This window comes from Dermochelys coriacea, chromosome 8 (assembly GCF_009764565.3).
Source record: "Dermochelys coriacea isolate rDerCor1 chromosome 8, rDerCor1.pri.v4, whole genome shotgun sequence".
NCBI classification, from domain to species: domain Eukaryota; kingdom Metazoa; phylum Chordata; order Testudines; family Dermochelyidae; genus Dermochelys; species Dermochelys coriacea.
In genome coordinates, this window is record NC_050075.1 from 36,833,390 (window position 1) to 36,977,568 (window position 144,179).

The window sequence follows — 144,179 nt, forward strand, 5'->3', positions numbered from 1 at the left end:
GGACTAGTCTGCTCATTAACAAACATGGAAGTACCCTAGAAAAGCAATAGAGTCACTGTTCTGGCTGCAAAGATTGCAAAGTGCTATCTGAGAAGTTGAGTCTAAGTTCTGATGGCTCAAGACTGCAACAAGGTGTAATTAGGATGACTTGGACCTGTCTGATTAGCCAAATGTTGCACATCAAAATGAGGGATTGCACAGCCCTTAAACTTATCACCTTTCCCAAGTTGTTTTGTCATTTTTACATAGGTGGTTTATTGGTTGTGTGGCCATTAATGCACAAACTTGTAGGGATGTGTGGCACATGTTGTGCTGCTATTTTATGATACGTAATACCAGCGTAATATGTGACATATGGGTATATTATCAATGTTTTACTCAGCAGTTCGTGGAAAAATAGCCACACATTGCAAAATATTTCCAAAGCACATGCAGTAGTGTTACACATTTATGTGTAGCGAGAGTTTCGCATTTAAATGTTCAAGATGGCTACCTTTTTCCTATGTATGTATAGATCTGACCATATCCAGCTGGCTTTACTCATATAAATCCTCTCGCTGACTTTATGGGGACCACTCACAAGAATAAAATGAGCAGGTATATGGCCCACAAAGGACTGATATTTTCCTGTAAGATTTTTGTTAAACCATTGAACAGGCTAGCAGGTAACCTTTCTCAGGATGGGCAAGAGGGGCATGGCTCCTCACCTCCTGCAATACCACTTTTTTATCTAATCACTCACTTCTCAGCCTCTCTATGAAGAGCTAATTGCAGTGGTTTTGTGGTGCCAGAGGTAGCTCCCTCCTTCCCCCTCCCTAATGCCTAATTTATAGTTGTTGCTCTACATCTATATCAGCCATATGAAGAAGAAGACTTATTTCTGAGTAGTGAGAGTATCTGACATCAGAGGTAAATTGACCAATCATGATTCTCCCTCTCTCCTCTTCCCCACTTCTTATATTTCCAGGAGGAGTTTCATATCGAAGATCAATCAGCCAATCATTCCCAGGTGGAATTGTGACATCATCCCACACTCCCCTGCTCCTTTCCTGATGGGAAGTGGTGGGACTGTGACATCAGAGACAGGTCATCTCTTCCCTTCTCCTGGGGAAGGTTGGAAGATTGGCTAACACTGGTGGATTATCCATTGGCAAGTGGTGTGGGAAGTAATGAGATCATGTTTTTTTTCAGAAACCAGCTGAATATTGATTCACTTCCCCAAAAACAAAAAAACCCCAAAAGCCAGGACCACATCACAGCCCTCCAGGTCCCTGGATTTCAAATGGCATCATCCACACTAAGGTGGAGAAACACTGGAATCTTCTGCCAGAAATTAATTCAGACACATGTGGGAAATTGGAGCTAGGAGAACCCTACAGTTTCTGTGGGGTTTAAATGCAGAGCCTCTTGGATGCTCAGGTCAAAATCCAATCCATATGTCCAAGGAAAATCCCCTTCAGCCAACCCCTTCCCCAGACTCTCCTCACTTGTAATGTCTGCTACTCCCTGCTCCAGTTTGGAGACTGAATGTCCCTCTGCACCTTCCCTTGTTTCCATGGGAGGGTTTCCTGCTCCTCTACAGCTCCCGGCCTCCAGCCTGCTCCGAGACTTTGCCTCCTGTGATGTTAGAAGGATATTTTGGATTGGAGGCAGGACAAAACACCCCCTGAGCTTACAAGGAGCTTTGTTTAGATGTGTGCTTTCCACAGTGTTCCATCTGGTGAGTAAAGGGTTAATTCCATCTCCATGTGCACACCTGGGCTAGGCTGATGCTGGCGGGGGTTCAGCATTTGGGAAGAGTGAGACAGGAGTGTTGAACTAAACAGCGTAGCTGGGCCTTTGGTTAGTCTGGAGACAGAGCTGTGTAGAAGAGCCCCGTGGCTGATGATGATGACGAGTGTGCTGGCTTCTCAGCTAGCGAGGCAGCTGGTGGAGCTCTCACTCTTTGGCCTCTCTATAATTAAGTCAATTAAGCTGTTCAGCAGGGAAATCCAATGGGGTGCCTGATGAGTTTTCATTATCTAACAGGGGAGTTATATACATAACAATGATAATGAGGTACTGTTTGGAACAGGTGAGGGATTTCTGACTAATTCCCTAAACTGTATTGGAGAGGCTCTGCAGAACAACACCTGGCCCTTTTCATCCACCAATCTCAAAGTGCCTCACAGGCAGGCAGGTGCCATTATCCTTTGTGCAGAGGGGAAGTGGCATTGCACAGCAGGTCCGTGGTGGATGTGTGTCTTGAACCCACATTTCCTAAGTCTCGGGACAGGGGACCATAGGCCTCCTCCCCCACGAGAGATCAAGCAGGAGATCTCCAGGCACAGCAATCAACATGGCTGGGTTTGGTACAGCTGGGAAACCTCACTTCAAGGAGAACGAAGCGTTGACTTGCACATGGAGCAAGCATTGCACATGAAGCGTTGACTTGCACATGGGATTTCCCCATTGATTAGTTTGTTCAAGGAGAGAGAGGTCAGGCTGTATTTTTGAACAGGGGAGGGAGGCAAGGTCCTGGAATGATTTCACCTCTGGAGTCCTGATTGAATTAATGTCACCACTAAACAAAGGGGCTTTAACAACTTACTGCCATTAACATTCAAACTGTGTTCCTAGAAGACCCTTTAGTACAGAGTGTTACAAGCCAACATCCCACTTCATCAATCTGATCTGCTTATGAGAAGTCCCTGGACTCTGCTCAGACCTAATGGGCCACCCACATAGAGAGCCAGGTCAATGGGTGAAATCATGGCTCTGTTGAGGTCAGTTTCCATGGGGCAAGGACTTCAGCCAATGTTTAGCGGAAGTTCCTTTGGGTGGCCAGGTACTGACTGGCACATAGCATCGCTAAGCACACTTGCTGTAAGGTGTGTGCCACTATGTTCTACCACCCCTGGCAATGGGCTAATACACCCGGGCAGAGAATCTATATCAGCTTTTGCAAAGACAGACAAACAAACAAATGCTCCTCACAGTAATTGATGCCTATTGCTCAGGATTCCCAGATCCATAGTGTGAAATCTTGTCTCCACTGAAGTCAAAAGGAGTTTTGCCATTGACATAAGTGAAGCCAGCATTTCACCTGGAGATTTTAAAGGCCAGAAGGCCCATTATGATCATCTAGCCTTACCTTCTGCATCCCACAGGCCATAATTTCACCGAGTAATTCACAGATGGCCAGAGCTAATAGCTTTCAAAAGCAAAATCACAGAAGCAGATTTGCACACAGCCTTCCAGAGCTGCACTAGACAATGACCCTTGGGCTGAGAGCTTAGGAATTTTTAAGCATGCTATAAAACACACTAGATCAGTGCCTGCTGCCATCCTGAATCACACGGGCTGGGAAAGCTCTTTCTCCAGACCTTATCAACATAATTACTCAGGTGTGACACTGAGTCATTGGGTAGCACACTTTGTTGTTGTTCTACCCCACGATCCCTCCAATAACCATTCTCAGGGTGAGGAGCCCAACTCAGTTGCTTTGTTAGTCTCAGACTAGCCTTCTCCTCGCTTTCCACCCCAAGCGAAAAAGCAGCTGGAGGAGGAACCAGAAAAAACAGTAGAAAGCAGTGGCTGTAGAAGAGGAAAGGTTGATCCTGATGAAGGAATATTAGCTGGAAATGACAGGGCAGGTTTTGGTGCCATGGCCAACGTGACTAAGAGCCCTGTAAATCGGTTATTGTCTGAAAAGGATCAAGTGTTACCAGAGCCTGAAACTTTAGAAAGACTGTCTGTGAAAGAAACTTGTGAGGAAATGGTTTTGCCCTCCCAGCTGCGGAGGATTTGTTTGCAGCATTGGGCAATACACACAACAAACAGATTCTGTTAGAGACAATACTTCCCAGGTGAGGATTTTACTAAGAAAGAAATAGGAAACTTCCTGGGAGACTTGATTTTCAGAATTGTTTACAGGGAGCAGACAGGAGCATTGCAGATGTACTCCAGCAATTCAGGAGTTATGTGGGTCTCCATTTATATGCATAGGAGCTAAATTAGAATCCATGGGACCTCCTATTAGTAGGAGTGAACTACTATTGAACTAGAAGTGCACAGTAAAATGTGATATACTGTTGCAACTACTTTTATATCCTACTCCCTGTGTTTGATTAGTTTGCAGACAGAAGCTGGGCTGGAGAGCAACTGGAGAACAGTTAGTGAGAAGTGTGCTAACTTCCAAACAGCCACTGTTTGCTCTCTCACTCTTGGAACTTCTTTCATAAAACTGAAGTGTTTTTTTAAAAAGGAAATGTCAAGTACCAATGCCTCATGATTTTTCAGTACACACAGGCAACAGACAGCCTGCTCTGCAGCCAGGCTCTGGCTGTACTGAAGTGAAGGGGCAGGGATGCTCTTTCCTTCCCAGGGTGCATTTAGGAAGGTATCCCTAGAGTTTGCAGTCTGTACCACTGAGCTACAATTGGGCTATTCTCAACCAGGAATACGTGTATCCCTGTGGGTATGTGGAGGTCTTCCAGGGGGTACATCAACTCATCTAGATAGTTGCCTACTTTTACAACAGGCTACATAAAAAACACTGGCGAAGTCAGTACAAACTAAAATTTCACACAGATAATGAGTTGTTTATACTGCTCTATATACTATACACTGACATGTAAGTACAATATTTACATTCCAATGGATTTATTTTATAATTAAGTGGTAAAAATGAAGAAAGTAAGCTATTTTTCAGTAGTAGTGAGCTGTGACACTTTTGTATTTTTATGTCTGATTTTGTAAGCAAGTAGTTTTTAAGTGAGGTGAAACTTGGGGATACACAAGACAAACCTGACTCTTGAAAGGGGTACAGCAGTCTGGAAAGGTTGAGAGCCAATGGGCTAGTCCATAATAGGGCTCCCTCTAGATATCTTGCTTGGACATTTATTTATTTATTTATTTATGTATTGTGCCTTATCCTGTTGTCACCAAAGCATCCACAAGAACAAGGCTTTTCACTGTGGCTTAACTGAGGTTTGAGTCCTGGGGAGCTGCACAAAAGCTCCTGCTCCCAGGTTTGGTTTTACTGTGTAATTCCTAGCAGTTTCCAGAGATTATGGGCATCTCCATCTCTTTGCTGAGATCTGGCAGCAGCAAACGGAAGCTGGAGGTTTACTGCTGTCACTGCTTATGCTGGCCCAGACTCAGAGTTTGTTGGAAACAGATAACCAGGCAGGCCCAAGAGTAACTGCTGCTGTCGCTATGCAGCCCATTGCAGCAATCTCTCATGCAGTCTAGCCAGGTATCGCCCTTTAAGGGAGCTGTGAATCTGGAACATCATGGAAATCTCTCACAGTCAGGCTCTGCCCGCGGGAACGACGCAGTTCCCACTCATGCAGCATATTCAGAACGCTGCCTTCCTAGGATCCCTCTCCAGGGGGTGACGAGCCATCTGTCTCCTGCTATCAGGCACAGGAGGCTGTCTGACAAACACATTGCAAACCCGAGCAAAGTTGGCGCGGTTGTGGGTACCTCCAGCTAACCCATGAATGCCTGCAAAGCAAAATCAACACCATTCCAGTGGCCAACAGGTACCAAGGAGAAAAGTGCTGGCTACTACTGGAGCTGGGTTACCAGTCTGGGGGCGTCTGCTGGGGGATGGCAAATATTATGTTCTTTTGAGTATACAGACATACATTAATAACTCATCAGTGCCTTCACACAGGGAAAGCCCAGGCTTAAAGGGAAATGGCCACAATAAAAATGTTGCTAATGACAGCTCTGATTAGTAAAAATGGAAGGAATTTAAATAAATGAACATACTTTTCTCCTGGTGCATTCATACGTTACTTTTGTACTTCACTTACATAAGACTGATCAGTTTCACTTCCTATTCACTGTCCATTTCTGAGTCACATGCACTAGCCGAGCTGTCAGCTTCTGCAGGGGGATGCGGACAGAAAAGAAGGGATGGTTTTCAGGACATTTTGCAAACAATGAAAATATTTCTCTTCATTTTGTTAGGTTTCGGAATTAAGCAGCTGACGTGTGCTGGGGCCTTTGATGAAGGGCTATATAAGTAATGAGCATTTCTGGCATCATTTAGTGTAAATTCCTGTTCTACAACACCAAAAATCTGGGCCTAGACTTGCACCTCTGTGAGACAGGGACTGTATGTTCTGTGTTTGTGCAGCACCTGGCCCAATGGGGTGCTGGTCTGGGACTGGGGCTCTAGATGCTACCACAATAAATAATTACAATAACAATACTTGACAATGTCCCTTTCAATAGAATGGCTGATTCCAGCTCAGTCCCCTGTGCTCTGGCTTGCTAGCTATTGCTCTTGAGAGGTGTTTGGACAGCACCTGAGTCTACTGCAATACAAATGATAAGTTTATGGCTAACACTTTGTTACACTTTGCAATTCAGAAATGTGGGTGACTATGAAATACATTGTGACTATGTAATACACTGGTTTAGTGTATTCAATCATATTTTCTTCCACTGGCTGGCTTCTGTAAGGATGTGACCGGGCTGCTCACTGACCTTGTGTGGAGTGGATCCCATAAATCACATGCTACAGGCTTATACTTTTGGTGCTAAAAGGTTCTGGATTCAGTTTCCGCACATCTGTATGTATACAACCCAGGTGGGGCTTGGACCCCAATGCACAGCAGAGAGTACCCACTAGCATATCACACAGGGAGAGTATGTAGTGTCCGTGCTAAGAGTATGTGACTATGTTTCCCTCGAGTGCAGCGATTTTCAAACTTTCTGAGCTAAGCCCCCACTTTGAGTTACAATTTGGGGTTGCACCCCCCCAAACCAAGACAAAAATAGATACACACCGAAGTATCCTTGATAGCCTGTTCACAAACCTAGCGGAGACCTTAACCCACCTTTAATTACATTACCTACACCTGGACGTTTCAAGTACACAGATAGTGACCAATGAGTTTTCAGGTGGGGAAAGGCATGTGTGACGGTCTCTGGGGGCGGAGCCAGCACTGGGTGCAGAGGCTGCTGGGAGCGGAAATCAGTGCAGCTTCAGCAGATGTTGACCCTGACCCACAGGCTGGGTGGCCCACTAAGGTGAGTCAGGGTGAAGGTGGCACTCCCTCCCAGCTCCCCATGGAGGCTGGCTCAAGCTGCCTGGCATCACCATTCGCCCCCCTGCCCAAACATTCCTCCACATCCCCTGAGGGGGTGCATCTCACAGTTTGAAAACCTCTGCGCTAGCCATTAGTTTGAGCCAGGATACAAGCCAGCTACATACTGGATGCCAAGAAAGTTGCTCCATTAGTTCAAAGTGACTTGTACTTTTAGTGCTGCAGATCCCAGATTCGAGCCCTGCTATCGCCCATTGTGCCGGTCACAACTGGGGTCTGTTACAACATATTGATTTTCAATGTTTTTTCTCTTGCCACAATAGCTGCAGATCAAAGCTCTAGGCCAAAAAAAAAGCCTAGCCAAGGGCTGGCTAAAAACTGGCATGTGACGAGTCTATTTCTATATACCCCCTCGGACTGTCTCCACGGGGTTGGCAACTTCAGCAGAGTTAATCAATCAGACTGCACATGTAAATGAGCACATCCCAAGTTAGATATGTTCAGTGCAGGCTTCGCTTCACCTCTGATGAGTCAGAACCAGATTGCCGAAGACTACCACTGCAACAGGCATGCAATAGGCCGGGAGTGCCCTGTAAGGTACTAACCCAAAGACAGAGTGCCTGTAACCATTGGAAGTAGCCTGTCTTTGCACCCGCTAGCATGGCTTGTTGCTATTCGAGTACGGCTCATTTATTGTAAGTTTGACTTTGAAAAATCATGAGTTCTGCAGCTTTTCCTTCCACTGTGACCTTAGTCGATGGAAAATGGAAAACAGCAGAGCAGAGGTTCTGGATCCCTCTTCTTTACCACGGTAGGCCCGATTCAAAATCACTCCTTCCCCTCGCAAACCTGCCACACCAGTTAGCCATGTCACAGGGGCGGGTTGAGCCGCTTTAAGTGGACTGAGACCTGATTCCAAGGTGACAGTTCAGCAAAAAGATCCCATTTGGCCTGCCATCCCTAGCAATTTGAGTCACAGTGGAGGGGCGATGAGAAAGAATGTATATTTCAATTCACAAGTTGCCTCCACTGGCCCAGACGTAACCCAGCGGAGCATAATTGAAATGTTACTACCTTAACAATAGGAAGTTGCTACTCCCAAGAGTAGGATGGTTGCTCACATTCCCCACCAAATCTCCCAGAGGTGCTACATCACTGACCTTTGAGTTTCTTTTCTCCTGCTTGTTGGGAAGAAAGCATGAGGACTGGCTGTTTGCAGAGCAGGTGCATTCACTGGATTTCATTTAGTCTCACGCGCCCCCTGCTGCCTAAATCACAAACTGAGCCAGAGCTGGGTCAGTTTGATGTGTGTTTGGGGTTATAGGGAGTTTTCGGTTTGTGATTCATCTTGTGATTTGGTTTGTGATTCATGGCTTAGGGGATTTTTTATCGTTCCGGAGTCTGCGCGTTCATAGAATTTACTCAACACAACTAGATCATTGCTCTCTCTAGTCCTGCATCCTGCCTTTACCAGTAGCCAATATGTGATACTTCTGTGAAAGGCAATCCCCACCCTCAACATGATGCATGTGGCCAGTGAGTTAGTTCCTTCCTGACTCCTGCAGTAATCACTTTGTGCCCAGGTGCTTGAGAGTTGATGAGCTATGTCTAACATGTATAATATAACTACCAGTGTTATTGTTGCTCACTAGCTAGCCAGCCCTTCTAAACTCCAGTAACACCATCAGGGTGAGTTCTATAGCATGACTACATGCTGGGGGAGACATATTTCCTTTAGTTTGTTTTATTTTAATCAGCCACTAACTTCATGGACTGACACCTTGTAGAATTGCAGAGTGTCAAATAGCCATCAATCCTTTGCCTTAGAGAGCACCTTCCATCAGAAAATTGAAAAGTGCACAGGAACTACTTCCAAACAAGGAAAGTTCCTGACTCCCACTGATTTCCTGGGAGTTCTGTTTGACCATGGATCACAGCGTTTGGCCCAGCTAGAGCAATGCAGGTGGATCTAAGCAATGTCAGGAATCCTAGGCATGTTGTCTCCCCTACCACTATAATTCCATGTACTGCACCACTCATCTCAGATTCCAAATGCTGGCATGATATGAATTACACACATTGCATAATACATTCTGCCCCTTGGTATGTCAGTTACACTTACCTACACCAGTGTATAATTTACAAGCCCAATTACCTGGCCACTGAACTGGTGCCAAGAACCTTTTAATTAGACTTAAATTGCCATTTACTGAGTTGCTGGTGAAGCAAGGAAAGTTTCTCATCAGCCCTTTTTTAGGCCCACAATCACACTAAGATATTGGTATGCAAACTCAATGGGAATTGCATCTCTTGGGATGAATGGGTCTGAAAAGCTTTTTAAGATACCAGGGCTCCATTTTCTCCTCTCAGGAATGTTTCTGAGACACAGTGCAGGCGAAGACGTAGTATAGTCCGTGCAGCCACGCTCAGCCTTCTCCTTGCATCACAGGAAATGAAACAGGAGCCAACTACATCCAGAGAATCATCTTTAACCCTCAAACAATTGGTGCTGGAATCATACTCTTCCCCTTGCAGGCAAATCCAGGAGGGACATTTAGTGACAGCGGGAGGCAGTGCTGTGTGAGTTGGCTGATCCCAGGCCTCTGTGCCGGCAGCATCATCTCCCAGCCCTATAATTGAAAAGGCTGTGGACCTCTCATTGCTGATCAGTGTGGATTTAGCTTTGAGCTGACCCTGTTACAACTTGGTATGGTGTCAAACACACAGCAAAGACAGAATTAGTTCTGCTACTGTGCCATGAACCCTAATGGGCATCAAGGAATGAAGCTGTCAGGCTTTTGGCCTTATATTTTCAATGCAAAGTTGGCGCCGGCTATACAGCAGTCACCACAGCCCCAGGGGGCATGCCCACCTGCCCCGAGGGAACATGCCCATCAAAGCCAGGCAGTCTTTGATCTCACCAACCTGTTGTTCTCCTTGCTGCTTTCCCCTACCCCCTTCTTCAAACCCTCATACTAGCCAAAATGCCAGCTGAACAATGAGCCCTGTTAGAGGCCCCTAGGAAGAAATCCACCCACGATTCCAAGCATGACAGCAGGGGAAGCCCCAGGAAAGGCCAGCTCCCCTCTGTGTACTACCAACACCAGTCATGTACAGAGTCGCGCATGATCTGGCATGCCCTGCTCTTGTGGCTGTGGCTGTGACCCTGCCTCCTCTCACTTGCAGTGCAGCTGTCACTTGAAGTGTATGTCTACACTGAGCCTGGGCTCTGACTCAGGTCTCTGCCCAGCCCCCCTCCCAGCCACACACAAATCAGCCTAAGTCAGCTCAGCAAGCATTCAGGGCCTTGCTAGGGGGATGGGTCAGAGCCTGAGTCCTGCTGTGACCCCGGTCCAAGCCCTTTCAGTTTATGTGTGGACGCAGCTCAAGCCACAAACCCAATCAGAAAGTCTGCCCAGTGCAGCATGACTGCGTTAGCACAGCTGTGAATCCTGGGTCCAGCACCTATAAGCCCAGGTTCACAATGCAGTGTTGATGCTCAAGTGGGGGCTTGGAAACACCCAGTCCACAAGCCCAGGTCCTGCAGACCTGGGTTTACAATGCAGCATAGATGTACCCTACGAGCCTCTGCAGCATGCTCCAGGAGGAGACCCCAGCTTAGGTCTGGTACTTCTGAGAGCTAGCGCAGGTGGAAGTAGCCCTGGCTTTGGTCCCCTCAGTCAGTTCCATCTGGGGGGAGATTTACCAGCTACCTGAGCGGAGGAGGGGCGTTATCTTTTCTACTTTATACAGGTGAAGGGAGAAGGAATTGCCAATGCAACATCAGGGAGCCCAGGCAGCTCTTTCTCATCTGCCCATGTTGGAGGCAAGAGGGAACACTGGCTGTTATTTATCCTTTTCTACGGGGAAGGTCCTGGACTGAGCTCTGAAAGGAAGGAGCAGCCATGGGGTGGACACTGACTGTTGCATTGATGCTCATTGGAAAGAAGCGAGGTAAGTGACTGGAAAGAAGATCTTTGCACTGAAATGTTCTGTGTTGCACCCTGTGTGCACAGAGATCTCATTCATTTCTCTCGCTCACCTTGCTAATAGGAATGCTTAGCTCTTCTCTAGCATGCTCCACTCAGAAAGCCTGAGTGCTGGACACAGGAGGCCACTGTCATTATTTGAAGGTAACAGACTTCAGACATATAAAAGGCTGTTCTAAAGAAGATGCTAATCGATTGTTCTCCAGGGCCACTGAAGGCAAGATAAGAGGCAGCGAACTTAATCTGCAGCAAGGGAGATTCAGGTTAGATATTAGGGAAAACTTTCTAACGAAGGATAGTTAAGCTCGGGAAGTGATTACCTAAGGAGGCTGTGGAATCCCCATCACTGGAGGTTGGACAAACACCAATGAACCATCCCTGTGGCTAGGCAGGATTTCACACATAAGTCCATGATGCAGTGGCACCAGGGGTCACGTGTTGGATGGATGGAGGAGTGCACTGTACACCTGCAAGAAAGAGTACAGCTGTTTCCGAGAGCAAGGCTAGTAACAAATATGTTGTTCAGTACATGTGAAACAGGGATGGTGTCTGTTTCTTTGAGAAGCTCTAGCGCCCCCATGCTTTGGAGTAGGGACTTGACATTTGGCAGGGAGGTGATCTTTGTGTCAGTGATGTGCCTTTTGTCAGCCCTGTGAATATCCACCCAAATTTGGCCCAGTTATTAGCCTTTGAAAAATATCCCAGTTCATACATGTTCAGTGGGACATGCTAGAGCTTTGTAGCTAAATTCCTCAAATGTTCCATATGCACTGGGCATGCTCCAGCCTCGGGCTGATCAGGACTTTCCCTACACTTGCAATTCTGGGCTGAGGCAGGGTGGGTGGGGGCCGGACACTGGAACTCGGAGCAGGGAACTTGTCCCCCCTGGGATCTCAATGTCCCTGTGCTACGCCAAGGCAGCCTGGAGGAGGAAGGTCCCAGAGTCAAATGCAGAGGGGACAAGGAGCCTGGTGGGGGGAGATTGGGACTGGAGGGGAGAGGAAAACAGGGGGCTGGGAGTTGGACGGTAGCAGATCAGGACTGGCAGGGCAGGGAGACTGGGAGCCAGGAAGGGGAATGGAGGGGGAAGACTGGGAGCCAGTGGGAGTGGGACTGAGATTGGATGATAAATTGGGAGAAGAGACTGGGACTGGCTGGGCAAAGATACTGGCAGAAGGAGGGGTGAAGGGGGACACAGAGATCGGCCAAGGAGCCCAGGGAGGGAGACTGGGAACTAGTGGGAACATGAAGGCCAGAGAGCAAGGGGGAGAGAGAGATCGGACAAGACACTGGGATTGCCTGGGCAAGAAGACTAGGGACAAGGAGTCTGGGCAGGAAGAGAATGGCAGGACAACGAGACTGGGACTGGGATGAAGAGTCCTGAGGGGTGAGACTAGGATTTGCTGGGCAAGACAACTTGGACAGGGATGAGGAGCTTGGAGGGTGGAGATGGCAAGGTGAGGAGAACAGGATGAGGAGTCGGGGGTGGGGAAGAGACAGGACAGGGACAGGTTGGAGGGTGAGGCAAAAGGTCTGTGTCCAAGATTCCTGAGTCCCACCATTCCTGTGCTGTCAAAGGTCTGTGAAACCCACTGGCAAAATGTCCAATTCCCCTGTAATCCAAAGAGAGGCTAACAACCTACTACTGCTATCAGTTACTTTGTTAGCTCAAGTGGCAGAAATCCGGCAGTGGATCTAAAGATGACATCCCTGCTGATGACAGTGGGATTTCTGTTTTAAAAAAAAAACCTAGGAAAATACACACACAAAACTGTGTTTAAAAATATTATTAAGACTTCAAAGTCAAGCACTCAGCAGTTAGGAAATGCCTGAATTAAGGTAGTCTGTGCAGCCTTAATTCAGCCCCCTTGTGCATGTAACTTGTGGTACCATTTTTAATTACTTGGTCACGTATGATTTTTTCCAGTTATGAAGGATGGTGATGGAAAGGGATTAGTCCAATCTCTGAATTTCCTGCCTTTGATGGCTCTGTAGCTTCCAGGATCACCTCCCTCATGGGTTAATTTCCCAGTGCAACACAAAGAGCTTCATGAATAAACCACCAGGGTTGCTAATGGCAAAACCTCACACCTGCACATTCTAATTGGTCTGGAAGGGAGAGAAGGAGAGAAGATGGATCAGCGTAATTGGTGCCCTCCAGACAGTGCAAGCCGGGAATCAAGGACTTGGCTGGCAGGAGGTTCCGCAGTGAGCCAGAACTGGGCTGTACAGATCTGACAGCAGAAAAGAGGCTGAATCTGTCACTTGACTCTGGCACAGTCATTGTCACACCAGGCGGGAAGAAATGGGAAAGGAGAAGGAATGTATCCCTTACTCTTTCCCCTTCTACAGAGAATATCGGGGGTGAGATTCTGGTGCAATCCTGGAGTAGCTCCACTGAGTTCATGGAAATTACTCAGGGGTTCTCTGGGTCATGGAGATCAGACCTTGATCCAGAGCTAGGGAACCTCCGCATTACAGAGATAACATTGTCCCAGTGAAGAGCTCTAATAAGCAGTAAAATTCGCACCCAACCACCCCTGCAATCTCAGCCTTTATGGCCCATTGCATGGGGTGGGGGTATAAAAATGCCTGGGGGGGGTTAGGAACACACCTCCCACTGAAAGCCATCATGATTCTTGTCTTAAAGACCTCAGATGCCTTTAAACTCAGCCTGCCTTGTTGTGAGTATTAGGGCCAGGGGCCGGGGCCAGGGCCACACTGTGCTAGGCAAGGTACAGACATGGACCCTGCCCCAAAGAACTTAGACTCTAGGGATACATCTCCACTGCATTATAAATCCAGGTCTGTGGACCCGGGCTGTGGACTCAGTGGTTCTAAGCCCATGCCTGAACATCCACACTGTATTGTAAACCTGGGTTTCCAGATGCTGGGCTTAGGTTTCACAGCTGTACTAATGTGTCCGTACTGCACTACACAGACTATCTGACTCAGGGCTGCAGCTTGAGCTGCACATGCAAAATGACAGGGCTTGGACCTGATTCGCAGCAGGACTTGGGCTCTGACCCACTCCCTAGCAGGGTCTTAGGACCCAGGTCTTGCATGTTTGCCGAGCTGAACCAGATTGGTTTGTGTGTGGATGGAAACAGGGCTTCGGCTCAAACCCGAGTCAGAGCCTGGACTTAGTGTGTAGTGTAGACATACCCGGCCTAAGTTATCCCAATTGCTGAAACCAGTCTGATCCCCAGCCACAAAGACAACCTCCAAACCCCTCCTTCAAACAGTCAAACCTCTTCCTCCACTCCTCACCAAAGCAACCGTCTCCTGAGGCTATTGCTTGGGCATGTCACGCTGCCCTGATCAGTGTCCTATGGGGGGCAGTTAGCCAGGAGCCACCCAGCCCCTGTGTGTCAAACCCCAAAGTCGCTGCGTGAATCTGAATGAGCCTGTCACACCAAATGTGCCCTCTCCATAGCCAGGCACATTGTGACCTGGCCTGGTGTCACCAGGCAGGGGCCCAAATGGGGATAGGTGCTGCCTTTTTCCAGCTCATCCCTGCCTGAAACAGAACTGGCCCATGAGCAGTGTGTGAGCTTCCCCTTGCACTCTCCTGCCAAACTGATGTCTGCACTACCACCATGAGGCCGGTTTTTTCATGACACCCATTCGAAACTACAGAAGCTTTATGTTTGATTTCAAGCAATATGTCTCCCTCCCAGAGTCCCAGCCAGCGTGTTTTAGATTTTAGCAGTAGTGAGCCCATAGCTTGGTGCCTTTACCAATGGGCTCTTCAATCTAGCAGTGAAAGGTATAACACCATGCACCAGCTGGCAGCTGAAGCTAGACAAATTCAGATGGGTAATTTTTTTTCAGTGAATGTAATTAATCATTGGAACAATTTACTAAGGGGCATGGTGGATTCTCACTCACTAACAATTTTCCAGCCAAGATTGGATGGTTTTCGAAAAGATCTGCTCTAGGAATTTTTTGGGAGCTGTTCTCTGGCTGTGTTATACAGGAGGTCAGACTAGCTGATGCCAATGGTCCCATCTGGCCTTAGAATCTATGAATCTATGGTTACTCCCTTTTTGTTTTTTATGTGCAAGAGAGAAAAAGAGGATGCATATGCATATGCTCCCATGCCTGACCTTCCTTTTTCCAATCAACCATGCTTGCCAGCCCCATGAATTCCCAGAGAGCAAGAAGGAGCATTCTTTTGCCTCCCTGGATTTGAAGGTGGCTCTTGAATTTCACATTTGATCTATTCAGCGCTTTATTTTAGCGGTGCCCAAAGTGTGATTATTTGCAGACCATGGAATTTAGTTTTATCTGTAAAGTTTTCCTCTCTCCTTCCTCCCCGACCCCCCACCCCACGTGGTCAAGGTCGTGTGCAAAACACAGACCTAGATTTCCAGGACTGTGTATGCAAAAATTATGCATGCATTTCCACACATGATCTGCAAGCACCATTAGCACAATTGTACATGGGAATTGCAATAACTACACAAGCAACTGGCCTGCTAGATGTCTTCCTGGTCATTTACATGTGCATTTAATGCAATGGCATGCCCCAGCACAGTCACTGCGTGTGTAAATTAGGCTCCCAATGCATGCATAATTACATGTGTAACTCTGTAAACTTTGACCAAAAAAAATACAAAACTGTAATTAAAACTATTATGAAGTACAATAAAATATTTGCTTTTAAAATTATTCCACTGAAAACAAGACAAGGGTAAGATGTCTCTAACACATTCACTACCCCAATCTTGACATGAGCAGAATCACATCTAGAATGACAGCTCAGGTCAGTGTCCAGGCTCATTCAGCCTCTGGCCAGTGGCACCAATTCAGATATTTCTTGGTGGGGGCGGGTGTGTGGAAATTCTAGTCCCTGCCCCTCCCCACACTGCTGGCAGGAACCCAATTCTGGTCCCCACTCATTCCTGCCCTGACACTAGGGCTCCCTTGGCCGCAGAATCTCCCCTCTGTCTGACCCACACAGTGCAAGAGCCAGCACCGCCAGGAATGAAGTTCTGAGTGGCTCTGCCATACAGGTACAAACTCTCCATGCACCAGATCACATCTGCACGGAGGAGCAGGTGGGTGAAACTGCAGTGGTGATGTGACCATGCGGTCAGAGCAACAATATGGACCACTCTAGTACAGGACCACTGCTTAAAAGCTTAATTGCTTTTAATATTAATAGCTTAATAGTTTAACTAGCTGTCCCCATGCCCCCCTCACCCTCAACTCTGGAGCCTATAATACTTTGAGCAAATGCGAAAACATTGGGGAAGGGCGTGTTTCCCACACACTCCCTAATTTGCACCACTGCCTCTGGCCTCTCTTCAGAGATGGGCGACAACAAAGCCCACTATAATGGTATTTTTCATTATGTGGACACCTGGCCAGTGAGCTGAGGCCCCAAACTGATTTCACATCAGTTACTAAATAGTCATCAGAGTAGTAAGAGCATTGTTCACACCCACCTGGGCTGGGTTTGAACTAGCAACCTCAGGTTGAAATGTTCCATGCTACCTTGTCAATCCCTAACAATCCCTGAAGGCACTGCCCTGCAGGTGGGTTAAGGAAGTGGGGCCAGGATGTGGCAGAGTTTGGGGAGTGGTGACAGAGACAGTCTCCACAGAGAGCCAAACCATCCTCCTTCCACTGACCACCGCTTCCTCCCTCCACACCAGCCTGGAAATTCCCCATTTCATTGTGCATGTCATAAAGAGCGCGGGGGAGGGAGAGAGGGGGCTGGAATGTCCACAGCTCCCTGGTGGCAAAGTCCAAGTCATCCCTGGAAGCAGCATCCTAGGTTCATTTGCCTACAAACATCAGAGCTGGTCACAGACCGGATTCCCTGTGCTATGGATTCTGGGGGCTCTTCCATGAAACAATGAAGCTTTGCAGGGGCCTGGAGTGCAGGACACGGTTTGCTGCATCACTTCTCTTTGCAACAGGTTAGTGGGTCCACACAGCATTGCAGAACTGTGCTGGTGTGTGCACACACGGAGCCTTCCAATTAGGAATGGATCAGGGCGTTCGTAGTGCTCCACACCGATGCTGGGAGCAGGGGCTTTTGGGTAATTTCCACATATGAGATATTACATGGTGCACAGAGCATTGGCTGAAGTTCTCATCCCAGGCGTTTCACCCAATTGCACAACCAGTGCTTGTAAAATGTGTGAGCTGGATATTGTACAACTGCTCTTGTGGCTTCTTGCAGGGGCTTTTGACTGAGTGTAGACAGGGTCCAGAGTAATAGGGCAGCCCTCTCTGGCCAGCCTGCTCACTGGATCAATCATGAGTTTAATGGAACTCAGTTCTGAATCATCTGCCTGGCTTTGGTTTTTCTAAAGCAGTGGCCCTACTGGGACTCCCCTCCCTTCTGGTCAGCATCTGGCTAGAACCCCATTCCCATGCAGTAAACTGGGAAGGGCAGCAAGTTCACGACCCCAGTCTGATTACCCATGTTCAAAGCACCCAGGGATCCAGCTGCCTGTAGAAGGTCATCGTCAGGGAGTCTATAGCCCGCAGCACATCTCCGAGCCAGACGATCCCCTGTTCAAGCCTGTCACTGGCAAAGGCACCACATGGATACAAAACCAGAGACCTTGGCGGGCTCCACACTTCAGGCTCCGTCCCTTGTGTCCTGCCGGCTGCTGTGACATCTTCCATGCTGTGCCAAGCCAGTCCCACTGGACAGCGACAAGCTCTGCCACATGGGGGAGATCTGTGGATGGAAGACTGCCTCCGTGCATGGGTCTTGCAGGGTGTGCAGCATATTATCAGGACAGCTCGGGTAAGGTTTGTGGACCACTATGCTCTACCCACTATGCTGAGACATAATGCTTGGGCTATGCACAGGTCAAGATCCCCAGCATAGGTCTGTATCTAGCTAACTAGCTATCCCCATACATCCCATCTAATCTATCTATCCATCCATCCCCATACATCCCATCTATCCATTGACCCCCATTCATGCCATCTAATCTATCTATCCCCATACCTCCCATCTATCTATCTCTGTAGATGGCCCTCATCACAGTGGTGTTTAATGCTTCAATTCACTAAAGCACTTCAGCGTTGCATGTTGAAGTCAATGGGTATGTCTACATGACAGCTGGGAAAGGTCATTGCCAGTTCGGGTAGATGTACATGAGCTAGCTCTGAGTGAGCTAGCATGCTGAAATTAGCAGTGTGGCCACAGCAGTGGGAGGGGCTAGACACCCAAGTTAGGGTGGCCAGATGCCCAGTTTTCAACCAGAAAATCCAGTGAAAAGGGGAACCTTACAGTGTCCACACTGACTGGACACTCAACAGTGTCCACACTGACCGGACACCGAAAGTCATGTTACTGTGAGTAGGGGAGGTGGGGATTCACCGGGTCATCACCTGCGCAAGCCCCTACTCATCCGGGGCCACCTCCTATCTTCGTTGGGCGGCTGCAGCTCCCAGCCCTGGCTCTTCAGGCAAGTCCCGGGGGTGGGAGGGGAAAAGCAGCAAGTGACGGGGGGGAGGGAAGAGGAGTGGATGGGGGCGGGGCCTCAGGGGAAGAGGCGGAGCAGAGGCTCAGGGGAAGAGATGGGGCAGGGGTGGGACTTTGGGGGACTAGGCAGGGCAGGGGTGGGAGAGGCAGGGTGAGGAGGTTCCGGCATTCCTGCTGTAGTGTCCAGTTTTTAAATATTACCAAGTTGGCAACCCTAACCCAAGTACAATCCCACACAATAACCTAGGCAGCTAGCCCGAACAAATGCCTGTGCAACCAGGGCCACGCGGCTAGCTCAATCAGAGCTAGCAGTGTATGTCTACCCAGCCTCCAAATCAACAATATAGAAGATGTACCCAATGGGATATAAGCATGTGCTGAGTACAAAGCATAAGAAGATTAAGCACTGGGACAGCTTACCAAGCAAGATTGTGGAATCCCCAGCCCTGGAGGTTTTTAAGAACAGGTTGAACGAACACCTGTCAGGGGTGGTTTAGGTTTACTTAGTCCTGCCTCAGCGCAGGAAGAGGGACTAGATGGCCTCTTGAGGTCTCTTCCAGCCCATTTCTATGATTCAATGACTCTGGGAGCCTTAAGTTAAGCACATTCTTAAGTCTTTTACAACTGGAGCTTGAGTGCTTCTCCATACTTAAGCCTGTAGCCTATATTCACTGGGTTATTCAAGAACATGGTGATCTCACATGGGAATAAGGTACCAGGAGATAATGAAGAATAATGAGTTCAGAGACCGTTTGCAGATGGCAACATGTTTTTCTAACCATGTACCTCCTGCCCCATTGATGTTGTGACACAGATCTGCATACATGTCATGCCTGGCAAGGCTAACATTTGCATTTGGAAACACAGGGCCATGCCAGTCCAGCCACTTGACTCTGAAATGCCTTTATGGTTTTGCTACTGTGCATTGACTGATTGTGGTGTGTGGGATATTGTTACAGCTGGGAACAAGCCCAAGGCCTTTGCTGGTCCCTATAAGGGGAGGTGAGTTTCAGCCCACCTGGGACAAATTTAACTCATCTCTCCAGGTGGGGGGAATGAGTAGTAATGAGTGATGTCACATGACAGATGGGTCATGTGGCTAAAAGCAGGTCTCTGGCTGTAGATAAGAGAGGCCTGGGGAAGCATAGGAGGAAAATAGCTACTGGAGTGGAGCTACCACCTGGAATGGAGCCTGGAATAAGGGCCAGTTACAACCTTTCCATAGACACCTCACTCTACCTCCTTTGTACAAGATTTGGTGCAATTATAAGACTGTGGTTGCAACAATGATCTATTCAGTCACAGTTCACGTCATTAACCTCATAGTAACCTCTTACGCTTTCATAAAGCAGATGGACCCAGATTTGGGCCAATTCTTCTTTCAGTTACGCTGGTGTAAATCTAGTGTAAATACATTGAAATTGATTGAATTGCTCAGATTTGCAGCGGTATAAATGAGATCAGAATCTGGCTGTATCATCTTCTTGCTCCAGCTACGAACATGTCATAATTGGCCATGCCCCCTTTCCTTGAACCCATGCCTTCCTCTGCCAGCACTTCCATCTCTCCCGTGTGACTCTGCTTTCTGTGGGACACATCCCCTCAGGTGCTGTTCTGCGCCTGCCATCATCAGTGCAGCAGAGGTCGTTGCCTCAAGCATTGTCAGCTCTGAATTCAGCCCCAGTCTTTAACCTGGTTACAACAGCTCCACAAACCAGTCCAAAGTATGATCTGCCAGTAGCATGGCCAGGGCACTACAATATTATAACACAGCATGGCCTTCCTCCCACCAGTAGAAAGATCCTTCTTGAGGGTCTATTCCCTTCCTTCAGACCTAAGGGGAGACATTTTGTGTCACCCACCTCTCATTAACTCACACCAAAGTAAGATTCAGAAAATGTGGGTGGGGGACAGGGGTTTGTTCAGCTATATATCTGCTTGCAGGTGGAATCCTAGTTCCCTGCTGTCTCTACAACACAGGCCTGTAGGCCCATTGCAGCTACCACGCAGTGACTCTGCTAGACCCTTGGGAATTGTCGCTGCAAGAGAAACCAGTGCAAAACAAGGCCAGGAATATGAACAAAAAACATACCACAAGAGGGCAGTGTAGGCACAAGGACAGGGAAAATGGCTGGCGTGGTGGATCTGGAGAAACAACACAGTTTCCTGCAGTGCTCATTGTCAAAGAACTGGATTGTGGAAGGAGCAGGTGCCAAAGAACCATTAAACGATGGGCTCAGGATCCGCTCATGAAGGAAACTGGACATGGTTGGGAAACCATCTGTGCTGGTCCAGGAGAGTTCCACTTCCTAGTGAGTAAGATACTGAAATGGAAGTGGAGTAAATGAGAAAGAAGAAGGGAGGTGAAGTGTGAGCCCCGAACACCCACACGCCGTCTGTCTCCCAATCTCTTCATTGACCACAGGCAGCTGCCCTTGTGCCCTCTAGAGCCAGGCCACCACTCTGAGCAGCTATCTCTGGGAGATGGACGGCCTCCTGGGGAGTGGGAGCTTCTACCCACCCTTCTCATCAAGGGGTGCCAGAAGGGAAGCAAAACTGGAGGGCTCAGTCCACACAGCCCCTTTTTTCTCCAAAGGGTTTTCGGAGAGATCTCTACAGCTCTCCTTTCCCTAGGGTTGTAGGAGGAGCTGACACCACAAACATGCCTGCATAACTTCCCAGCATACTGACCCACTCTCGCATTCCCTCAAAGGGGAGGAAACACTGGGAAGATGCTGTCAGGGCCTACCCGGGGATTTGCCTCAATTTCAGCCAGCAGTGCCCAACCACCCACTGCTGTCGCTGTCCTGTGCGAGCATTAGGGATTCATCGGGTGAACCACTGTATGCCACTAGTTGCACTGAGGCAATTTACACTAGTTTCAAGCTGCACCAGTGCAGAGTGCAGTTTTGCCTGTCTGCACTGGGGTAGAGTTTGCACCAGGGCAGCAGAGACACCCATCAAAGGCAGAAATCAGGGTGGATCCTTAGCAAGGAGAGAGTCTCAGACCATTGGGGATTGTTCCTGGAAAAGGAGGGGATTGAGGGACAGGGGATAAAACAGCTGAAGCCAGGAGATGTCGACCCAGCTGGACTGTTCCTGTGCTTTTTGAGTTCTCATTAACATCTCTGAAAATCCCAGTCTGTCATTATCCAGAAAGGGGCAGCAGGAGGCAGTGTGGTCTAGTGATTAGGGCAGGGGAGTGGCGTCAGGATCCCTGAATTCTAATTCTAATCTGCTTTGTGACCTTGGAGAGGTCACTGCACTGCTCTGTGCCTCTAGCGATCCAGCTGAGAAGCTGGTCTGATTACGCCCACCTACCTCATACCTTTGTGATTGTCGCTTACCCAGCCTCCCGAGACCTCAGCAACATGGTAACTGAGGGCCACTTTGAGTCTGAACAGCATCGCTCTGGGAAAAGGCAAAGCCCTTTAAAGAGAATGCTCTGAAATGGGAGGAGGTGGCGCAGAACTTTATTAATAGACAGTGGTACCTTACATGTCATCATGGGTGATATACATAGGGAGGGAGTCTGGGAAGCAGCATCACATGCGAACGAGCAAAGCAACATCCCTTTAGCCAGGGTGGCAATCTCCCCAGTGTCACTCAGCCTGAATGCCCTTGTGGATCAGGAGGGGGCAGAAATGCAAAGGGATCAAAGATTGTATCCCACTCGCATGTGCAGAATGCTGCTGGTGGGTACAGAAATTCCCTTGGTGATGGGTCCTTGAGCAAATGGCACAGATGATTTTCCAAAACTCAGACTCAGAGCTCAGCAGTGTTCGTGGTGACCCAGATGTGTAAAGTCTGGAATTGTTGGCTGAAAGCGGCTGGCTTCTCTTCAGTTACTAGTAACACTCTTCAGAGTACCAGCCGTCTTAGTCTGTATTTGCAAAAAGAAAAGGAGGACTTGTGGCACCTTAGAGACTAACACATTTATTTGAGCATAAGCTTTCGTGAGCTACAGCTTTCCTGTTATACTAGGACAGGCACAAGGGCCCAAACAGTAGTGACAAGTCTGAGTCATCAGCAGAGCAAATGACACCAAATAAAATCAAGCTCCTGAGAGGACAGATGTTAAACAAGGTCTTCTACAACTTGTGGTCATTCAGGAGCTCAGCACATGTTCTATTCAGGTTGATAACTCCCACGTCCCGGCCAAATTCCAGGTCAGGTAATTATATAGTGCGTCTCAGCAATTCCAGCTGGATGCAGGATTCTTCTTCACTTCCAGTCCCAGTCTGTTGTATGGTGCAGTTGTGTCTCACGCCAGAGACAGCTGAATTTCTGTAGTGAGTGAAATGATCCCTGCATATATCCAGCATAGTGGTGTTGGGAAGCTTGATTCATTCATTAAGATTTGTAAAGCACTACGCGATCTTTGGATGAAAAAGTTCTTAAGAAGTGCAAGGTATTGAATATATTATCTATTCTCAAACGCTCGCTTGTCTACCTTCCAGGAGCTAGTTGCTATGAAATTCTGGCTGTGGGCATCTACATATCCAGTCTTCTATGAAGAAGAATAATTTGCATATGGACCTGTAAAAGTCCACGTGAAATACCTTTCTCTCCACCCCAACCCACCCCCATGATAATTGTGCTTCTTGCAGGGTCTTGAAAATACCTAGACACTTGAGAAAAGCTGAAATCTCTCTTAGCTCAGTCCCAGTTTGCACCATCTTCCTGCCCCAGACAATAACATCAAGTGAGTATTAAAATTCCTCACTCACACGCATTCCTGGGAGTGTCGTGTGTAACACACCATTCCCTGGAAAATGCGTGCATGATAAAAATCTTACCAGCTAAAGATGTTGTTGCCAGTCGTCCCACGCTGAGACCCTCACCAGGCCCCTGGTGGTTTCTCTTTGATCTCAGCACTGACTGCTGGTAAAGAGTGGAGCTGGGAAGTCTGGGAGAGCAGTGCCTACTGAGGAAAGGGAAAAGGGTTTAACAGCAAATAGCAGATATTTAGAGCCCTGCAAATGTGCAGATATTCACTTTCTATCTTTTTTGAGGCTCGTAGATCAGATACAGATACAGGGCTCTACAGATATTTAGCTCCAGATCAGTGTATACAAGAGCCTTTTACACTCCCATCCTAGAGCCCCTGGGTGGGATTCCTCAGAGGGGCACCCTGGCCTGCTGATTCTTTCTTCTCCCCTATATTTTTCCATTATTAGTGTCCCCATTTATTGTCCCTCAGAGGAACTGCAAATGGAACTGGCTCCCGAGGCTTCCTTCAGTCCTTGCGGGTGAAATTCCATTCGCTCCATGGAACTGCACTTGCTTGCTTCAGGTCTGAATCCAGCGCTCGGAGACCATTGGCTGGAAGGTGCTACTGGCCTCCAAAGCAAAGCACCATCTCTAGTATAGTGAATGTAATTCATTTGTATTTACATTCGGTGCTAGCTGACATTCGTACTCTCCTCGAAGTCTCTTTCTCTGTCCCATGAAGGCTGGTGGAGCTCATGGATTGGTGCTGCTGGGAGAAAATACAATGGACCACTGCTGGGCAAGTTTGGGGAAATTTTCTGTAGTCTGTGATCCCCATGCTAACCCTCCACTGATTCCTTCACCAGGATCGTATTCAATGCAGCGGAGGAATGGGGTGAATCTTTGGCTCTATGTTGTTACTGAGCCTGCTCCCTTAAGGATCCTCTCATGCCCAGGATTCTGGGCTGAGTTAATCTATGGCATTTGTAACTCCATCTGGGCAGAGAGGGCTGTTGTCTTGTCCACACTAAAGCACTAAGCTTTTTGCAGCGCAGGTCTCACATCTCCGCTGCTCATAGTAGGGTTGATATTGTCCTTTCCAATGCACCTGCCATTGAGTTCCTTTAGGCCCTTTACAAATATTAGTGAATTGAGATCCACACCTCTCTCTGTGAGATGGGTGTCATTAAGTCCTCTTTGCAGATGGGGAAACTGAGGCACAGAGCAGTTAAGGACTTGCCTAGGATCATATAGGAAGTACAAGAGAGAGGGAGGATTAGAACCTGGGACTCCTGGTTCCCATTCCTTACCTGCCAGCCCTATGTCTTGCAGATTTGGGGAGATAATCATTCCAGTTCATTTGTGTTGCTCTGCCATTCCCCCAATTGCTGTGAAAGCTTCTTGACCCTGTTGATTTATTGTCATTTACTTTATACCCTGAATAACTCTCCCATTTTGAAAATGATCTAACCTGAGAGGCCTTGTGCAGAGGACTTTTATTTGGTCATTAGCCCATAGCATAGTTTGATTCCACCTCTGACCCAGAGTCATTGCTCCATCGGTTGTCTCCTCCCTTATTGTCATTGCCATAGGCCCAACTGTATAGCCAACAGAAGCCGAGTTTCCCACCCTTGTGAAACTGCACAAAAAACCTGATCAATAGTTATTAGTCACTACTTAAACTGGAGGTTGTGACTATCATATCCTGAGCCACGGGGTGAGTCGTGGACCGCAGCCAGATTGGTCCACCACTTGATCTACATAATGCCATTCAAGTCAATCAACGGCTTTTTTAGCGCTTACCACCAGCCTGGCTTGAGCTAATGTATTGTTTCCAAATCCCGCCACATAATAGCTTCCAGATACTATCTGCTGAGTGTCCTCCCTACATAAATCCTACTTGATCAGGATGCTGTGAGTTTTTAAAGGAGACGTGCCTAAAGTAATAAGCATGGGTGAGTGTGTGGGGGGGGTGGAATTATGGCTGAAACAGACATAGATTAAAAGCTACTGATCAAGGAAATGGTCTGAGTGGGGAGACAGAGGGCAGACGCTTAACCAAAAGCCTGGTGCCAAAAAGCAGCTCAGAGACTGTCCAGAACCCTGGGATGTATGAAGAAGAGTGAAGAACACAGCTCAGAAGAAATTATTAACTCTCTCTATCCAGGTATGTACCATTCTAGCCCTTGTACTGTGGAGAACAATCCTTCATCGGCCTTTATCATGCTAGCATTTTGCACTTCTGCAGCAAATAGTACACTTCATCCAGAGATCTCAAAGTCCTTCACAGAAGTGGGTATCTCTTTTTTACAGTTGGGGAAATGGAGACACAGAGAGGCTTCAAGGATTTGTCCAAGGTTATCAAGAAAGTCAGTGACAGACAGGCCTAGAACCCAGGAGTCCTGATTTCCAGCACCATGCTCTAACCATTAGACAGTGATGCCATAATGTGTGAGAGAATGGTCTAGATGACTTTACTAGAGCTTTTCCATTGCTAGTTTCTGGGATTCAGTGGTTAGACTCACACTTGAATTATTGAGCATCAGTCTGGGCTCTGTATTACAAGAAGGATATGAAAGAACGGAGAAAAAGAACTAAAGTGGGGAAGAAGATAAGACAGGGTCCTTGGGGGCTACAACTATGAGGAGAGATTCAGGGCTAGACAGACACACAGACTTGCATCAAAACAACAAAAGAAGTGCAATCAAACCCCTTTTAACTATTTTGATACACATGGGAACAGCCCCCAGAGATGATGTGCTAGAAGGCTAGAGAGCAGGTGCAAAGGCACAAGCAGGGTCAGAGAGGCAGCAATTGGGTACTAGAAGAGTTCAGAAGAAGCTTCTTTATGTAGCAGAGGGGGATGATTACGTAGAAAGGCAGCCATAGTAGCGGCAACTGAACAGACACAGCAGAGTTCTGTCTGAACATTCTTACCTACTGTTGTTTTAACTCCTAAGCATACTAGCCCTATTGTTCTCTATAACACCTAGTTTATTTTGTGCATTTGACAGCCTCAAAAGTCAGCCTCCTCTAAAGTCAAGTCCATCAGTTTTGATTTTAAAACCACAGAAATGGTCAGAGCTACTCAGAAGTATGTGAAAAGAAAAGGAGGACTTGTGGCACCTTAGAGACTAACATATTTATTTGAGTATAAGCTTTCACGAAAGCTTATACTCAAATAAATTTGTTAGTCTCTAAGGTGCCACAAGTCCTCCTTTTCTTTTTGCGGATACAGACTAACAAGGCTGCTACTCTGAAACCTGTCAGAGGTACGTGTAGAACCCAGTGCTGCTAACTCACAAGATTTTATCAGAGTTTTGCAATTTGGGGGGTTATCTTGAAACCCGCAACTCAGTCCTTAATTTATAATGAAAAAGATGGTGGAGCTCAAGCAATTAGGTGCTGGGGCTCATGCAAGCCTAGAGGTACCAGGGCTATTAATTGCCATGTTCTAGAGGTGCCGAGACTCAGCTCTGGCAAGCCCTGGCACAAATTAAGCACTGTTCCAACTACTGGAATCAGGTTGTTAACTGATAATCTCAGCTTTCATTTTGAAAAGGTAAGTATCTAGGCTTTATGGCTACAGGAAAAAAAACCTTGAAAATATGAACCTTAAAGACACCAAAACCAGGAGACAAATAAAAAGAACCCGACATTTATTATTTTTAAATCACATGGTTTTAAAGCCTGTGTTAAGGTTCCTTCCCCACTCTGAACTCTAGGGTACAGATGTAGGGACCTGCATGAAAAACCCCCTAAGCTGATTCTTACCAGCTTAGGTTAAAACTTCCCCAAGGTACAAACTTTTACCTTTTGTCCTTGGACCTCATGCTGCCACCACCAAAGTGATACACAAAGAACAGGGAAAGAGCCCACTTGGAAACATCTTCCCCCCCAAAATCCCCCCAAGCTCTACACCCCCTTTCCTGGAGAAGGCTTGATAAAAATCATCACCAATTTGCATAGGTGAACACAGACTCAAACCCTTGGATCTTAAGAACAATGACAAAGCAATCAGGTTCTTAAAAGAAGAATTTTAATTAAAGAAAAAGTAAAAGAATCACCTCTGTAAAATCAGGATGGTAAATACCTTACAGGGTAATCAGATTCAAAACATAGAGAATCCCTCTAGGCAAAACCTTAAGTTACAAAAAGACACAAAAACAGGAATATATATTCCATTCAGCACAACTTATTTTATCAGCCATTTAAATAAAACAGAATCTAAACACGTATCTAACTAGATTGCTTACTAACTCTTTACAGGAGTTCTGACCTGCATTCCTGCTCTGTTCCCGGCAAAAGCATCACACAGACAGACCCATTGTTTTCCCCCCTCCAGCTTTGAAAGTAACTTGCCTCCTCATTGGTTTCAGAGTAGCAGCCGTGTTAGTCTGTATTCGCAAAAAGAAAAGGAGTACTTGTGGCACCTTAGAGACTAACAAATTTATTAGAGCATAAGCTTTCGTGAGCTACAGCTCACTTCATCGGATGCATTTGGTAGAAAAAAAAAAAACAAAAAAACCTTTTTTGCCTCCTCATTGGTCATTTTGGTCAGGTGCCAGCGAGGTTATCCTAGCTTCTTAACCCTTTACAGGTGAAAGGGTTTTGCCTCTGGCCAGGAGGGATTTTATAGTTCTGTATATAGAAAAGTGGTTACTCTTCCCCTTCTATTTATGACAGCTTGTCTTGTGATTTTGAGGGTTCTGATGTGATTTTTGGAATGTTTGACTTTTACTTATTTTCTGAAATGGACTAGATTACAAAATGACGGTGACCCTTTCCCTTAAAATCTTGTCCAGATACTGTGTTTGTTCTTGAGTGGAAGTGAAACAATTCACTATTGGCTCCATTCTGGAGCTGCTGAACATCCCTTTAGGAAAGGGTTAAAATTGCAAAATGCTGGTGTAAACATGGCTTTCACCATGCTTCACTGATTGTCACTACCATCTTTTCAGTACTGTTTAAGGAGGCAGATTGCAACTCCCAGTTCACATGACCATGTCTCAAGTCATTACCCACTTTTGACTGGTCTCTAATGTAAATGTTTAGTTATACTGGTATAACTTAAATTGGTTTAAAACACGATGTAAATTAAACCAGTGCAAAACCCTGTATGGACACTCTTATATGGGTTTAAAACTCACAGTGTTGGTTAAGCTTGCAGGTGCAAGCCAAACAGATATAAGCCAAGTTCAAATCAATATAACAGCATCCCTACATAAACTTGCTCTGTTTAATCTAAATCGTTTTAAAATCACACCTTTAGGCTTGTCTATCAGAGCAAGTTGCACTGTTATAGCTTTCCTTTTTTGGAAGAAAACCAGCGCAACTTTGTGTGTAGGCCAGACTGTAGATCCTCTGGTAGTTGTCCATTAGTGATATGCTCAATGAACAGGATCCACAACCCAGTTCCAGGCAGGGTTTGTAAACACAAGCTGATTTTATTGGTGAGTCAGAGAAAGAGAAAAAATCACATAGTAAAAGGGGGGGTCCAAAAGGGAATGCTTTATTACACAGGTCATAATGCTGTCCTTGACACCAAAGTTAAAGGCTTCCTGTCTCCAAGCTTCCCAGTCTGTCACATGTCCCAAGGAAGTCTGTCTCCCTGTCCTAAGGAAGGGCTATAATTTAGAGTCTTTCTCTTAGCTATGTGTTAAATCTAAATTAGTTTTTGACATTAAATTATAGCTCTGTCGCCAGAGCAGGATGGTAAAACCTGTTTGAACCCTGTTCCAATGGCTTCTGCCTTGTTATTCCCACTAGATGAAACACCTTCCATTTTGTGTGTCAGCTAAATGCTTCTCCTGTTCCCAAACATGCACAAACGTTTCAGCAACATTCTGTTTAAAGGGCAATTTTTTTTCTCAGTGCCCAGCTTGGATAACTAGGCTGGGCCCTCTGGGCGTTTATGGGAAAGAGGGGGTATCCTCCTATCTGCTTCATAGAACAAGAGTAGAAAACATTGGTTCCTCTGGGAGTGGGTTCTCCACACCTACACAAGCAATATCTGCTCACAAACTGCAGCCACATACATACAGACACTGCCACAGTCTTCAGGAGGATTGAATCAAGATTTTAAGCAATTAAAGTACAACCTACTACCACTTGACCTACAGAAAAAACTCCATTATCACCCACTAAATACAGGCTATTATCCTCACACTGGAGTGAGCCATCAGGAGTCATAGTCATGTGGACCAAGCTAGTGTATTACATGTAATCATAAAAGTATTTTGTTCAACTGAATGACTTACAATCCATACCTTTGACCTATTTACCTGGACAAATCAGGAAAGCTGCTTGGCCAAGATTAGTGCTCCAATGTATTTGGGTGCAAATTTGCAGATAACAGATAGGCTCAGAAATGTAATACAAAACTCTAAATCACAGATCTGGCTATATATGGTCTGGCCTATGGACATGTGAGACTGTACTGCCCTGAAAAGGAATTTGGGTGGACAGAAATGGGGGCATGATTTGAGGCTAAATGTTGGAGAAATGGACTCTAAATTTCCGCAAGCGAATAGCAATGCGTGTGTGTGTGTTCTCATGCAAAAAGAACATGTGTGTGCAAGCCATGGAACACGTACGAGCAGGTAGGGAAATGTCCAAGTGCTACTAACAGAAATAGCTGCATGCAAGGATGAGTTCGGGCAAATAATGGAAAATGTGCATACAAAAAGGCATGTGTGCACAAGGGACATGTATGTGCACATGTAATCCACGGTAAGGCTATGTTACATGTACCCATCGGCAGAGGATGCGAGTCTGCTGCAGCCCCTGCCCGGCTCAGGCTTATGGCTCTGGAGGGCCCCGGTTCAATCCCTAGTGTGAACCAAGATGGCAGGCATCACGAGAGGCCTTGTGCAGACTGATGCAAACGTGCAAGTAGAAGCCACAACGCAGAATCTCCCACCTATGTAACACTTGAGCCTGCTGCCCCCAAACGTGGCTGGCAGCTGCCCATTAGGAGGGTGCTGCGTGCCCACATTCAGGCGCTGCAACCGGATGTCCCGATTTTATAGGGACAGTCCCAATATTTGGGGCTTTGTCTTATACAAGTGCCTCTATTGTATAATCCTGTCCCGGTTTTTCACCCTTGCTATTTGGTCACCCTACACGCACGGTTGCTTGCCACCTTCAGCCGGGCCTAGCTTGACCATAGCTAGAGCGACGTCTTTGCGCTGCGTGTGCAAGTAACAGGGCGTGGGCGTGCACAGGGCGGGGGGCGGGGGGGGGTACGCCAGCCCCGCCTAGGCGTGCACGAGTGCCCGTTCACCCCCCAGGCGCGGCTGACAGTGCCACGCGCGCACCGGGCCCCTAAAGCCGCCGGCACTAAGGGGTCACGGGGGGGGGGGGTAATGGACCATTCCCGCGCGCTCCCGTGCCGCGTGCGCGCGCAGCGCGCTCCCTGCCGCTCCTCGCTCCCCCTTCGCGCTGTGGCGCAGCCGCCTCCACCGCCCGCTTTCAGGCCGTCAGGTGACGCCACCTCCTTGTGACGTCAGCTCAGCTGTGGCGCCTGAGGCGGGTGGCGAGAGGGCGAGTGGGAGAGCGAGGAGCTGCGCAGGTACCGCGAGTCGGCGAGGGCGCGGGCTTGGGGAGCCCTGGGCTGAGGGGCAGAGGAGTGGGGGAGCCTCGGCGGGGGGGGGTCTGGGGAAGGTCTGAGCGGAGGGAGGTGGGTCTAGGGGAGCCCCGGCTGGGGTGGGGGAGCTCTGGGGAGTGGGGTGGGCTCTGGGGAAGCCCTGGACTGAGGGGGAATAGCCGTGCTGGACGGAGGGGTGGGTCTGAGTGCGTGGGATGGGGAGGGTCTCTTTTGGGAACTCATCTTGGCGGGGTGAGCTGGGCAGCATTCCTGTGGGGAGGGGCTGCCTGCCTTCTCTCGGGACTTGTGAGAGTCGGGAGTGGTGCGAAGGAAACCGAGCACATCTGGATGAAATACCAGGGGAAACCCTTATAGCTCCAAGAACAGGATCTTACAGCCTCAGGACACTGGTGTTGGGATCCTGGAGATAGGAGACCAGCGTAGACCCATCTTAGTTGGGGTGGCTTAATCAAATAAATGCAGCCATGAGGGAAGGCGGGGCTGGCGCTGGCTACTAGTCCCCGAGATCCTATGATGTTTCTGCCCCTTCTGCCAGCCCTAGTTATTTACATGAAGCTGCTTTAAAATGTTTAAGCTTTCCTTGTGGGGAGACAGACAGCTATGGAATTAATGGGCTGTTTGCTTGGTGCTGTGGTATGTTCTGTCAAGGGTAGTAGCATTTATCTCAAATGCATTTGTTTGTATATATGATGGACACAATGCAAATGAATTACGAGGGCAAGGCATCTTAGGCACACCAGTGATAGGCACATTAGCATTGTCTGAGTTAACAGAGACATTCTCACCATACCCCATATTAGAGGCTAGCACAAGGGTGGGCAGACTACGGCTCGGGGGCCGTATCTAGCTCTTCAGATGTTTTAACCCAGCCCTCAAGCTTCCGTCAGGGAGCAGAGTGCAGGGCTTGCCCTGCTCCGGTGCTCCAGCCAGGGAACGGGGTCGGGGGTTGGCCCCACTCTGTGCATGCTGTTGCTCCACCCAGCTCCCAGAAGTAGCAGCATATCCCCCCTCTGGCTCCTATGTGTAGGCGCAGCAAGGGGCTCCACATGTTGCCTATGGCCCAAGGTGGGACCCCCACAGCTCCTGTTGGCCAGGAACCGCAGCCAATGGGAGCTGCAAGGGCAGCGCCCATGGACGGGGCAACACACAGAGCAGCCTGGCTGCGCCTCTGCATAAGAGCCAGAGAGGGACGTGCCACTGCTTCCAGGAACTGCTTGAGATAAGCACTGCCGGAGCCTACACCCCTGTCCCCCTCCTTAGCCCCTCCTCCCCGCCCTAGCCCGATCACTCTCCTGCCCTCCAAACCCCTCAGCTCCAGCCTGGAGCACCCTCATTGCCAGCCCCACCCCAGAGCCCGCACCCCTAGCCAGAGCCCTCACCCCTGCCCCCCCAGCCCAGAGCCCCTACTGCATCCTGAACTCTTCATTTCTGGTCCCACCCCAGAGCCTGCACCCTCACTCCCTCCCACACCCCAACCCCCAGTTTTGTGAGCATTCATGGCCCACCATACAATTTCCGTACCCAGATATGGCCCTTGGGCCAAAGAGTTTGCAGGGGTGCAGGCTCTGGCAGCGCTTATCTACATCAGCTCCCGGAAGCAGCGGCATGTCCCTCTCCAGCTCCTATGCGGAGGTGCGGCCAGGCAGCTCTCTACGTTGCACCATCTGCAGGCATTGCCCCTGCAGCGCCCATTGGCTGCCATTCCTGGCCAATAGGAGCTGCGGGGGCCGCACTTGGGCTGTGGCAGCATGTGGAGCTCCCTTGCTGCCCCTACACGTAGGAGCTGGAGGGGGGGACATGCCACTGCTTCTGGGAGCTGGGTGGAGCCATCGCATATGCAGAGTGGGGCCAACCCTCGACCCTGCTCACTGGCTGGAGCAGGGCAACCCCTGGACCCTGCTCCCTGGCGGGACCTTGAGGGCCAGATTCAAATGTCTGAAGGACCAGATGCAGCCCCTGGGCCGTAGTTTGACCATCCCTGTTTTATGCAGTGAAACCTATAGAAAGCACCACCTTTATTGGCCAATCTCTTGTATTAACAATCTGCAACAAAATGTTTCTAAATCTATATTGAATTATGCCTCTGCTTCACCTTTATTACAAGATCATCTGTATTAAACAACTGATTTGGTCTCTCTCAAGTAGTTTGTGAGTTTTAACTGGTATTGAAAATCATACATATCCTAAAAATGTTAATGTAGTGTTTCCATTACAATGATACCCACAGATGTTTCACTCTGAATTATACAGTACCTTGCTTACATAGACAAGGTTGTAAACCTATATTCTAGTGCAATTGATTCATTATTTACTATTGTGTTGAAACTATTCTGTTGAAAATTTAGGGAGAGAGAGATTTGATAGGATAGAGAAGCATAGGAACTCTTGTAAATAGTTAAATGTCTTGTTTGCTGCTGGAGAGACAAGCTGGGTGAGGTAATATCTTTTGTTTTCTGTTTGTAGACTTTTTCTAATTCAGATAAAAAAAAATAATTATTTAATGTTATATGCTTCTTGTAGAACATAACTTGCCGGTGTATGGGTTTAATAGATTTTCCTATATTATTTGTATGTGATCTATCTTTTTGCTGTGTTAAACCCCAGTTTAAGCTGGCAATGTACTTGCCAAGTATGCCATAAACATATATTAGGAATCATTACATTGAACAAAAGTGGTATTGGAAATAGGCACTTAGTGAGACATGAGATATTGTTTCAATGTTTAAATGACACTATATGGTTCAGTGAGTGGAAAATAAATTTTTGTCTTCAGGGAAATGGAGTAAGATAACAGAAAGCGTAAGTCAATCAAACTGGATTCAAATAAATTGTTCTGTTAGGGTCAGGGTTTTGGCTATGAATTAGTGTCATATGCTCATTAGCTCTGACACTGGTCAGTCAAGAGGAAGGCTGTAAAGACTCATCATGTGACAAGAGGAGATCACTTCCTCTAAGGGTTTAGATTTAATTAAGCTCCATTTAATGATCTGTGTAAACAAAAATAAAATTTTAGTATGATTATAACTGTTAAAAATTTGACTAAAAGTCAGGTTTCAGAGTAGCAGCCGTGTTAGTCTGTATTCGCAAAAAAGAAAAGGAGTACTTGTGGCACCTTAGAGACTAACAAATTTATTTGAGCATAAGCTTTCGTGAGCTACAGCTCACTTCATCGGATGAAGTGAGCTGTAGCTCACGAAAGCTTATGCTCAAATAAATTTTAGTCTCTAAGGTGCCACAAGTACTCCTTTTCTTTTTTGACTAAAAGTCAGTATTCTAATTTCTGCTGTAGTTGTATATCCTAAAGATAGTACTGTGTGACATTAGCAATGTACTTAACCACTTATCCATCAGTTCACAGGATGCAATATTAGATGGCAAAGTGGGAGACCCAAACTCAGATCTAGACTTTGGCAATTTCCATACCACATGTATGAATCTGCTGAGTGTTTATTGGAATAAGCTGCAGGCCTTGTCAATTTCATTAATTGTGTTGGCATAAGAGTGTACAAATGTTGTCCGTGTGGATTTAACTGCACTTCTGTGCCATGTGACTTGTGAAGCCATTAAACAGAAGAATATTGTGTCCTCCCTCTGGGCTGCTGATAAGGCACCATGTTGCAACTGTATATAGTGTATGGAGAGATTAAGAAATGGTAACAGAGAAGTAAGGGGCAGAGAATCCCATTCCAATGATCAGCCTGACAAGAAAATTCTGCTTTGAGGAATGTGAGTCTTGAGAAGATGGAGAGGAAAGTGAACACAGACATTTTCTACACAAATGTCTTCAGTTGTGTGCAGTTCGTTTAAGGGCCATATGCTGATCCCATTTACTGTCGTGAGAATTGCATTGCACACCTGTGGCAGTATGTGCCCTTAAATCATCCCAGCAAAACTTCAGTGTTACTCACTGACATGGGCAATTACTGCTGCTCTCTGTCTGGGGATACTGTCAGGCTGTCATTTAAGTAATAAGCAACATATTTCCCTATATTTTTGTAAAGGATTTTTAAATTAACTTTCACAGTAGCAGCCGTGTTAGTCTGTATTCGCAAAAAGAAAAGGAGTACTTGTGGCACCTTAGAGACTAACACAGTCTCTAAGGTGCCACAAGTACTCCTTAAATTAACTTGTGCACCACCATGTTATTAACTGTTTGTTCATCAGCTTGAACACTGTGTCTGTTCTAGTCAGCTTTACTCTTATCAGTCTTAGATTCTGGTTTTCATGCACTGTTTGTGGTTGCATATGAATATTTAAATCCAAACTGTTTTCATTGTAATTTAAAACAAAAGTCCTAGGCAGTTGTAAACAAAACCTAAATTTTAGGCTCAAACTTATCAAGCGTCTGTAATGTTACAACATTAATGCTGTGCAAATGTCTTTGTAAAAGAAATCATTAAAAACACAAAAGCTAAGATTCTGCAGAAACAAACAAAATTATGTTAAGGCCACAATTCTTCAGTGAGATCCACACAAGTGCGGGGTCTGCCTTTCACTCCTTTGCAGGATCGTGGTGTAAGCATCTAAAACTGTAGAGCTTGACTTCAGTGGAGCTGTGATAGTTTTCAGTGACTGATGATCTGCCCCTGTGACTTTTCCTGTATTCGTGACTTCAGTGTCCCTGGTACCAAGCCCCATGTTTTATAAAACCTACAGCATGTCAGAGAAACTTGAAGACCTTTTTATATAATTGCAGGTTTGGTAAAATTACAGTGGCAACACACTGGATGTAATTTATCTTGACTCAATAAAGCTTTCCTTGTAGGAACCAGATACAGTTGCTTTCCAGCTTCTAGCTCTTGTTTGTATAAACAGAGACAAATGTGTGGGTATAAACTGGGGAACAGCAAACCATGAGAATTAATAGTGCAGCCTTAAACTAAGAGGAAGTAACAAGGGAGAAGCGGAATGTGTTTTAGGCCTTCTCTTCAGTGTGTTCCCTAATGATCCAGAGGAAGCTGAAATTCTCTTGTGAAGGGAGGATTACAGCAGTGGAGCCTGGAGCTTGTGGGGATGTATTGCTGTTGTGAGGTCTTCAGGAGATAAAGTGCAGCAAGCTCTGATTCTGATTCTGCTCCACAAATGGGGATTTTCCATGGGAAGAGCATGATCGAATGTGACATCAATAGAGCTGGACGAAATGCTTTCGACTAACCTTTTTGGTGAAAACTGAAACAAAGAAGTTATTTAACACTTCTGCAATTTCCACATTTTCTGTTATTGTTTTCCCCCCCACCCCATTGAGTAACGGGCCTACCCTGTCGGTAGTCTTCCTCTTTCAATATATTTGTAGAATGTTTTCTTGTTATCCTTTATATCTCTAGATAGTTTAATCTTGTTTTGTGCCTTGGCCTTTCTAATTTTGTCCCTACATACTAGTGTTGTTTGTTTATATTCATCCTTTTGTAATTTGACTTAGTTTCCACTTTTTGTAGGACTCTTTGAGTTTCAGTGAATTGAAGATCTCCTGGTAAGCCAGGGTGGTCTTCTGCCATACTTCCTATCTTTCCTACGCAGTGAGGTGGTTTGCTCTTGTGCCCTTAATAATGTCTCTTTGAAAAACTGCCAACTTTCTGGAACTTTTTCCCCTTACGCTTGCTTCCCACAGGATCTTACCTACCAATTCTCTGAGTTTGCTAAAGTCTGCATTCTTGAAATCCATTATCTTTATTGTGCTATTTTCCCTCCTACCATTTGTTAGAATCTTGAACTCTACCATTTCCTGATCACTTACACCCAAGCTACTTTCCATTTCAGATTCTCAACCAGTTCCTCCCTATTTGTCAATATCAGACCTAGAATAGCCTCTCCTCTAGTAGCTTTTTCCACTTTCTGAAATAAAAAATTGTTTCTAATACATTCCAAGAATTTGGATAATCTGTGCCCTGCCGTATTATTTTCCCAAAAGATGTCTGGGTATTTGAAAGAACAGGAGTACTTGTTGCACCGTAGAGACTAACAAATTTATTTGAGCATAAGCTTTTGTGAGCTACAGCTCACTTCATTGGATGCATGCAATGGAAAATACAGTGGGGAGATTTTATATACATAGAGAACATGAAACAATGGGCGTTATCATACACACTGTAACAAGAGTGATCAGGTAAGGTGAGCTATTACCAGCAGGAGGGGGGGGGGAAAAAACCTTTTGTAGTGATAATCAAGGTGGGCCATTTCCAGCAGTTGACAAGAACGTGTGAGGAACAGTAGGGGAGTGGGGCGAAATAAACATGGGGAAATAGTTTTACTTTGTGTAATGACACATCCACTCCCGGTCTTTATTCAAGCCTAATGTAATGGTGTCCAGTTTGCAAATTAATTCCAATTCAGCAGTCTCTCATTGGAGTCTGTTTTTGAAGTTTTTTTTGTTGAAGAATTGTGACTTTTAGGTCTGTAATCGAGTGACCAAAGAGATTGAAGTGTTCTCCGACTGGTTTTTTAATGTTATAATTCTTGACGTCCGATTTGTGTCCATTTATTCTTTTACATCCAGAGACTGTCCAGTTTGGCCAATGTACGTGGCAGAGGGGCATTGCTGGCATGTGATGGCATATATCACATTGGTAAATGTGCAGGTGAACGAGCCTCTGATAGTGTGGCTGATGTGATTAGGCCCTATGATGGTGTCCCCAAAATAGATATGTAGACACAGTTGGCAACGGGCTTTGTTGCAAGGATAGGTTCCTGGGTTAGTGTTTTTGTTGTGTGGTGTGTGGTTGCTGGTGAGTATTTGCTTCAGATTGGGGGGCTGTCTGTAAGCAAGGACTGGCCTGTCTCCCAAGATCTGTGAGTCTCCCATCACCACCAAGTCCCATACTTTGGATGATTTGGTTAGTTTAAATCTCAGCCCCTCTTCTTCCTGGTTAGGTGGTCTGTAATGGACCCCTACCATGACATCACCCTTGGTTTTTACCCCTTTTATCCTTACCCAGAGATTTTTTCAACAAGTCTGTCTCCTATTTCCATCTTAACCTTGGTTCAAATCTATACATTTTTAATATGTAAGGCAACACCTCCTCCCTTTTTTCCCTGTCTGTCCTTCCTGAGCAAGCTGTACCCTTCTATTCCAATATTCCGGTCATGCGTATTATCCCACTACGCCTCTGTGATGCCAACTATGTCATAGTTGTTTTTATTAAGTAGCATTTCAAGTTCTTGCTTGTTCCCTATACTTCTCACACTAGTATACAGACATCTAAGATACTGAGTTGATTTCCCCTTATATTCTCTCTTATCCCTGCTATAACGGCTCATGCTGCCCCCAGATTCTGACCCTTCTCCCAGGTCTCCATGTGTACTCTACCTCTCTTGAGAAATGATCTTGCCAAGAGGCTTTGTGTATTTGTTAGACAACATAGGAGACAGGTTCAATCCCTAAAGGTCGCTGCATGTCAATTACTTGGTGATGAGAGACAATTGATCATAATCAACTCACTCCTATCTCCTGGGTATGCTCTCTGGACAATTCCATGCATGTTAGCAAAGTTCTTTAATCACCAAAGCAGCCATGCATTGTCAATTCTATCTAAAATTGTTGAGGAGCCCAGCATGACTAAAATGTCTAGCTGACCCCAATCTATCAGGAGATCTTTCATGGCCCTTACAGGTGTAGTCCTGATACGGAAGGAAGAGTCAAAACTGTTGAGCATATCAGTAATTTCAGCCTTCTCAACTGACTTCCCTAAAATCATAGAAGTGTAGGACTGGACGGGACCTCAGTAGGTCATGAGGAGTTCTGAGGCTACAGAGTCATTGGCAAACACTTCAGAGTTAAGGGTTGGCTTCTTCAGGAGGAAGCAGGTCCTTTGCCTGTTCAGGAATGGCTAGCACCCTCCATTTGCTAAGTGAGGCACTGATAATGCCTGTCAGTAGTAGAACACACTTATTCCATATGCCTTCATTGACCAAAATGGACAAGGCTCAGTACCATGAGTGGTGCACTCCAGGACTTGCAGAAGATCATAGGCGTCCATATCAGAAACAAAGTCAAACGCAACCAGTGGATGATTCTGGAAGCTTACACCTTCATAATTGACAAGGCTGATGAGACCAGCCTGGAGCCATAATGTATCTGACCTCCAAGAGTGATGCTGCAGCCAAGTGGAGGAATTGCCTTTGGGATATGGGGCAGTGTGGGGTCAGTATGTGCTGTCTGAAAGAGTTTAGCTGGGTGGGTCTTTGTAACTTTGACTGAGCACAGGCAACATATCTTGGCCTCAGTCATCGCCTAGGAATTTATATAACATACAGAAGAGCTGTCTTGTCTCCACTCTGTGGCCCAGCTGTTCCAATTTCCAGTGATTACCATTACAATATGGTGTACTCTGTCTACTAGGCACAACCAGAGTACTATTGGAAGCCAAGGAGTTGGTTTAGCAGCCATTAATAGCTGGTGACCTGACTAGCACCCCTCTTGGAAGGGGAGCCTGTATATGCCTTGGTACCAGTGAAAAGATTATAGAAATCCTTAAGATTCCAAGGATGTGAGACTATCCTAGCTTTAGCACTGATGCAAGAGCTATACCACAACTATATTGAAACATGGGATGAGATGGCTGGACCAGTCAACAGCGTTGACCCTGACCTGAGTATCTCGGCTATCCAGAACAGCTGCAGAGATTGGGTCTAGTATACAAGCAGAACTGTGGGGAGCTTTCTGGGTAAAATCAAGTGAGTCCAGCACTTCCTGGATGTCATGGTCTATGCTATGTAACCTGACTAATCTCACGTGAATGTTACCATCAGAGGACAGTAATCACTAGCAGACCAGATACCAGGTCAGGACTCAATCATGAAATACCTCATAAAACCTGGTCGTCTGTACACCAGCAGGGCCATGGACATTGGTCCTGTGCCAAGGACGCAGGAGACAGATGCACAAACTTTATGGTTAGCCAAGTCATGCACCTCAAACATGATATTAGGTGAGGAGGGAAATTGCAGCTAACCCCCATCCATCCCAAAATTAATTCTGCACAAAGTTGTGGATCACGATGCCCAGCTGGGACCACCCATATACTGGAGTGGAATATATATTGCTAAGCATAACACCTCCTGAGACAATAAAACAAACTGTCTAGTAGTAAGATTTGTATCGCTAGAGATGCTGAGATGCGATGGAGTTGGTGGGGAGGAAGGTCAGGGTACAATTAGGTGACCCACATTGGGTAAGAACATAAGAACGGCCATACTGGGCCAGACGGAAGGTCCATCAAGCCCAGTATCCTGTCTTCCGACCGTGGCCAAAGCCAGGTGCTTCTGAGGGAATGAACAGAAACGGGTAATCAAAAACTATTCCCTGTTGCCCATTCCCAGCTTCTGGCAAACAGAGACTAGGGACACCATCCCTGCCCCTCCTGGCTAATAACCATTGATTGACTTATCCTCCATGAATGTATCTAGTTCTTTTTTTTTGAACCCTGTTATAGTTTTGGCCTTCACAACATCCTCTGTCAAAGAGTTCCACAGGTTGCCTGTGCGTTGTGTGACAAAATACTTCCTTTAGTTTCTTTTAAATCTGCTGCCCATTAATTTCATTTGGTGACCCCTAATTCTTGTGTTTTGAGAAGGAGTAAATAACACTTCTTTATTTACTTTCTCCACACCAGTCATGATTTTTATAGACCTCAATCATATCCCTCCTTAGTCATCTCTTTTCCAAGCTGAAAAGTCCCAATTTTATTAATCTCTCCTTATACGGAAGCTGTTCCATACCCCTAATCATTTTGGTTGCCATTTTTTGAACCTTTTCCAATTCCTATATATATTTATTTATTTAATTAATGGGGTGACCACATCTGCATGCTTTACGGTGGTCTTTGCATGTTTGTAGGGGCAGACAGCTGATCTGGTGTCCAGATTCAGTGAGGAAGGCACAGATTCTTCGCTGTCTATCATTAATGTCTTGAGGTGTGATCAGGTTCAAGAACCAGGTCCAGACAAAAGTTAGATGTGTAAGAGGTAAGTGACCTCACACTAATGACAGTATTGGGGCTGGCTTAGAATTCTTGAAATTTCAATGAGCTTCATGAAAGTCTTTTCACAAAAATGTGAACTTTCTGATTTTTACTTGGGGGTGGATTAAGATGGACTTGTTGCAATCCAAACACCATGCTAGGGAGAATCTAGACAGAGCAGTTAGTAGCAAACCACAGCTGCCTCTTGGCCTAGAGTAGCAGGGGGATCAGACATTCAGGCTGTTATCTTCCTCCTGCACTAGGCTGGAAATGATGCTCTGGGGCAGGGCTTTGGAGCTGTGCTCCGGCTCCACTCCAGCTCCTGGTAAAAACCTGCAGTTCCGCTGCTCTGCTCCATGCTCCAGTTCCAAGCTCTGCTCCAAAGCCCTGCTATGGGATGTGGGAATCCTAGGAGGAAGTATCTGCTGGGGTTGAGGAGTGCAAAATGGTGGCCCTTTGCTTCACTTATCCTTAATCCACCCCTGATTGTAACACTGGGTATAGCTGTAGAACTTGCTGCACACAGCATGGAAAATAGATATGAAAAGGGAAAGCGTAGAAACAATGCCATTTAGAAAGCAGACCCTGTGTGTTACTTTAATACAGATATTGAGAGAGACTCTCCATTCGAAACATAATTTAAATTCTAGGCTTGTTGCCAGGAGCTGGGATTTGTTGATGCTAAGTGCACTTCCATTAGAGCTCGGTAGTTTTCCAATATCTCCTGGCGCCACAGGCGTTGGAAAGTGCTGTTTAGTTACGTTGGGATGCTCCAGTTGCAGCTCAGAGGACCTAAGTATCTCAGAATATACTGCTCCATCTTGTTCAGTGCAAAGGCCAGTTTAGTCAATATGGAACATCGGGTATAGAGATCTGCAGCTCTAGCTGACTGCACCATCCTATCTGTGGTGCAGTGGCTGCAGTCTGCTCCGCTATATCCAGAATTGGTGTGGCCCCTAGCTTCCTAGTAAGCTCCCAACATTGCTATCTGGGAAAAGTCTGTGCGCCCTTGGGTTACTCCTCTTTACTGATTCAAAGAACGTCTTTAAACCCATCATCTCCTCCTCTCCCCTTCCATTTCCTTAGAACTCACTGTGATGTTTCTTATTGCTGTCCTCTATGCAATCTGAGTTTTGATCCTGACTCTTTCAGCACCTCAAGTGACACCCTTTTAAATAGAGAAAATTAGAAAAAAGGGTAATATTGGGATGGAGATGAGGGATGTGAACACTTCTTCATTGAATGGGAGGAGGGAGTGAAGCCTTTGATTAGTAGCTGTGCATCTTCCACATTAAAAATGTATATAGCTCTTTCATGCTCATGTTCTTTAATGTTCTCTTTGGCGGTGGCATGGGCAACCTAGTCTTGCCTATGTGTGAGGACTAACTCATGCTGATTTCGAGTCTCTCAAGGGCAGAAACATGCTGATGTCAAAGAAAAGCTTGTGATAGGCCTGCTTTGTAGGAGCATCCGCAGGGGAGATGCTGCCCTGGAAAATTCAGTGCTTGCTTGGCAAGTGTTGTTGGCAGGATGAGGAGGCTGCTTTCACTGCGTTTTCTTTGTGAATCTTCTTAATTGCACAGAAGATGAGTCACTTTTTCTCACCTCCTTCAGTCTTTCCCTGTTCTCTCCTCCTTTTCCTTCCTCTCTTGCACTTCCCTTCGCTTATTTTCCTATTCTGTTTGTTTTCCTTCTTCCTCTCAGACCCAAATTTCAAGTAAAGACATTCTTGGGTACAATCCTAGTGTGCTGAAGTTTAGAGTTTTGATATCCCACAGCTCTTGATAGCCCTGTTTTGCTGCAGCCAACCTACTGTTGTAATGTGATTTACTAAGAGATTTGGCTGTAGGAAGTATCAATGAGCATTACAACAGAGTGTGAAGTGTCAGATCTTGACCACCTTGGACCTCAAGCTGAGTTAAGAAACACTGTTCTAAATGAACTAGTTTTTGGCATGCTTTGATTGCCAATATGTCTGGGACCAAACCATGTTCAAATATAGTGTCCTAGCCAAACAGTGTTAAAATGGATTAGCTAGTTCACTGTGTCTACATAGATACTAATACAGACCTCATTGCTGTACTAGGATCCTGGTGCCTTTAAACATGGTTTCCCAGCTTGGTTTGAAGGCTTGCTTGACTGGGCATTGGAGTTAAGAGAGAACCTCTCAACCTATTTATCAAAGTGTTGCAACTCCTGTTTTGATGCAGGTGGAACAGAAATATCATCCAGAATGAATATACAGTAGAACCTCATTATAAACACCTTGGGAATGGAGGTTTCAGAGTAGCAGCCGTGTTAGTCTGTATTCGCAAAAAGAAAAGGAGTACTTGTGGCACCTTAGAGACTAACAAATTTATTTGAGCATAAGCTTTCGGCTGTAGCTCACGAAAGCTTATGCTCAAATAAATTTGTTAGTCTCTAAGGTGCCACAAGTACTCCTTTTCTTTTTGGGAATGGAGGTTATTCGTAACCCTGAACAAAACGTTCTGAAGTTTACAACTGAATATTGACTTAATGCAGCTCTGAAACTTTACTATGCAGAAGAAAAATGCTACTTTTAACCATCTTAATTTAAATGAAACAAGCACAGAAAGTTTCCTTACCTTGTCATATCTTTTTTAAACTTTATTTTTTTTGTAGTTTACATATAACACAATACTGTGTTTGCTTTTTTTTCATCTCTGCTGTTGCCTGATTGAAAACTTGCAGTTCCAAATGAGGTGTGTGGTTGACTAGTCAGTTCATAACTTTGGTGTTCATAACTCTGAGGTACTATTGTATGCTTGGAACCTTACAGAGAAGCATATCTGTTCTGATTTCATGGCTTTGGCCAGTTTTGTTATTAAAAAATCTCTTACAAACACATGAACTCAAAATCCAAGGAGGAGGAACCCATCCATGCTTAATAAACAAAGCAGCCCACAGGTAGCTACTGATGGGTAGCCAGGTGTTCTCAAGTGCATTATGTACCACTGAGGAGTAACGTTGGAGTCTCCCTCCTCCTCCTCCTCCTCCTCCTTGGGGCAGAGGGAATAAAAACTTATTTTTATGGTGATTCCCAGGTGCATGAGTAATGTTTCTGCTGTTTTCAGCAAATCCCAAATAAAAAACAAGGCAATTGCTGGGAGAAAAAATTCAAGCTGCTGTGAGCCCGGGAGCAGGTTAGAGACCATGGTGAGTGTGGTATTGGCTGAACGTTCAGAGAAGATGGGGGTGTGGGAAGAGAAAACTTTCTCTCCTGCTCCTCTCTTTGGGTACAAAAATCTTCCCCTCCTTCCTCCCTCAATGAAAGGGGACTCAGTGCTACCATATGGGTGACATAACTGTGAGACTGGCTCCATTACTGAATTTAATGGTTAAATGGGACCAGGCAAAACAGCTGTGGGAAGTCTATTTGTTCTGTCGATTTTCATAAGTAAACATTGTTGCTATCAGAACAGTAGAATCCCTGAGCACTTAATATATAAAGGGCATGGATTAAAAATCACAAATTTGTTTTAAAAAACAACCAGGCTTCCTTATCTGTCACAGGTGCCATAGCGTTAAAATAGGAAAACAGACACCTCATTTAATTGTCTCCATTTATGCTTTGTAAATGTTGCATTTTCTTAACTTTTAGATGATGAAATAGACCAATAGTCAATTTCATTTTTCTGTTTTTCTTTGTTTCATGCATTAGCACTTTTGTGCAATGTTTGTAGAAATAGCAACTCTTGTATAATTTAAAAACAATTTGTGAAAATTATATCAATTGATTCTGCAAAATCTTCCCTACAACCTAAATTTGGTGCCTAAACTTCTTGTGTCCCTTTTTATATATCAAACCCAGCAAAATGTAATAAGCAAATTTTAGTTTTGTTTGAGAAGTGGGACCACATAATGCTTTAGTGAATCTTTTGAAAGGGAACCATTTCAGGGATACAGCAAAAAGCAAGGTCACAACAAAAAGCTCATGCTGCATTTCTTCGTTTTTAATTTTGTACAAATTCAGAAGGTACTAGATGGGAAACCCAAATGATTTCTATGTATGAAGTTAAAATCACGTAGTTACTTAAATTATAATCTTGTAGCTAGTTCTGGTTTCAGCTGGAATGAAATGATTGGTCAGAATAAGGTGACAACATATTGTGCCTACCCTGACAGGTCAAGGCTTGAGATTCCTAATGGTTAGGTTCTCGAAGGAAAGTATGTTTTAAGGAGGGCATCTGTTGTTGAAAAGTACCTGCTTAGTTAACTAAGGCACCAATCCTGCAAACACCTGTGCAGGTGAGTAAGTGGGACTACTCAAGTGTGCAAAATTACATGTGCAACTGTTCATAGGACTGGGACCAAAGAAATGAACTCTGTTATGCAGACTGGGAGGAGGGAAAGAGGAGTGGGCAAAGGATGGTCAGTCCCTGACAGCAGAGAAGGAGGGAGACTATACTTAGGGGTGCAGCTCACGTTTGTTGGAATAGCTTTTCAGTCCAAGAAACACAGACACAAAAAATGAAAGGAAGAGTGGGGATATCAAAAGGAAAGCAGGACGCTTAGCACGTAGGGGCTAGTTTCTGCAATTGGAGATACCCACATGTGTACCTGTGCCTGCATGGAGCCTGCTGAAGTCAGTGGGGACTCTACATGGGCACACAGGTATGCTATTGTGATTTCAGGACTGGGGTCTAGCTTAGAAACATAAACAGTTTATTCTCTCTATTTTGCTGCATTTCTCTGCAAAACACCCTATAACCATTAACTCAGCAGTAAAGAGATTATAGTGAAATAGCACTGATGAAGCCTGAGTCAAATTGCTGTTTATTACTGGTCATTTAATGGATTATTTGGAGCAGTTGCTTTTAAAAGCTAGTTTGCCTCAATGGCAGGCTTTAAAAAAAGCCAGATATACTGCCCAAATAATAGACTTATAAGATCAATTTGGTGCACTGCCATGAAGAAATACCCTTCTCAGGGTGGATAGGACAAGAATGACCCAAAATTGCCTTTAGCAGAGCCAGAATCTGAATGTCTGTGGCCTACATGGCAAGCAAGAGTTGGAACAAATTCTCAGATGTAACAATCAGCTACTGCATTCTGGCTTTCCCAGTTCTTTTAGCCCACTGAGAGTCGAGGGCTTTTCAGTGCTGTTGTAGGAGGGATTTTAATCCCAGTATCTTGGGGAATACATTTCTGGAATTGCTTTGGGTTAGTAGTAATCACATTGGTGCTATACTCATCCTGGTTTTTATGCCCTTTTGAGAGTCAGTGCTGCAGAGGAATTAAGCAATGTAAGCTGGGATCCTAACATCATAGTGACTTATACCCAGGTAAAAAGAAAAGGAGTACTTGTGGCACCTTAGAGACTAACAAATTTATTAGAGCATAAGCTTTCGTGAGCTACAGCATCCGATGAAGTGAGCTGTAGCTCACGAAAGCTTATGCTCTAATAAATTTGTTAGTCTCTAAGGTGCCACAAGTACTCCTTTTCTTTTTGCGAATACAGACTAACACGGCTGCTACTCTGATACCCAGGTAAGAGTAACATGTAAATAAGCAAAGAACCCAGCTACCAAGCCTTGGGGAATGAAGCACACATTCTTTCTCTGAGATGGTGAAATACAGTTTATGTAAAAAACACTGGTTGTTTCTGGTTTGCTATGTCAGGCTCGCAACAATTAAACAGAGAATCAAGAAAACAAAGTATTTATGGTCTTTCTTCCGGGATGCGCTTCTAGCAGGAGCTGATTCCCCATTGGCTGGTTTGTCAAATTACTTTTGATACAGCTTACTTTTCTTTGGTAAATATTATTTCAGCTGTCTTTAAATGTAACCTGCAAGCTGTCACTGACCTGCTGTGTGCCCTGAGACAAGTAATTTCACTTCTCTGTGCCTCCATTTCTCCATCTGTAAACTGAGGGTGATGCTCACCTCCCTTTGTAAAGCACTTTGGAAGCTGTCTGTGAGAAGTGCCAAACACAGTCTAAATGTTATTTTTATGATACATGGATTGAAAGGCTTTCTAGTTTTGATCAGTATTGTGTATAGATGAGAGGCCTCTTGGTCCCATGGGTAGGGCACTGGCCTACCACTCAGGAAATCAGAGTTCTATTTGTGGCTATGCCATGTTACCTGCTGTAGGAGCTTGGGGGAGTCAGTTATAGGCTTTATGCTTTCTGTGGCGTTAAATAAGTGGGTGAAATTCTATGGTCTGTGATGTATGGATTACCAGACTAGGTGATCTGATGGTCTCTTGTAGCCTCAACTCTACGAATCAGTGAAATTTGGTGCTGAATACTGAGCATACAACTTCATTTTCTCTTATCCATCCTTTTTTCCAGGGCCATAAGGGGAGAATCCTGGAGATTTGTTGTCAGTAGTCCAATCCCACTTCTGCTGCCCTGTGGTGCCAACAGCAGCAATTTTCAACTGCTGGAATCATACAGTTCTAGAGCAGGGGTTCTCAAACTGGGGTTCAGGACCCCTCAGGGGATCGTGAGGTTATTACATGGGGGTCGCAATTTGTCAGCCTCCACTCGAAACCCTGTTTTGCCTCCAGCATTTATAATGTTAAATATATAAAAATGTGGTTTTAATTTATAAGGGGTGGTCATACTCAGAGGCTTGCCATGTGAAAGGGGTCACCAGTACAAAAGTTTGAGAACCAGTGTTCTAGAGGAATGCTAGAAGCCAGTGAAGTTTGGGAAGGGGGAGACATCTAGAATGAGAGTGGTGAAGTTCTCACTCTATCCTGTTAAAGGGGCAGTGTCAGGGTAAAAATCACTTTAGGAACTTGGGTTTTTTTTTAACACACAATACTAAGAACACTTCTTACATTTCTGAAACTGAAGGAATTTTCAAAACTCTAATCTTACATCATTTCTGCTATTGACTTTTTGCACTTCCATCACTTTCGAAGATGACAATCGACTAATTTCACTTTCCGATCCATATGTACTAGCATAATGAGTCCTTGTGTTTTAAGTACAAACATTGCTGTGAACTCTTCACTGGTGGAGCCTAATCTTGGAAACATCTTGCTTGGTCATAATAATCAAGAAAAGGTTGATCAGTCCCTCGGTGACTGCTGTGTAATAAACAAATTAGATACAGTTTCTGAACTTTCAGTCCTCTTTAATGATGCCTTTGCATGTGATCTTGTCATAAATATACAGAAAGGTGGTTACCCTTCCCTTTATACAGTGCTATAAAATTCCTCCTGGCCAGAGGCAGAATCCTTTCACCTGTAAAGAGTTAAGAAGCTAAGATAACCTCCCTGGCACCTGACCCAAAATGACCAATGAGGGGACAGGATACTTTCAAATCTGGAGTGGGGGAAAAGTTTTTTCTGTCTGTGATACCTTTGCTGGGAACAGATCAGGGATGCAAGCTCTCCAACTCCTGTAGAGTTAGTAAGTAATCTAGCTAGAAAATGCATTAGGTTTTCTTTGGTTTTTTGGCTTGTAAATTCGCTGTGCTGGAGGAAATGTGTATTCCTGTTTCTTTTCTTTTTGTAACTTAAGGTTTTGCCTAGAGGGAGTCTCTGTTTTGAATCTGACTGCCTGTAAGATTATCTTCCATTCTGATCTTACAGTGTTGTTCTCCTATCTTTTTTTTTTATTCTTCTAATAAAGTTCTGATTTTTAAGAATCTGATTGGGTTTTTTGGGTCTTAAAAATCCAAGGGGGTTGTGATCATCTGGTTTAGTCTCAAGCCTCCCCAGGAAAGGGGGTGTTAGGCCTTGGGGGGGATATTTTGGGGAAATAGGAACTCCAAGTGGTCCTTTCCCCGTTCTTTGTCTAAAACACTTGGTGGTGGCAGCGTTTTACCTAATCCAAGGGCAAAGACTTTGTGTCTTAGGGAAGTTTTAACCTAAGCTGGTAGAAATAAGGTTAGGGGGTCTTCCATGCGGGTCCCCACATCTGTACCCTAGAGTTCAGAGTGGGGAAGGAACCTTGACAGACCTAAAAGCCAAGGTGTGATCGTTTGCGGTCATTAATGATCCATAGTGTGTTTTAGAAGCGTGGGAGTGTTTAAACACAGCAGTATGGCCAAATCCCAACAACAAATTATTCTCCTACCTCTGTTCCTCTATAGCTTCACTGAGATAAGAGTATTCACAATAGGAGTGAAAATGTAGTTTTGCTGTGTTCCTCCCCAGAAATGGCTTCATTTAAGTGAGATGTGAAGTGATCCTTTATATCCATTCTCTGCCCCATACATGCTATGAGGCTTAGGGCATGGCTACACTGGAAACTTCAAAGTGCTGTTGCGGGAATGCTCCCGCAGCAGCACTTTGAAGTGCGAGCGTGGTCGTCCGTGAGCTCTCCCAGTGCTCCTGGTAATCCACCTCCATGAGGAGATCAGCTCCCCAGCGCTGGGCGCCTGTTTACACTAGCGCTTTAAAGTGCTCGGACTTGCTGCGCTCGGGGGGGTGATTTTTTCACACTCCTGAGCCAGCAAGTTAGAGTGCTATAAAATGTAAGTGTAGACAAACCCTTAGTGTTAATAAGCAATGGGAAATACTTTGGGCAACTTAGAAGAAAAGTTGATAAAGTGCAAAGTAGTAATGTTAAATGGTTGTGTTGTGATTTATTTAATCACATGAGTGGAAGCTTCTCTGATTACTGTACAAACAGATTAAATTTCTGTAAGGATGATTTTGTGGCCCAAAGCATGGTATTGGTAAATCTGAGTTCATTCCAAGCTCTGCCCAGACTCATGGTGTGACCTTAAGGAAGTCATTTAACATTTGTGCCTTGTTTCCTTGATGATTGGGTGGGGTTAATACTTTTCCTCCTGACAGGGCTTTTGTGAGGCATACTCCTTAACCTCTAAAAAAGAAAAGGAGTACTTGTGGCACCATGGGAGGGGGAAGGGGGGAATAAATATGGGGAAATAGTTTTACTTTGTGTAATGACCCATCCTCTCTCAGTCTCTATTCAAGCCTAAGTTAATTGTATCCAGTTTGCAAATTAATTCCAGTTCAGCAGTCTCTCGTTGGAATCTGTTTTTGAAGTTTTTTTGTTGAAGGATAGCCACTCTTAGGTCTGTAATCGAGTGACCAAAGAAATTGAAGTGTTCTTCGACTGGTTTTTTGAATGTTATAATTCTTGATATCTGATTTGTGTCCATTTATTCTTGTACGTAGAGACTGTCCAGTTTGGCCAACGTACATGGCAGAGGGGTATTACTGGTACATGATGGCATATATCACATTGGTAGATGTGCAGGTGAATGAACCTCTGATAGTGTGGCTGATGTGATTAGGCCCTATGATGGTGTCCCCTGAATAGATATGTGGACAGAGTTGGCAATGGGCTTTGTTGCAAGGATAGGTTCCTGGGTTAGTGGTTCTGTTGTGTGGTGTGTGGTTGCTGGTGAGTGTTTGCTTCAGGTTGGGGGGCTGTCTGTAAGCAAGGACTGGCCTGTCTCCCAAGATCCGTGAGAGTGATGGGTTGTCCTTCAGGGTAGGTTGTAGATCCTTGATGATGCGTTGGAGAGGTTTTAGTTGGGGGCTGAAGGTGATGGCTAGTGGCGTTCTGTTATTTTCTTTGTTGGGCCTGTCCTGTAGTAGGTAACTTCTGGGTACTCTTCTGGCTCTGACAATGTTTCTTCACTTCAGCAGGTGGGTATTGTAGTTGTAAGAATGCTTGATGGAGATCTTGTAGGTGTTTGTCTCTGTCTGAGGGGTTGGAGCAAATGCGGTTGTATCGTAGAGTTTGGCTGTAGACAATGGATTGTGTGGTGTGGTCTGGATGAAAGCTGGAGGCATATAGGTAGGCATTAGCCGTCAGTAGGTTTCCGATATAGGGTGGTGTTTATGTGACCATCGCTTATTAGCACCTTAGTGTCCAGGAAGTGGATCTCTTGTGTGGACTGGTCCAGGCTGAGGTTGATGGTGGGATGGAAATTATTGAAATCCTGGTGGAATTCCTCAAGGGCTTCTTTTCCACGGGTCCAGATGATGAAGATGTCATCAATGTAGCGCAAGTAGAGTAGGGGCATTAGGGGACGAGAGCTGAGGAAGCGTTGTTCTAAGTCAGCCATAAAAATGTTGGCATGCTGTGGGGCCATGTGGGTACCCATAGCAGTGCCACTGATTGTCCCCAAATGTGAAATAGTTATGGATGAGGACAAAGTCACAAAGTTCAGCCACCAGGTTTGCTGTGACATTATCGGGGATACTGTTCCTGACGGCTTGTAGTCCATCTTTGTGTGGAATGTTGGTGTAGAGGCTTCTACATCCATAGTGGCTAGGATGGTGTTTTCAGGAAGATCACCGATAGATTGTAGTTTCCTCAGGAAGTCAGTGGTGTCTCGAAGATAGCTGGATGTGCTGGTAGTGTAGGCCTGAGGAGGGAGTCTACCTAGCCAGACAATCCTGCTGTCAGGGTGCCAATGCCTGAGATGATGGGGCGTCCAGGATTTCCAGGTTTGTAAATGATTACAAGGTTCTTAGAAGGCACGAGAGAAGTGGAAAGCATCATCACTGTCTGAATTGGGATTTGTGAACCCTGCTTGTAAGAAACTCGCCAGTCAAAAGCAGAATAATGTCTTTGCTTTTTTCCCCCCTTTAGGAAAAATTTTGCATCCCACATGAATTACGAAAACCCTCCACCATATCCAGGCCCAGGCCCGACTGCCCCATACCCACCATATACACAACAACCAGGTGGTCCTCCAGTCCCCGACCCATACCATGGCTACCCACCAGGGCCTACTGGGCCGTATCAACCAGGTCAGCCGGGTTATCAAGGCTATCCACAGTATGGGTGGCAGAATGCGCCTCCACCTCCTGGACCAATGTACACAGATGGACCTAAAAACACAGGTACGCTAAGCAGCATGGTGCCCTAATAGCATTATACTGCTGTATGCTCTGTTTTGCAAGTTAATTACTTGTTGTTGTGCCTTGTGTGTTTGAAATGAATGACTTTGTTCATCCTGGAGTGAGGGGGATTGCTATCCTCTGGCCTTCAGGAAGACTGTAGGTGCAGTGTCCATGCTAATAGGGGCAGATAAAGCAGAAGACTGCTGGAGGGAAGCTGCTGTTTCTGGTTTCAGCTCCAGTGGCAGCTCTTGTTTTTCAGGTTCAGCTTGTTTTTGCTGTTGTAGGTTCTGTTAATGGCTCATTTTCTGACTAGAGACATGTGGAGTGTCCCTGAACAGCCTTGATGGGGGCTCCTGAGGGAACTGCTTACACTAAGCCATTTTCACAGCCACTTTCTATTGAGTTTTAGCCTTTGTTCCACCTTTTTTTCATTTTTCCTCAGTTAACAGCCATCCAGCCCTAGGCTGAGACTTTTAAAGCCCCTTAGGGGATTTAGATGCACAGTTCTATTGAAATTAATGGAAGTTATGCATGTAAAATCGCTCAGCAACTCTGAAAATTTCAGCCCTAGTGTACTCCTCCATGTGGTTTTGGATCAGTTTCTAGGCCTTGAATTTTCTTGGGCAGTCACCACTATATTTTTTCCAATAATTTGTGCCTGGGGGGATTATGCACCACTGTGTACGTGCAGAATTTATGTCCACCACAGATTTCTTTGCTTCCCTGCAGAAAAATGACTTTCTGATGGGGAAGCAAAGGGAAGTCACAAGAGCAGTTATGCAACTCCCCCCAGAAATATGTTTCTGGTGCCCTGGTGGCAGAAAGGTATATCACTGTGGGGCAGTGGGCTGGGGAAGACCCAGCTGGTGGCTCCTACCCTGTGTCAGGCTCAGTTGCGGCTGGGCTGGGGAGGATGGGACTTCCCTTCCCCTGCACAGCATCCGGGGCCAAGTCAGACCCACCCCAAGATTTCTCCCCCAGCTGCAGGAAGCTCTGCAACCCCCACCTCCCTGCTTCCTGCACCCATTGCTCCTCAGCTGCAGGGGGAGGGATCCCTGAACAGGGAGCTGCTCCCCTATCTGCCCAACCCACGTGTATCCAGACCCCCTCATACCCAGACCCTCCCACTGAGCCTCGCCCACCGCACTCAGAAACACACTCTTCCCTGATGAGCCCCACTCCCCCTGCACCTGGACCACCCTGACGAGCCACCTGGATCTCCCTCCCTGCCACTGAGTCCAACTCCTCCAGCATCTGGATCCGCCACTGAGCCACCTGCACCCAGATTGCCCTACACCTGGATCCCCCCACATTAAGCCCCTCCACACTTGGATCCTGCCTTGCTGAGCCTGCTGGCCCACACCAGGTGTACCTGGGGTGTTTCTGGGGCAGGCCCTATCCTTGTGCTGTGTCAGGGTTGAGTGCAGCCTCACCACCAAGTCCGTGTCCCAGGAGGGTGTACAATGATCTCCAACCTCTGTGTAGCCAGTGGCCTGTGCTCCCTAATGCCATGCTGGAGCCTCCACATTTATTTGACAAATAAAATTTGCAGAATTTTGCAGCATTTTAAAATATTGTGTGCAGAATTTTTAGGTGCAGAATACCTCGGAAGTAAATACTGTATTGAAATGCTTGAAGATGAAGAAACCAGAGAGCTGAATTCCAGGAGTGTAGCATCTTTGCTTGTATGGGAAGTTGAACATTCTTCTCTTGGATGCTCCATTTCCTCTCAACAACCTGACTCAGTAGTCAGTAGTTTCCAGGTTGTGGCACCATAACTGCCTCAGTGTTCACAGAGCTACGGTCAGGGATACGGAAAGGTCGTCCAGGGATATATCAACTCCTCTAGATATTTGCCTAGTTTTATAACAGAGTACATAAAAAGCCAGTCCAACTAAAATTTCATACTGTGACTTGTTTATACTGCTCTATATCCTATACACTGAAATGTAAGTACAATATTTATATTCCAATTGATTTATTTTATAACTATATGGTAAAAATGAGAAAGTCAGCAATTTGTCAGTAACAGTTTGCTGTGACGCTTTTATATTTTTATGTCTGATTTTGTAAGCAAGTACAAGTGAGATGAAACTTGGGGGTACTCTACACAAATCAAACTCTTGAAGGGTACAGTCGTCTGGAAAGGTTGAGAGCCACAGCTTAGATCAGCACTGAGAGGCAGGCCAGCGCCCGGTGAAAAAAGAGAAGGGCTGCCATATCTTTTCTCTCCTTCTAGAGAGGAGGCTCGCCTGGGGGCCAGCTCAATTCTTGTCAGCCCAGGGAGCTGGTAGCTATCTTTACAGATTGCTGTGGCTGTAGAGAGTATATAAAGAGCTGAGGGTTGAAGGTGAGGATGAACCGCTACTAGAAGGGAGGATGGGAAAGAAGAGCAGGGCTTGCATTGATGGAGAAGTTGAGTGGATATGGGAAAGGGGGAGAGACTGAGGGGCAATAGGGATAAATAAAAAGAGAAGGGGAGGAGAGAATCCAATGCAGGAAGAAAGGGAAAAGGGCAAGATGAATGGAGCGGTTGGAGGGGCGGGAAAAGGAGGGGAGAGAAGGAAGGAAGACAGACTCCCAAAGATTGGGGCACAGATAAAGGATAGAGATCTGAAACGCTTAATGAAGGAAGGGGAAAGAGATACAAGGACAAACATGAGTGCCACAGCAGCTAGGTTCAACAAAAGCTCAACAGTCTAATCATTGACTATAAAGTTAAATGCCATGATGTTCCAATAAAATAGAGGTAAATAAAGCGTGTACATACTTGTACCATACACAGGGAAGTTCAGCACTGTCTGCTCTACTCCAAAGGCTTTTCTGGGACTTGGAAATGTCTCCTCTACTCCTTCAGCTTTTTCCAGGGTGTGTGTTAACAGGTCCCTTACCAAAAAAGGAAATCCTGACAGGATGCATGACAAGCTGATCTAGGCAAAACCCTATAAGCTTGTCACTAACTGGTAAAGTCTTCTGGCAATTCAGATATGGTTCCATGAAACAGCTTTTTAAAACCTGCAGGTTAGAACAAACAAGATTTGAGATAGCCAATCCTCTGTTGCAATGAGCATCTCAAGTGCTAACTAGGATGGAAAGATTGGGCTGAAAACAGACATTGAGCTTGAGGTTTTCCAGCTGTAGGATCACAACATGGCCTGGCGGGGGGAGCAGTTTTGTGCTTCTGTAGTGATGGGAAGGGTCAAGAAAACAGAAGACTCCCTTAGGGGAAATGGTGTCTGCTCATTGTTTGCCACGAGAAGATGGAAATATCATAGTCTAATTTCTGTGGAGCAAACAGTGGGAAACATGGGAAGTGATTGGGAGCTTAATGGATAAGCTAGTGAAACCAGGAGCATCCTTTGGACAAAAAGGTAGCTTGTAAATTTAAATCATGAAAGAAGACTGGTGCCACACTTAGCACAGTTTGCGTGCTATGAAATAACTCAGACCCGCTGACAAGGTATCCAAGCTCAGTTTCCTGAAAAACCTGCTAGATAGCCTGCTGAATCCAAAGGATGTGCATGTGCTACAGGTCCCAGTAGTAAATATTGACGTGCTTAGCTCTGGCCTGGAACACAGAGTGACTTGTGTCACTGAGAGCTGTTGTGGGATTGTTGTGTAGCTTCACTCTAGAGCTATTTGTGTGCCCTACTGTTGTTCAGATTGCCATTCCCGTCTTTGGGATCAAATAGAAGTCAATTTACTGCTTGCATTGCTTTATCCTAGAAATGCTGCTGTAAGTAGCTCAAATGCCTATGTGTATTAGTGGATGAATTTTCTCATTAGTGAGGCCTATAATTTTACTCAGATAAATGGCCAGTAACATAATTGCCCATGTACTGCAAACTGTTTGAAACAGCCCCTGTTCTGTATGAGCATAGAGGGTTCTTGTTAGATCTCGACTGCAGTTCAGAGTTCAAAGCTGGGCACAGTACAAGGAGAAGGCAGTTGCTGCCACAAAAAGTGCAGCAAAGAGCAACGGAAGGGGAATGGCTGAAATGGTTCTATCCCAGAGGAGAGGAGGCAAATTCAAGGTGATATGGGGATGGGGAGAGATTCAGAACTATCAAAGGGAGAGAGGAGTAGGGAATCAATAGCTGTTGGATCACTCAACACCTTCAGAGAGGGATGGATTCTCAGTAAGTTTGTGTATGCTGAGGTAACAAACTCCCCTTCTTTACAGAACTGCTTCATCTCTGTCCCCCTTTATCCCACTTGTTTTATGTTGTTCAGTGCATCCTGACTCACTGATGTCCCTTGTGACAAGACCACCAGCTCAAAGGATACGTCTGTGCTACAATAGGGCATGTGCTTCCCAGCGCAAGTGGCCAGATGCATGCTAGCTCCACTCAAGCTAGCATGCTAAAAATAGCAGTGTAGCCCAGGTAGCACCGGTGGTGGTTTGGGCTAGTCACCTGAGAACATACTCAAGGGATCCAGGTGGCTTTGTGCTCAGGTGGCTAGCTGGAGCTGCTGCTAGTGCTGCTCCCAGCTACACAGGTATTTTTAGCATGCTAGCTCAAGCAGAGCTAGCACCTATCGGTTGAGCTAGGAAGCATGCTCCCAGCTGCAATATATACATAGCACAGACAAAGTCTTTGGGCATGGAAACTTACAGAATCTTTTCCACTAGTTCTAACTGCAGTTCTGCTGATCAAGTATTAAACCCTAGGGAGCCTTAGTGTAGACAAGGCTCTGATGACCAGGCCAGTCTGTGACACCATTTTGATCAGACTGGCTTATACTACCATTTTAGTCAAGGCTGATGAAAACAGGTTCAGCTTCTGCCCTGTGACTTCCAGCAATTTTAACTGGAGGTACAACTGGTGGGGAAACTTTTCTGTAAATTTCTTAGTGTATGTATGGCCAAAGGTTACACAGACAATGAACAAGTAAGCAAAGGAAGTGACCTAAAGCAGTGTACGAGTAACACTCCCAGATTCCTCTATAAGGAGGAGAGGATTTAAGGATTAGGCTCACAAAAGGAGGGGAAGGAGGAAGTGGGATTAAAGTGACTCACAAGGGCCTGCATGTTGAACTATCCCTTTCCCTGTCACTGGAAACAGCAGTCTGCACATAGTGTAGAAAACTCTCATTGCAGTGCAGTCAAGTGTGAAAGAGCAGCCATTTCTCTCGCATTGTTGCACATTTCAGGATAGTCACCCTTCAGCTATGTGTAATTTTGGTTAATGGTGATGAGGTTAAACACATGCACCAAGAGAAGTTACACCTCCTACACAAAAAGAAAAGGAGTACTTGTGGCACCTTAGAGACTAACAAATTTATTTGAGCATAAGCTTTCGTGAGCTATAGCTCACTTCATCGGATGCATTCAGTGGATGAAGTGAAGACACTTCACTAAGCCACAAGTACTCCTTTTCTTTTTGCGGATACAGACTAACACGGCTGCTCCTCTGAAACTCCTGCACATTTTGCAGATTGGTTTATCATCCTTTGAAAGCATTTTAGTTTCATTTTAAAATAAATATTTCAAAAGCTCCCCCTTCTCCTGACTAGTTCTAGTGAAATAAATCTTATCCTTTCCCTCTTTCTGTTTTCCATTGTGGATAATTGAGTGATTTGAGCAGGAGGACTGAACCTGGGGTCTCCCATTTCCCAGGTGGGTGCCTTAACCACTGGACTACAGAGTCATTCATCTCTCTCCCTCCCCTCCCCTCCCATCAGTCTTTAATGGTTTATACATAGTGGAACAGCTCCCACAGGAGAGACTCAGGCAGCCCCACATCAGGTTACTATCTTAGTGGCAAAAGCACTCCTGAAGGTGGGAGACCCCTGTTCAATAATTTCTCCCCCTCTTCTAGTGAGCGGGGGAATTCCCAAGCACTGTTAGACTATTTCACTATGTATTCTGTATGTATAATAATTTTTTATCTGCCATATTACTGAGGGATGTTGGGACTGTGATGTGTTATGGTAAAGATGATCTGCCTTTCAAAGAATATGGTTTTTCAGGAATTGGCAGTCAAGCAATATTTAAAGACAACATCATTTTGTAAATCAAATTAATTTAGCCAAGTCTCATGACCTGCCTACAGGATAGTAATAGAAGTAGCCTGGCAACTAGAAAGTGTTTATCTCGGTATTAGACAAAACTGCTGCTTGCACTCTCTGTGTCTGTGACTTGTGGAAGTGAAACTACTGGCTTAGGGAATAGGAAAATAAACAATGCCTTAACCAAACTAGTCTTATCTTCTATGCTATTGAATGGTTAGTAAGAGACCCTGGAAAACCATTACATCACTAAGTCCTTAATATAAGCCCTTCAAATAATATTACCACCCATCACATCAGCTTTAAGAAGAATCACTTCTGGTTTATATGTAAGGAAAAATGAATAACAAGAATAACAAACACAAATGTTAAAGTCATGCCCATGATCAGCAGAGCAAGATTCACACTTTCACTATGGATAGAAATTCAGACAATTGTAACCCTGTACAACCTCTCAGACATTGCATAGACTCATAGATATTAAGGTCAGAAGGGACCATTACGATCATCTAATCTGACCTCCTGTACAATGCAGGCCACAGAATCTCACCTACCCACTCCTGCAATAAACCTCTCACCTATGTCTGAGCTATTGAAGTCCTCAAATCATGGTTTAAATATCATGGGGATATGTAAGAATTTGGTTGGAAAGCAGAAAGTTGTCTTTCAACATGTAAGAATGCCAGTGACATTTTATGGGAACCAGTTGGGAATCCACAGTAATGTTGACAAGATTGGGAGGAAATGTGAACCCTAAAAGGTGAGGTAATGCATGGGGCTAGAGAACTGTTTGCTGAAGAAAATCACAAGGGCCAAAACTTTGTTGCTCTGAAAAAATTCTACCATAGACCTTGCCCATCCCACAGGTACCCATAAATTCACTTCAACAGCTGCTACTCGTTAGAGGAAAATATTTTTTCTTCTTGACCTTCACAACTGATCAGCTTTTACCCTGAAGCATGAAGGATGTTATCCTTTGGGATATCTGATCTAACTTCCTAGCTCAGAGTAGCAGCTTCTGTTACCCTTGTTCACATCTATATCTTGTCCCCCTTCTAAAACTAGGGGGATTGTGTCTCAAGGATTTTCCATCATGGTGAATTCCACGAGCACTGCAGGTTTCCTTTTGTATTTATAAGGAAACTAGGCCACTAACTACTGTAAGATCATGAGACACTTTGGATAGTTAAAAATAGAAAAACTTGGCTATATCAGTGTGGCTGTATGAGATGCTGTATCAAATTTAGAATGGCTACCTGGTGCAGAACATAGGCAATATGTAGTGTGGCTCCTTAGTAACTCTTCAGGAGGAAATCATTTCCTGAAACTTTCTCCCTCCTACTCCACAATCCTCCCCTTTTCTTATGAATAGCTTAGAGAGTTAATGGGAGTACAGAAAATAAGAAAAGTCCCTCCACTGATTAGTTAGCAGATATCTGGTCATTACTACCGATAAATTAGAGTTGAAATGTAAAGATATCAGTGTTAGCCTGCTGCAAAAAACTGAGCAGCACCAGCCAAAGTACAAAGTGCCATGCTAGTTTAGAAAAAACTAGCTTATATTGGCAATTTGATCTGCTTCAGTAACTTGGCTCTGTCAGTACATAGGGACATACTGGATCAGACCATAGCATACCAGAGAGGAAGAATCAATGTCCGCCAGCGGCCGAAACGTCAGAAGAAAGCAAATAAAGCTCCATAATGAACTTAGCCACGTATGCAATGCTATACCTAAAAGGTGGATTTCCTTCCTTCTGCACTAAAATCGGAGATTTGATTACTCTTATCTTAGCCTGCATATCTACAAATACTAGTCAGGAACTGATCCTGCCCTCCTTTGAATGTCAGTGATTGTGTTTGTCTGGCCAATTGCAGGAGTGAGTGCAGTCTTGTGTTACGCAACTTGAACATTGATCATATGATACATGTGACTATATTCACAGGCAGTAGAGATTGTATTGGATCTAAATGGTCTGCCTTTTCATTTCATCAGGTGCTCTTGTTTTCTTTTCTTATGGGACAGGATAAAAAGAGGACTGATTCAGTTTAATAATTTTACCCACTCTCATTTCCTTTCCAGACTAAATCAAGTCTTCTGAACCTCTTTATGTAAAACTCACCACCCTGCTAATCATGTTTGTTGCCATTTCATGAACCTCTTTGATTTCTGCTATATCTCCTTTTAGATTGTGGCAACTGAAATTGGATTCTGTACTCCAAACTAGCATTTTTCAATAGGTCGCATCTTCTGCACTATATTTTATCCCTTTTTCAATGTCACTTAGTATCTTCTTTGCTTTAACTGCTCCTTCATATCAGACCTTCAGGATCATGCAACTCCAGAGACAATCAGCCCTTTGGCAAAAATAAATATACTTTATCTCGTATTTATCCTAGTTAAATGCCATCTATTCTCTCCCTTCCTAACCTCCAAAGTGTGTTCATCTAGCTGGGGGGTTAGTTTTACATAGTTACAAACCAAAACCTTTTAATATCATTGGCTAATAACTCTGGTTATTTGTTTGCTAATGAACAATACTTGTCTCAGTACTGACTTGTGGAGTAACCTGATTATAGAATATTCTTCATTCTAAGGGACTAGAGAGGCTTTCTGTTTCTATATCTACTCCTCTCAACTATCATGTTCTAAACCCCCCCAAAAAACTGGCTCAGAACAATAGTGACTGAAATTTATCATCCAATGGCTGTTCGGTGGCCTCTTTGATGTAATCTGATGGTTCATGGACATGTGGCCACCTCACAGAACTCACTAGACTTTGTCACCATTGTTGGCGGTCTCAACAGAAGGGCCAGTGCTTGACTCAGGAGGCCAGTGTTCATGACCCAGAGTGATCTGCCGTGCTCCGAGATGAGGCCCACTGTTATGAGAGAAGCTTACTATCCATGCGGATCTTGTTCTGTAGATAAAGGACTGAAATATCTAGAGCTGTTAATTGGGCACTTTTTACCAGAACTAAACTACTAATCAAACCAACAAAACCTCCACATTGTAAGCAGCTGTTCACTGCATCTCATTGCTGGAAACAACTGGACTTTGTCCCCTTCTCCTATGCATACACTATCTTTAGTAGTCTCTCAGGAGGCACTGTCTCAGATAGCATGAGCATTATTATGTAAACCTTCTAAAATAACACTTAGCTCTTACCAGGAAATACTGAAAAGTTTCTTAAGTAGAGCCAGTTTTATTGCTTAATGTTTTAGTGGTTGCATGGCTGAAGAAGGCCTGTCCTTAACATTTAAAGGAACTCTAGTTAGTAATTTTCATTGACTGCTTACTACATGCAAATGATAGTAAAGAAACAGTTATCACAAAGAGGATTTTCAAAGGTTTTGGGAATTGTCACTGCTTCAGCGTGTCTTTTCAGTGCCTTGGAGTTGTTGGCTCTCCAAGAAGTTGGCTGCATCTCAGCAGTAAGCCCAGTTTGAAACAGATCAAAATTTAATAAATATTTCTCTTAAAATAACTTTTAAAATGCTCTGATTTCCAATTCTTTCCACTGGGGAAACTGACTTCCTCCATCTGATGGTGCCTTTCTGTTTGAGACCTTTACTTACAGTGCGATTTAAAGCAAAGTTTAATGTTTTACTCTGTAGTTTGATAGAAGACTGCTTTTCAGAGGCGCTGAACACCTGCAGCGGCTATTGACTTCAACAAGAGTTTTGGATGTTCAGCTCTCCTGAAAGCCAGGCCCATAGTAATAGAATTGGTTGTTGAAGTTTTCCTGGTGGAAAATGTTGAAGCTAAAATGACATACTTTGAACTTTAATAGCATGTGCTATCTGAGGATCTCAGTAAACCTATTAATATAGCTACCTACAGCCCCTTTGAAATAGGGAAGTATCATTCTGCACACGAGGAAACTGAAGCTTACAGAGGAAGGTGACACAATGAGTCTCCAGCTGCGCTTGGGAAAGAACTCTGCCATTGACTTCCCAGTAGTGTGCCTTACCCATAAGTGATCCTTTGTATTTATAAGCTGTTTGGGATTGGAATAGACTAGTGCTTGGGGATTGGAGGGTAAACCTATTGGAGGGGTGAATCACAGAGTGACACTGTCCTTGTGGGACGCCCTAACTAGTGCAGAGGGGTACCTACAGAAAACATTCACTCTGCAGTCTTGCACATGCTTTGTTTTTCACCTTGCTCTCATTTTTTAAATGCATTGAGGTCTTCAGCTCCCAGTGGAAGTTACAGCACTTTTTAGGTGATCAAAAAAGTTTTCGGTTTGCCTGGAATGTAGGGTTTTCCTGCAGTGCTGGGTAAGATCATGAAGCCACAAAAGAGAATAAGGAGGTAATGCTAATGTTACAGCCCCTCCGCCCCTCTCCCCCCGGAAGGAAGATCAGCACTGCATGTTGCTAACACTGTTGCAAGCATTGCAAATTTTGGGGAGGGTTAAAGGTATAGGTGTGGAGTGGACTTTTTTTTTTTTTTTTTTTTTTTTTTTGCAGGCTGCAAAAGGCCAAAGGGGGGAGAAAAGAACAGGTTAACTTGATGTTCCAGCTAAACCCAAAAATAAGAAGCTGACTCCAGCCCACTCTGCTACCTGCCAAGACAGAAGGGGGGGGAGTCCACCCCCTCCCCCTGACCAGCTGTAAAAAAAAAAAAAATTGTTAAACAAAATGCAGGGGCTGCAGGGGGGAAAAAAAAAAGCAAAACAGCAAAGGTCAACAAGAAACAAATGTAACTGTCTCATGGCCCTGAAATCGGTGTGTTTTGGGAAAGCTAAAGAAGTCATGAAAGGCCGGTTTGGACTGGTACACAGAGCATGGGGAACAAAGGTCTCTGAAGGAGACGCCCCCAAGAGACCCAGGACTTAAAATCCTCCCGGGAGCTAAGGCAAATCAAAGATCAACAGCGGACCCTGGATGACCGGTGCACAGGACAGAACTGCTGTCCGCCCCTCCCCCTCTTCTTCTTACATTACACCCAGGCCTGGCCAGCCTCAGGTAGTGTGTGTGTAAGTATTAAAGTGGGTTAGGGCTTGGGGCCCTAACGCTTTCTTCCTTCCTTTGAATGAAGTGGGGAAACACTCCCCCCCGCCCCCCCAGCACTCTCTGCTGTTTTATTATTTTATCAATAAAGCTTTAAAATTCAGACACTTCGTGTGCTCTTCATCTCCTCCTCTAAAAATTCTGCGGCCTCAGCCTGATCACCTGATGCCCCAGGCAAATTGGTAACACAGATCTGTCATGGTTTTGGTGAAGAATTGCAGAGTGGGGAGCCCTGCGGAGCACACCAACTGTTCTGCCTTTGGCATTTCATGTTTGCTCTGTCTGACACTGTTGGTATTACATGTTAAAAATTTTATAATTAAAGGTGTGCCCACTCTCAGCTGTAGTATGCCTAAAAAACGAAGAAAGGTTTAGCATTCCTCTCTGCACCCTGGTTGGTGGGGATAGGGTGCAGGTGCGTATACCCCCGGTTGTAGAAGTCTGGGGTAGTAGTAGGAGGACTCGGAGTCTCGCTCCACGCATACAATCTTCGGTGCATACACCCTCAGCTATAGCATACCTAAGTTAAAAAGAACATAGGGTGTCTCGCTCTGCCCGGAAGGGTTTTGGTGTATGGACCCTCGGTAGTATTGGACCAAGTAATACGGAGGGAGGCTTAGCGTCTCTCCCTCCAGCCCGATGTAAGCCCCGGTGCCGATGTGGGCAGTGCAAAATCTCAAGTAATTAAAAAATCTTAAAAGCTGTATTAACAAATTATAACCAAAAAATTATAAAAATTTTAAAAAATCATAAAAAAAAGTGCAAGCAGTATTTTCTATATAAAACCCAACTCTAAAAAAAAAAATAAAAATGTAAGCAAATAGTAACACCTATGTAAAAAATATTTTAAAAAAAGCAATCCAAAAATAATACTTGGTTCAAAAAATTACTCCTTTTAAACAGATCTTACTCTGTTAAACCAAACTCTGAAGGATATAGGAGTTTGGGCAGCGTAGTATTTCTTGTAGGTAATACTATGGTAATTTCACAATTTAAAAAAAAAAAGTTTAAGGAAAGGGACCAGAAGGGGTGGGGGCTAGTTGAGGAGCCCACCCTCCTTGCTAAATTGGTAGTGGAACAAAGCCTGTACCCATAAAAAGAAACAATGCAGCAAAAAAAAAAACAAACAAACCAGGATCGGGCTCAAACAGGCAGGCAGCAAACAAAAAAATTGGAAAATGGGTTGGAAGCCCTAAAAGCATAATAGCAAAAGTAAAAAAAGCAGTAAGTACAGGCATAAAAAATTCAAATCCCTGAAATAGTACTTGGAATGGTAAAATCTAAGTTAATAAAGGTGTCATTTTAAAAAAATAAACAAATTAAAAAAAAAAGTTCTCTGCAAAGGCTGGAGGAAATGAAGCAATTAAATGTAACAATATTAAAAAAAAATTCTTGGTTTCTTTGCAGCCATTCTGAAGAAAAAGGGCCATTTTTTTTTTTTTTTAGAAGAAAAGTCTGTAAATTATCCAGGCAAAAAAACTATCTAATTAAAATTATTTAACTATGAACAATTTAATCAAATTTGCTTAAAAAATATTTATATATATAAGGGGGTTCTATTGAAACTTAACTGCCCCAAATGTATAAAAAATGTAATTTATATACAGCTATGTAAAAACAAAACAATATATATTATAAAAAAAAATGTAAACATACCATGCTACTTAATTAAAATCCTATTAGGGCTCCAGAAGGAGCCGCAATAAATTGTTGTTTTTTTCTTTTTCAAATTTTTGTATGTTTTTTAAAGCAAAAATTAAAAAATAATCCAAACTATGGTGCAAGTTGATTGTGTCTCTTTTAAGACAAAGTCTCTGAGCTGCTAATGGCTTTAAGTCCAAAAGCAAGCCAAAAAGCATCTTATTAATGCAAATTACCTAATTAATAAAAATAAAAGCCATTAAAACCTGGTCTGCCTATAAAACAAACACAAAAAAATATAGCAGTAATTCCTCTGTTTTGCCTGCAGTCAGGAAAAATATTTATTTAAAAAATATATATTCAATAATCTGCTACCCCAAAGGGGTAAAAAACATGTTTTTGTCTTTCAAAAAAAGCTAACACCACCTAAAAAGCAACCCAAAATACCATAAATATACTGTCACAATAAAAATTGTGTTTTGTGTTCTACGTTTTGTCTTGTGGTGGTTGTCTTGTTGCTAGCATTGTTGTGTATTAAATACTGCAGAAAAACATCCTCAAGTAGCAAACGCAATATTAAAAAAAAAATGTTGGTTTGAAAGCAAAAATTACAAATACTATAAACCTAAAAATAATTAAAAATAAATTAAGCTCTCTGTCCCAGCTACAAAACAGCCTAATAGAAAAACAAATAAAAATAAAAAAATCATACTGTTTTTGCCCATGGGCTGTACTGAAATGCAAATACTTGCTTCGTCCACCTTAAAACACAAAATGTTTTGAGTAATATCAAGGAACACTAAGGTTTTAATACACTTGCTAAAGCAAAGCAAAAAATCACTATTTAATACTTATTACAAATGAATGCAGTATGTTTCTGGCATAGTAAGGCCAGACCTTTTTAATTAAAAAAAAATTGTTATTAAAAAGGCACACCAACAAACAAAAATATAAAGAGTTAGCCCACTCTTTATATGGCACATAGACTCTTTCTGACTACCCCAGACCTCGAGCCAGTGGGCTGGGGAGGGAGGGAATCTATTAAACACCAGGGGTTGTACCAGGTGGACTCCTCAAAAGTGGGTGTGTTTGTCCTTGCCTGTTGCTCCAAAGCCCTGTAATAAAAACATTTCACTAAAATCCTATATATAAAATAAATTAAATAATAAAACCAAAATACAGTATAATGAGCAATATGTATGTATTAATTCCTAAAAAAAAAAAAAGTCTAGCAACTTGCTAATAAACAAATGTAAATGTAATGTAAGTACTGTATTTACCAATAATGACATTTACTGTTTGCCACAACCAAAAAAGTCTCAGCTTTGCCCAGTGGAGGGAGGAGCTATATAAAAACCCACAAAGCCATAAAGGCCGCTTTAAATTTAAAAAAAAAAAAAGCCAAATATAAAAAATCATCATTAAATCATCCAAAAATGGCAAATTAAAAATATAGTAATGTTGCAAAAGCTTAAAAATAAAAAAGCAGCCCACGCTCTAAACGCCAAGTGGGTAGGTCTGTACTCTAGTGTAAATCGTGTCTCTCTGGTAATGTACCAGCTTCAGCTACCAAGCAAACTAAAATGGGCGCATGACAATCGGCTCAAAACATATGCTTCTCCCTAGGTTTCTGGTCATGGTGTCATGGGCCTCGGTTGTGGACCAGACACCTGCCTGGACTATCCGAGTTTCCAGCTGTCCATAAAATTATCTAAATAATCATAATTTTAAAAAATGCCTCCAAAAGCTCTCCCTAACTCAAGTGGTCAAAGGGGCCCGAGCCACAGTGTGGCAAAAGGAGAGAGAGGAGAAAAAAAGGTGCTTAAAAACAGTGCATAATCCAAATAGATACAGCAGGGCCATAGCAAAATACCTAGTGGGTGGCCCTGAATCCCATGGGGACGAACCCTGTTCTTCCTGTGGTGGCCTGGAGTGGAAGTAAAATAAAAAGCCCTTTAGCAAGCAATAGCAATTACTAATCCCAAAATGTAATGTTGTTGTAACCTCCTAAATCAGGCAAACAACATCCATAACAAAAGCCAAAAAAGGCTGTAACAAAACAACAATAATTTAAGAAGTTTTTCATCTGTGCCTTCTCCAATAGGCGCATTTGTGTTGGTCTCTTTCTTTCCCTCTTGCTCTAACAGGACAAAGCAGTAATAGCAAGAGCCCAGGGACACCCCAAACAGGAGTGGTGAGACCGCTCTTGCTGCTTCAAGCCAGCAAAATTCATCAGGGCAAAACAATATATGTATGATGATATTTCTCTCTGGAAATCCTCAGGTTCCCAATGTTTTGGGCCTCCTTTCTTGATTTTACCACTGTTCAAAATTAGCCATAATTAAAAAAAAAAAAAAAAAGTCAATTATCCATTGGCGGGGGGGATTGTGGCTTAGCATCCTGGGAATGAGGCATCACGTGTTATCTGGGATTGGGTGGTCCATTGCAACGTGGGGGAAGTAAGCCCTTTGAAGACAAAGGACGATTTAAGTGCCAGGTGTCACTGATGGACCTCAGGCAGGCCACAGACTGAAATGGAGTCTGGTCCAGAGAGCAGCATTAAGGCAGCTGGCAGCATGGGTTTCCCTGGCTTTTCAAAGCATTGCCCGCCATGGCGAGAGACTCATCCAGACAGATTTGGGGAAGCATCCTGCTTTCCAGAGTCTTTAATGGTAAAAGTGCTTTGCAGGCTGTACTCAGCCTCCAGATGTACATCACTTAATGAACTGGGAATGAGACTGGGTGGGTGAGATTCTGTGGCCTGCATTGTGCAGGAGGTCAGACTAGATGATCATAATGGTCCCTTCTGACCTTAATATCTATGAATCTAAGTGGCTCCCCCAATAACATGGCTAAGCAGTATGTGCTGACTACATTTTCTGACTATCGGCACATATGGATTGCAGAGGGCAACACCTGGCAATTATGGCCTATAAAGCCCCCTGAAATAATATATTAAAAAAGAGGCAATGCCAGGCCACTTTTATGAGGTGGGTCAACACATCCGCTGGGAAGGCATCAAAATATGCCCCCACTGAGGCCCATGTGTTTACCATACCCCTGCGTGTGTTTGGAGGACCACCTACCCCAGGGTGCCCCTTAATTTGCTGTTACACTCTCAGGCACAAAATTTTTCGGTGCATTGGCCCATGGTTATGCAAAGTATGGTCAATATCTCTAACTATGTTGTGTTTAATTTTTCATGAATTACACCCAATGTTTTCCTGCCCTTAACACACCCCCAAAAACATCTGACCATATTCTAGACAAATGCCTCATCCTTTATCGTGTTGCAGCACACGTTTAATCTGGAGAAAGCTGCCTTTGCCACAGCCATCCAGATGGGGCATTTAGGTCAACAAAAAATGATATGCTATGTTACTAATAAAGCCAAAAGCCACTACTGGCTAGTGTATGCAATTATTGCTGCCCTAATAATTTTATTTCTGCTGTATTGCTATTTAAATAAAAAAACAATAACCCTAGCCACCCTATAAAAAAAAAATAATAAAAACCTAAATCGTGACCCCTCACAACAAAAATGTTGATTTGGGGTCAAGGGGGGGAATGTCACATCCCCCCGGGGGTCGCCTGGGAAGGCAGATCAGCACTGAATTGAACTTGACAACCTGTGTTCTGCCTCACCAGAGCCAGGTAGGCTTTGTCTACAGTCAAGAGAGCAGACACATAAGCCTGACCTAAACCCTACCTTTTCCTAGTCAAAGCAAGGCCATGGAGAGGGTCTGTCACCTCTCTGCTCCATCCCCCAATGTGAAGCCCCACATGTATTTTGGGAGTTGTGGCTGTCTTTATTACTAGCTGGCTTCTCTGACTCATGGGGCTCTCTTGCCATTTCTGGAGAACTGTGACTCTCAGCAGCTGCAATGGCTGATATGTAGAGCTATACTTTGTTCTTTTTACCAGCTATCAGGGAGTCTAGGTCTGTTCTGGATCTGTTTGCAACTTTGCATCTGATCTGACATCCCAGTGTCTTCAGACCTAATTCAGGGAAGGTTTTAGATCTACTCTACAGTTTATATCGCAGTTGGATGTGAACCTTGGAACGCAATTAAACATAGTGCCGGGGTACACTTTATCCTACTCCCCTAGAAGGAGTTCAGGGTTATCCAGACACCATTTAATTCTTTTAAAAAAAACAAAAATCCTGCAAATGTGAAGATTTGAGCTATTCATCAAATTGTTGTTGCCAAGTTTTTAGTGTACGTCTCTCACAAGATGTAAACCAAATATCTATCTATCCATTGTCTCGCAAATGTGTGAGACACCGTGTTGCATTGCACTATGTCCTTTCTATATATTTGTGTTGTCATGCCTCGTGTGTTGGGGAATAGAAAGATAGCACTGGAGCGGAGAGCCTTTTCCTTATCGTTAACATTTAACTTGAACTGAGGAATCAGATTTGATGTGTCTAGCTTTGGTTCTTAAAAAAAAAACAAACAAAAAAACAAATAAAAAAACCACCTTCCTTAGAAGAACTCATCCCAGTGGCAATCCTCATTAAACTACCTTCCTAGCCAAGCCCAATTCCTCCTAATTTTTCTCTTAGCTGGACACGAACTCCCTCGCCTCTTGGGAACCTCTTTGGAGCATGCAAGCAGATTGTAACTTCAGAAGGAGAGACTGTGTAAGTGGTGCTGGTCCGCCTTTCTCAGTCTGCAGGCAAAACAAAAAATACTCACTGACCTGATCCGCTTTTTCTACAGGCTTGCAATTTCTCCTCCCCCCACGTCACATTACAGGAATTGCAGTGATTACCTTTAATGCCTTAGATAGATATAGGAAGGAAGAGTCACTTTAAAAACTGTGTGTGTTCAAGCCGGTCACTATTCATGTCTCCAGGCCAGGGCAGGAAGCTAGTGTGTCTCAGTGAGTGAGAGCTGCTGTTTTACTGCGTCCCAACAGAAATCCAGTCTGGTGTAAGATCACAATAATCTCCCCTCTGCTGTTGTGATCTAAGTGAGAATCAGACCTGCCAAGATGGAATGTGGAAGGGACGGTGCCTGTTCTCTCCTCTCCCTGGAACTTCATGCCTTCTGCAGCATGCTTCCCTCAGGACCACCTGGATAACACAAGGCTAAAACCGCTCCTCAGTAGAGCTGGGTGAATAACAAATTTTTGGGTTCACTGGCAATTGTGAAAAATAAAAAAAAATCTGTTTGGGTCAAACCGAATCCAAAAATTGCAAAAATTTTTAAAAAATCCATATTAGGTTGATCGAAAACCTGATTTTTCCAGGAGGAGGAGCAGCTCTCGTACAACTTTTAACTGCCTTATAACTCTAGTTTTTCCCATGCATTCCAGCCAGTGGGGAAGTTTGCTGATGGATGCATGTTTACAACTGGAGGAATTGATTAGTCTTTCAAATTTAAATTGCGCTTTTCCTTAAATGGGTGTCAAATGTGAATCTGCTGTAGGAATATATCATGTAATGTTGGACAGATTGGTCTAGAATCTTTGATAGATGTGTAGTGCTGCCCAGTGTCAGAAAGCAATGCTTGAGTGACAGAACAGTGGCCTTTTAAAGGTACAATATCTTGTGACCTGTAAGCGCCATAAAATGAAAGCTTAAATCCCCAGAAAGTGAGTTTCCCATCTGGTGGCTGTGATTCAAATGGACACTTGAGTCACCATATACTCCATAAACCAGCAGGAAGAGATAACATTATACCTCCTGTCAGAAAGACCCAATCCACATCTGCAGAGAATGTCTCATGAGATGTACCTAGTGGGCACCTGTCTAGCAGGAGCATGATTGCAGAAGGGCTAGTCTGAATCCCTTGGTAGTGGACCATCTTGCGTAGTTGCTTCAGGGGCATGGTTGGGTGGGATGGTCCACCAAAGGTAGAACTGTTCAGAGACCTCTGAATGAACAAACAACCTGTTGGTATCCTGCACAAGCCAGGAAGAGACCTTACTGCCAACAGACAACTTCTGCAAAGCTTATGCATCTTCCACCAATATCTTAGAGCAAAGGTCCTGGCCAACCTCAGATGAGACCATGTTTGCCCTGAATAGCCCCCTGCTGGCAGTATGGGAGAGGACAGTTGCCCATGTTTGGGTGAACGTATCTGATCCCATCAGGCTTCAGGTCTAGCTGCATGTGATCACACAGAAGTAGGGCATTACATCCTAGTCTGGGCTTCCCCCCCCCCCGTCAGCATTCCTCCTGCAAGAGTGGAAACAGAGAGGCATGCTGGTTTTCAATCACTGAAAATGGTAAAGGTTACTGTCTGTTGATAAGGTGCAAGTGGCATGTTCCCCACAACACTGCTTGACAGCCATTTTTACCTGTTGGCCTGAGTTGAAGGCCAGGCTCCTCTAAAATAAATCTGGAAGGTGTTTCCAGTTGGAAATGTTCACCATCTGGTTTCTCTGGAGCCCTTTTTTTTATGGTGGGGGTAATAATATTCTAGGTCATCTGATGAACTCCTGGCTTTTGAATCAGTTAATAGCTCTGACCTCAGATTACGCCCCTGGAAAAATCACTTTCTTGATGGCAACAACTTCAGTTTAGAGTGAGTGAACTTCCAGCCCTTGTTGCTGATTCACTGTAGTCCCAAGTACTTCATAGTAGTAAGTACAAAGCACACATCTTAAATTTCCTCCAAAGGCAGTGACCTTAACCATTTTTCTGGTCAACTTTCCCTCTGTGTGCCCATCCTGATGAAGCCCATCTTTCATAGTGTTTTTACACTGAGCCTCTCACTGTAGTACCTGAGCCCACCTCCAGAAGTTTGAGGCCTCTCAGCTCTTGTCTATAACCTTCTCAAGATCCTTGCACTGCCTGTTGTCTCTGATATTTTCTTTTCAGATATCCATGAACCAATTTAGTGCCTACAGGTGGGAATCCCTTTTGGGATTGCATATTTGTAGAGGAGAGAGAACCGCTTACCTGTAACTGTTCTCTGCAGATACACAGCCTAATGAGTCCAATGCTCCTCCCCAAAGAATTGGGACTTCTCTTAATCAAAATATGATAGATTTAATAAGCTAGAGGTACATTTTTATATCTTGCTTTATCACTTATTTTGGCTGAGGCAGTTTAGGGTATCTGAGCAAGGGCCTGACCTCAGTGGCTCAGAACTGACCAGTGGGAGCTCCAAGGGATTTGATTAGTCTCTGTAGGTTACCTTCAGAGGACAAATAAGTACCTATGCTCTGATGCTATGTGCTGTTAGTTCCAAGACCTTTGGTTGGTACAGCTTGTCAAAAGCTTGTGTGTGTGACTGGACTGTAATCTATGTAGATTTGGGTACAAAGATAGGACCATCCCAGTTTCTAATAGCGTCATAACACCAGGTCTAGTGTTGAAACGGGAAAGGTTCTGAATATTTTGCATAAAGCCATTTCTCCATGGAGTTAATCAGTAACACATGAATCGGGTACAGCCAGAAACTGAATGTGAGCTTAAGATAAAGCAGTCTGTTTTATATGAAAAGGTGATGTAGTATTTGCTTTTAGAACAATACAACATTGACTATTATTTGCATTGGATTGTACTGACTAGTACTCCATGTAATTAAGAGGAACACCGCGATAATATAAAATCATGATCCACTTTGATCTACTGCTGAGTAATTGGAGAACAAACTAGATCTTAGAACTGATCAGAAAACGAGGGGTCTTTTTTGTGGAAAACTGGGATTATTTTTTTTTCCTAACAAAAGCTTTTTTATTGAAGTTCAGCGAAAAACTGAAATATTTCAACTCAGAAATGCCACCATGGTGCTTTATGGGATTTGTAGCTGAGGTGGCTCATGTTCCCATTATGCTCCATGGGCCTGCTCTCTAGTTGGACTACATCTATCACGGTGCATTATGGCTAAGGCTAAGATTTTGTCACCGATATTTTTAATAAAAGTCATGGACAGGTTACAGGCAATAATGAAAAATTTATAGAAGCCTGTAACCTGTCCCTGAGTTTTACTAATATATCCATGACAAAAGGAGGAGGCTTAGAGCTCCCAGAGCGCCCACCACCTGAGGGGGCTAGGAGCTGCAGGGGTTCCCCCTGGCACCAGCAGCCACCAGGAGCTCTGGGATTCCCCCCTGCTGGCTGGGAGTGGTGGGGGTCCCCCTTGCCGCCTGGAGCGGCAGCTGGGAGTGGCGGGACCCCCCGTCCTGCCTGGGGTAGCGGGTGTACCCTACAGCTCCCTGCCTCCATAGGTGGCAGGGGACCCTGTAGCTCCCAGCCAGCGCTGGCTGAAGTCACAGAGGTCTTTGGAAGTCACAGATTCCATGACTTCTGTGACTAAATCACAGCCTTAATTATGGTGTCCCTTTGTGGTGATGGGAGTTGTTTTGTCCTTGGCCATGGTACATCATGGGAGATGTAGTATGACCAAAAAGAAAAGGAGTACTTGTGGCACCTTAGAGACTAAAAAATTTATTTGAGCCTAAGCTTTCGTGAGCTACAGCTCACCAAAGAGAAGAATGGGGACAAGGAGCAACCAAACTACAACTCCCATGAGGCACTGAAAGCGTATCCAAATAAAAATATTTTGTTTTTTAGGGTGTCTGGATTTTTTGACAAAAAAGTAAATTTTATGCAGAAAACAGAACAAATTATTTTGCAAAAAATGAAGTAAAAAAAAATACCAAAGTTTCAATAGAAATTTTTTTACCAGCCCTACTGGGTCTATTAACAATTCTTCCACTATTGTGCAGATTTGGGATAAAACAAATTTGGTTAGTGAGATTCCAAAAAATGAATGATTTGGCAGATTTACCGTAGTTACATTTTAGTACTGCTAGCCAAGGCTCTTCACTAATATAAAATTTCAGACTCTTGGGTATTACTTGTACTTAGCCAGGCTGTTTTCACCCAATCAGTCATTTGCAAGAAAAATTGAACTGGATGTGCATTCCTGCCCACTAAATTTTAGTGGGTTCCTTTGAGGGTTTTTTGTTCTATTTTTTTAGGGAAAATACTGATGCCCTGTTTTAGGGAAGTAATGGGCAGTCATCACTGTTAATAACACTTAAGATATTGAGTTTCCCTATAGTTTTCCTTTGCTGGCCATCAATTACAAAGCTTTAAATTAGTAAAGTTGGTCAAGATCTCAAATCAGTAGCAGAAGATCTGTGTAGACATCATGAATAAATACTTTTTAAGAATGCCTTCAACTTAAGATCACATTTTGCTGTAATATTTGCCTTCTATTCTTACAAGTAAGACTTAAATTACTAGCACTGGGAAGAAAATAGAGAAAAATATTTTTTTGTCTTCTGAATCAGTTTACTTTGTGCACTATGATAGCCCTATTAAATAGTCACTCACTTTTCCACCTTATAGAGTCAGTTTCCCGTGTTGAATGTGTGGGTCTCCCCCCGACAAGGGGGAAGAGGGGCATTCTAAAGATTAATAATACAGCACGACTGTAAAAGCTCAAATTGGCAGCATGTCAGGTGCTGATTGTAGAGCTAAATTTACCTTCTTAAAAGTGGTTTGTCTTCACATTGAGACTCTTTAAAACCCAATATTTGAAAATCAGTCCTTCTTTTACCATTTATTGCCTTGAAGTCAATGACAGTTGGATTGCATCCTGAATCCTGAATTCAGCCCTTCCACATTTGCCTCACCACATCTGCTGACATCGCATCCACCTAGGGCAGCCATCTTTGCTGCACTGTGTTAGGGGCATTGTCTCCTGTTGCTGAGTAAATCCATGAACCTGAGCTAGGGCTCTGCAAGTAAGCAAAGGAGGGACTGACTTTTTCAAACAGTGCATTTTTAAATATATTCGTATTTGAGGCTACACAGATCCCCTGTGACTGATCGCAGATATTGGTACTGTTTTTAAGAGCATTGCAGATTGGTTTTTAAAGGTACATTTTCTAAAGAACTATATTGAATCCTTTACCATAGCTGTCTTACTAATGTTTCCAATTTTACTAATGTAAGGTGCTCTTGAAAAATGATCCTGCAATATTTTGGCTCTTTGTTTTTTATATCACAATCCATCTCCAGAGTTCAGTTCTGCTTTATTTTCAATCAGTTTTATTTTATCGTTCTCCTGTACTAGAGGTGTCCAGCACTGCAGAGGAAGGTCCAAAGGAAAAGAATATCTGGCATTTAAAAAATCTCAGGTGTTTCTGTGCATGTTAGATTTTCAAGATCCCCTTCTTTATAGCCAAAAATGTTAGGCTTAAAAATGTCAGTCTTTAAAGGACTTAATTTTGTTACCAGTCTTCCCCAGCCAATGGCATAAAACAGCTAAGGCTATGGCTACACTTAAAACGCTTACTCCAACGGTGGGGAAGGGTTTCCCATTGCTATAGGTAATCCCCTCCCCAAGAGGTGGTAGCTAGGTCAATGGAAGAATTCTTCCATCCACCTAGCACTGTCTACACCAGGGTTTGGGTTGGCTTAACTATGTGACTCAGGGTGTGGATTTTTCACACCCCTGAGACATAGCTTTGCCAGTGTAACTTTTCAGTGTAGACCAGCCCTTAGGGTATGTCAATGCTGTAATGAGAGGTGTGACTGCAGCATGTGTAGACATGTGCTAGCTTTGATCTAGCTAGCTTGAACAATAATATCTGGGAAGCCATGGCAGCACAGGCTGTACAAGCCAGCCCAGGACCCTAGGTATGTTCTTGAATGGCTAGTCCATTGGCTTCTCAGCTATTTGTTATTGGAGGTAGGCTAAATCAAAGGTAGCTCAGGTATGTCTACACATGCTGCAGTCACACCTCTGATTGCAGTATAGACATATGCTACATTTGGATTTGCAGCTTCTGTTAACTGCAGTGTCCCCTATAATGTAACATTGAAAAGAACTTCCTTTTTGGTTTGGTCGGGTCTCTTGTGCACAGCTGCCCTTTTCTGAGGGGACAATGGGAGCTCTTCGACTTCAGGTGACTTTTTCTTAGTTTCTTTTTGTGGAAAGCTGTTCCATAATGAGCTATTATAGATGTAACTTCTGTGGCTTAGGAGTGTGAAAGCTCCTCTGACGGAGGAAGCATGACTTGCCCTGTATCAACAGCCGAGTTGCTTTGAAGATGAAGTCTCATGTTGACAGTTCTGAGAGCTGCCATACTGAAAAGTCACATGGGCAGCATGGAGCCAGTTATACCATACACTAAGGTACTGTTACACAGTTCATATGCTCCCCTCACATGAGAAGAACCTCAATGTTTAATATTTCAGCAAGTGTTTCATATCTAGTGTAAAATGAATAAATACTTCAGTTAGACCCTTTATTTTATGCTTCTAGTCCTAGAATAATACCTGATGCAGATTTCTCTGGATTGCATTTAGTTCTGCTCTTTACATAATTCTCCTCACTTTATTATTCATTTTAAAGCAAAATTGCTTTCCAGTGAAATTTGCAATTAAACTCAATGTGACTGTTTTACAAACTATCAACAAAAATTCTGCTCATTATTAGTTTGCATTGTGTGTCAGGTTTTGCGTCTGTGTGTATATTATTGGGAAAGATGTTCCAACATGCCTTTTATATGCTCCCCAATGCAGGGAATGATCAATACAGAGTGCTTGGCACCAGTGCAATAGAGACAAAATACTTATTCTTCTGTCTTCATAGGCCACTTTCCCTTTGCAATAAAAGATAATTGTTCTAGATCTTTATATATGAGAAGAGAAACTGTTTCTTCCTGAATGATCTCTCCCCACCTGAGAGGGGTCAGTATTATTAGCTTAATTTTACCAATGGAGAAACTGAGGCACAAAGATTGTGATTTGGCAAGGGCTCGTAGGAAAGCCTGTGGCAGAACTGGGAATCAAATAAAGGTCCTCAGATTCCCAGTCCTGTGCCTTCATTGCAAGTTGATCCTTTATCCTATTTGTGAAGCTGTTCACAAGTGAGGATAGCACCAGTGGCTTACAAAGGAGGGGGAAGAAGAAAAAGCAGCAGGAGGGTTGTTCATGGGAACATGCAACACAAGACAGAGAGGACAGTCCAGTTAAATTGCATGAAGCAACACAAATCCCTATGTAGTAACTTGAGCCTTCCTGTCTTGCATTGGATTTCTCTGGGGGTCTGGGGAAAGAGGAGCAGTGAAGTGGTTTGTGTGTTTTCTGGTGCAGAGAGAAACTCGCCTGCTCTGTTAACCCAAATGAAAATGCCAGTCTGTTGGTTTTTAGGGAAATTTGAACACTTCTTGTTGGTGCCCAGTAGCTTTCAATCCTGTGTGAGAGCAGCTGAGGTGGAGCGACCTCTTTGTAAAGGTTCAGCATGGGTACCCTGGCTGGGTTGGTCTAAGAGCATGTGACTGGCAGGTCTGTTAGGTTGGCCAGAGACTGGGTAATGTTATACTTGCCAGCAAATTGAAGGGCTGCACGCATGTGACAGTTCTATTTCTGGGGCTGGGCAGGGTGTAGGGTTTCTGACTGGCTTCTGTTCAGAGGGGATGCAGGAGAGTTTGATGGGACCCCTTCCTGCTGAATTGTTTAGAACTTTGTTTGTAAAATGCACTGATCACAGCTTTAGGAATATCACCTAGCTAAACAGGCAGTGTGTCTGCCTAGAGCAACAGCCCTGAAGCCACCAAGAGCTCCAGTCCCCTCAGGCAAACACTAGTATGACTAGAGAAGCCCTGTGATATGCCCTGAAGGTCATGACCAGCTCTGTCAGACCAGTGGAGGAAGCCCCTCCCTGCTACTGAGAATGTACTCCCAGCGCCTTGCCTGGCATTCAGATCTGGGCACTCGAAGCATTCCAGCTGATCCCAGCAGCTGGGGTGGGGCATAAGGAGAGATGGACTCAGCCAGCCAGGACCCAGCTTTCTAGGGCTTCAGAAACACAAATAGCTTGAATTGCACCTGGAAAGTCAGTGTAATCTCTGGAACTCAGATGTGGTGTGCTCTGAGCAAGAGGCCCTGCACAGTAAGGTGGCAAACGCCTTGCCAGGAAGAGATAGAAAAGGCATTCTGAGCTATTGTTGCTCCCTGGAAATCCAGGAGCAGCTGAGAATCCCTTCAGACTGTAGACGGTGTTAAAGGGCAAGTGAACATCTCCTCTCAGCTGAGGGAGAGGAATCCCCTCTGCCATCTCTTGCAGAGATTTCCCCTGTCCATCTCCTCCACCCTCCATAGGCATCATCCCCTCCTTATTCAGAAGGCATCTCTGCTACTTAGGCTGGACCTCTGAGGTGGTAGGCAGCCTCTGCCTTTGGTGCAAGATATGCGGCACCATGCAAGGATCTTGAAGTACTTTGCAAATGCTCCTCTCACCCTATGAGGACAGTATCATGCAGAGGAAACTAAGGTACCAAAAGGAGTAGTTACTCTGAGTTAGTGAGAGAGCCCAGGAGAGAACTCAGTTCTGACTCCCAACCACTAGAGCACACTGCCTCCCGTTTTTTGGTATTCACAGGCAGAGCTTGTGTTCTTCCCTTACTTGGCTCCACTGTTGTCCCTCCTCCCTACTGAATAGCTCAGTGTTCTCTGGCTGGCTCTGGACAATGATGCTCTGTGGCACCAGGGTTTCTTTCTTGTTGCAGCTCTGTGTGTAATGCCAAGAAGAAAGGCAATAGCTAGAGAATGTCTGAGCATTGTCTGCTGCCGGGCAGGGCGGGGGCTGATTTTCATGTGTAGCAGGCTAATCAGAGTGAATCTAGGCTGGATCAAAAGCTAGATATCTGGCTTTCTTTGACTGCACTCCTCTGGTTTCTGCCTTTCTTTGCAGAGAGGCAGCAGGACTGAGCTGGCCTCTTCATTCCTGGAAGGGTAAGGCACATGTCAACTCCTCTCTACAGCTGTATTCCCACCCGCTCAGGTGATCTCAGTAGTAACCCTTTTCACTGCACTGGCACCTTTCACCTGGGGATCTCGGAACACTGCACTCGATTGAGGCTCTCACCCGTGAGAGGTTGGCAGTGGATTGAGGGGAATGTCTTACCCCACCTCTGAAATGGGGTAGGATATTAGTGCATAAGCAGCTCCATGCATGAGGCTTTAGGGAGAGGCTGTCTCCAGAGAGGCTTACCGGCACTTGACTCTGAGCTTTCAAACGTGAAACCTAGGTAAACAGAATACCTCAGCTCCAACATACTGACTTTCCAGTGTGCAATTGGTGCTGGTGACAAGTCTTGGACTGACTGCCCTGGGACAGAAGCCCCTTTTCTGCAGGACAAGGCAGTGTGGTCCCTGGCAGTACAAGCTCTGTCTATTTGTCTCACCCCTGCAGTAAAGAGGGGAGGGGAGTTGTCTCGTGATCCAGTCGCTGCTTTTGCCTTTGCTGAGACTGCTTGCATGGGAGTCAGCTAGTGATAGCTGTGGTTGTGTTTGTGCACTAGCAACCAGCTGCCACATCTTTGTGCTTGAATTAGAACTGAGGAAGGATGTTCTGGTGGCTAGAGCACTAGCTTGCGATGGGGAGGGGGGGCGGGTGGGCGGGGGGGTCCCTACTCTGCCACAGTCTTACTCTCTGGACCTCAGTTTCCCCCATCTGAGCAATAGGGATGACAGCCCTGCCCTGCAAGGATAAATACATTAGATTGTGAGGTGCTCATATACAATGGTGATATGTTCTTATCTGGCCTCCACAAAATGGGTCTGTGCAAATGGATTCTACAAACTGCCTTTGAAACCCCTGCAGTGCAATAGTGTGGCTGGCATCATCTGCCTTGCCAGGGAAAGATGGCATCAGATGCTAGAACAAGCAGAAGAGAGGGAAAACCTCGCTTTCCTCAGCCTGCGCCTGGGCAGACAGACAAGCTGGAAGAGCTGTTCCCTTCTACAGCTGACTCTGTGCAGGGCAAATAGACATGTTCACTTCTTGTAACTGTAGGCTGTCAGGGAGGGTTGCACCAGAATCTGTCACCTCTGTGCTAGATAGACTTCTGTGGCGGTCTGCTAGTAACTCTGTCCTCCCTGCTGCAGTGTGAAATGCGCTGTAATTCCACTCACAAGTGAAACTGCACGGGATCCTGGGAGGACGCAGTGTGAACTGCAGTGCTCTGCCTGAGCCCCCAGTTGCTCATCTGGAGCTGGAGCTACCCATGCAACACGAAAGGCTTTTGTCTTGATTACGTTCCCAACGAACGGAGGAGAGGGTGTTAATTGGACTCTGCTAATTAGAGTGGGACTTTTCCTGGGGGCAGATACTGAGTCAACTCCCGTGTCTTCCTGCAAAGTCCTGTGGTAATCCTAATAATTCATTCTTAGAGCACTTTACAAACAGGAACAGATCCCTATCGTACCATGTGCAGTGGGAGTATTTTACAGATGGGGAACCTGAGACAGAAGTTAAGTGACTTGTCCAGGTCAGTACAGTGGGTCTCTGGCAGAGCCAAGATAAGACCTTGGAAGCTCCTGCCCCACTGAGCCATTCTGCTGCCTCCCTGTGTAGAGCATGTACTGGTGTTGCCTATGCTTGTGTCTCAGGCTCTCATACAAGAGCAGGTTAAACAACCGCCTAGCCCTGCAATCTTCCCCTTTTAGCAAACACCCTGAATGTGCCAAATCACTTCCAGGATCCTCTCCTACCCGCCCAGTTCTCCCCTCACTTGTCTTCAAACAGTTCTGCTGCTGTTGTGCTATCCCTGCTGTGTGCTGTCCCAGTGCAGCCGGGATAAGTCCAGAGGAAGATGACAGTCGAGTGCAATTGTTCCAGGTTGCAAGCAGCTCTCTCCACAACAGAGGCTGAAATCTCCATAGTCTGTTCATGATGCTCATCCCATCAGACTTCTCTTGCCATCTGCTGCTGAGTGCTGTGCTGCTTGGAGCTCTTAGTCTGCTCCCATCTTTTGGACACTCAGGCAAACAGAATAATGCTGAAAATGGCAGGGTATGTTGGGTTAGGTCAAAATCATTGGGAAGCTGGACTGGTACAAACACACAACACAGGCCATTCTGAATTGTTCCAATTTACCATCATGCTTTTGACTCTCCTGTAAAACATTTGAGTTCATCACCCTGTCTGATGTGATCTTCTGCCTAGGTCTTTCTAGTCTACCTTGTCTGTAGAGGCTGAGCCTGCATCTTAACAACGTTGAGTTAAAATGCCCTGCTCACCTGAGTGAGGTTATGTGCTAACATCCTTCTCCACTCCCAACTTCACCACCTCCATCAGCCTGGGGATGCAGCTGAGTCACTCCTGGGCCAGCTCAGTACCAGTGGGGTGGGTGAGAGGAGGGGGCTGCAGCTGGGGTGCTGAGTGTACAGTCCTGTGTCTGGTGGAAGGTTGCCCAAGCTGCTGAGATGCGGTGCATGATGCTGTGAAGTGCTTCAGAGAGATGCAGCATTGATGGCTCCACCACAGCAGCTGGTCCAGAAGCATAGCAGTGACTAAACTTGAGGGGCAGGACATCAGCTCAGTAAGCTCTCTGCAGATGCAGCTATTGCTCAACTGTTCGGCTGAAGTGAGGCCAGGAAACTGCTACATTTTGTAATAAAACACATTTGTACCTCTGGCAGGGAGACCAATGCTCCAGTGCCATGAGCAGAGGTCTCCTGAGAACTTACCCATGTGCACTTTTCTTGGTCTTGCTTGTCACAGAGTGCAGCCCTGACAGACCCCTCATTCAGCACTGCTAGAAAATGCCATATGCAAAGCCCTTCACAATGCTCTGATTATGGGTCTGACCCATTGACAGTGTTTGGGCAGGGAATGTTCCCTTTCCATTTATTTGTATTTCCAAATCAAACTGCTTCTGATTCTGGACACTCCTGGAGTTCCTCCGTGGAGACCAATGGCTATTTTTAACCTGTTTCCCCATTGGCTGACAATTGCCGAGATGCATACCATGAAACTTAGTTTTCTTTCTGGAAACAGGCTAGAGGAATTTCCTTAAAAGGCACTGCCCCAAAAGTGTGCCACTACCCTGTCTGTTTCACTCATTCGCCATTCATGGTGAGAGGACAGTTTTACAACAAGTGAAAGTAGCATTAGTAAAGCAGGGTAAGAAATTGTTTCTGAACTTTTGGGTGCCAGTCATTTCTAAAGCAGTCGTATGAAGGATGGTGTCAGGAACATTTTGTAAATTGCTGCTGCACTGTTCCTTTAGGACACTGCCCCAGAATAGGCTTTGTTTGGAAGTTAGCTGCAGAGCTTCTGAGATTCTAGTAGCAGGCAGTAGGACATGCTGGATGGAGGTGACCTGCAGGGGACTGCTTGTCGGTGAGCAAGGCTTTAAGCCAAGCCTTCAGGAAGCGTGGGTGAGTTCTTATACTGCTTCCTCCCAGGAATGTCCCATAGCAGGAACAACCCCACCCTATATTCCTTGTCCTGTGCACAGTCATGGTCCCTACCCCACAACAGAGGGCTGAGGGAGCTTTGAACTTGTCCCTCCTAAGAGTGCTGATTTGAGCGTACACTATAGAAGATGCCAAATAGACTGGTTCATATTCTCGACTGGGGAGATTGGTCTCTGTGCCCAGTTTCATAGATTCATAGATATTAAGGTCAGAAGGGACCATTATGATCATCTAGTCTGACCTGCACAATGCAGGCCACAGAATCTCACCCACCCAGTCTCATTCCCAGTTCATTAAGTGATGTACGTCTGGAGGCCGAGTACAGCCTGCAAAGCACTTTTACCATTAAAGACTCTGGAAAGCAGGATGCTTCCCCAAATCTGTCTGGATGAGTCTCTCGCCATGGCGGGCAATGCTTTGAAAAGCCAGGGAAACCCATGCTGCCAACTGCCTTAATGCTGCTCTCTGGACCAAGACTCCATTTCAGTCTGTGGCCTGCCTGAGGTCCATCAGTGACACCTGGCACTTAAATCGTCCTTTGTCTTCAAAGGGCTTTGCAAACATTGACCATTCCCTCCCACCCCTGTGAGGGAGCTGGTACTATCCCAATTTACACAGGGGATGTGCCCAAGACCACACAGCAGTCAGTATCGAGCTGGCATTAGAATTAAGGCCTTCCTGGTTCTCAGTGTCTGACCCACACAGCTCTGCTGCATCTGGTTCATTAAACCTGGTGCAGCACATGATCTGTGCCTGAAGTACATCAGAGAGCTGCTGCCTTTCACACATCCAGTAGCCTTTCTACAGGGGCATCTTTCTGCTTCCGTGCTGCAGCTCAGCCAGATGCTTTAGGATTGGATCCAGTGTTTTTAATCGTCCCTAGCACCAAGTGCAGCATTTGGGCACTTTCCTCCTCCTTGAATATTCTGGAACGTGCCTTGGCCTTTCCTGTGCAGTCTCAGCAGTGCCACTCTGGATCCCACAGAGCTCGTCTACACACCCAGCACCACTGTAATTCTACCAGTATAGTTCCAGCAGCAAATCCTCCTAGTGTGGAGGCAGTTAGACTGGTATTCAGGTCTTTGTACCAGTATAGCCTGCTCCTGTACAGGAAGGGAAATAAGATATACCAGTGTCAGGCACCTTTACACCTGTGTGTAACTGCATCCTCACTAGGGATGTATCAGTATAAAAACATCAGTAAAAACTCGCCTTCCCAATTGACAGTTAAGCTGAGACACAAGCTGCGTATAGACCAGGCCTAAGTATAAGCAAATACTGATCTTGGATGCCACAGCATGGAAACCTAGCGAAAGGTGTGCCCTGTACATCACCCTGCTCTCTTGTGCCTTGGAAAATGGCTGCTCCTATCAAAGCCCTGGCCTTGGGTGCAGCATGGGAGGGCTCATCTCAGTGCTTTTCTGACTGTCCCTGAGGCGATGGTTATAGCACTGTCAGCTTCTGCCATGGACCAGCAGATGTAGCATTCCCCTGTGTTTGGATAAACAGCAGTGATATTTACTAAACTCTCTCGAATTGGTTGGACAAAGGAGAGTCCAGATGGATTCCAGCTAAACCAGTTTTCTTGTTCAATTATTGTAACAAGAAACTGGTTCTGGCTGGTCTGCTCCCACTGCATCTTTCAGTGTGGTAGTGTCTCAGCAGTGATATCTATCTGGGGCAAGTGTCTGTAAAATGAGGTGTTTAATTCAGGGTCTAGGAAGTGGCGTAAATCTGTGTGGCCCAGAGTGGAATGATGCTACTGGGAATGGATTTTGAGGGGACTTTGTAAGAAGTGTAGAGGCAGGGTGGTCTTGGAGTGAAGGTGCTATGCTGGACTTCTGGATTCTGGTCTGGATGCTGTCGTACACTTGCTGGCTGAATGAGGGCAAGTCATTTAAACCCATGCTTTCAAATATGGCCACTGGTTAGGGACCTAATAGAGAGACTGGATTTTTTGGGAAGATGCTTATGCTTAGTTTCCACCCTTCCTCACTGAAGGTGTTGAGTACCTCAGAGGAGACCCTGGGTGTGTTAGGTCAATCTCCTGTAACGAGTACCCTCATTTGCCTATGTGGGCATCTGTCTCAGCATCTTCCCCTGTGCAGTGAGGAGACCTGAGAGGCAGAGGGTCTTGGGTTTGTGGAGTGCTAAAGTGAGAGCACCTTTCACGTGAGGATATCACAGAATGGTGTGTTTTGAATTGTATATCTGGCACAGAAAGCAAATGCTGTGTGACACAAATCAGAGGCCAAAACTAACTGGCAAGTCTGGCAGAGACTTCAGCCGTTGGCCATGCATTCTCATGCTGCACAATATTTGCACAGACCTGACTGCAACCCTTCTGAACTCTCCTCCTGTTTCCCCACAGTGTACATTGTGGAAGAGCAGAGAAGGGACAACACGGGGGAGAGTGCCTGTCTGACAGCGTGTTGGACTGCTCTGTGCTGCTGCTGCCTTTGGGACATGCTGACTTGAGTTCCACAGGAAGTCACCACTGTCAATACCTCTAACTCGGAGTGCTATGCATTCTTCTGTGATCTCTCTTGTTCTGATGTCTTTCTATCCATGTAATCAATGATCCGCTTTGCACAGTTGACAGTCCATGTCTGATGTCGCTCTAGCGCCGTGGTGGTGTTTGCATTCCTTTAATTTAGTGAAGGGAAATCCCTTCATAATGTATGTCTAAGATTTTTGTTGTATTTTAAAGAATGTGCTAAATGATTTTTTTTATTTTTTTTTTTTATTTTTTTTTTTTTTGGCCAAAGGCTTCATTAGTACTCAATGTGTGTTTATCATTTTAAATTTCACCTTTCTTGGAAATGGAGAAATATGCAATAATTAAAGTCAATGACTGATTTTTTTCTTTGCTACTTCCCACTTCTGTTTCAATAAATTTGTCAGATACAGATCAGCTGTGTGTCAGGTATGTGGTATGTTGCTTTAGTTTTGTTCCCCTGGACACCTTGCACTTACTCTGAAAATACAACATAGCAGTGATGGAGCTCCCTGCTTAACTGGCCCCCAAGAGCCTCACGGGAGTTTGTGTTGTGGGAACTGATAATTGTCTCCCCTGCTGCAGTACAGAAATCCTGGATGTGTGTGTGTGTGATGAGCTAAGAGACAATTACTGTGGCACCAACGTCCATTTTCCATCAACAATACTGCTGTTATGTAAGTAGTAACAGCACAGTGGAATCAGTCTTTAAATGACCACTCAAAGGACACGTACCAACTGTTTCCAGCAAAAGTGGAGGGGACATTTGCAGATGGAGCTGGGAGATGCTTTGAGGTGGTCTCCAGACAGGAGGTTGTCTAACAGGACAACTTAAATATTTCATTGACATTTGGCCTTTTTGCCGTAGGTTGGGATGGAGACATCTCACTCCTCAGGTGCCATATTGCAGCAGCCATCACTACAATTGATTCCGATTCAGCCCCACTGTTGGTAGGCTCAGCAGAGCAGCTGAGGGCTGGATGGGCCCTGAAGGCAGCTGAACTCCCACCAGTGTCACTCTGAGGCTTGTGAGCAGTAAGCGTGAAGGGAGCTTGTGCTAGGTCTGCCCTGGGACAAGCCTGTCAATCTCTGGGGCGTGCCCAGCTGTTTGGTTTTTTTTTGTTTTGTTTTGTTTTTGGCCAGCACTAAATTCATTCAACGAATGTTAAAATTGCTGCTGTATTTCTCCAGTGTGAGAGATACTAGGTATTAAATTACCAGCAAAAAGAGCATTATCCAGCAGCACTACAAAGCTCCACCTAAAGATGCTCTTTAGGACAGCTCGTTCTCTGCCCAATATCCTCTGTTCCTCGTAAGTAGAACTGAGTCAGAGTACTGTGTGGTAACCCCCTTATTAGCAAGTTAATGATGAGGCCAAAGTGGCAGACTTACAGAGGGCAGACAAATTTGTATTTTCAATCTTCCTGCTTCAGTTCCCTTGGACAGGGCTCCCCTGCTGCTTGTTTCATGCCAATCTATCCATATCAACTCCTTGCAGTAAGAACTGTCTCTTAGGGTATGTCTACACTGCAATTAAAAACCTGTGGCTGGCCCTGTTTAATTGCAGTGTAGGTGTTCAGACTTGGACTGGAGCCCAGGCTCCAGAACCCTGTGATGTGGTAGGTCCCAGAGCTCTGGCTGCCTGAACATCTACACCACAATTAAACAGTCACTAAGCTTGAGCCCCGCAGATGTAGTGCAGTGTGGATAGACCATCGTTCCATGTTTGCTTGGAGCCTAGTGCAGTGGGGTTTTAGTCCATGAGTAGGCTCCTAGATGGTACCATAATACACACAATCAATGTTTAAAGAAGCCATCACATGCAGGGACTAAAGATAGTCTCAGAATATGGTAACCAAACTCACTGCTATTATACTTCCCAAGGTGTTGGATCACTTTCATTAGCGTCAGTAGCAATGAAATCACGTAAACTCCCTTGAGATGTGTAGAGCCTGGATTTGGCCCCAATTAGCATCCTAGCTTATCACAAAACTTGAGACAATGTTCAGGAGACAAGATTTTTAAATTTTCCTCTTTTCATGGTGACATTGGCTGGGGCAGAGAACCAGGCTGGGGATTAATAGCCCAGGAGGGTTTATTGCCTAAGCCTGATTTTAGTGTTTGGAATTTCAGTTCTGCTCGCAAGAAGGCCAAGTGAAATTCTGTTCTTTCAGAAAAACAAAAAAACTGTGTATTGGCTCAAACATGCCAAAGCCCTGGATCAGGGCCAAGCAGAGGAAGATAAATTGTTTCAAAGGCCTGTGCTTCCTCAGTTTAAGGCTGTCCTGACTCTGTTTACCATTAAACCAAAACGTTTCCCAGTACAAATTTCATGGTCTTAATTTGCAATGAACTAACACGTTCAGGGTTTGAGTGCAAAGTTGCAGACAATATATTGTTGTCATTGACATTTAACACATGAAAAGCTTTTAAAGTGATGCTTCCTTCGACTGCTGTATCGCAGGAAATGGCTTTTGCGGTCTTTCTTTGTATTAGAGGCTTGGTTACAGTTTCAAGCCTGCAGTTAGATCTATGTGGGCCTGATAGTGTGATTGGGGCCTGAATGGAGCAGAGGTGGGTCTGCAGGAATAATCTCCTGCATTGCCTCTCTTTAAATCTTCATTTGAGGACTTCAGTAACTCAGCCAGGGGTTCATTACAGGCCTTGTGTGGGGATGAGGGTCTGTGGCCTGTGATGTGCAGGAGGTCAGACTAGATCATGATTAGGGCCCTACCTACCAAATTCACAGCCATGAAAAATGTGTCACGGACTGTGAAATCTGGCCTTTTGTGTGCTTTTACCCTAGACTATACAGATTTTAGTGGGGAGACCGGCGTTGCTCAAATTGGGGGTCCTGACCCAAAAAGGAGTTGCAAGGGACTTGCGGTATTGCAAGCTTTACTTTTGCACTGCCTTCAAAGCTGGTGAGTGGTGGCTGCTGACTGAGGGCCCAGCTCTGCAGACAGCAAAAGAGAAGTAAGGGTGGCAATACCATACCATGCCCTCCTTCCTTCTGCGCTGCTGCTGACAGCAGTTCTGCCTTCAGGGTTAGGCTCCCAGCCAGGAGCCCCTGCTCTCCAGCTGCCCAGCTCTGAAGGCAGCGCCACCACCAGCAGCTGTGCAGAATTAAGGGTAGCAGTACCGCAAACCTCCCACCCTACAATCACCTTGTGACGAGCCCCCCGGCTCCTTTTTGGGTCAGGACCCCTACACTTACAACACTGAGACATTTCAGATTTAAATAGCTGAAATCATAAAATTTATGATTTTTTTAAATCCTATGGCTGTGAAATTGACCAAAATGAACAGTGAATTTGGTAGGGCTCTAATCATGATGGTCTGTCTGGCCTTAAAGTCTATGAACAACATTTTTAAAGCTTAAGCAGATTCAGGAACTTGCTGAGCGGAGGCTGTGATCACAGCTGTGCTGAAACTTCATTTTTGTTTGGGCCCAGCGCACAGTCCCCTGGATTTATACTGAGTGCTCACTGTATTTTGGCAACTTGGGTGCAGTGAGCCAGGCCCCAGCAAGCTGTCTGCATCATAGAAATTGCACTGCAGCCAGTGAGGTTTGCAGTGGAGGAGGGGCTGTTTCTGGGCCCTGAGGCTTATAGGGGGTCTTGGAATTGGAAGGATTTTTAAACTTCTCCTTAACCGCTGAAACAAAGGGCACAAAGTCCAGTGCTGTGCCCAGGAGGCCACACGGACTTCCTGTTTGGCAGCCTGCCCTCCCTGGGCATGCAGTCGGTGCCGATGTGTTCTCAACAGAGCCCAGCTGTATGTCCCTCCCTGCCCGGACACTCGCACCCCCTCCCACCTCAGAGCCCAGGGATCCCAGAGGAAGAAACTACCTGATGCTGGCCCCAGGCCTGCGCCACCCCCTTCCTTCAAGGCATGCTGGGAACTGCAGCTGCTGGGAAGCCCCCGCTCCTTCCCCTTCCCCCTCCCCTCGGCAATGTCTTCTACTTGCGAGCTGGGCTCTGCTGGGTTCAATGGCCCCTAGTAGCTCTGCAGCCCATTTTCATGGAGGAAAAAGAAATTCTGCACAAAAGACTAATTTCTGCATGTGCAGTGGTGCAGAATTCCCCCAGGAGTATAGGGTGCTCATAGGTTGGGCCTTGGGGAGAGGGGAATATGCCATGGGAGCAGCCGGGGGGAACCCTGCAGCATAGAATTAGTCACTAGAGCCATGGGCCAGACTCTGGCTGAAGGGGCTCACCGTGCACCCACAACGTTCTCACTGCAAGGCTGAGCCCTCTGTCCTGGGGGCTCCCCATCCTGGGGCAGTCAGTTCATCCAGTTTTTTTCAGATTGGATGAGATGTTCTGGCCCCTGTTGTGTTTCCCTCCATGGTTCTCCCCTTATTCCCAGCTGGATTTCCTGGGGGAGAATACTGTAGGCACTGGGGCCTCTCACTCAACTGCTGCATTACAGCTGAGCAAATAATTAGCTGGTTTGGTGGTTGAACTGGGTGGGAAGAACACAGCTTGTTTCAAACTCACAGGGAATATTTCCAGGTCCCGTCTCAAAAGGAAAACTCCAGGAAATGCGCTTTGGGTGGAATGGTGCAGTTTGACTGTTGATTTGAAATGATATTTTCTAACTGAAATTTTTACATGTAGCTTTGAAAAAATTTTGACATTTCCAAAAAAAAAAAAATCCAGCTTTTTCAGGCTGAACCTGAGCTAAATTCAGGGATAGTTTTGGGGGCCCCCCAACTGCCTTTTTCAGTGAATTTACCGTTCACTGAAAAAAGAAATTCTCCCAGCTCTATTTTGGAGTCAGTGTTCTCAGCTAGCAGCGCCCAGTGGGCTGCCCTGCCTTCCTCACACTGCCCAGAAAGACCAGGCCATCTGCAAAAACCAGTTGTCATCCTCAGAGGGGGAAAGGGAAAAGCCTCATCCACCCACTCCGGCATTTGGATGGAGGCTGGTACCTGGCTGCTCCTCCCACAGGGAGGAGGAGCCTGGGGAGGTGGGAATGGAGCCTGTTTCCCAGCCAAGAGGGACTCAAGGAACTTTTGCCCCAGTAGTATCTTTCCCCTCTGCCTGTTTTATCTTCAAGCACGATTCTGCTTCCTGACCTTCAGCTGGAGGAAGAGGGGCCTAGCCAGTCTGCAAAGCAAGTGAGCATCTTCAAAGGGAGGCTTACAATATACCTACACTTTCTCCTGGGGGCTGCAGGTGGAAGAGGGGGCCTGTGGGGGTGCCCCTATGCTGGTTGAGTTGAAAGGGAACCTAGGACCCTTACTTCCTGTAGTCTAGTGGCTGTGGTGTTGCAGTGGGTGAGCAGCCGTTCGGCTGTAACTATCAGGAGATTGGACTCCAGGGTCAGTGTTATATTTTGGAAGTTGGTTTTTTTAACCATTTCCTCAGACCCAGAGTTCTAAAGAGCAGGGCCAAGAACCCCCAGCAGCCAGTGGGTTCTCAGGCATTGCAGAAGTGCGCACAGGCTGGCAGGGCTGAAGGTGCCAGAGCTGCCCTTGTAACTACACCACTCGGGATGGCTCCTGCTGCATCAGTTCTTCCACCTCACAAATCACCTACGCGCATGCACACAGCACTGACAGCCAGGAAGGAAACACTGAGGGAGAGCCTCTAGGAAGGAAATCAGGCCCATGGGATAGGCCACAAGCACTGTCAGAGAAGGTAGAATGGGTGCAATCCCCATCCACCTCCCCTGCTGGAAATGCCTGAGCCCCATCCTGCCGCTCTAGTGCCCCTGAGCATCAGAGTACGAGCCACACCCACTGCACGTCTGCTCCTGGTTCTAGCCCACATGAATACTGTTAGCCAAGTAGCTGGGCCTTTCTTTCTCTCGAGACCCATTTAGGTGACCTCTTCCCTCACCTGGCAGCTGTATGGGTGCTGGGCACTTGCTGTTGGGGGGGAGGTACCTGTATCCATTCCTGTTGTGGAGGGCTCACATGCTTTCCTGTTTCAGAGTAGCAGCCATGTTAGTCTGTAACAAACAGTCTCGTCCAGTTGCTCAGATCCTGGCTCTGCTGGGGCGGGAGTGTTTAAGGAGCCGAATTTGGGCAGCGTTTGGAGTGAGCACAGGGGATCTATTTATAGAAGATAAAGCCAACAACTCCGTGTTCCCTTTCCCCTGATCACCATAATCTCTCCCCGTGACACAGGCAGCATCTTCATTGCATCTACTACTAGGCTCGGTTCTCAGGCTGCATATTTCATCCCCACTCCCCTCCTATGCAGAAAAATCATGGGCCTGGCAGCCAACCTTGTCAGCTGATCAACCCTGGGCTTTGCAGGGAACTGAATGGTTCCAGAGCAGCCCCGAGGCTGCGGGCCCAAGGGTGAGATCCCAAAACGTGCATCAGAAAAGCTCCGGCAGCAGGGAATGCTGGGGGCCCAGCCAGAGCACCCACCAAATGCAACTCTTGCTCAGCCTGTCCAGCACGTCAGGGAACTTCTGGCACAATAATCAGAGAGACGCTACCTGGTGCTGCCGGCAGCATGAAGCCCAAGGGAACTGCAGCTCCCATTTAGCAGGGAACACGCTGGAGCCGGGTGAATACAGCAAAACAGTGTCCCACCAAGCCCGGCCTCATTTCCTAATGACTCCACCCCAGACACGTTCCTGCCCCGCGAGGGAGCAAGTTTCACTACATAGAAAGCAAATTTCACAGTCTACCCCCACGCTATCCTCCCACTCAGCCCAGCAGTGGCCCGAGGCAGTACCATGCGACTTCTCAGACCGTCCCAGTCGGGCAACTCAGCGGGCATGCGGGATGTGTGTAATCATCCCGTAGTGTAAAATGTTCTAGAAGATTCTTGTTGAATAAATGTGAGGCAAGTCCGCTTGCCTAGCGAACCTGATACCAGAAGAGATGACGTAAGTGTTCACTGTGAATTTGACCTTACCCTCGCTGCCCTGCCCTGCATCTCAGCAAATGGCGATGGCCATTCATTTGGCATGCAGCGCTCTACTTCATTAAAATAAGCACCCTGCTCTCCCGGCCCTGCTCTGTTGCCCTGCCTGAGGCCAGCGTCCCGCACGGCTAATGTCCATTCAATCCCCAGCGCAGTGACAGCAGAGTCTCTAGTCCCAAGATACAAAGAGCCCCAGGCTTTTCATAATCTTGGCAGGAAGCCAGGGGATGTCTCAACAGATGGGACAGAGTTAGTAAACACCCAAGGGGCTATTGCGGCATTAGGAGCTGCCCCTGCGCAATGCACACCCCTCATGACAGTCATGGCTGCCATGCCACCTGGGGCGGGCAGCCCGGGTGGCACCGGAGAGAGGTAAACGCTGCCCTGATTTGCTGCAGGGTAATGCCAGGGACTTCCATGAAGTCACAGCTGATTGATAGTGGCAGTGCCGAGAACAGGAAGGGACCTATGGCAAGACCTTGTTAAGCTTGCACAGCTAAGCACTGACAAAACAGAGAGGAATTTCATCAGAGAGGAATTTCCCGCTTTCCCCACCCCCTTAACGGCCCTGGCTTTAGCCTGGCCTCCTGGAGTTCATTTCTTGCCCCCCCACACACACCCCTTCCCCAGCCCTCCTGGCTCCAGCACTGTTCCCCACGCTGGTTTTGTGTCAGTTACCCACAGGCTCTATCTACAGTGTTGGGCCTCAGCCTTAAGCCAAGGTCTGACAAACCCAAGAGTAAAATAACTAATGGCGGGGCGGTGCCCTGGGCACCCACCACACAGTGCTGCCAGCATTGTATAAGGGACTGTTTTCTTAGCCCCCATCTCACCCTCCTGATACTATCACCATTAATAACACCATGGAGAACTCACCTACATTCACCAGGGGCATCTCTTGCTGCTTTTTGCAGCACTCAGCAACACCTGATTTTGTACCAAGATGAAGAAATAAGGGACGTCCCTGTAATATGTACTGCCACCTGGCCCTGCCCACCAGCCTTGACTCTGAGCCACAGCCTCAGTGGGGTGTAGGCAAGGACGACCTCCATGGGCCAATCATGGTTGGCTGTTCTGCTGAGATGGTCAATAGGGGACCTGGGAGGAGGCGGCTGCATTTGCCCCAACACCCTACCCTGGAGAGGAGGGCGGGGAAGAGGCCTCAGTCCCATTCACCAGAGATAAGCATCCACACCACAAAAATCACCCCAACTGGTGCCATCCACCCTCCTCACTCCTCCCAGAGCCAGCAGTGGCCCTGCCCCAAGGCCAGGCAGACCTTGCTCTGGGTCAGTCCAACACGGCTCACGGGCACATGTTTTAGAAAAGACCAAACCCAGGGAATACAAAGGGAGAGATGGGAGGAGAGGTTGGGAGCCACTCCAGCCTCATCTCAGAGTGGAGTGCTGAGCTCTGCTGCCTGCCAATTGATCCTCACAGTCCAGTTCAGCCCGTCATTCAGCCACTGGTTTCTTGTTTCCCAGTCTGCAGCCCCAGCACCTGGGAGCCTTTCTGCTGGCGGGATGGCATTGTGCTATGGGGAAGCAGTGCCAGAGATTGGGTCCCCCTGACTGATCCCCCACCCCCCCCAGCCCACTTCTCTGAGGAAGGTGGGAGCATTCGGGGCTGCAGCCCAGGGAAGCAGGGTTTGCTGGCTCACCTCCCAGCTGGGCCTGTACTGCAGGGTCAGGTAAATCCTAAGGTAGGGCTTGCACACAGCCCTTCCTAGCCCAGTGCTGAAGGCATCACCCCAGACTTTAACCCTGGGCTCCATTCCCCTCCAGTATCCTCCTTTGGAACGGGCTACTGGCCCTTGGCTGCTTGCCCCGTGCCAACCTCCCTGCAGGTTCTAGGCCCAAGGGGAACCTGCAGCAGGGGATGGCAGGATGTGGCCAGAGCACAGGCCAGCGGAGCCCTTCCTGGCAGCGACCCTTCCTAGCAGCGAGGACTCTCAGTGGCCACCTCATAACCCTGGCAGCTGCTCCAGGCCCTGGGGAGAGTCCGAATCCTGCAACCAGTTGCTGGCATGGGACGCAGTGAGTGGACCGTTATTTATTACTGAGCTGGCAGAGGCTCTGCCACGTACTGCCCCAGCAGGAGCAGCTATTGCTGAGCACAGCAGACAACCCAGGCTTGAGTTTCAAGAGCGGCTGGTGGCTTTGGGTGCTTAGTACCCACAACTACTGTTGGAGGAATTGGGAGCGGCAGGTGCCCTGCATAAAGCCTTTAGCCCTGGAGCAAAGGCTCAGCTAATGGGGAGGGTCAGGGTCCAGCAGAGGGCAGCGCTACACACACTAAGCCTGGTGAGCTCTTTGAACAGAGCTTGTTCATTTCAGCCCTTTCCTGCTTATTCACATTTCTGCAGAAGTAACTGAACAGCAAACAGATCAGGCACCCAGAATACAGGCTAGAATTTTTGGCATAACTGTCAAACCACCCCCAAGACACGGGGCCTATTCTGTCTTTGGGCTGTGGCTTAGTCCCTCAGAGATTGGGTTTATCACGTGAAGGAAATGCCTATGTCACTAGCTACTGGTGTTATCTGGGGAGAAGTCCCCATCCCACATCTCTCTGGCCAGCAAAGCTCCTAGCAAAGGTTTTACCTGGCTCCCCTCACTGTACTACCCAAGCACTGTGCTACTCGCAATCTGTAAGTTATTTATTCTCCTAGCGAGGTGGGGCAGGGCTAGCACACAAGACACTACCAGACAGTGTCCAAGGGGTCACAGCAAGTCCAAGAGAGCAGGGAATTGAACCCTTGTCTCCCAAATGTCAGGCTAGTGTACTACCCACTGGGCCATCCAAGGGAACCCTTTTTGGAGGGTTGGCACGAAGTGATTGACTGACAGTCCTGGGTAACAAAAGCCTCCTGATCCTCCAAACTGGTAAAGGTTGGGCAGCAGCAATGCCAGCTTCTGCCACACAGCCACGTGCATGCCTCCCTCTGGTTCTCAAGTGACCAACCGTCTCTAGGCAGCTACAGTTCAGTCTCCTTAGCGCTTCTGCCCCGAAGATGCCAGCTACTGCCAGCCATGACAGTGGATCTAATGGTGCCCATTGGGCATTGAACTAACTTCATTTCCCTGCCATTGCAGGGCTTCTGGCCCTCGTGTGCCTTGGTCCCTCCTATTCTCTGCCTGTGGCATGTAATAGCTAGTTTCCTAGGGGCTGTGATACTTTGGACTCATTGCAGTGGCTGGGTTTAGTGTGCAGGTGCTGGGGGTGGCCCGGGATATACAGGGGGTCAGACAAAACCATCTGATGGTCCCTGCTGGCCTTGGATTCTATGACTATCACTAACTCAACTTCTGACTTGTCATGGGCCAAGTGGTCAGTCATTGCAAGATAGCGATTAAAATAAGTCTGGCCTCCTCCTAGCCCTGGGATTATGGCCACACTGGTGCCACCGTGCTGGTCAGAGGGTGATGCTGCTGGAAAGCAGCAGGGGAGCGCTCACAGGACAACATCCTTGTCTCTCTTCTGTTTGCCTCTCCTACTAGATGAGTTTTACAGGGCTGCTGGATCCAATCCTGGCAGACATTATTAACCCTTCGTTGTAGGTCTCCAGCGAGCTACTAGAGGGGATATCATCACTCAGGCCATTCATGGAAGGATGGTACCAGCCTGTTTAGCGAATTAACCCTCTCCGCGCACCTAGGATGTAGGTCTAAGTCTCACATTAGTGCAGGGAAAGCTGAGACACTGACAGCTCAGGTGACTTATCTAAGGCTACCCAGGAGTCAGTAACAGAGCAGGGAACAGAACCCAGGGGAACTCCCAGTGCCCTGGCCTCTCCCAATCTCATGAGTGACACATCTGGGGTCAGTTAGGCCATGAAACTTGGGCATCAGACAAAGGACAAATCTATCAAGTTACATGTTAAAGAAAGATGCAGCACAGCGTGGCATTTCACATACTGGGGCTCTAAAGACATGGAAATATTGCCCTGGAATAAATTAGTGTCAATAAAAAAACCTGTAACTTGTATTTTGTTTTTTTGCAGAATGGGGAGTATTCATTACAAACATTATCCACAAGGGGGCACCAGCACAACACAGTAACTCAGTGGCTATGACAACTCAATTAGAGAGCTCAGATGTTTCAGAGCAGTAGTTAACCAGGTGCTTTCTAGTGATAAAGTTTAATTTTGTAGATGAATACAGGCCCATTGGCAATGTCCCGCCCTGGCATGCCTTGCCATGCCAGCTGCCACAGCCATGGCATCCAGGTTTGTTTGTAAGCTCTTTGGGGAGAGTACCATCTTTTACTCCATTGATAAAGTGAAATGGGGCCCTGACTGGGGCTCTTAGACACAACTGGAATCCAAACAACTATCCCGGCAAAGATTCTTACTGACATCCTAGGCAGTGACCATTTTCCTAATAGTTACATTCCCAATGGAAGAGGGCAAGTGACATTATAAGCAGTGAGGTTTAGAGAGAGATTAAAGTTCAAACCATGCTCCCAACTCTTTTCCTCCTCCTCCAGGTTAGGAACAGAAAAGCCACGCTGCACATGTCTATGTATTTTTCTGCACATACTCTTCTCCCGAGCCAGCCACTTCTTCCTGCCATTTGCTTTTGTTTTAGTTTTGCCAAAGGAAACTCCAAGAGCTCTTTCAAAGCAGCATTAAAAAGAAAAACAGAAAATCCTTTGTTGCTCTGATGCTCCTTAGGAGACAGTGTGATGCTTTTATCACAGCAACCAACCAGCGTTCGACATAAGACATGCCTTCCCCTTGAGCACTCTGTGTGCCATGTCCCACTGATGTCAGTCGCCCTATTCATGGGAGTAAGCAGTAGGCTTGGGAGTAACCATTTGCCACACTGGACCTTAAATCAGGTCTATGGGCCAGATTTTCCAGTGAGCTCAACATGCTGGGTGCACACTCAGTGGTGCTGAACTCTCGAACATCCAGCCCAAAGTTTCAGAACAGGAACTGCTGGGTGCTGAGTGCTTTGGAAAATCGGGGCCTGATAGGGTTCTGCACTATTAAAATCTGGCCCACTCTTAGCAAAAAGGACGATACCTGAAGCAGCATATGGTTTCATCCACTGAAAAGCCAACAGTATGAACGCAACTGGTATAAAATCCAAGCTAGTCTGCTAGACACAGGAGCTGGTTAACACAGCAGTCTTTGCAAGAAGAGTTTATTACAACATCCAGATACAGAAAGAGTGAGACACAACATCCAACGCATTCAAACACAAACTCTTCCCACCAGCAGGTGGCAGCAAACAGAGCACAAGGTCATCTTGTCTAGAAAACATCCCTGTTCTAGCTAATCAGTGTGGGCACCAGTGAAATGAACCAACTTGTCTCAGGGGGCCACACCCCTACTGCGCTCTTCGGGCCATCAACATTTCTCGGATGTTATCTTCAGCGTCCTTTACACTCCGCTCCAGGTACGACTTCCTCTGCTGCAAGGTACAAAAATCAGAACAGACAACAGCCATAATACCCCCACACGATGCTCTGTTTCAGAGCAGTAGCTGAATCTCTGCTTTCCTGTGTAAGTTATAGTGCTGGGAGTGAATCCTACAGAATGGAATCAACATTTATATTACCATAGACAATGCGTGGGGGAGAGGGGAGGGAGAAGAGGAGGAGGAAGAAGTCATTTGGGCTCCATGCAAATCACAAGTGAGTGACTTTTAGTGAATAAAGGTCCCAGCATATACTGGTTCATACACCGGGGCTGTTGAGGGTTATTTTTGAATAGTTTTAATCTTTACTAGATATATTTTAGGCACTGTCATATTTACATGGAAAACGTGTATTTCATTTCTTTACAGATATCATATTCACAATTGTCATTACATCAGTAACAAAGCATTAAGAAGAGATTGACAAGCTAACTGCAATAAAGTTAAACAGATACATAAACTTAACATTCTGAGCATGAAACAAAGGGAAAAAAAACAAAGAAAAGAAAAAGTACCTCTCTACTGTTCTAAAATACCTCTGTATTCTATGTACTCACATCTAAAGAATCAACTGACAAAAACCCACAAGGCCCATAAAATAATCTATTCACACTCAGGTAATACTGGAACATCTATAAAATCCTCTTCCAGCCCAGTCAAGTTTTCACAAATTGGATAATAGAATCATAGATTTTTAAGGTCAGAAGGGACCATTATGATAGTCTAGTCTGACCTCCTGCACAGTGCAGGCCACAGAATCTCACCCGCCCACTCCTGCGATAAACCTCTCACCTATGTCTGAGCTATTGAAGTCCTCAAACCATGGTTTAAAGACTTCAAGGAGCAAAGAATCCTCCAGCAAGTGACCCGTGCCCCACGCTGCAGAGGAAGGCGAAAAAACCCCATGGCCTCTGCCGATCTGCCCTGGAGGAAAATTCCTTCCTGACCCCAAATATGGCAATCAGCTAAACCTGAGCATTGTGGGCAAGACTCACCAGTCAGACATCCAGGAAAGAATTCTCTGTAGTAACTCAGATCCCATCCCATCTAACATCCCATCACAGGCCATTGGGCATATCTACCACTAATAGTCTAAGATCAATTAATTGCCAAAATTAGGCAATCCCATCATACCTCCTCCATAAATTTATCAAGCTTAGTCTTGAAGCCAGATATGTCTTTTGCCCTCACTGCTTCCCTTGGAAGGATGTTCCAGAACTTCACTCCTCTGATAGTTAGAAACCTTCATCTGATTTCAAGTCTAAACTTCCTGATGGCCAGTTTATATCCATTTGCTCTTGTGTCCACACTGGTACTGAGCTTAAATAATTCCTCTCCCGCCCTGATATTTATCCCTCCGATATATTTATAGAGAGCAATCATTTCTCCTCTCAGCGTTCTTTTGGTTAGGCTAAACAAGCCAAACTCCTTGCGTCTCCTTTCATAAGACAGGTTTTCCATTCCTCGGATCATCCTAGTAGTCCTTCTCTGTACCTGTTCCATGTTTAAGAAGGATGAATTCAAACTGGGAGACCAGAACTGCACACAATATTCCAGATGAGGTATCACCAGTGCCTTGTAAAATGGTACTAACACCTCCTTATCTCTACTGGAAATACCTCACCTGATGCATCCCAAGACTGCCTTAGCTTTTTTCACGGCAATATCACATTGGCGGCTCATAGTCATCCTGTGATCAACCAATACTCTGAGGTTCCTCTCCTCCTCTGTTACTTCCAAGTGATGTGTCCCCAGTTTATAAACAGAAATTCTTGTTATTAATCCCTAATTGCATGACCTTGCACTTTTCACTATTAAATTGCATCCTATTACTATTACTCCAGTTTACAAGGTCATCCAGATCTTCCTGTATGATATCCCGGTCCTTCTCTGTATTGGCAATACCTCCCAGCTTTGTGTCATCCACAACCATCTCCCCCAAATTCATAGTTTAAAATCTCTCATCTCTCTTAAATCAGTTGTGCCTTCCTCCATCCTAGAAGTCTATTTCCCTCGTTACTCAGGTGAAGTCCTTCCCGAGAGAACAGTCCTCTGTCCATGAATGCTTCCCAGTGGCCATACATCCCAAAGCTCTCCTTATAGCACCACTGCCTGAGCCATCTGTTGATGGTCATAATCTTTTCACACCTTTGTTGCCCTTCTCTAGGAACAGGCAGAATCCCACTGAAGATCACCTGAGCCTCGATTTCCTTAAGCGTCTTCCCCAGCCTAGCATAGTCTCCCTTAATACTTTCCAACGAGAATCTAGCCGTATCATTTGTTCCCACATGAAGGATAATCAATGGATTCTTTCCCGCTCCCGTTAGGATCCTCTTCAACCTCAGGGCCACATCCCATATCTTAGCACCCAGCAGACAGCACACCCTTCTGTTCTCTGGATCAGCTCTTGTTACAGTCCTGTCTATTCTTCTCAGTAATGAGTCCCCAATCACATAAACCTGCCTTTTCCTGGCGATGGTGCGATTCTCCAGTCTATTCCCTGTTCCATCTGGCCGCAAGTCCTCTCGATTCCTACTGTCCCTTGCAATCCTCTGCAACCCATCCCGTATCCTCCTGGGGCTCGTATTTGGTGTTATCTCCACTGACTCTTACCCTCTTCCTCTAGGACTATCTGCTCTTCTCTTCCTTCTTGCCCTCTCACATTCAGTAACCACCTTCTGTGCCCCTTCTTCATTTTCCAACTCCGTAAACCTGTTCCTGAGCTCTATTTCTCCTTCACTGGCTCATCTTTTTCTCTGCCTGGTTCTCTTAATCACATGCTTCCAGTGTCTACTTTCCTCACCCAGCAGTATCCCCTCAGAGTTCTTTGGTCTTGCTTCCATCTGCAAGTCTGAGCTTTTCCTTTCAGCCTCCTCAGATCTTTGCTCCATCATCCGCTCGAACCACCTTCTAAAACTCAACCAGAGTTTCCATCTGCATCTCCAATCCTCAGATCTTCTCTTCCATTAGCTCTATCAGGCGGCACTTCATGCAGACGAAATTCTTTTCAGGGACCCCCTCCAGGATCATGTACATGAAGCAGCTTCTACATCCAGGCCTCTTCATTGTGTCTTCTACTACTTGGATCACTACTTGCTGCCTCTGTGTTTGTCACAGCCTTCCCACCTAAGTCCTGTTAGTCTGGAAAACACAAACCAAACCAACTCCCCAACGAGCACCAAAACACTGCCAGAGCACCACACACTCCCTTCACTAGCCCGTCTGTTCCTTTGCCTGGCTCTTATTCTTCCCCTTAAACTCCCCCTCAAACTGCCCTGTTTACAGCTCCGTTTGCTGGCTCCTGTGCTGCTGCAGCTGTCTGTGCCGCTGCCTGGCTGGCTACCTGTATAGGACCCCTAGTCAGAGAAGCCCCGCCCTCGATCAGGGCTCAGCTTCTCTCCCAGCACACTGTCCCTACAAGCCTCTATAAATACCACCTTTTATCCCCTTTCTTTGAGATGCATGTTCTAAAACTCCTTAGCAATCAGAAAAGAGGTTTTTTTAAAAAATCATCCTGAATTAGGCTAAACTTGGCAGGGAAATGGACAGAAACTGTAACCCAGAAATAGGAATTCAGCCAGTAGCATTTTTTCCTCCTTGTCTGGGTAACCCTAGAGGACTGGAGTCACTTCTTTTGACTATTCTCTCCGAGTTTCCAAACAGCAGACACCACTGGCACATCTCCAGTGGACTCCAAAGCAACAGAAAGCATCCTTGTTGGAGTGGACTGACATCTAAGAACTAGAGGCAGAACTCTAGATCCAAATTCTCTTCATTAACTGGTGCAAGGAAACTTCAGGGAGGCTCCCAAGGACCTTGACTTCCAGAGGAATGAAGCGTGATCTCTGAACACCAGTCAGGAATGTAACACTTTGGTAATTGTAAATTCGGTTTTAAAACCCAAAAGTGACAGGTGTCAATAGCTGTCTTGTTCCTCGTTCAGAGCTGCCTCCCATGCTCTACCCATTCAGAATTAGGGGTCCACCTAGGTGACAGGCAAAAAAAAATTGCCTGTAGGCACCCTTCAGTTCACTATATTGCCTCCAAAACAGATTGTAAGCTCTGCAGGGCACAGGCTGCACCTACCTTTGTGTCTGTACAGAACCTAGCACACCAGGGCCCTGAGCCTGATTACGGCCTCTCAGGACTACATTAAGAACATCTGTATTACAGGGGTGGCCCATGGACAGAGCTGACTGACAAGCCAGAGACTCCTCCATAATGGCCTGGGGAAGCTCCAATTCTAGTCAGTTTCCAAGGAAGACCTCGATACCAGCACTGCTGTGCTATACGCATTTGCATTTATTATTACATGTAAATTATAACATCCTGGGCCTCACCTCAGAAGTCTTTACTCAGGCAAGAAGCCTGATGAGGCCACCTGAGTAAGGGTTTGCAGGGTCAGGTCCACTAAATGCAAGTTAGGGGCCCAATTCTGTAAGATGCCAAATCCCACTGAAGCCAATGGGAGTTGGAGCTCAGCACCTCATAGAATCAAGCCCAAGGGACAACCCACAGCATTGCAAAGTTTGGGACTCCCAGCTAAAAGGAAAAAAAACCCACTAAGCAGCAAGTCAATGGAGTGTAGCTATCAAACGTTCATCTACACTGCAATGTAAACCTGTGCTTGAGCTGGAGCTCAAACTTAGGTCCCTTTGCGTCTACACTGCAATTGCGCTACCCCAGGGTTCCAGGGCTCTGCGGGGCTGGAGAATCTGAACTCAAGTTAAGCTGTGACCTTGGGTCCAAGCCCTATTGCTTTGCAGACAAGTCAAGCGGGACTGTGTCTAAGGTCCTAGGAGTCAGACGATTGTCCCACGGAACTGTGGGATACTACTTCCTCAGTCCTCTCTAACCCAACAATCTGAAATCCACTCTATTGAAAATGAAAGCCGCCACCTCCCCTTTTGCAAACAGCAGCAGCTCATGTCAGTATTAACCCATTCTCTTCTGATCACCAATCTGCAAGCACACTATCAGAAAGCCTCCTGGGTTTGCAACGGAAAGCAAACCGATCAAACCTTTTGCAATGCAAGCTGCTTCCTGGTAACTTGCAGGTAGGCAGTAAAGTTATCCCACAGTGCACCACAGTCCTAGGGCTAGAGTGGCCACATTCTGGGGGGAGGGGAGGGCACCACTAGGGACTCTAGGATAAGGTTATTCTGACACAGCTCTGCACTCTGCAGTGTGGACAACAGAGCTGTAGGTTCAAGCACAGATTAGAAAAGTCTTAATACAGGGTTAAAATAAAATATAAGACACTCAAGTTCAGGGTTCCCTAACACAGGTCAGCTGACTCAAATTCCACTCACCCTGGGCTTACATTGCAGGGAAGACATACCCCAAGTCCTTTCTGGAACAGGTTTAGAGGTGAACTCCTCCCAAAGGAAACACAGAGGACTCACACACACACAAAGGCTGCGACAAGCCGACAAAAGGCAGGAAATTCCAGGTTAAAGCTCCAGACCAGACAATCTCCTGTCAGGCTTTGCCAAGACCCGGGGGGACTGGGAGCTCTAATGCAGCAGGAAAAGTCATTAGAACATGGTACTATGATACAATCCTGCCAACATCACCTTGTGTCTGCACTCTTCCAGCCAGACTCCATCCAAGGCATGTTCGACTGAAAAGCCTACCACTAACTACAGCTGGAGTTTTAGTTCAACTAAACTCTTTAGTACAGTTACAAGTCTGTAAATTACTCAGGACAGTTAACAGTAGTCAGACGATCTGGATGGAGAACAAGTGCCCAGTCCTCTCTCCCAAGTCAACCCTAGCAATGACATCAGGAGCGTCTGGCTTTCCCTCTGCCCACAGCAGCAGCTTTTCAGTAAAATGTTTAATGAGGGAGCCCAATAAATAGCTATACTAATACTTCATACATGCGTAGCATTGAGGTCTGTAGAGAAACAGCACTCCATTCTCACAACCCTTCGAGCTATTTGTACGAATGTGGAAACTGAAGCGGAAGGGATGTGTGATCAGCCCACGGTCACAGCAGCAGTGTGTGACAGAGCTGCGATTAGAACTCCGGCATCCCCTGTCGTCATGCTGCCAAACAAAGGTGGACGTGATTGGCTTTAACGCTAACTATCCACCCATAGGAAGTTACGTTCTAATCAAATGTTTTGTTAGCTGGTAGCTTCTGAAATCCCCATCTGTTTGTCCTCAAGGCAAATTTCATATGACAAAATTTTGTTTTAAAAACCTGCCCTCGACAGATGCAAAGTGAGGAAACAGAGGGGTTGTATCATTTCTATTGCTGTCATTAAAGAACTCGTTTAATTACAATGACACATAACTGGGCGTTACCACCATCAGTCTATCTTTATAAACTCCATGGGATTCCAAACTTCCATTGGGAGGAAACCTAGCTAAAAACCCTTTAGGCCTTGCTTCCGATGAGTAAAAGTACTAGGCACACTAATCCTGCCTGACACATCACTGAAGCATTCACACTCTGGGCATTGATGGTAAGGAATATTTCTTCAAATAATCCTCTATGCTCCCCCCTCAGGGCCTCTTCTCCACTGGCAGAGTGTGGTCTCCTGCTAGTGTATAGCAGAGCACTGGAGGTGGAGCTGAATGCCAAAGGGGACATTACTTGCAGAGCCACCCCTTGCTCAGATCAGATCAACTCTAAGGTCCTGGGAGCTCAGGATACAGGCGAGAGCTGCTGGGGGGGTTGAACGCCCTTTAGCTGTGTTCCCACCCCATTATGTGGCTTGCAGGATCCAGTCTCATAGCTTAGAGGGTCTGCCACCCATCCCTACTCAGTCCCAAGGTGCCTTGGTTTCTCCCCACCACAAGGATGTCCTAGCACAGGTCAGTCCTCTGCATGAGGTCTGTGCTCTCAGAGAGAGGGCGACACTGAGCACCCAATGGGCTCCTAGAAGCCTTCAAGTTGGCAATGCCAGCAATGGAGCAGCAGAGGCAGCCTAGGACTCAGCAAAGAAGGATCCAGGCCACATGAAGGCCTCTGCTACAGGTAAAGGGAGAGGGAGAAGGCTGGGGGAAAGAGGAGCCAAATATGTCCCCAAACAGCTCTACAATGTGCTATCAAGGATCTAGGTCACCCCCCAAGGAATGGGTTCACCACCAAGGAAGAAGTGAAGCACTAAAAGCTCACCTCAAAGAAGGTAACCTTACAGATATCTCCACTGGTGAGCAGCCCGGAGAGCCAGGGCTACAGCTGGCTCATTACATTCTGACTAAGGGCCAAGCTCTAAGGAAGGGTGTGAAATAGACTATTGCTACATTTTCATTGCAAAGGGAAAACGAGGTGTTGTTTCCCCTCAGAACTGCAGGCTGGTTTCTGTTTAGGTAATCACTGGAGCAATATCAGGAACTTGTGTGTAAACCCCTCCTCATTCCCTAATTACTGGGGCCTAGATGGGAACTCGATGCGACTCTCTGGTCTTGTCTTCACTGGGGACAGCCACAGATGTGTTACGCAAGCTGATCTGAAAAACAGTTTGCCTGATCAGATCAGTTTTAAAAACTCACCTGATGAGTTTTGAATAAAGTCATGTTTAGGCCTACTCTGCTGACATGGCCACATTTGATTGGACCTAGTTGGTAGCAATAAGTGAATCATTAACTGTTAGCGTTATCAGAAAGTCTACTGACCTCTTGCGACAATACACCCATTATTATTACATGCTCCGCACTGGTCCAATCATATTTCATTTGTATGCTGATGCTCGTTTCATCGCCCTTGTTAACTGAACACCAACAACTGATCTTTCTGTAGGACGTACCAGAATGGGGTTGCAAGGTTTTAAAATTCGTAGTCAGGTCCTTCACTTGAGTTTCCTGCTATCTGCTGCCACCAGTTAAAGTGATACATTACATTTGTAAATGTTTTTCTTTACTGCTCTTTAAAAGGCAAATACAGTTAAAGAAACCTCTAATATAGAGAATTACAGCCGTATTCCACCAGACATGTGCACACACGTACGTGGAAGTCACAGTCAATTTATGTATGTGTCCATAAAAAAAATCAGACACTTTGCCAAAGTCTCCTCCCCAAATGAGTTCTATAGTGTTTTTAAATCTCAACACACCTCTCTGGCCCTGATCCTGGAACTGACAGCATGCTCACGCAGCATCCCACTGACTTCAGAGCAATCTGGGGAAGCGCAGCAGGGCACTTATGTGCTACCAACTGCAAGACGAGGGCCTACACTTGGTAATCAAGTTCTCAGTACTGGAAATACAGCTTCTGTGTTCTACCTCAGAGATGGCTGCACAACATGGCTCAGTAACATTATCTAGCAGAGCAGCAAATGGAAAATATCCTATCCAATTGAAACTGCCAGGGCCCTTAGCATCAGTAGAATAGAATTTCCCAAACTGGAAGGACAGTAAAAAGAAAAGGAGTACTTGTGGCACCTTAGAGACTAACAAATTTATTAGAGCATAAGCTTTCGTGAGCTACAGCTCACTTCATCGGATGCATTTGGTGGAAAAAAATTTTCCACCAAAAAAAAAAAAAAAAAAATTTTTTTTTTCCCCACCAAATGCATCCGATGAAGTGAGCTGTAGCTCACGAAAGCTTATGCTCTAATAAATTTGTTAGTCTCTAAGGTGCCACAAGTACTCCTTTTCTTTTTGCGAATACAGACTAACACGGCTGCTACTCTGAAACCTGGAAGGACAGTAACATTGTCCCTTTTCTAAAGAGCCAAGAGGCCATGGGCTGGGATTCTCACAGAAGGCTGAGGGGGGTGGAGCCCCATTCCTGCTGAATTTTGATGGCCTAACCCCCTTAGACTCTTTTGAAAATCCCAATCATCACAATTTATCAAGGCCTCCGTTTTACACTGCATGCAGAGGGCAACGCATTACCAGCACCAGTTACATCAGAATCCAGGTACAAAACAGTTATGGGCATGTCTACACTACAGTGGCACAGTTGCAGCTATGCCACCGTAGTACCATAGCATTGATGCTTCCTACATCAATGGAAGGGGGTTTTCCATCCATCCACCTCCCTGACTAGCAGTAGCTTGGTTGACAGAAGAATTATCCTGTGTACCTAGATGCCTCTATACTGGGGGCGAGTTCAGCTTAACTAGGTTGATCTAAATTTTAAGTGTATACCAGGGCTCAGTTGCTGCTGTGGCAAGCAGGAGGAGGGGAGAATAAAGGATTAAGTAGCATGAAAAGGTTGGGTTGCCAGCTAATGTCTCTCTCTGAAACAGAGGGATGGTCCCTTTCAGAAAGGCTCCCCCCTGCCCCAGTGCAAATGACTCCTCATTTAGCATACTATGTATATATAGATTTATCAGTCAGGACTCTGCTACCAACATAGATCTTTGTAGTTTTACTGAAGCTTATTCAGTGCAGGCTACTGCAGGCAGTTTCTTAACTACTCACTGCCAAACTGCAACACTTAGGAATACCAGTAAATAAGCTTAAATCATTTGTCACATAAGTGAATCATCCAGCACTCAAAATGACCAGGGATTCCGGTTCATCTCAGTTACCAGCGCTTACTGGGCTGAGTTTGCAAGGAAATGGTTTTCAGTGGTTTCAGAAATAACTTTGTTTTTATGGCACTGCTATTTACAGGACTCCCAAATATGGAGGAGTGACCTGATGTTACACTCCTCTGGCATGTGGTGTAGTTGTTAATTATTGAGCTAGAAGCACAAGGCTGCCTTGAAGGCAGCTGAATGCACATGTGAATAATTTAATGAGATCTGTAGTTCTAAGTCTTTGGGGAAAGGGCATATTTAATGTTTGATATAAAAAAAAATCCTTGCTGATTCAGAGAGCGGGGCCAGAAGAGATGCCTATGAGGAGCCAACTTAAATGCCAGCATTTTCAAGTATTGCTCACTATGCCACTCACACAGATCTGATCTAATCTGCTCCAGGTTTACAGAGCAGGAACTTTGATAACCACCCTAGTAATCTACTCTCCTGCTCAACTGCTCCCACTTCATCAATCCATTTTCCCTAGCATTTGGGAGGAATCTCCCACCATGGTACTATCACCAGTGCTATTTAGGGCAGGTCTAGATCCAATGGTGGTAGAAACATCTTGTTTACACTAGAGCTCTCACCATGGCTACCACCAGTGGGAGATTCCCCAAGATGCCAATGTTCATTATTTTACCTTCAGAGGCTGAATAACTACAGCACCTTCCTCCATTTATGCTACCTGGAAGGTATTTATAGACTGATCACATCAACCCGTTTGCAGACTCTCTTATTTCCCTACTACATATTGTTACAGATTGGGTTAAAACCTCTTACAGTGATTAATTAGAGACACCTTTCTTTCAGTTTAAATGTGAGAAACAACTGTAGTCTCCAAGCCAAAGCAAGTTCACTCAGGAATTCTAACCACTCAGAAGAGGAGGTTTTCATTGTGTATTGTCTTGGGGGTAAGGGTGTGCAGGCATGGGACAGACACAGCACAACAAGGAGAGAGACATGACAGAGACACCCTGACAGAGCAGGAAAGAAAGCCAAGTGGACTCTATCTGGAAGCAAGGTGTGTAGCCCTGGGAGAAGCCTAGTGAGAAGTTTTTGGGTCAGAGTACTGGCTGAAAGAGTTTGGGGCTGTGAACAAGGAAGCTGTCTCCTGTTTTGGGGTCCTCCTATGTTTGGAGAAGCACAACTTTGTACATTCCTTGTAAATTAACAAGATTGCATCAAAGAAAATAACTGACTCCAATGTCAATTTCTCCTCCCCATAGTAACAGTAGGGAAATAAGGGAGTCTGCCACAGGGCCCTGAACTTTGACTTGCTGCTCCAGGTCAAAAGAGGTAACACTCCATTTTGCCCTTTAGTTGCTCCTCCAGTGCCATACCCTTCAGCCTTTGTTCTAAGTTACCTTTCTTTGCCTTTTCCCCCAATTCTTCTATTGTTGGTCATAACCTGGGTGAGATTTCACTAAAGGGCTCTGTCGAGTAGAACTGGTACCTCCCACGTGATCAGAGATGCAGCCAAAAAAAGCACTGGCTGTTTACGCATCCGTGTCATACAGAGAGCTCACGTTAACTTCTCTGGCATCAAGATCTGGCTTCCCTTCTAAAGTAGACAGACCATAAACTGAATTCACATTGGACACTGAGCAACCATCAAACGAGAAAAGCTACAATTTACCTAGACCACATTTAAACCAGTGACTAGGGGAAGAAAAGGAATTAGTCAGTCTTCCTCCATGCCCTTCCTTGATAGGAGGGTGTAACAGTCCTTCGTTTCTGTTATTGAAACATGAACTTGACTCTTCCTCCTCTTTTTGAGGTTATGCAAGTCAGGCTGTGTCCCACAAACGCTAACTCTCTCCTGGTACTGACTATTACAGTTCATTTAAGAGGCTGCTTTGATGCTCTGGTTTGTGTCTTGTCAGCAGTACAATAATAAGGATGTTTTAAATACCTACCATCACACTCTAACCTCATGAGTCTACTCCTAAGAGGTGACCTTGTGTTTCAAACCCCTATTGGGGTAGCATGCTGTCACCTTGTTTTCTGATCTAACCAATCCTATTTGGTTTCATCAGCAGCTGCGCAACTGTATTCTTTTTAATGCAGAAGTTGCTACAGCTGATATTGCCTTGAGAGGAAAAGTCTGTGCTAATCACAGCTCTCTTTGGCAATCCAGGAATGAGTTTCCTGCATAGTTCAGGTAAACTGGAGTTCAGTGCATTGGACATTCCTACCTTAAGTTTTTATTACATCATCTCCTAATAAGAATCATTGAACTGGTTCCATTCCGAAACAGATATGCAGCATGACACATCAAAGCCATACATTCTTAATAGGTTAAAGAGGTAGTAGCATGCAGGCATTCCACAGGGAGGGGGGAAAAAAAAATATGACTCAGACCCCTCACTGACTAGTTTTAGAAGACTAAAGAAATATATTTCCTACAGCCTTGTGGCTTAGATACTGGCCCTACATTGAGAGAAACTAGGATGGTTTTTGGTTGAATTTTGCATATCTATGGAGAATCCCAAATTCTGTTCTCAGAGAGGATGTGCTACTGACGTGTCTGCTGGGCACCCAACCATTGAGGCACATATTTTTTTCTTCTATTAAAAAGCCAGTATTACAAAAAAGCAGTATTATCTGCTCTCAATGATGAACCAGGCTGTGAAAGGCAGAACTCTAGATTACGCATAGGATTTAAAGACACAGTCTTATCAAATAACTGTTTATAATTTATTTTTCATCATTTTTGATGTTTGCATTGTGCTTCTTGCTCTGCTTGGACAATGAAAACCCAGAGTAGCCAGTTTTAATCTCTGGTTCTCATGCCTTAGCCCAGTGCTTCAATCTGTGGGCAGCAAATACTAAAAGGGAACGTTTAAATCCTAACAAAAAGCTCTTCATGGAAATTTAAAAGACAGTCATGGAAACTTTCTGCCTAATGTTAGGCTTTGTAAACCCTTGTTCCTACAAACCCTAAATGATGGGTCTGAAGCAAGCTGGCAGCTTCCTTTCCTGAGGATGCTCTTCCCCCAGTGCCTTTTCCCAAGCATTATATCACATTCTGGAGCTTCAGCCTGCCGGTTGCCAGTATTTTATTCTCACAATCAGAAGCCTTTCCTTGAGGAAGTCTCTGAAGTCTTTGGACATGACACAATGCCTCAAATAGCACCCCTGATGTAACTCATCTTGTGACATGGGCTCTATAAACTTTTTGGCCAAGAGTTTCTGTATCTCTAAAGTTAACGTGTCATTTTTGACATTCCTCAGGGTCTGTGTGGGAACACTCTTTGGGAAAGTGATCGGATCCCAAGATATAGTTGGGTATACACACTTGTCTGGAGAAACATTTCCCCCAACCCTACAGGGCTTCAGCCAACATCAGGATGGTTAAAATTGTCCACATAGCCCAGGCTGGAGGGAAGGAGATTTTGCTGTCTTCAAAAAGATCCGTAACAAAGTCTAAAATTTTTTGTCTACCCATGGTCTTTGAAAAGGACATAAGAATGGCCCTACTGGGTCAGACCAAAGGTCCATCTAGCCCAGTATCCTGTCTTCTGACAGTGATCAATGCCAGGTGCTTCAGAGGGAATGAACAGAACTGGAAATCATCAAGTGATCCATCCCCTGTTACCCATTCCCAGCTTCTGGCAAACAGGGGCTAGGGACACCATCCCTGCCCATCCTGGCTAATAGCCATTAATGGACCTATCCTCCATGAATTTATCTAGTTCTTTTCTGAACCCTGTTGTAGTCCTTGCCAGAAGATGTTGTGAAGGCCAGGAGTTCCACAGGTTGACTGTGCGTTGTGTGAAGAAATACTTCCTTTTATTTGTTTTAAACCTGCTGCCTATTAATTTTATTTGGTGACCCATAGTTCTTGTGTTATGAGAAGTAGTAAACAACACTTCCTTATCTATTTTCTCTATACCAGTTATGATTTTATAGACCTCAATCATATCTCCCCTTAGCAGTCTCTTTTCCAGGTCTGAAGTGCTCTGTCATTTTGTCACTTACTTGGCCAGAGTGAAATCTAATTAGCCAAACAGATTAGCCCATCTAATGCTAGACTGGGCATTTGCTGCTACTGGTATGTCTTGGGGAAATTCAGAACATAGCAATCAGTGGGCTTTTTTCTGAGCAGCTGCATGGGCATACACCAGTTCCCAAAGTCTAATGAGCCCTGGGCCATCTCATGTTGACTAGAACCCCCATCATACAGGGATACTCTAAGATTTATACCTTACTGCAACTGATGAACAGTCTGACTTGTTCGTAGTTTGTCTTCCAAAGCAGGATATTAATTTCAGGAAATTCCACTAGAGTCTGCTCAAGGCAGAACAGCAGATAGAGGAGAATCCAACTGGATTTGCCCACTTTGCAGGAAAGTATCACACCCTATCCACGGCTAGAGACACCAATGGAGCATTTAGCCTAGAGGGCGACTAAAGGATTCAGGTTTATGTACAGCCCCTGAGCTACCACTTCTGGCATGGGGATGTACAGAACAGGGGAGCCCCAGTCATTTCAAAAGGAGTCTGGTTCTTTAGAAGAGTACACGCTGCCCTAGTTATAAGGATTCATTCCTATGATGCTCATCACCAGAACTTCTGAACTAGTAAGTTCTGCTCCTCACCTTTGAGGTTTTTAGGTTTCTGGAATTAGTCCCTGCAATATTTCTTGCTATATCACCACTAGCTGAACACTAGCACTCTGGCTTGGTTTGTTAGGGCAGGAGAAGTTTGCCAGCTGCAGGAAGAAATGTTGGAGCTGTTCTACCTAAAATGTATACTGATCCCAGTGTCCTACTTCCTCATCATGGACACAAGCAAACAATGTGTATTTTAAAATGGCTAAAGGTAAATGCATACATCGAGGAACAAAGAACGTAGGCCATTCTTACAGGAGGGGGAACTCTATCCTGGGAAGCAGTGACTCTGAAAAAGATTTGGGGACCATGGTGGATAATCAGCTTAACATGTGCTCCCAGTGTGACGCTGTGGCCAAAAGACCTAATGAGACCTTGGGATGCATAAATAAGGGAACCTTGAGTCGGAGTAGAGAGTTTTTTACCTCTATACTTGACACTGGTGTGACCGTTGCAGGAATACTGTGTCCAGTTCTGGTGCCCACAGTTTGGGAAGGATGTTGATAATTGGAGAGGACTCAGAGAAAAGCCACAAGAATGATTAAAGGATTGGAAAACATGGCTTATAGTGATAGACTCAAAGAGCTCAATTTATTTAGCTTTACAAAAAGAAGGTTAAGGAATTAATTGATTACAGTCTATAAGTACCTACAAGGGGAATAAATATTTAATGATGGTCTCTTCAATCTAGCAGAGAAAGGTATAATGAGATCCAGTGTCGGAAGATGAAGCTAGATAACTTCAGACTAGAAATAAGGTGTACATTTTTAACAGTGGATAATTAACCACTGGAACAGAACCCTTTACCAAGGGTTCTCGTGGATTCTCCATCACTGACAATTTTTGAATCAAGATTGGATGTTTTTCTAAAAGATCTGGTCTAGGAATTATTTTGGGGAATTTCTGTAGCCTGTGTTATACAAGAGGTCAGATAAGATCATCACGATGGCCCCTTCTGGCCTTGGAATCTATGAATCTACCCAGCATTCACAGACCAGCTGACATGGTCCAGAGAGAATAAAATCAGAAGATTCTGCAGCATATGAAAACATCGACTCTTATTCTCTTTTTGCCCTGGATGGTATGTTTTCATAGTGCTGGCAACACAAAATACCAATACCATAAGAGGAATTATTGTGAAACATAAATCATGCCTGTCAACAGGCACTGCCCCCATATTTGGAAACCTATTGCACAAAACTGTCATTTCATTTGAACTACAAAATTTAATTAGAGGTGTTTGAGGGTGTAGATGAAGCCTTCCTCAGCTGTACGACAACTATTCCAGGAACTTCTGCATCAAAACCTGATATAAACTACAACCTGAGAAAACTGACCTGTGCAGCGTCAGTGTGTGGCTGCAGAAATGTACTCTTTCTGGACTCAGCAGATCGATTACTGGTTAAACTAAACCTCTTGACAAAACTCAACCTTTAGGCTGGAATTTTCAAAAGCCCTCAGCATTGACCTAGATGTGCTCCTGTTAACTACTGAGCAGAGTTAGGCCAAATGCTGAGTGCTTCTGAAAATCCCACCATGTCATCTGAATTTTTGCTTGAATATTTTCTGTGCAAAAGTCCTTTACAAAACAGAATCCTACAAAATGTAGCAAGTTCCTCAGTTCCATGCTTTGGCTCCTAATATATTACTACTGCTAAACCCAGTAATGCGGTCAGAACACTTCCTGTCAGAATGACCTTTTTTAGAGAAAAACATTTTTTGCAAAGATTTGTATTATACTTTTCCTGCTTTTCAGCTCTGCCCTCACATTCAGTGTCAAATGAAACCTTTATTATTTTCTAAGATTTCAAAGCCCACCTGTTTTTAAAAAAAATCAGAGGCTAATAAGAAATATCCATTCTTCCTAACTCAGACCCTGCTGAACTTCTGTTTGCCTTACAGATATATGAAGAGAAGTGGCCAGATATTCACAGTTACTTAAGGCTGATCTACCATAAAAAGTTACTTCGGCATAACTACGTCTCTCAGGGGTGTGATAAATCCATACCCCCGAAAGATGTAGCTATGCTGACCTAACCCCGGTACAGACAGTGCTAGGTCGATGGCCAGACTTCTTCCACTTAGTTACCACCTCTTGGGGAGGTGGATTAACTACAGCGACAGGAGAACCCTTCCTCTCACTGCAGTGAGTGTCTACAGTGAAGCACTGCAGCAGAACTGCTGTAGCTTTTTAAGTGTACACTAACAATTAATTCGTAACTCCAGGCATAGTAAAGAGTGAGAGAGGGAAGACATGTGCCAAGAGGCAGTTATGGCAACACCCTCAAATTCCTGAGAACCGAGGTGTGGTTTAACAATGCTGACTCAAGGCTCGGTCAGTTCTGGGCACAGGTAAGCGTTCTAGACAATATAAACAATTATTTCCTGTTCCCACCTGGGGCGGGGGTGGTGGGGGAGGAAACACAGATTAGCCCTGCAATAAACTGCATAGAGTATGGGGCAATGAGGAGTGGCTGGATGGGCCACAGTGACTACGAGGTGAGTACAGAGATAGTAGTCCCATGAGTAAGGATTTCCTATGTGAGTAATGCTATGCCAGGGAAAAAGCCCTGAGGAAGTTCTGGGCATTGCCTTGGATAGCATTTCACTATAAATTCCAAGCTCTTCTTTTAATGTGTTAATACTCTGTTTCCAAATTACAAGAACGATTTTGTAACGTAGCAATTTTGTGTAAAAGACATTTTCAATTTATTCATAAAAACAGGATCCAGTCCTATCAGAGGAAATGGTAGTTGCTCCTCAGGTACTACCATTTCCTCTAAGGAGCTCCTGCAAAGCTAAAAATCATATTTAAAAAAATGTGGCCAAAATTTTCAAATCTGGGTACCTAAATTTAGGCTCGTAACTCAGTACATAGATATCTAATTAGAAACAGAGTTCTTGTTTCTACCTATTTCACATTCTAGTTCTCCTTCACTGGAACTGAAGACTGGTGTGCAAACAATGCAGAGATAGGAGATTGTTTTTAAAAGCTTTTTCCATTGGAATTTTTAAAAAATGATAGAAACATTTCAATTATAAAGTATATTTTTCACGAAAATCTAAATTCTGGGACAAATTTGACCAGAGACCATCCCTTCAAAAAGCTATCAGAATATTTTTAAATTAATTTATCAACACCTATGTCAATCATTTTCCTAGTTTCAAATCTACTACATGTTTATACACCTAAAAAAATAAAGACAGGAAAACCATCAAAGGTCCGAAAGACAAAAGACAACAGTGAAAAAGTAAAAAACGGGGTGGAATTTCAAACTTCTGACTGCATGAAACTTTAGCTCCGTTGGCCAACCTACATGTTTATTTTGTACCATTTACAGCTCAACTGAAGACTGGTTGAGTGAATTATTAATATGATAATAATCAAGTAGCTATCTGCACAACTTGCAGGCCTTACAAAAATCACTATTATGAAGGTTTATTCCAAATTAAAGGCTAACCCTGCCAAGACATACACACAAGTAATTGTATACATATTGGTTGTCCCACTGAATTCACAACGGACAAAAAAATGTAAATGTATAAAATAGCTGAAATTTTGAAGTCTAGATCTCACGACCTCCCAGGGCTAAGCCAGTGCCAGATTCTATTCAAAAGCTGGAAATCGCCTCTTTTAAATGATCTAATTCTCCTTTTTCTATCCCTGTTAGGTTTAAGGTCTAATACCTTGCAGCCTGTTACTTGCATACCACTTACTATAAGCCATACTTTGCTGGCAATTTTAAAAGCCCCCAAATACACTTTTCACCTGTGATCTGTGTTGGAGGCCAGAAGTAATCTAATGCATCAACCCCATCATAGCAGGGCATAGAAACTAACCTCCTGGCTGCATCATAATTACTATAGAGCAACCGATTTCCTTTCGGTTGCAAGGCTGTGATCATGCAGTAAGACTGTTCATCATTACATGGATCACAGGTAAAGCCACCTCTACCTCACTTGTCCTGCTCCTGTCATTACCTGGACAGAGTCAAAACCTGGAGTACATAAGCAGTAAAGAAATTAGTGCAGTATTAACTTTGTCCCATCTCTCACAGCACTAACTGGCATTAATCTAAATTTGTAAAGCAGCAACTAAATGATATAAATGCTCTGTAAAAAGAATGACAGGTTTCAGAGTAGCAGCCGTGTTAGTCTGTATTCGCAAAAAGAAAAGTAGTACTTGTGGCACCTTAGAGACTAACAAATTTATTAGAGCATAAGCTTTCGTGAGCTACAGCTCACTTCATCGGATGCACATCCGATGAAGTGAGCTGTAGCTCACGAAAGCTTATGCTCTAATAAATTTGTTAGTCTCTAAGGTGCCACAAGTACTACTTTTCTTTTTGTAAAAAGAATGGTTTTGCTCTTTGATTATTCTAGTTTCAGGGTACTCCATATCCTCCAGCTGGCTACAAAACCTCTTTTTTTTTTTTTTTTAAGGCAAAAAGGCAGCGAGGGGTAGGGGGTGTGGGGTTGTTGTGGCTGTGTTTTTTTGTTGGGCTTGGAGGGTTTTTTGAGGATGCTCCGAGTATTTTTCATTGTTAAATAAGAGACTAGAATGTGGGTTCCCTCTCCCCTCTTTAAAGATCCTGATCTATGTGCTAGAATAAACTCCAGCTACTTTCTTCCTGAAAACCGGCAACTATATACAGGGTAGGTTCACACCAGCAGCTCTCCCTACATGTCCAGTGCACTGCCCTTCCATAGAAGAACATGCAACAGTGGAGGCTTATCAGGTGGCACCAGAGAGTAGTGGGTGAACAGCTGCAGGTTGTTACCACTGGGGAAAAGCTTCTTTATATAACTCCACCTATCTCCAAAGGAAGCACAGAAATAAGAGAGCAGGTTGTGGGGCTTCCACTTCCCATATGCATAGAACTGCGAATAAAGTAGGGCTGTCGATTAATCACATTCACTAATGCGATTAACTCAAAAAAATTAAGTGCAATTAAACGCACTGTTAAACAACAGAATGAATACCAATTGAAATTTATTAAATATTTTGGATTTTTTCTACATTTTCAAATGTATTGATTTCAATTACAACACAGAATGAAGTGTACAGTGCTCACTTATTTTTATTATTAATATTTGCGCTGTAAAAATGATAAGAAATCGTATTTTTCAATTCCTCATACAAGTACTGTAGTACAATCTTTACCCTGAAAGTGCAACTTACAAATGCAGTTTTTTTTGTTACATAACTACATTCAAAAACAAAACATTGTAAAAACTTCAGAGAGTACAAGTCCACTCAGTCCTACTTCTTATTCAGCCAATCGCTAAGAGAAACAAGTTTACCTTTACAGGAGATAATGCTGCCCACTTCTTAATTACAATATCACCTAAAAGTGGGAACAGCCGTTGGCATGGCATTGCTGTGGCTGACATTGCAAGACATTTACATGCCAGATGCGCTAAAGATTCATATGCCTCTTCATGCTTTGGTCATCATTCCAGAGGACATGCTTCCATGCTGACGACACTCGTTTAAAAAATAATGTGTTAATTAAATTTGTGACTGAACTCCTTGGGGGAGAATTGTATGTCTCCTGCTCTATTCTACCTGCATTCTGCCATATATTTCATGTTACAGCAGTCTCAAATGATGACCCAACATGTCGTTCATTTTAGGAACACTTTCACTGCAAATTTGACAAAATGCAAAGAAGATACCAATGTAAAATTTCTAAAAATAGCTACAGCACTTGACCCAAGATTTTAAGAATCTGAAGTGCTTCCAAAATCTGAGAGGGATGAGATGTGGAGCATGCTTTCAGAAGTCTTAAAAGAGCAACACTCTGATGCGGAAACTACAGAACCCAAACCACCAAAACAGAAAATCAGCCATCTGCTGGTGGCATCTGACTCAGATGATGAAAATGAACATGCATCAGTCCACATGGCTTTGGATTGTTATCGAGCAGAACCCATCATCAGCATGGATGCTTGTCCTCTGGAATGGTGGTTGAAGCATCAAGGGACATATGAATCTTTAGCACATCTTGCAATACCGGCTACAACAGTGCCACGCAAACGCCTGTTCACACTTTCAGGTGACATCGTTAACAAGAAGCAGGCAGCATTATCTTCTGTAAATGTAAAACTTGTTTGTTTGAGCGATTGGCTGAACAAGAAGTAGGACTGATTAGACTTGAAGGCTCTAGAGTTTTATATTGTTTTGTTTTTGAATGCAGGTTTTTTGGTATCTAATTCTACATTTGTAAGTTCAACTTTCATGATAAAGAGATTGCACTACAGTACCTGTATTAGGTGAATTGAAAAATACCATTTCTTTTGTTTTTTACAGTGCAAATATTTGTGATCAAAAAATAAATATAAAGTGAGCACTGTACACTTTGTATTCTGTGTTGAAATTGAAATCAATATATTTGAAAATGTAGAAAACATCCAAAAATATTTAAACAAATGGTATTCTGTTATTATTTAACATCGCGATTAATTTTTTTAATCGCTTGACAGCCCTAGAATAAAGCAATGAAAGGGAAGGAGCAAGTGTAGTGCAATCCTTTTCCCATCCATGCAGCTGATGGGTTTTGGCTCTTCCCTCCAGTAGCTGCCACACACAATGTGAATAGATGTAGAGAGTAAACCCTAAAAGGGGTTGGCAGAGTTTAGATAAAGATAGGTTTCAGAGTAGCAGCCGTGTTAGTCTGTATTTGCAAAAAGAAAAGGAGTACTTGTGGCACCTTAGAGACTAAAATTTATTTGAGCATAAGCTTTCGTGAGCTACTGCTCACTTCATCAGATGCATTCATCCGATGAAGTGAGCTGTAGCTCATGAAAGCTTATGCTCAAATAAATTTGTTAGTCTCTAAGGTGCCACAAGTACTCCTTTTCTTTTGATAAAGATAGGGTGATCATATCTGTGCATTTGGCCATCTTTCCGTCAATGCCAAGCAGTGCCTCAGATGCATTTCAGGACACTTTACTATGGAAGAATTTTAACAGGTCTCATGGGTGGACAGAATTCTGTTACCAGTTTTTCTAATAAACTTGAAAATGGAGCATCCACAGGATAGAAGCCTGCATCCATGTTGGTAACAGAAGCTGGGAGTTAGCAACGTTTATTGATGTAAAGAACTCAGAGCAAGCCCAATTGCCAAAGACACACCAAGTTGGCTGGATGAACTCTGTGCCGAGAGCATTGAAACTGCCATCACGTCACATGGAACAAGTTACACAGAGCTTTCACCAACTTCCTGAACCCTCCAGGCGTTTGACCATTCAGATACAATGCAGATAATTCCAAATGTCACATAAGGCCATTAAAGCCAAAGTAACACATCCTTGACTGCCAAGCCTAGTACTGTTAGGAGAGGGTAGCTCCCCTAAGGGCCAAACAAGTCCAGGCTTCATCAAGCCATGGAGAGGCTCAGCTGAGAATCTTAACAGCTTGGGAGGCCAGAAATTCTGTCTTGGAGCCTTCCACACCACCATCATAAATAGCAGATTTTGGGAAAGTCTGGAAACAATACAAGATTTTCCCAAAGAGTTTAAACAGCCAAATCTTGTATGCCGCAATGCCATAAACTGGTACAGCCCTGTCTACATGGTGGACATATTACAAACTAGTTCTGCTTCATTAGCATTAACAACCCTGGAGAACATGGTGCTCAAAATACCAGCAGCTCCACTACACCAGGGCCCCCAATGTTGCTCAAACTATAACTGAACCGGTGTTAGCAATGGTGGGAAACATTTGCAAGATGTCCATAATGCAGCTTGTGCCATAAGGTCAAGAAGACAGCGCTCAAGCAGACCAGCACTTACGGGCACACTTGGAGCAGTTTTTAAAAATGACATCCTGCTTCTATGCTAAAAGGGAAAAACCACACAATCAAAATAAAATCCATCTAGAATAAAATACTGAGAGGCCAATTCTTGAGAGAATTCCCGACAGAAGAACAAACAGGGACACATTATTCTCTCCCATTTATTTGAAAAAGCCCACACACTCCATACCACTGGCCTGCTCCATGAATCTACAATGGGATAAACAGCTTGTTAGTGGTAATTCATGGGATTAAGTGTGGTCCAGCTCAGTAACAACGTAACATTGTTACCTTCTGGTGGCTGTTTAGTGGCCTGTGAAATGAACTGAGGGTTCACACTAGTTTCTAGGCTTTCAGATAATTAAACTACACTCACAATTGGCACACATGTTGACAGTCTCAGTATGGAAATCCAGGGACCGCCTAAAGCATGGAGAATGGGCTCCCTTCTCACTTCTGGAGATGGTCCCTCAAGAGCAAAGTGAAGGCATATATGCCTCCATTATTGCCTGCACTGTACTATCCTGGTGACAAAGAACTTCAGTCTCCAAGCCAATTTGGCACTTTTCACCAGCACTAAATTTACTATTTAATTAAAATAGCCTTGTTCTCATGGAGTAGCCCTGGCAAATTTCAGAGACTCCTTACCTGATTGATCAGTAGAAAGAAGATGCTGCTAGTATCTTACACCTGCAGTCAGGCCATCCTTTCATCCAAGATCCTCTAACATAACGAACCCATACACCGTTTCTGTGAGGGACATATGATGCTTATTTTACAGAGGAGGAATGTGAGGCATTGAGATATTGCTACTTTCCCAAGATCACAGACCATGTCCATGGCAAAGGCAGGAACAAAACTTCTGCGTCCTGACAGCCAGCCTCCCTAACTATTAGATCCCACTGCCACAGAACAACCCTTTCCTTTTATTCTACCATAAAGGAGCCTTGCAAAGTTCAACTCACCCTCTTACTCAAGGAGACTAATGGTATTTGATGGACAAGTAAAATATTAATTTCTACATCATCATGGTAAAGGGTAGGTGAACGGATCTTGAGCCTGGGTTGGGACAATTTTACATGGCTTCTCAGAAGTCACATGACAAAGCTTCTGAATTAGAATGCAACCACTTGTATATTTTCCTGTGGTTTTCCTGGATCTTAGTTTTTGCTGTTGACAGACACTGAAGATATAGCCCTTCAGGAGCAGTCAGCTTTCATCCTCTTGTACATGTGCATAGAGTATTAATGTTTGGGAAATGTGAGACACACAACAATGTTCTTGTCAGCACTTTAAAAAAAGAAATCCCATTCAACAAGAATGGAAGCGGGTTGCTTTTGCCCTTTCTATGAAGGAACTAAATTCAACAAGTGGCACAGAGTGGAGAAAGCTGCCACAGAGCAGCCTCCCCCTTGTTTGTTATTTTTAGCAATTTAGTCTGACAACGCCTGACAACTAAACATGCCGAGAATAGCGGGAGGGAGGGGATTATCAGATACTACCAGTGAAAAAAACACAGCAATAATCACTTCCTCCATGCTGAAGGAAGAATCATTTTCCATGTCTTTATAACATAACAGAGTTTGGTCTTTTTAAAATGCCACATTTAAAAACAGAATCCATCTAGCCCTACAATGGAAACGGATAACATTTCCTGAAACAAAGCATTGTTCCACCCCAGCATATCATGTTTCCTTAAAAACAAGGGAAGAAAAACATTACTAGGTTTTTCTCCTAATACTGCACAAACATTGCTGAGCTAAAAAGGGCCTGTGCTCATCCTTTTAGAATGCTTTCAAAATAGATTTCACACACACACACCTAATATAGTTAAACATAACAAGAGAATTGATATTATCAAGGCTGGAATAATCCAATTGCTACTGGTGAGTGGGAAGCTCCTCTTGCAAGTATGTGAGCACAGGGCATCAATCTCCGCAGATTTTAAGAGGTTGCGGGTTTTTGTATTGCCTTATAGTCCCAACCTTGCAAGCACATAAACACAAGAAGTCCCACTGACTTCAGTGGGACTATGCACAAGTGTAAAGTTAAGCACCTTTAGTGTTGCAGGATTGGCCCCTGCAATGGCAAAGATCATTTTCAAATGTCCATTGAATGTAAAGTGTCATCTTTGGGTTTTTGCATAGAGGTCTAGTTCCTCTGCCACGGCTCACAACTTTGCCATGCAATAGAGATACCTGAAACTCAACAGTTAAAAAGAATCACAGCAATTTTATGGTACTGCTACACAGAAAGCTAGGAGCAACATCAGACGCAGGCACTGGAACTATTCTCAGGGAAGCAGGACCTACCATAATGAGGAGAGAGAGAAGTAGAACAGCAGAGACCTTTCTTTCTCCCACTCAATACTTGCAGCAGTAAGGAAGCTTGAGAGACCGGAGGAAAGGGAAAAAAAAAAAAAAAAAAAATCTCTTCTTCCTTTCCTGCAGGTCAAGAGGTTGGAGCAAGCTTCAAGTTTAATCAGATATCTACTACCCAGGGGCAAATATCAGAGATGGATCTAGAAAGCACAGCACTTTGGTACAAATCCCAGCTCACCCCAATTCTTGTTGTTTGTATCTAAGCCTGTCTAATGGGTGTTTATGAATCTTTTTGAGCGCTGGGTATTATTCCACCATTTTTCAGCACCTTAAGAACTGCATAATTTTTCTTTATACAAGTGAATTTCAAGAGGCTCCCCTGCAGTGCCCCTAAAGGTGGCTTCCAATGAAGCTGAGTCTCAAAGCCATTTACAGGGACAGCCTTGTTATTAATTCCATTATGACTGAAGTTATTATAAAGGTAGGCAGTTTTATTTTTTACTCTAGACTGGTCAAAAACCCTTCAAAGTAACCTGCAATTTATTATTTTAACTGGGATTGTATCCATTGCCAATATAAGCAAAAATAGGGCTAACAAATCCTGAAAGAGAAAGTTGAGTTTTATATTGCAAGCTCAGTGTACAGTAGTTTATAGATTAATAGATTCATAGATACTAAGATCAGAAGGGACCATTCTGATCATCTAGTCCAACCTCCTGCACAGCGCAGGCCACAGAATCTCACCCACCCACTCCTACAAAAAACCTCACCTATGTCTGAGCTATTGAAGTCCTTAAATCATGGTTTAAAGACTTCAAGGAGCAGAGAAACCTCCCTCAAGTCACCCATGCCCCATGCTACAGAGGAAGGCGAAAAACCTCCAGGGCCTCTCCAATCTGCCCGGGAGGAAAATTCCTTCCCGACTCCAAATATGGCAATCAGCTAAACCCTGAGCATATGGGCAAGATGCACCAGCCAGATACTACAGAAAATTCTTTCCTGGGTAACTCAGATCCCATCCATCTAATATCCCATCTCAGGGGATTTGGCCTATTTACCCTGAATATTTAAAGATCAATTTCTTACCAAAATCCCATTATCCCATCATACCATCTCCTCCATAAACTTATCAAGTAGAATCTTAAAACCAGATAGATCTTTTGCCCCCACTGCTTCCCTTGGAAGGCTATTCCAAAACTTCACTCCTCTGATGGTTAAAAACCTTCGTCTGATTTCAAGTTTAAACTTCCTGGTGGCCAGTTTATACCCATTTGTTCTTGTGTCCACATTGGTGCTGAGCTGAAATAATTCCTCTCCCTCTCCTGTATTTATCCCTCTGATATATTTAGAGAGAGCAATCATATCTCCCCTCAACCTTCTTTTAGTTAGGCTAAACAAGCCAAGCTCCTTGAGTCTCCTTTCATAAGACACGTTTTCCATTCCTCGGATCATCCTAGTAGCCCTTCTCTGTACCTGCTCCAGTTTGAATTCATCCTTTTTAAACATGGGAGACCAGAACTGCACACAGTATTCTAGGTGAGGTCTCACCAGTGCCTTGTATAATGGTACTAAAACCTCCTTATCCCTACTGGAAATGCCTCTCCTAATGCATCCCAAAACCGCATTAGCTTTTTTCACAGCCATATCACATTGGCAGCTCATAGTCATCCTATGATCAACCAATACTCCAAGGTCCTTCTCCTCTTCCGTTACTTCTAATTGATGCGTCCTCAACTTATAACTAAAATTCTTGTTATTAATCCCTAAATGCATAAACTTACACTTCTCACTATTAAATTTCATCCTATTTCTATTACTCCAGTTTACAAGGTCATCCAGATCCTCCTGTATAATATCCCGATCCTTCTCTGAATTGGCAATACCTCCCAGCTTTGTATCATCTGCAAACTTTATTAGCACACTCCCACTTTTTGTGCCAAGATCAGTAATAAAAAGATTAAATAAGATTGGTCCCAAAACCGATCCCTGAGGAACTCCACTAGTAACCTCCCTCCAACCTGACAGTTCGCCTTTCAGTAGGACCCGTTGCAGTCTCCCCTTTAACCAATTCCTTATCCACCCTTTGATGTTCATATTGATCCCCGTCTTCTCCAATTTAACTAATAATTCCCCATGTGGCATGGTATCAAATGCCTTACTGAAATCTAGGTAAATTAGATCCACTGCATTTCCTTTATCTAAAAAAATCTGTTACTTTTTCAAAAAAGGGGATTAGGTTGGCTTGGCACGATCTATCTTTTGTAAAATCATGTTGTATTTTGTCCCATTTACCACTGACTTCAATGTCCTTAACTAATTTCTCCTTCAAAATTTTTTCCAGGACCTTGCATACTATAGATGTCAAACTAACTGGCCTGTAGTTACCCGGATCACTTTTTTTTCCCTTTCTTAAAAATTCACTATGGCACTATTCACTAGTTCACTATGGCAGTGCTGTGAATGTAAAAACATGCAGCTCAAGCCTCTGAAGAACACCGAGGGAGTGATTTTCAGAAGTACTCAGCACCCAGCAGCTCCCACTGACACACCTCTGGCCAGATTTTCAAAAGAGCTCAATAACCAATGGGCACCCAACATACTGAAAACCTGGCCTGGCTTCCCAGGGCTGAACACTTAGGAAAATTCTGCCCTACGTCAGCAGCATACATCTCATGCTGGCCTGATAATAGCTCTGCAATACTAATGTCTCACACAACAAACTCCCAACAATGCACTGGATCAGCCCCCTTGTGGGTGGGATTTCCCAAAGCACCTAGAGAAACTAGGCCCCCAACTCCCAGACTGTCAATGGCAGTTGGGCACGCAGTTTCAAAAAGCACACTCAAAATGAGCACTGTTTTTAGCATGTAGAGTGCTACCAAAAAGAAACAACTCTGACATCATAATCAAAAAGGCTGACAAAGGAGGTGCTGTCGTCATCATGAATAGGTCGGAATATGAACAAGAGGCTACTAGGCAGCTCTCCAACACCACTTTCTACAAGCCATTACCCTCTGATCCCACTGAGGGTTACCAAAAGAAACTACAGCATTTGCTCAAGAAACTCCCTGAAAAAGCATAAGAACAAATCCGCACAGCCACACCCCTGGAACCCCGACCTGGGGTATTCTATCTGCTACCCAAGATACATAAACCTGGAAATCCTGGACGCCCCATCATCTCAGGCATTGGCACCCTGACAGCAGGATTGTCTGGCTAGGTAGACTCCCTCCTCAGGCCCTACGCTACCAGCACTCCCAGCTATCTTCGAGATATCAGTGACTTCCTGAGGAAAATACAATCCATCGGTGATCTTCCTAAAAACACCATCCTAGCCACTATGGATGTAGAAGCCCTCTACAGCAACATAACACACAAAGATGGACTACAAGCCATCGGGAACAGTATCACCGATAACGTCACAGCGAACTTGGTGGCTGAACTTTGTGACTTTGTCCTCACCCATAACTATTTCACATTTGGGGACAATGTATACCTTCAAATCAGCGGCACTGTGATGGGTACCCGCATGGCCCCACAGTATGCCAACATTTTTATGGCTGACTTAGAACAATGCTTCCTCAGCTCTCGTCCCCTAAAGCCCCTACTCTACTTGCACTACACTGATGACATCTTCATCATCTGGACCCATGGAAAAAAAGCCCTTGAGGAATCCACCATGATTTCAATAATTTCCATCCCACCATCAACCTCAGCCTGGACCAGTCCACACGAGATCCACTTCCTAGACACTATGGTGCTAATAAGTGATGGTCACATAAACACCACCCTATATCGGAAACCTACTGACCGCTATTCCTACCTACATGCCTCTAGCTTTCATCCAGACCACACCACACAATCCATTGTCTACAGCCAAGCTCTACGATACAACCGCATTTGCTCCAACCCCTCAGACAGAGACAAACACCTACAAGATCTCTATAAAGCATTCTTACAGCTACAATACCCACCTGCTGAAATGAAGAAACAGATTGACAGAGCCAGAAGAGTACTCAGAAGTCACCTATTACAGGACAGGCCCAACAAAGAAAACAACAGAACGCCTCTAGCCATCACCTTTAGCCCCCAACTAAAAACTCTCCTACGCATCATCAAGGATCTACAACCTATCCTGAAGGACGACTCATCACTCTCACAGATCTTGGGAGACAGACCAGTCCTTGCTTACAGACAGCCCCCCAACCTGAAGCAAATACTCACCAGCAACCACACACCAGAACCACTAACCCAGGAACCTATCCTTGCAATAAAGCCCATTGCCAACTCTGTCCACATATCTATTCAGGGGACACCATCATAGGGCCTAATCACATCAGCCACACTATCAGAGGCTCGTTCACCTGCGCATCTACCAATGTGATATATGCCATCATGTGCCAGCAATGCCCCTCTGCCATGTACATTGGTCAAACTGGACAGTCTCTACGTAAAAGAATAAATGGACACAAATCAGACGTCAAGAATTATAACATTCAAAAACCAGTCGGAGAACACTTCAGTCTCTCTGGTCACACAATTACAGACCTGAGAGTGGCTATCCTTCAACAAAAAACTTCAAAAACAGACTCCAAAGAGAGACTGCTGAATTGGAATTAATTTGCAAACTGGATACAATTAACTTAGGCTTGAATAGAGACTGGGAGTGGATGGGTCATTACATAAAGTAAACTATTTCCCCGTGTTATTTCTCCCCCCATCCCACCCCCCCACTGTTCTTCAGACATTCTTGTTAACTGCTGGAAATGGCTCACCTTGATTATCACCACAAAAGGTTTTCCTCCTTCCCCCCCCCCTCCTTCTGGTAATAGCTCATCTTAAGTGATCACTCTCCTTACAGTGTGTATGATAAAACCCATTGTTTCATGTTCTCTGTGTGTGTATATAAATCTCCCCACTGTATTTTCCACTGAATGCATCCGATGAAGTGAGCTGTAGCTCACGAAAGCTTATGCTCAAATAAATTTGTTAGTCTCTAAGGTGCCACAAGTACTCCTTTTCTTTTCTACCAAAAAGAAACATACTTCCAGGATTTTATAATTAAATTATTAAGTGAGGCTAGGAGCACTGCCTATTATTAAGGTAACTCAACACTCAGTCAAGACCCTATTTTCAGTTGCTTAAAAAAAAAAAAACTTCGCAAACTTTGGTCTGAAATTTTCCATGCCATGCCTCAGGCTTACTTTTTTTGGGGGGGGGAGGGGACACACATGGGGGCATGCTGTAAAGCCAAACTAATTCTGCTATTTCCAGTGTCATTGGAAATGGGATGAATTGGGTATCATTCCAAGTCCTTTTTTCCACAAACACAATGCTATCAAACATAGAACAATGATGTAAATATATATTTGAGAAAGTGTTAAAGTATAATTTTTAAAAAATGATTTTAAATATGCAGCCCTCAAAGTTAAATTGTGGCCCTCAACTGTGGGAGGGCATAGGCAGTGTCTAGGCAGCTTAGTGCGAAGACAGCATCTTTACTGAAGCACTGGAGCTGTGCCACTGTAGTGGAGAATGAGAGGCAGTAAAGAAAGCAGCAGACATTGCGGAGGTAAATCCAGCCTATCCACATTCAAAACCTATCTACATTTAATAATCTAAAGGTGGGGATTTTTAACCTCACCATGTTTCTCTCAGTCTGATATTTTCTTTAGGATGACCTAGTGGAATCACTAAGATCACGTAAGTTTCACATTCTTTCCTCCATGCATCACTGATTGGTTTCAGGACCAGAGAAATTCTCTCCCAGCTACTCCTGTGATAAGTGATGTAACTTGGATTCAGGTGTTTCCCTGGAAATCCTCAGCTCACAGGAAGCATCAATGTAAGACTTCAACCTTTCTCACAAGGAATCCCATGGCACTCCTGGAACAGCCAGCTTGAAAGGTGGTTAATAGTGGACACAAATCTTCATTTTAAACAAACTGTAGAAGCTTTAGGGAACCTGGCCCCCATATCAATGGTTAAAAAGGAGAGAGCAATCCAACTGGCAGCCACTTTCCCTCTCGCACCAGTTACTGAGATCAGTCACTGCTTTTGTTACAGTCAATCAGTGCCAATAACCGTTGGTCAAAGGCGGCTGTAAGCTTCAAAGGAGAAAAAACAACCATCAAGTGGACAGCTCTGAAGCTCTGCCTAAGAAGTAGAAGGTTATAATTTACGGGGAACTCCACCCACTCTGCTTAACCCAGCAATCTGAAAGTTCAGAAGGTTAAGAACCATTTCCCATCAGGAACAGATGGAGACATGTAGCTAAAGGTTATAGTTGCTGAAAACTGACCAGTCTGGCAAGACTAGCAGCCTGGGAGCCCAACACTCAGTAAACAAAGGCCTATCAACCAGATTTCATTTGGTTTTAACATTGGGACTGCATCTAACCAGGACATTTACAGCTGCCTTTGCAGCTACACCTGTGCGATCAATGGTGAAATGTTTAGTGTGTGGTAAAAATGCCTGAGTCCTGTCTACACTAGAGCTTACTCATCTTAAAGCACTACTATTACCAAAGAGGTTAGTCTGAGAGCATGTGTAATTTTGTGGGCAAGATAATAAAAGAAAGTTAAGGGAGGTGTCATTTGATTCATAGAAATCTAAAGAACCATAATTTCAATGTGTCCCCCTCTGCAGCACGGCGGGAGAACTCGCTGCCACCAGGTCCCCGCTCCAGGGTCTCCAGTTGGCAGAAATGTTCATAATATAATGTCACTGGAAACAGGTCAAGTTAGGTAACATTCCAAAGCCCTTTCTCCCACAACCCTAAAACAATGATGTAGATATATATTTGAGAAAGTGTTAAAGTGTAGTTTTAAAAAATGATTTTTAAATACAAGCATGTCAAACATGCAGCCCTCACACAGTTAAATTGTGGCCCTCAACTGACAGCACTGTGTTATCAGTTAATGCCCAGAACATATCTGATTAATTTATTTTAATGTTACAAATTACTATAATGGAAGGAGTGCTTCAAATTAATTTGTCATCATCGGCAAAAAAGAAAAGGTTCAGTGGTACTGATTATTAGCTTGGTTTATTATGACAAAAGAGTTGTAATGAAGCACTGGTTAAGACATCAGCATGATGACAAAAATTACTGGAATCCATCCGCAAACAGTACACAGGTAGTTATATCATTATGTAACATACATATGATGTATGTTATTACAATCCCGAAGTAATTTAACAAAAAAATTTAACAAAAATCCTTGTTTTTACTTTGGTCTTGATCATTTTTAGAAGTCTATAGGGAGAAAAAAAATATCAACTAGTAGCTGAATCTTTAAGAATACCCCTGCAGAGGACCTGGTTAAATACAACCCTCAATTGCAACTTGTATGCTATAAGAAGCGCACCCAAAAAATGAATTTGGCAAGGTTGGAGGGGAAGTACATTGAGCATTAAGTCAAAGATTTTGGGACAGGTGCCAACTGTGGGTGAGACTTGCCTTATACTAGTTCCCATGGCATGCATTTAGAGAACACCTGCTTCTTCTGCGGTAAGCTGGAAGCCCGAAGGCATCCATTAAGTAGAGTTTCAACACATGAAAAACTGTATGAAGCAGTCACTCTTAGTGGGAACGCTGCTCTTTCCTTGACAACCCCAGAACTCTAACAAATTTCAAATGAAACATTAACTGTGCTTAGAATGACAGAAATAACCAAGCACCATTTAAACTCATTAGATGCTGTTAAATATCAAGAAGGAGCAATTTTAAAGCTACAGGTGAGCTTAAATCGCACTGGCTACCCATATCAGAGCTCATTAATATTATGACAAAAGCAGTCTTCAGTGATGAGATAGCTAAAGATGTCACTCAAATGGATACTCTGGGTCATGATTTGCATGAAGCCTTCAAAACCCAAAGAATTATCCAAGGCTCTGTCAATCTATGGGATCCCATTAAGAAAAACAGACTAATGGTGTGCTCAAACGCAAAGAGGGAAGTCAGAGTGAAGGTGGCAGAGACTATTACAAAGCTAATTGCAGACAGGTTGTTGCTCATCTACTGGTCAAGTCCAGATCTCAGCATGATGATGATGATGATGATCTATGTGAAACTTTGGGGAAGTACAAGTTCTCCATGATCAATGTTCGTATATGATGGAACCCATATGTGCCAGGCAAAAAACGAACTAATGCACATCTTGCATGGTCTTCCTAAGCCAGCACCTACTGACAACATGACCAGTACCTTATGCCAGCAGAGGCCTTTCAGGATAGCAATCATAGATGGTATGACTAAGGTACAAATTGTCGAGAAACTAGAAACTGTTAACACCTGCCAAGATTTGGCTGAACACTTCATTATGTGGCTACGAAGAAAATACTGGATCTATGACTGAATCCATCTCATGCTAGACAAGTATGTAGGGAAATCAATTAAAAATATTACCAGAAAGAAGAGACTCCATTGTACTGTACTTGTCAAATATAAAATCACTGACTCCACAAACATCCCCAGTGCCACAGTGAAGAAGTTACTGTCTCATACTCACACGAAGGATGAGTTAACCACATACCTTGCGGGAAAAACGCTCCAGCATGTGAAGAATTGCTCAAAGAATTTCATCGGTGTATGATATAATGAAGCTGCTGCCTCACAGTGGTCAGTGGAGTTTCTTCATAGTTCCCATGAGGAAGCTGACTCTAAAATCATCTTGCATGCCATCAATGTCACAAAGAGAGGTGCTACTAAACTCCAGATTTTTCCACAAGACTCGGATGTTCCAGTGCTCTCTGTCAGATGCTACCCAAGACTTCCACCAGATGCTGTTTTTGTGCCTGCTGCTGTGGTACAGAATCACTGTATATACCTCAGAGATGTGTTCCTATCACTTGGACCATTAAAAACCACACAAAGCCAGCTGGAAAGACCAAATTATCTTACTGGAAGGTATTTGATTCAGCCTCCGAAGAGCCTGAACTTGCCCTGAAGGTGCTCAGAACAGCTGAGACAGTCATTGACAAAGTCGTAATTGCACTGGAGGTGTTCCTATGCTCAGTTTACCATTTGAAGATCAACATTATGACACTTGCAAAGGTATGCAAGTGTATGTTTTCCAAGATGCAAATGGAGAAAAAATTGCCACCAACAAGGAATGCATTTTTACCTGCTATCAAGAGGACAAATTATCAAGCAATGGAATGGTTTCAGGTTCAGAAAGTGCATTCAAATCAATCCTTTAATAACTGTTGAAGCAGCACGGGGACTCATGAACATCACCGACATTGGGTTTCATCACTGACTGTCCTAGCCATGAGGTCAACCCAAGCACCTCGGCTCAGAAATGACAGCTGTAATTTGCAAGTGCATCTTTCACATTCATGGAGAGAGAATTTTCTATAAATACAGTCTTAATGTTTTTCTCAGAGCCTAGGACAGCACTGTTCAGTTACACAGCCCTGGACTACACAACTAAATAGGCACAGTCCCAGCTCGATCAGACCTGGCAACCCACACTTGCTAACATCCAAAATGTAGTTAAAATGTTGTCTTGCCTCATATCATTAGCACAGCTGCCCCCATAGACATATCTGTTCTCTCCTTTCCGCTGAAAACTGAGACCGTTAAAAACAGATTTCAATGGTTAGGATATCTCCCTCATGGTGGATCCTACTTTTATTAGGATACTGTGATAACAAAAACATATCCCCACATTAAAGAGTTTGTCATGGTGCCATTATGGTTGCAGGCACATGTCTGTAGTTGGAGCGTGTATTACTTTTCAAGAATATTATAGTTAAAACTCCACAGACGTGAACGGTAGATACCACGGAAATGCAAGCTTAAGGTTGTCCTATTCAAACACAACACCCAAAACTACTTTAAATCTGCCCATCCTATCATCTGTTCTTTGAATAAAAACGCCTTTCACCACATTAAACCCTGTCTTTAAAATGAAAAACACCTAAAAATGGCACATTCTTACTCTTCAGACGGCTCCTTATGTCTATTCAGAATCATATTGAAGTACTTTATTGAACAAAATACAAGAACCTGATTTTCAAAAGTAATGAACACATGCCACTTTCGTTGTGTTTAATCAGAGTTGGGGTTGCTCAACATCTCTGAAAATCAGGCCATGCGTTTAAGACTTTTTTTTTTGGTACACCTTTTAGAGCTATATAAGGCAGAATAGAATCTAACACTTGTCATATCTCTCTCTCACTTCATCAGCAGAACTTTTAACTAAGTTCTGCATGCAGATTATTTACTGCTAGAGATGCAAATGACAGATGCCATCTTATCTTTCTGATTCTAGGTTGTCGCTTTCAGGGCAAATAGAAGAAAAGCACCTATTTACCAACTGATCTGTAGTCACTGAGTAAATATAGAACTCCACAGTACCACTTTTCAAAGTAAAACTGCACTTTAAGCACTTCACATCACTATTCCTTGATGCAAGCACACATACGCACACACGCCTGCCCTGCCTTCCCTATTATTAATTCCTTCTCCAAAGCTCACACTAACATATCAGACTGTTTGGTCAACTTATCATTTGCTTCCCCAAACACATTCCTAGAGGGTTATTTTGTTTTGTTTTTAAGTTCGTTGCTCAAGATACTAAGGGGCAGGGTTTCATATTATTCACATATTAGGGACATTTTTAAAAAAAAAGACATAATGATAACACTTTTGGTGCATTTCTATTTGCATCCCTCTGCCCAATTAAATGTAATGAGCAGAGCAAGTGAACCTGGTTTGTATCCCCTGGATATTGGTCAAGATTAAATGGATACAATGTCCCTTTTCAGCAGTTTGAACTTGCAAAAGGACATTAACTGAAATTACTGTGCATTTCCTATATATTTCTGTATCTCTCAAATACTCAAATTAGGTAATATGTCTAAATCATATTCATTACTTCTAGACCAGGTAGGTATTTTCCTATCAGGAGGGTCAGCAGGATATGTATTGCTAATATTACTACCATGACAGCTGCTGCATTCTACCCAAGAGATAGCAATGTTTCAGCAGTGGATAGGAGTTCTAGTGTTTTAAGATCCTTTAGGATGAAAAGCACTATATAAATATACTATATATGTAAGGGATGCAACAAAGACTATCATGTTGAGGTTTTTTTAAGGTCCTACTTTCAATATCACCTTAATTCACCTAAAACTTACCTCAAGTTCTTTAATTTTCTCTTCTGCTATTTTTTGTTTTTCTAAGAGTTGGTTGTGAATTACTCCCTTGGACTGAAGGATAAACCTACAAGAAAGAAAGAAAAGAGAAGAGAAGTCACGCACATTTACTACGGTAGCAGAGAGCTAAACTACATCAACCAAATGTTACTCACTCTCATCCTGTGCTCTGTAAGGAGAGACTGCAGAGAGATTAATTTACAGCACAATAAAAGATAATGGAATTGATTACTCAACGGGCTGAAAAAAAATCAGTTGCATAATGGAGGTAATCATCTAGTGAAAGTGGCCCAGACTTCACTCAATTCAAGACAAACTAAACATTTAAAATGGAGTAAAGATTGACACCAACCTTTTCAGCCCCACACTCTGTTACCAGCCTTCTGGATGGTCTTAACATTTAGAGAAGACACTGTATTGCACAGCTTGCAGATGAAATACTGAAGATTTGAACCACAGAACATGTTACATAACTGTTCATGCATACAAATGGCTGATACTCCGGCACCACTTTAGGTTTCCATGCAAGTCCTATAATTTCGTTATCTCAGTTTAAGAGTTTGGATACAGAGATACACTAGATCTGTATTTCATGACTGTAGTGGGATGGTTACCCGCTCCTGCCCTGTGGGGCAGGAGAGCCAGGGCTGAGGACAAGAAAGGCTAGGCTGATTGGGGAAATGGCCGCAGCTGGACCACGCTCCAACCAGGCCACAGCTGGGCCTATAAAGGGACCGACTGGTAGGCTGAAGCTTAGCCAGTCTCTCTCTCTGCGTTCAGAGAGAGAAGGGCCTGGCTGCAGGGACCTGAGGGAATACCTAAATTGGAGCAGGGCTGAGGGGGAAAGGCCAAGGGAGCTCCGGCCTGGAAACCCCCAGGCTGCGAGGCCTAGGTTAGGGCCTATTGGGTACTGGGGTTACAAGGGGGCAGCCCACGGGTAGACAGAGGCAGCAGGTCCAAACCCTCTTGCCTATGATGAGTGGCTGATACACTGCAGTCTGCCCCAGGGAGCAGGGCTAAGCGATGACTGGCAGTAGCCAAGACTGAGGTGAGGTGGGGGTAATGAGTGGGGGTTCCCTGGGGAGGGGAGACCCTCAGGGATTGTTGGGGTTTACTGCCAGGAGGCAGAACCCCAGTGGGAGGAGGCATCGGGTTCTGGGAGGGACTGGGCTGGTGGTAAGTCGGATCACCAGACGGCAGAGGGCGCTCCAGAGGCTGACAAGCTAATTCCCAAGGACAACCAGCAGGTGGCGCCGCTGGGTGAGTCCAGCTCTATTACAATGACACTTGGATATTTCAAGGCATATGGAATCTTTGCAAGAAAAGGGAAAAGAGACTGTCTTCAGTAGGCTATGTATCTAATCATGAATCATTAAAAGGACTACTTCTTCCACGGATTGTTTATGCCTGAAGTATGACTGACCTCTATGGTTAAGATTAGATTTGGCAAAAATTCAGGAATTTCCATTCTGTCGGAAATTCTGCCATTTCAAAAAAAAGTTTTCATTCCGATTCAGAACAAAAACTTGAAATTTCAGTTTCCCACAGAAAAGAAATTCTGAAATTATACGTTTAAAAAAAAATTCAGTTCCATTTTTCTAATGGAAACAGAGCAGCTGCCGCCACCTCTCAGGCTGCCTTCCATCTCTGGGGATGCTCTGGGATTCAGGTGAGCTCCTCACCACAGAGCAAGGATCCTTAAAGCCCTGAGAGCCATGGCTCCAGCCAGAGCCTGATCTCGGGGCAGTCCACATGGCAAGGCTGACCATGAGCCATAGACCGTGGAAGCTCTGAGGTCACTGGCCTCAGGACAGTTGTCACGGAGGGGCATTCCCGGAGCCAGAGGAACCCTACCTGTGTTTTGTCAGAAGTTCATTGAACCCAACACATTTCTGATAAATATTTCAGGTTCAATGAATTGGCATTTTCCAATTAACCTTGTCCCCGATCAGCTCTAGTTAAGAGTCAGCTATTAATATTTTGGTGGTCACAGAAGACATGACCCTGCGTAATGGCTGGGATAAGGCAAATCCTGGTGGTTCTCACTATGGAGACAGATTTATGCTTGTTTGGGTGCCCTTAACTGTGCTTTAACAGTTTCCATTGTTTAGGGCTTGTTTATTTGTTTAAAGTGAACTTTGAATTCCAATGCTATCTAAAGTTCAGTTTTGTTGCATTCATATTTTTTTAAACTGAAGCTGCAGTCATGAGTGTCTCTTCTTTTTCTCCATTTACAATCAAGTTATGAAGATAAGTTTCTTATGAATTACAGATGAAAGTAACAGCAAGCTTGTACAGCCATCATAAGAAAGCTGCCCCCAAACTGCTCAGAGCAGCATTTTGAGTAATCACATGGCTCAAGGCTACTCTCAGAATATGACAGACAACTTGCAAAGAGGTAAAGGCTAACTGAGTTCAAGTAAATTTTAGGAACCTTACATAGCTTTCTTCATCCCCTCCTCTCACACACAAGGAATGCACAAGCAACGGATTAGCCTCTTCCCTACTTAGAAAGTCACCCAGAAGGATTAAAAGGAGCCTCCATAACTCATACCATTGTGTTCAAGGTCTCTCCCAGGCTAACTAGTGTCTGGGACCATGTCTTCATGCCAGGTGACAAGTGATCAAGTTGAACAGCTAAAAGGAATAGCTTTAGACTGGGCAGTGCCAGACTACATGCCTCTTCTGCACAAAAGTTTGAATTCAGTGTGTAGCATAATCTCTCATGACAAATGGATATTATTAACACATTTATTCAGGGCCTGGAAGATGAACAGAAATGAGGATCCTCCTGCACAGCTTGAAAAACGTACCCAACACCAGCTGCCTGAGGATTAAGCCTGGGTGAACAATACCTGGTGCCATCACAGCCCTGCAATTTATAGCAACAGAAGAGCTGGGGACTGCATTTAATTTTAACATGTTGCCAATTCATGCTCTCCTTAATGTGGTTCTCACACTTTAAAGTGCTTTCCTTGATTTTGTTACACTTTCTTTTCCTTCCTGGCTTCACTCCACTTTCTCTCTTATAATTCACATGGTGGCTCTTCTTATGTAGTTTTCAATGTCTCTCCTCACTTTGTCCCTTTTTTCTCTCCAATCATTTTGTGTGACGCTTCTCCCTGGTACCATCTTCGCTCCCCCAAAATTCCTCTTTTAATATCTTTCTCTTTTTATTTACTACATCCCCTCAATTTCTCCCTCTCTCCACCTACCAGCCTCAACCTCTCCACCACCTGCTCAGACACTGGTAACATTTTCAGGCCTTAACGCTCAATAGCCAGGTGATTAAACTAAAAGGAAGGTTCTGTCTCTCTGGGTGCAGTGTCCCTGTGAGAAGCCACAGCCACCCGTGTACCCTCAGGGAAAGGGAAGGTCACTGCATTTGCATCAGGTGCAGCCCTGGATCCTAAGAAGGGGCACCATTTCTCATAGCCTCCAGCTATCAGGTTTTGATAAATATAAAGCTCTTTCACACATCCTTTGGACAGTTAGTAGAGAGAGGGAGCATTACCCCTGCTTCTTTCCTATACTAAGCTCTTTGAGGCAGGGACTCTTTGTTCTGTATTTGTACAGCACCTAGCACAGCAAGATCTTTGTCCATGCAGCTCCTAGGCACTACTGCAATACATATAAATCATTCCTCTCTCACACCCGAAAGCGTCTTGGCTACTGTAAGGGTGATTGTGGTTGTGTGTTGGGGGGAGAGGTGGCTCCACCTTCCTGATTTTTTTTGGGGGGGAGGGTGGACCACAACTGTGAACAGCTGCGGTACCTACTCATTTGCTATACATAGCTTTCCAAAGTTGGAGTAGTTCAAACTGACCATCTTCTCTGTTCCAGTGCTGCTGTGTTCTAAATATGGAACAGTGAAAACTGATAAGATTCTGGTCAATTTTCACTGCGCTGCAATTTGGGAAATCTCTGAGCAGCAGCACTAAAGTTGTCCATGCAGACTTCGGAAGACTACACAGCATCAGTTTACACTTGGTTTACTCTAGAAGATCTTTGCAGCTGTAAGGGCTAGAGGATTGTTTGTTTGTTGGTTAAACAAAAGCTTAGATTCTGCAGCTGTCAACACCATTCAACTGAGAAATATCCTCCCTGGTGCCTTTCCTCAAACAAAAGCTTAAGAATGTACATTGATAGCAGCCAAAGTTCAATTTGAAAATTTTGAAATCTTAAAGCTAGAAAATTACATCTACATTTATCCACCTAAGTGACCTGACTTTCAGAGGTACCAAACCCTCAAACAACTGGGTTACTGATGATGTAGGTGCCTAATTTGGGGCATTAAATTTCAAAAATGTTGGCCAACGTTTTCACTCAATTGAGGAAAAGTGTACCATTTATCTGAGGCACCAGAGAAAACAGGGAGACCTACTCCATGCAGTCACATAAAGAGCATTAGAGTAATTTAGCAATTAGTAAATTAGTAATTTTAGCCCAAATTTTGCAATTTCAATTAATCCAGCTAAACACTTAGCTAGAATGTTCATTGTTGAGTAGGAGAGAAGTTAGGCACCAATGTTTTTGTGCAGTACCTACAGTAGCGGGTTACACTGAATTGTATTGCTGAGAAACATATAAGTATTACATTTTGACATTTTAAGTAATGTCAAAGAAACCTAGAAAGTACAGATAGATACTTTCTTTAGTGTGTGTACAAAAAAAAAATTCTAAACATGTTAATTCAGTGCAGAGTATATGAAGAAACTGAATAGCTGGTGACACTGCAGGGACTAGAATATTTAGAGTGTTCACTTTCACCTAGCATACAATATAATGTTTTGGGGTGTTTTAAAAGCAAGGGGCAGATTCTCAGCTGGTGTAATTTAAATTAATGGACCTATGACAGTATATAAATGACATGAAAAACAAAGCCAGTAGGGCTCAGTTGCCTCCTTCAGAAGTGTGAAGTTAAATTTGTGAGATTAACCTGACTGATATGAGCTAGATAGGGTAAAAAAAGGCACTGAGCAAGCTTCCACCACTAGTTTCCGCAAGTGAAGTTCCACCACTCAAGAGTTATTAATTGTAATTATGATGACTGGTAAGTGCTAATGTGTGCACGTTGCTGTACAAAACAAACACCATGGCAATCCCTGCTCCAGAAAGCTTTTTACCTACACATGGATCCATTAGGGACTGGGATGAGGCCAAACTCACTTCACATGCTTCTTTCTTCAGAAGAAAGCTTTCTGCTCCTGATTACTCATAGAACCTTCAGAGCAAAAACCAATACACTCTGCAACCAAACAGCATGAAACCACCACCCAGAAAGTTGTGAATTTTCCCTTTTCAGCTTAATTAGCTGTTAACTTTAAAGCCTAATAACTTTCACAGCTGCTCCTCATACAAGAAATATCCATATCTCATATAGTAGGATAGATTCCTCAAGTAATGATGTTCCATTCATTTGAAAGGACAGTCCATTAAAAATAAGGTTGCAAGTTTTTAATAGAAAAACAGCTAAATGTTCTTTTGATGATTTGAATACATAAAAGATTTCCTAAGATCCTTAAAACACGTGTAAAAATGAGAAGTAGGGAGCCAGCTAAAATATATTAGGCTCTTCTGGTGCCATGTGAGAGATTCTGTGGATTGTTCAACAAAATCTGGGATGCCAGCAGCACAAGCAGCTCTTTATTACAGTGAGTATTTCTCTGAGAGAGAGAGAGAGAGAGAGAGAATGAATGAGTCTGAGACTCCTTATGACTGCTGGCTCTAAAGACATAAAATGTATTGTAGGAACAAAAAAGTAACAGCAGGATTTTTGTTTCTTTGAAACAGGGTGGAAGCTATATATTCCCCTTAGAAAGCCAGCTGTTTGTTTCTTTCAGAGTTCCCTCCATTTCCAGATGTGAAATTTCTAGCATATGTCTTTCCATTATTTAAATCTGTACAGATAATTTTATGCCCTCCCAGTCCAACATGGTCTGCAGAATGCAGCTTCTCATCAGTAATCCTATAAACTCTGCGGGCTCCTTTGTCACTCTCACATACTGGCAAACACACTCACATACTGATGTTCACACTGAATATTTAATTCAATAACCCACCATTGGTTTGTGCCAGGTGTGACAATGCTGCCAGTGGGAGCTAGCTGAGATCACTCAATTAGGGTGAACTGCAAACAAAACAGGGCAGACAAACCCCAAAAACTGGTGGATATTCCAATACTTAGATTTACCAAGCCAGCACAAAACAGCTCCTGTATCACCTCACTGGTTACTCAAAAGTCCAAACAACACAGTTCCCTTGAAGTGCTCCATACAGACACACGTCAGATATGATGATGATGATTAGTGAAAATCTTATCTCATCATATAAAAGAAAAGGTTCTTCCAATCCTGAAGGATTAGCCACACACACAGGTCCAATTATAACTTGGATCTTACCCAAAATACACACTTATAGCCAATTCTTATTAACTAAGCTAAAATTTATTTAAAAAGGAGTGTTTTGATTCAAAGATCAATATACATACAGAATCGAGTTTAATTCTTGAGTTTTAGATACATCATAGAGATGAGCTTGTAGTTGCCAAAAGTCCTTTTAGAAATAGTCCATAGGTTATAGTCCAATGTCCATATTCAGGGTGACTCCAGTCCGTGACTGGGGATCTCAATCCTTATGGTTTAAGATTTCCCCCTCTTGAAACCCAAAGCAGATCTGAGATGAAGAAGGATCATGTCCCAAGATTTTTATACATTTCCTGCAACCTTTTGGCCTGAGAAAACAATAGGCTTAACTTTCCTTCTTCCAAACATCATGGCAATTAGCACAGGATAATTTATCCATTAAACAGTTCAGATACAGGTCACCACAACCTTCAAAGAGACATATAGACAATAATACTGTTTCACTCAAGTATCTTCCTAAATGTTAATATTCCTTTTTTGATCTTTGAATCAAAGCTATAGCAATAGACAAGACTTGTTTGCTTACATCGCAAGACCTGAACAAACATCTACTCTTCTATCTCTAACAATGCAGACTTGCATTTCAAAGCTCTATCATTTTACATATCTTCCTAACCAGTCTAAAGTTCGGCCATGGGGCAGGTCAGTCTGAGTTAATTAATTCTTTCTGGTCCCGTCACCTTTCAATGAGATATTATATTACTCTCATAATGTCACACCAGGATTTATTATTTGACTTACAAAACAGTATTACATTTTAAAATATTTAAACTGTTGCTGAATGAGTTTATGGGGATACTTGTTCACAAATCAATGCAGAGTATACATTTTATGGCACACAAGTTATGCTGGACTGTGGGGACATCTGTACATAAATTTGCCTAACACTTTCCATTAGGAGCCCCTGATTTCAGTTGTTTATAATTTTGCCAATCTTTAACCATTCAGGCTGAAATTTTTCATGCCTCAGGCAGAATTTTTTTTATTTTATTTTAAATTCAGTAGAAATTATTCAAGCTATTTCTGAGAATGAGATAAGGGAGAAAATAAGTAGTTCTGCCAATGTTAAAAGTATTTTCTACCAGCTCTAGTACCTCCCAGGTTTGGAATAGGAACCTGAAAATTGATGCCAGGATAATCCATCTGTCAGAGAGATGCCTTTTGCTATCCAAATGAGAACCCATCCATATTTGGCCAAATTATAAACCTCTAAAAATTATCATTTGCACATGCTCAGTAAACTTGTTAGAGGTTTGTGACTAAGATCACTGAACATTCTAGTCACACTGAGCATAACTCCAGCCTTGCATAACTTCCTAAATCCCAACCACACGGAGCATGCTCCTGGGCTAGGGACTGTATTGCAGCTGCCACCCCTTTGGCCTAGGAGTAGGCAGATGCTAAAGCAAGCGGGGGGGGGGGGGGGGATACAGCTCTGCTTCCTAGTTTGGGAAAGCTCCTCTTTGTGCTTCAATCTGCTTTAATCACAGGGGCACCTGGCACCAGGAGGAGACAAGTCCTACTTTCGCTCTTCCACTGGTGTAAATAATTCTTTACACTTCACAGCCCTCATTGCTGAGCAAAGCCTCACACCCCTACCTTAGGAGGTGAGCAGATATCACTGTCCCTTACATATGGGATAACAGCACAAAGTCACCTCTGCCAGAACTATGAATACAACCAAGAAGCTGCTCTAATTTACTGCAGCCTTACCTGGCTGCCTATGAGCCTCTTCCAAACCCACAATTGCTGTAGAATTCCACAAATCAGCCACTTCCTTTTCTTTCCTAGCATGTCCCTACGTCAGTGGCTATGAGAGGAAAAACATGGGGCTGAGTACACTGGAGCACGGTAAAGGGGCCATAGCAAGGACTAGAATATGGCCCCAGGTCTCTAGTATGGTAGACCTAGTTCTCATGCATTTGGGCTCATTTTCAGAATCAATGTGCCAAATTTGTATTTGGCTGTGCTGTCTAACCACTAGGTCACATGCTACCCTCCAGAGACTGGAACAGAACCAAGATTCTCAACATTCCTTTGCTGTCGAGCAAAATTTTGTAAGTCACTGGCAAAGTATATGTCACATGCCTGTAGTGGGTGGTCCACAGACAGGACAATAGCCTAATGCTACTACTAGTTACTCCTCAGACTGAAATAGCAAAGGTCTGTGTTATGGATCTAAGGTCCTGGATGCAGGAAGTCAATATGGTTCCATAAAACGAAAGTTTTGGTTATTCAATTCACTTTAAAAAAAATCATCTAAAAAGTTACAAGTAAAAAATGTTAAAAGAATGTTAAGACTGCAAACAAAAAGTTGGGAAATGCTAGAATTAACTTTAATTCACTTCCCTTGTATGTACACAACCTTAATGTTCTTTTAACGTAGCTTTCTGCATATAATATATAAATATATAATGCAGTAAATATATCATGGCATGCTGTGTAAATATATGTAACGTTCTGGCTAAAATGCTTTGCCTCACACATGTAATGCTGTAGGCCAAGGCTTTTTTCAATCAGACCAAGCAATGTGAAAAGTTAGGCTAAGCCCAGTCATGCCCTCATCTATTTAAAGATGCTTTTTAATGCTGAACTCGTGCTGCCATTCAAGCTTTGAGAGTAACCCAGTATGGGATTAGTGCATTTTAAGTACTGTTCAAAGCCAATGGAAAAGAGGCTTCCAAAGGAGCTGATCTTGTTCCCAAACAATCCATCTTGACTGGAACAGAAGTTGGCTGCTCAAGTTCACAACCACTCAGGACAGACACCTCTCCCTTCTCTACATATGTCCATTTAAATTCTAATAATAATTTGCCTATGTACGTCATAACAAGGCACTAGTTCTACACACAGCAAGCGTCAGTTTTAATTACTTTATCTAATTGAGAAACACCTATTAGCCATAATTTCCAATACAAGATTAAAAACAATATAGTAATTCATTATTGTACATGTTTTAAAAACACTATTTTATACACTCTCCCTCTTCATATCTAGATCTTTCATATTTTGTCAGTCTGTTTTTTAATCATCTCATTAAGCAGCTTATGTTCTTTGGCTGATACATTTGAGTCAACTCATCTCAAGCAGATTAGATGGTAAATTGTTCCTATGTTTGCTACTATGAGATAACAGGCAGCTAAAATCAGAAACTTCTCAACACAGTTAGACTTGACTTCATTTTTCTCCAGTTAGCAAATATTTTGGAGCAAAAATTCATATAGTACATAAATCTCCCATTACAGGCTAACAAACTTTAGCCAAAGAAGTTTCTTAGCAATTCTCTGCATTTGTGGAGGCAAATTAAATTTTTATAAAATTGTATCTATATACATGTAATTAGATTCTTATATGCATCAGGTTTAATGAGCCATTTGGCAGTTTTAGTTTAAGAAGTGTAGGTGCAATAATGTACACATTGTGCAGTAATATCTGTACCTCCGACGTTTGACGGAAAAAAAGGATTAACTTTACTCTTATAGAGACAACAATGAAATTGCACAGATTAACATTTGTAAATTATATAACTATTGACCTTCAAGGACAAAGTGAGGAACAGAAAATGCCAAACTATGCATGGTATGTCAGGTACAAGCACACCTGCCCCATCTGATGAGGAAATGTTATTTGTCTTACACCTGTACCATGTTTACTTTAGCTTTCACTTTATTTTGGATCTGTCAACAGCTCCAGCATATTACATTACTTCATACAGAAATAGTATCACAGCTTCCAAACAGCAGTTTCTGCATTGCTAGACACTTAACTAGATGGTAGATTTATACCATTGTTCATACTTAGTTTCTTAAAAAAAGCAAGTAGTGGTTCACCTCTAAATTGGTGATAAACATAGTATGACCAAAAATAATGCTACAGTAGTGAGAGTCAGCTTTTTAAAGGGCACCCATCCATTCTTTTCGAAGGCTAGATCAAGATTTACTGAAATTCTGATTAATCTGTGTCTTCCAATGATAGGGTATACCAACCCCACACCAAATATGCAAAGGTTAACGAACTGCTGTGGGCCCGCTCAGCCAAATCCCACTACACCTGCACTCGCTGCCGGTAATGAAGGGGCAGTTAAAAGCAGACCTTGCACGTCCTTCGCGCCTGGAGGAAAGGACCAGCCCTGCACTCCTGCAGGGACTGTTAACTGTCAGAGCCCTTGGGAGAATGGGAGGCCTGGCACAGGACTAGTGAGTTTGTTTTGGACTATTCTTCTGGTTTTGTTTTTAAAATGTTATTGTTCCAGGCTGGGCTACCTGGCAGATACCTGAGACTGTTACAGGGGACCACTGCCCCGAAGGAGTACGGGGAAACTGCTTCAACAATCTCTTTCTGTAGTTTTTCTTGAATCCTCAAGCGCATGGTCACACTTCCTTTTTGTAGTATGTTACTTGAGCAAACATTCACAAGCAACATCCAGAGATAAATCTGTATCGGAAGTGGAATGATAATTTCAAATATCATTGGCAATATTTCCCTTTCTAACAAATCATAGTCATGAATCACCCCATTCCAAGCTGTCCCCTAATCATTCTCTCTTCTAATTTCCTGTTTAACAAAAATATGAACAAACAATTTTTAGCTAGTTAAGCAGAGAAAACGCAACGGACCATAGAGACTAACAATATGCCAGCGACATACTTCAGGTAGGTATATGCAATACGGTTTGGTACAGACCTTCAAAACTGTATGCTACGGAGGCTGGAAACATGCATTCTTCTCCATTGCCCCAAGATAGATTTGACAATACTTTATAAAAATGGAATTCACAGAGAACAGTCAGTGCTGCACCTGATTTGGACAGTGGGGGCTGGGATTACTAGCCTTCCCCACCATCATTTTTAAGCTGCTGCTGTCATGTATCCTTTCTAAAAGTAGGATCCATTTCATAAAATTTTGCACAATTTTCCAAAAACAAAAGTAAAACAACATCAATTTATATAGCAGAAGAGCCTCTTGAAATTAAAAGACTAACAGGCCAGGAGAAAGAAAGATAGCAAAGACTAAGATGAATGCCCCCTCATCAGCACCTAGAGTTCTCTTGAACACTGTGTTTCCCATGAATTAATATATAATAAATACTCATGTGATGGAAAGAGAGAATGAATTTGAGAGAGTAAAGTAAGTATTTCCATTCCACTGCCACATTTCCTCTTCTCCATTTAGGCAATCCAACACCTACCCAGGCCTTCAAAAAAAAAAAAAAAAAACCATAATGTTCCTTACACCTATAAAAACAAGTTGATGTTTCATTTGTTGTGCATCTTCTGGAGAGCTACACAGAGCTTAAACTGAAAATGTGAGGCATAAGGACAACTATGCAAAAGACCACAAGTGAATAAAAACCCTGGCTTTTTATTTGCCGATTTTGGAATGCCCTTATGTTGCATAGGTTTGGCTTTTACGTACCATAGAAATTGCTTTCGTGATACAAACAGAAAATCATTGTCAGGTAAAGCATGGGAGGAAGCAGTACTGCACAACTTATTGCAGATGTAGAGATAAATATTAAATGTTCTTTTGACTCCAGAATGCTAACCAACATAACTGATACATAAGAGGTGTTTAATTTCCAGAAGAAAACTATAGAGCACTAAAACAATCACAGTGTATGTACCTAGTAACTAAAAAACAAACCTTCTAGGGCAAGAATTTGTTCATGAACATCTAAAAAACAAGACTAAGCACTTCCTCCATAGTCAACAATCAAGATATATCCCAGGGAATAATCATGCAGGTGACAACTGAGGAAGAAGAAACTGATTCACAAACAAGGATCCAGAGTAAAGAAATAGCTATTTTTGACAAGATGACATTCCTTGGGCAGCTGACAAATCTGCATCCCCCAGGAATTCTGTGATGCTCAGAAAAAAAGAAAAGGAGTACCCGTGGCACCTTAGAGACTAACAAATTTATTAGAGCATAAGCTTTCGTGAGCTACAGCGAACTACTACGAAGTGAGCTGTAACTCACGAAAGCTTATGCTCTAATAAATTTGTTAGTCTCTAAGGTGCCACGGGTACTCCTTTTCTTTTTGCGAATACAGACTAACACGGCTGCTACTCTGAAACCTGTCAGAAAAAAAGCCTTCAGAGCTTTGCCATTCTGTCTGG

General features: G+C 44.4%; 2 protein-coding genes and 1 long non-coding RNA gene across 4 annotated transcripts in view; 2 read left to right on the plus strand and 1 right to left on the minus strand.

Annotated features, from left to right (window-relative positions):
* The first annotated feature begins 7,987 nt into the window (after positions 1-7,987).
* Positions 7,988-11,264, plus strand: LOC122461288. The gene is made up of 3 exons (XR_006283182.1): positions 7,988-9,626; positions 10,800-11,000; positions 11,100-11,264. It is a non-coding gene; the product is annotated as an uncharacterized LOC122461288 (long non-coding RNA).
* A 19,372-nt stretch (positions 11,265-30,636) lies between these two features.
* On the plus strand, positions 30,637-84,350 carry CYSTM1 (cysteine rich transmembrane module containing 1). Of its 2 annotated transcripts, none has more exons than XM_043520455.1 (4): positions 30,637-30,780; positions 51,079-51,090; positions 51,329-51,582; positions 83,808-84,350. In XM_043520455.1, the coding sequence occupies exons 2-4, from the start codon at positions 51,083-51,085 to the stop codon at positions 83,912-83,914; spliced, it is 369 nt and encodes a 122-aa protein (XP_043376390.1). In that variant the 5' UTR covers positions 30,637-30,780; positions 51,079-51,082; the 3' UTR covers positions 83,915-84,350. The 2 variants fall into 2 exon arrangements, with proteins under 2 accessions (XP_043376390.1, XP_043376391.1); XM_043520456.1 differs by lacking the exon at positions 51,079-51,090 and adding an exon at positions 32,633-32,636 and having other exon boundaries at positions 30,642-30,780.
* Positions 84,351-95,960: 11,610 nt separating this feature from the next.
* Positions 95,961-144,179, minus strand: part of PFDN1 (prefoldin subunit 1) — a 68,661-nt gene continuing 20,442 nt past the window's right edge. The window contains exons 3-4 of the mRNA XM_038412781.1: positions 131,618-131,702; positions 95,961-96,246 (exon numbers count right to left, since the gene is read on the minus strand). Coding sequence (XP_038268709.1) covers positions 96,163-96,246; positions 131,618-131,702 — 169 coding nt within the window. The 3' untranslated portion in view covers positions 95,961-96,162. The remainder of the gene's footprint in view (positions 96,247-131,617; positions 131,703-144,179) is intronic.

Coding starts and splice junctions, on each gene's coding strand:
- CYSTM1 (XM_043520455.1), top strand. Junction 51,583..83,807: donor AGATGGACCTAAAAACACAG/GTACGCTAAGCA, acceptor GTTTCCCCACAG/TGTACATTGTGGAAGAGCAG.